Source organism: Citrus clementina, unplaced genomic scaffold (assembly GCF_000493195.1).
Source record: "Citrus clementina cultivar Clemenules unplaced genomic scaffold, Citrus_clementina_v1.0 scaffold_3, whole genome shotgun sequence".
NCBI classification, from domain to species: domain Eukaryota; kingdom Viridiplantae; phylum Streptophyta; class Magnoliopsida; order Sapindales; family Rutaceae; genus Citrus; species Citrus x clementina.
This window is the reverse complement of record NW_006262339.1, coordinates 2048165-2174569: the sequence shown is the minus strand read 5'-3', so window position 1 is coordinate 2174569 and position 126405 is coordinate 2048165. Positions and strand designations below refer to the sequence as shown.

Here is a 126405-nt window from a genome sequence, read left to right as displayed (position 1 = left end):
TGGTGACAATGTACGTGTAACAAGAAATTTTTTTTATTGCAATTGAAATAAAGATCTTTAAAAAAATTAAAGGAAAATAATAGTGGTGACAAATGTACATGTAACAAGAATTTTTTTTATTAAAATTGAAAAAAAATCTTTAAAAAATTAAAGAAAAAATAATAGTGGTGACAATGAACATGTAAGAAGAATTGTTTTTTTTTTATTGCAATTGAAACAAAAAACCTTAAAAAATTAAATGAGCTAAAAATTTTGTTTTTTTACATAGAGGGGCATTTTTGTCATTCAATCAAAAGTTAAACGGAGCCGTTAAACTTAACTGAGAAAATAACGGAATTGGGGGCGTGGTGCAAAAATGTCAATTTTTTTGGGTGCGCAGTGCAACAAGTCAAATTTGTTGGGTGCGCAGTGCAACAAGTCAAATTTGTTGGGGACGCGGTGCAAAATGTCAATTTATTTGGGGGTAGGTTACAAATTTCCCATTTTTTATTAAGTAAATTCCTAAAAAGTTTGTAGCCCTTTTATATTTTCTCGGTGTATTAAACCATATGATATCTGAAAACTATATTGAGCCCCAACTAATCCAGATTCAAGCCAGGTAGGAATGTAGGATCACTAGGGCAGCAAAACTCTTCCAACAAATATTTTAATGTAACTTCATTCTCAAGCCTCAAACCGAAGATTTTGATCAAGTTAGAACAACTCTATGTCAGCTGATCTACACGCTTATTAGTACCCTTTTATCTTTCTTTCTCTTCATAAGTTTATTTCTCTCTCTCATTTGTTTTTCTCTCTCTTTATCTTCTATTAGCTCTCTCCCCATCAACTCCCCATGATGATGAACAAATTTGAACTTTGCAATCATTGCAATCGTAATTTTGAAAAAAAAAAAAGAAATTAAGATTTGGTGAGAATGATCGAGTTACTCATGATTTTCTTTTCTTTTCCATTTCTTTTTCTAGTAAGCTTGGAAATGAAAGTAAAACTTCATCACTCGCCATGATGGCAAAATGAAAGGCATTAAAATCAAACATGTTTTTTTTGCCATTATGTTCCATATATTTGTTTATTGTTTTAATATTCTATTTTTGGATAATATTTTTTTAGTTCAAAAACTCTTTTTTTTAATATTAAAAACTGTAGATTCTGTTACAAACTTGCAGACCTTTGAATCGTTAAAGAACAGAGTTTATGTAATGATAAATTTGTAAATATATAAGTGGGGTTTTAATAAGATATTATGCTAATAGCTCCACTCATTATAAAATTGAACCATCCGTTTTGCATGGTTGAGACATCCACATCATTGTTGAGATTCAAGATATTGTGAGAATAAACCTTTTTCTTAATTCGGGATAAGCATCTCCTTCTTTAAAGCCTCCCTAGGGTTTGACCGAGTAATTTTTCATACAACTTTCTTTAACTAACTAACCAAATTAATCTCTTGGAGGTAAGGCCTAAAAATCAATTTAAACTTTGCCCACCATCTTTAATAAAAAAAAACTATAATCAATTTTTCTTATTAGAGATACAAAGTTTGTACTTAAACTAACTAATAGGATTATGGGACGCATAAGGTGACATTATTACATGCATAATTACGTATATAATAATCTTACAGCCACATATTAAATTATATGAGAATCATATTGTATGTCACATTAGATAGGATAAAATTTTATTTGTATCTGATCTTTCTAAGTGTAGCTTTAGTTTAATATTATAACGCACATAATGCTACATTAGTTCGAATGTACATTAATATCTAGTAACTATATAATTAACTACAGTATTACTCAGTTGAGTTTTTGGTGATAATAATAATTTATAGGAAAAGAGCAATGCATTAGGAGCAAGAACATTAGTTTTAAATACTGCACACACACACACACACATAAATAGACCCACTTCGCACAATAATGAATAGAGCAATGCTAAAGAGAGAGAAAGACAAGAGAAAATGAGAGAATTTTACTTTCTCTCTCTACCCAGCCCACTTTCTCTCTCTTTCTTTTCAATACATTTTCTCTCGTTCTTCTCTCTCTTTAGCATTTTTCTAAATAACCATGTGTTAGAATAATGTTCACCTTAGCTTGCATGAGTTTCAGGGAAAAAGGATATTCAATATCAAGTTGATGGTAAATATATCGGAAATTAATAAAATGCAATTCTTCAAGTTCAAAATGGAATCGTCGGAGTTAATTAATGTCCTTGTCGTTCATAATCTCTAAGCCCATATGGTTTGATACGTCACATATATTCAGAAAGTCAACAACGTCAATGCGCTTTTACAAATACTTGATATTTTGATCCTGCTGTATATTGATATATATAAATAATAAGGTTACCCAAAAAAAAGAAATTGTATATCTGGTGATGGAACGCTCTTCACGCATGGAGACCGCAATGGATATTGAATTGTTTGTTATCCTGTATGCATTATAAATCTGACTGGAGGACAAAGACAAAGTCAAAGCCGCTTATCCCATTGCAGCTTTTCGACCTGTTTCGAGTGCGTGAGCCAGGAATACCCATACCCATTTACCCATACTCCGCCCAACCCCAACAAAACTTGATGCAGTGATCTAAGTGGCAACCTGCTCCATGCATATGTGCTATATAAACCTTTGTCCTTCTGATTTGTGCCCATAGATGTATTTGTGCCTGAATTAATTTTATTAGATATAGTGCAACTTGGATGTTAATTTGTGTCTACTTTGAACCAAGCTGAGACTTAATTTATCTGGACTATTAGATGTCTGAGGCTGTTTTGAATCAAGAACCAAGTTTATATTCAATTTTCACATAGCTAGCTATTCAACTAACCCCTGAGCACCATTAATAGAATGTGAGTTAAAATGATTAAGCCTTGAGTAGGGCTCAATATTGAGGCATGTCCTTTTTCTTCTACATTTCTCTACCTTCAAAAGTTAAATAAAAAGAATGTTTAAAAGGAAAGACAAGGCATGCAGGTACTAAACACAATGCCCCAATCTATCTATATATATGGACGAATCCTCCTTGCCATACTTGGACATGCAATGTGCAGAGATTTGAGAAACATTGTGTCTGAGGCCAGAAGTACTTTTTATTATATTCGTTACTCAAAACACAACTTTGCAAAGAAAAAGATTCTCTCTAAGCGATCAACTGCAACTACATAAGTTCAAAATATCACTCTCTTGACAAAGACCTGGAGACGCACAGAAATGAAGAAGATAGAGGACTGGCTGTCTATTAATTGCATAAACAAAATGAACTAGTATGGATTCAGGTCTATTGCATGAGTAAGCTCCGGATTATTGCAGCTTGTGCAGTGTCAGTAGTTGCCAGTAGCTCAGACAGTCTCTCGCTAAGATCATCTACCTCTCTGTGCAAGCTTCTAATGTAGTTGCAGGTCTCTTGTAAGACCTTCCCCGCCGAAACCTGCACATTATCAGTGATCAATTACTTTCAGTATGCAGAAACCGAGTTTATATATATAGCACCATATATGAACACTTTCTAATTAAACTTAAGCCTAACGAACATCTTAATTAAAATATGGTAACCGGTTTCTGTTTGTACCAAGTACATCCTCTTTTAGTTAAAGTCTGAAAATGCAGAACAGTTGAATTTTTTTTTTTTTTTTAATATCAAACTCCTGTTTTAAACAAGTAATTTCTTTTCACGAAGGTGGTTTTAAATGCTCATCTGTTTGTTAGTATCAACTCAAGATTGAGAGAGATGTAAATAAACTCTTTCACTATCTAATTAACAAGTAAATCCCGGCAAGCTATAAACACGAAGTTCTTTTCTGCTTGTTACAAAGAAATTTACAAAAGAGGGAAGCGAGCAAAATAGCTACACGTAAACCCTAATTGGAAAATTAGTAGTGAGAAGTATATCAGCAGTGTACACGTCTATATAAATATACCTTGTCAGAGCGGTTATTGCGAAGCTCAGGAAGAAGCTGTTGCAATTTGGAGACAAGGTCATTGATCTGATCATCAGTGATCCTTGAGCTTCCTGATTGCCTTGATCTTGATCTTCTGCTGGACATCTTATATAATATTTTTAATTTGCTATATATCTCAAATACAGAGTTAATAAATAAATAGAACCCGAAGAAGAGCTATAGAACTCCAATAGACAAAAGAGAAGCTAGTAAATTAACTAGATACAAGAAAATTAGTGTCCTGATGAACACAGAGCATAAAAGGAAACTATAAATTAAAGAAAATAATAAAATTGAGTTCCGGAGAAAATTAAGTTATGGAGATATGAGGGAGGGAGAGCACGAGAACACAGGTAGTGGGTATTGGGGAGTAGAGAAGACAAATTGCATGGGAGAAAGCAGTGAGCAGAGCTGGTATTTAAATAGGGTTCTCGCGAGAAAGAGAGAGAATCAAGTCTCTCGAGATACGCCAACGCCATACTGTCTAATTATATTTTCTTAAATTTAATTTGTGTTCCCAAGTAGAAGAAGTGTTTAATTGATGTCTTGAGATTAACTCACGAGATCGATCGATGTGCTTGCTTTTTGAGCCAGCGTGTGTTGTGTCAGTCGCCACACGCAATGCCACATGTTATTATTTTATTTTGGATATCACCCTCAGCTTGTTTGCTTATGATTTATATCAAATCAAATTAATCTATATACACACAGAGAGCGAGAGAGAACCAAAAAAAAAAAAAAAAAACTCACAATTTCACTCACTGTGAATGTTGACTAGTCAAAAGAGTTCGTAACACTCCATGTTCTTGCCCCAACCGGCTCCATGCCATCACACATGTGGCGTCTCGGCGGCCCAAGCGTTACACCGACCCTCTTCTGGGGCAAAGGTTTTTTACATCTTTCATTTTAATATTTATTTGACTGATAATTGATTACTATTTTTGGCTTCAATGTAAATCTCAGTTTTATTTTATGGCTATTTCCCATTTGATAACGACCTGGTCAAAAATCCTTTGATTTGAACTCATCGTTATGGATTCATTGTTGCATGTGGTAGTAACAAAGAAAAATTGCACCACAAATAACGTAGGGGATGGCATAATTGATGGTACATACAGAAGCTAATTCCAATTGGAGTAGAAGTTTATAAGTATTCATATGGGATCCCGTTCGATTACATTTTTTTTTTCCAAATCGAGAAATTTTCTTTTAATAATTCTAATATTCCAAACTGAGAATTTTTTTTAATAATTCTACATATTCCAAAATAGATTACGTGTACAAATCAACTTTTTGCAACTTGATCCATGTGATACAACTTTATTCATGTGAAAAAATAAAATAGAGAGATCGTGGTTAAAAAAAAAGCAAGGATCGTATTTTCAACCCCACCTCTATCTTTAAATGTCCCCCAAATTTGTAGAAAATGGACCAGGTTCTCCTTTGATTGAGCAGTGATGGTTACTGCAGTTGGTAGTTGATAATTAGGAATACAATGGTGCTCCTGGAGTATTACTCTTTATTTTTTTCTTTTTAATGCTTGGCATGTGTGTTTGCATGTTATTATTATGATTAGTTAAAGTATAGACATGTCAAAAAGTGAATGAAAAAAGAGTAATGCTTTACAAGTATTCAAGATTTTTCCTATAATATAAAAGTAAATTTTGATCATATATAAATAAAAATACACACTCGTTCAAGGATCCTTCAAAATAAAGATATGCCTAGATCATAAGAAGATCATGATCCATAGAAAATAGAAAGGAAAAGGAAAGAGCTTAGCCCACATTTATTTATCTATATATTTCCATCTCTCCAATTTCTGTCATTCCTATCAAGCACATATGGAAGCAGAGTGGTACTAGTACTACGTTTAGGTCAGGATGAATATAATTTAAAGAAGACAGAGGTCTTAGATGAAATATATATATATATAACCCATTTTGACATAATTTTTACGCTTGGCTCCTCTAGATTTACAATTTTTATGTTATAACGTCATAGTGTATGTCATTATTGATTCTTCCATTACTCAATAGAATTAGAAGGATAGCTAAATTTTTTTTTTCCTTCCCTTCTTTTTCCTTTATGTTTTTTAATCATATTATTGACATGACAACAATTATTACTTAATTTAAAATTCTCCAAATTCTATGTATCATAATATACGTATAGTACCTCTGCGTGTGACCTTTTTTTATGGTACCACACTGGCTCGTCAGAGTCTAAATATTTCAAACAACAAAACAAATTAACGAGTTGGCAAGTTAACATGGCATGCGGAAATATTTGTTTTCACGTGAGTGTGAGACTGATCTAATTTTGTTAGTCAATCATAAAGACGGCCTTAACATGATTGATTTTTATAAAGACGTGCTTATGAGAAATGGAGATAAGCTATTGATCGACAATCATGATAATATGTCAAAACCTTTTATCTTCAAGCCCCATTAATTGACTCTCCCAGGCATCTGAAGTTTAAAAAACACGATTTATTCATGAAATCATTTTCGCTAGTTTGATTTTCTTTTATTCTTTACATACACTCAGAATAATAAATTAATTTATTGGCTTCGCTTACTATGTTTCAAAGCCTATTCGATTCATTAGATGCGCCAAGAAAAGTGTTTCCTCGAACTACGAACATTTCATGGAGCTAGGGTTTTCCACAGGAGAATTAATAAACACTAGTCTAATTCATTACTCAATTTCTAGAAATTAATTATTAGAAAACATCAGAGGCTCCATCGACTGTGGGTGACTCCAAGCTGATACATGGCTGATGATAAAAACAATAATGAATCGTGAGCATGACGCGAGACTAAGATTCTTGAGAAGATTAATTAATGGAAGCAGAGACAAACAGTAACAGTGTTGATAGATTAATAAGGCTCTTTGATCAACAAATAGTACGATGCGGGGGGTGCATTGGGGATTTTAATCAGAAATCGGTGGTGGTGATCAGCGTGCATCTCGGAGCACATGATCTCGATCCAATGGACAGCGAGGACTCCGCTCGATGTCACGAGGAACCCTCATTTCTTTATTGTTTCCAAATCCAGTGGGCTGGTTTTTTTCTCAGAATTAGCCTTCATTACGCCAACAAACTTTTGAAACTTCAAGAAAGATATATAATGATCTCCTCTCCTCAACATATGCTTTGTACAATCCATTATAAATATTATTATCTTATTAATGTTATTTATTCCTCGACTGCCCAGATGTGTCAATGTAATAAGATAACCTTCATCTCTCTTGCGTTCAGAGTCGGTGAAGGACATCTTATTAAATGCCGAGCTCAAGCCTAATTAAACAATATTTCAACCGTCAAAATTAACTGATTAGCACCGACCTGATTGATGCTACTGTTTATTGTTTAATGGTTACGTGAGTTTTAGAAATGCGTATCCTCAGTAGTAGACTAGCACAACTTTTATTGGTGTAGGATAGAATTTAATCAACCAAACCGCAAGCCCATCTCAAATGAAGTGCTTTTAAAATTAACTAGGAAGTTGGTTTCAAAATATAGAATTACCTTCTTCTTTTTTTTAAAGAATTACCTAGTATGTATCTATATAATCACAATTAATTTCTAAATACACTTAATTTAAAAACATGCAGATATTTAGTAGCCCTTGTGTATACCTTTAGTAATCTTTCCCCTAAAAGTAGTGCATGTATCAATAAAACAAAATGAAAAAACTATAGGAAGACACTATTTATACTGAAAAGTTCGTTCATGATCTCAAACTTTAGTTATATACTTACCCCAAAAATTTATATGAGTTGACGTGGGATTATCTCCCTCATAAGCAGCTTCAACGAATCAAATGGTCGCAGTTGATCTGGATTCAGTGAGTTTACTTACATTTTGGTAACTATGCTGCAGAAGTTTAGCAGCCAAATTATTCGCTAATAAACACCCGCAACTTTAGTAATACCACTTATTTTTCACAACTATCAAGAATATTCACTGACAACTAGAGTAGTTTTCGTTCAATAATAATAATGCAAGCAAGAGTCTTAATATCCTACATGTGGGCAAGTATGAAACAATTTTAAACAATTTCACACTATCAAACTATAGGGACAAAATAATTAAAAATAAATCAATTAAGCTTAAACATGATATATATTAATCCTAGTCTTGTGCTCAGTACTCTATTAATTGAGATATTATATCCTATATTAGTTTACGAGACGTTAGTTTGGCCTCTGTGGTTAAAATGGATGAGTGAGCTACTAGCTACCTGCTGAACAGCGAAAGCAAAGAGTTGAAAAGGCATTAATAAATTATAAATGAGTCATGACTCCATCGATCAAAGAATGTGGAAACAAACTGAAACTCCAATGCTGCGTTTCCTTATGGAATTGGAGTATTAGAATTTAAAATGAAAATGATTAATGGTATTCACTTGTTAAAATAAAAATAAAAATGAGAATCAAATATGTGGAATTCACATATTTTTGGGATTAGGCAATGGAAACTTAGATTCCCATGGGAATTAGGAACTAAGTTTCCATTACTTGAACTCCTCATTTTACCCACACAAATTTCATAATTTCATTTTTATCTTCAATTAAAATATTATCATATTATTCTTATTCTTGTATTTGTTAATAATAATAAAATCATCTTCATCATTATTATCAATATTATTATTTATCTTCATTATTGGGTAAATGCTCGTTTAGCCCCAATATTTTGACTTAAGTGTCTGTTTAGTCTTTATATTTTAAAAAATATCTCAAAATATCCCTAAGTTAAATATGTTACATTCTTACCCTTACCTTTTCTTTCCTTTTATGATAATACTCTTCTAACTATTAACATTAATTAATTTATCTGTGAAAAAATTTAATTAACAAATTGATCAAAAAATATTAGTGTCAAAGAATTGGTATTTTTATATACATATGCAATAATCTTATTAATAATTATTTATAAATAAATATAATATCAGTCAACTTAAAGAAATATTTAAAATCCTTATAACAATCTTATGATAAATTATTTTGTTAAAAAAATTAATTTACCAAATTAATCATAAAAGGATTAATTTGACAAGTTATCATTTTGTTTATAAATATCCCTAAGAATATCATTAAAAGGGTATTATTCTTTAAAAAAAAGTAAGTGTAGGAATGTAACATATTTAACAACAACAGTGTCTTCGGGTATTTTTTAAATATAGGGACTAAATAAGCATTTACTCTTTTTATTATTATTATTATTAACTTGTAACAATACATTTCAATTCTAAGATAAAGTAAACACATTAATATCAATACAACTTATGTTGATTCCGATCCCTAAGACAAAAAAATATATTTTTTAATTCTCATTCCCTATTCTTATTCTAACCTATTCCGATTACCAATTGATAAATACACCATAAGATCTTTTGATTTAAAGAGACAAGTTTCTAGTAGCCATGATTCAAATTGAGGGCAAATTTAATTTCCTAAAGAATTTAATTTCCCTCAAAATGTTATTCAATAATTTTGGATTTGACATACTTATTTAAAGTGATTTTAATGATCATAATTTAATTTTGAGCCTACATTTTTATATATAATTCAAAATCAGTAGGGATACGTTAAAAATTTTATTGAAGAAAAATAAAATTAGTTAAATTTAAAAAAAATATATTCTAAAAAAGTTAAGACTTGGGGGGTAACTGCGCTGCGTGCTCCATGTGGCTCCATCACTGTTTCCAGGCTCACTCACTTGTTATTCTGCTTATGTGCAAAACGTTTATGTTCGTATCGAATCCTCCTATGGTTGAGCATGGAGTTACTCTGTAGGGTTGATTTAGCAAGGGACGTTCCAATTGCAACTTGCTACAATGACGCAAAACTGAAGCAAGAAATAACACACGTACAAATTTTCAAAGAGAAATTTTGTTTAATTCAATCAACAGTCTCACGAATAGGGTTTGAATTTCATTTTTTGACGACAGCTCTGATATGCAAATTATTTTACTAGAATAAATTTCTAATAACTGAAATAAGAAAAAAAAAAACCTTAAATTCAAAGTTTGAAAAAAAATATGAAAAGAAATTACTTTCCCTAATTTCCACAGGTGAATATGGGCCTAAAAATAGTAGAATTTGAAAATAATTCACTGATTGTTTACGACTTATAATAAACATATACATTCGTATTTACATAAGCCTCAAATAATATATTATGAGCACAAAATAAACACATATAGCTCAAGTTATTATTAGGAGTAAATACAATAACTTTGTTTATAATACTTAACAGTTTATTAAAAAGGCGCAACAAGTATACTATAAGCACAAATTAGACACTTATAACTTAAGTTATTATCACGAGTAAAGGCAATAACTTTGTTTATGATACTTGGCAGCTCCTAAAAAGGCGCAAAGATCATGTTCTATGTCATACAACTTAATTAATTAATTGTTGGGATTATTTTAAATTAATAAGTCAGAACGTTATAAATCAAGATGATCAATCGCATTATATTTATAACTAGAATTAGCATTGAATAAACATGATTACAAATTGCAATAATTCTAAATTGCAACTTGGTAACGTTGTGCCTGACAATCTAAGAACATTGGATCTCTCAAATCTTGTTTTCGATTCCACTAGAGTTTGCGGGAATCTACTGGAACGACGTACGTTTCATGCATATATTGAAACATTCATGCTCCCCGGCAAGACTACGACCTGCATGCTAGCTATTGTGTGTGTGCGTGCGCGTGTGTTTATATAATTTAAAATGATTGAAACAATTAACTGAAGAAAGTAAAGCAAAACAAGAAGCTCCCATTAATTCAAAACTCGAGTCTTGAATTTGAAAAAATATATTTGATTTTCCTTCTAATTTGAAAAAATATATTTGTTATACCATACAAATAACAAAACTTTTAAAATTTGGCTTCGGTTGAGCTCTAAATTTGGGATTGGGACAAGTATGTCAATGTGGTATTCCCTTCTAATTATATGTATTTTTCCCTTTTAAAGATAAAAGTAGAAATTCAAAATGATGTATGACCGACATGCTATTTTCATAATAATACTTCCACCTGCTAATATATAGTTGTTGCTTTTTTTTTTTCTCCCCCAAACAAATGAGAAGACATGTAGGCCGGTAACTTAATATATAAATCACATGTCGACTGTTAAATAACTATATGAACGACTTGCCAAATGCCATTATTATAAAACAGGTAGGCTTTTTTTTTTTTTTTTTTTTTTTTTTAAAGAAAGGTAGGCTTTTGTTCTAACAAAAGCTTATTAAACGGACAACGCCCGTGTAAAATGAGTCAGGCCCAAGAGTTTTACTAGACTAGTGATCTTTTTACCTAGAGCTGTCAAAATTTGACACGACCCGATTATCCGACACGAACACGACATAAATAAATGGGTATGGGTTGTCAAATTTAACACGATTATTAAATGGGTTGGGTCCGGGTCAACACGATTTTTTCCGTGTCAGGTTTGGGTTAAAATTCTTAACCCATTTACCCGATCAATTACCCGATTATATTTTCTATTTTAAAATAATTTACATATTCTTATAATTAAAACTCAAATATTAGAGATGATTTTCTTTTTTTATTCTTTAAAAGGGTGAATATAAACACAGTGTTTTATTTATAAAATTTTACATACATTTAGAACTTCAATAGTGTAAATGTGTAAAAATTGATAGACATGTATATTTTATAATATTGATATATAATATTATATATATATATATATATATATATATTGATATATATATATATATAATTAAATCTCAATAGTGTAAATGTGTAATATATTGGTAGATATGTATATTTTATAATATTGATAAATTATGTATGTATGTGTTTATGTACATACGTATGTATGATAGTGTGTAAATATTTGATGTAATTTTTGTTCAATATATAGATATTAAACGGGTTATTGGGTAACCCGATTATTTTTTCGTGTCGGGTTTGGGTCTCAATATTTGGACGCGATTATTAAATGGGTCGGGTTTGGTCGACCTAAATTTGACACGACACGAAGCTGACACGACACGAACATGACCCGATGACTCGTTTTGCCAGCTCTATTTTTACCCCTCGATTTGTCTCACCAGCCCCCATTTTTCAATTAATCCTATTTGTTTTAATATTTATTCTTATTAAAAATACAAAAATATATTTTTTTTCATTTTTTTCCCACGAGCTCATGAAATTCTCCTCTTCCATATAACTTTCTTGAAAGTTAACCCTTAAAAAAAATCCTGACTTGAAATTGTCAAAAAAGGGGAAAAAGAAAAAGTCAAGTTGAAGGAATAACACGAGCGTCGTAGTGAGACTCAGTGAGAGTTTGGCAAGACGAGATCCAAGCTCTCAGCTACTTCAAAACGATCTACCATGGCGGCTTAGATACAAAGCAAGGGTTAATTTTTGCAAAACTAAGTATAGTCGGGGCTAAATACTCTTAGTAGGTTGATATAATTCTGATGGCATGTAATAGATTCAGCAATTAAACATTTTGTTTATTTGAATTGTTGAATAATGAACTTATTTCTTTCATTGGGTATTCTTGTGGTTGCTTTAATAAAAAAAATTAAAATAAAATTCATGCGTTGTAGTTAGTCTTTGATTAATAATGATGATCAAGATGTGTTGTGATGGTAGTGATGATGATGATGGATATGGTGGTGATGAAAATAAATGCTTAGTGAAATTGATGATAAAGAAACACAAAGAAAGTATATGAGAGAAAAAAAAATCTTTTTTTTTTTTTGTTTTCTAACTAAAGGTAATTTTGAAAAAAAATGAATTAATTTTAAGAAATGGGGATTAATGAGATAAAACGAGAGAGTCAAATATCATTACTTAGAGGTCTTTTTTTTTTTTTACTTAATGGCTTAATTGACTTAATTTTATTCAGTTAAGTCATTAAGTTTGTTTATTTTTTCAACTTAATGAAACTTTTCACCCATTAAGTCGTTAAGTTATTAAGCTAATTTTTTTAACTTTTTACTAAATATAAAAAGTTTGAAATTATAATAAAATTAATCAACATATATAAATTACAATATTAAAGAGTTGTATTCAATTAAATATGATTTATGTTATGAAAATTCATTATCTTATTTATATTCCTTGAGATGTTTATTATTTATTTAACATTTACAATTTGTGAGGGCATAAATGTAAACATATTAGTTTTCAGATTTTTTAAATTGAAAAAACAGACAACCTAATATTTATTTTTAGTGGTTCAAACAAAAAAAATAAATATACAATTCAGATTCAAACATTTAGCTCTATTAAGAATTCAGATTAATTAAGCTCTATTTAAATTTCAGATAAAAAAACAAACGTTACATTAGTTTACTATTTAAAAGAAGGCCCAAATGTTTGAATTGAAAAGCCCGCGTTTGGGAATTAAAAACAGCCTACCATCGGGGTGATTGGGTCAAGACTGATACCTTGTTCATCTTAAGTCCAACAATTTTTGTCCATAATAAAGTAGTATGGAGGGTAGAATTCTCCCAGCAAGTATCAATTTAGGGTAAAAGTTTGTTTAGTCCCTATATTATGAGATTAGTGTCCATTTAGTCCTTGTGTTTTTAAAAATACCTCAAAGCATCTCTGCTACTAAATATTGACACTCATGCCATTATTTTTTATTATTTTTAACTTGTTTTTACAATATTACACTTTTACAATAATGTTTCTTTTTTGGATATTAATAAAAAATTAAATTATCAAATTAAACTCAAAAATAAAATAAAAACAAAAAAAGTATATATTAATTTTTGTGGAAGCTCACTTATGTCTAAAAATTAATATTTTAACTCAAGAGTGTGTTCCACAAAAATTAATATATATTTTTTTATTTTTTGGTGTTAAACTGGTAATTTATTTTTTTCTTTTTAATAATGTCTAAAAAAAGGATTATAATAGGGCAATATTATAAAAATAAGTTAAAAGGAACAAAAGATAATGGTAAAAGTGTAAATAATTTAATGGTAGGGATGGTTTGAGGTATTTTTAAAAATATAGGGACTAAACGGACACTAACTTCAAAATATATGGACTAAACGAGCTTTTAACCTATCAATTTATCATTTAATTGGAATAAGCTTGATTAAGTTCATGGTGGAGTTCAATATTCATTACGTAATAAAAATGGTTCTTGTCCATTTTAAATCTTGAGAATTTATGCCTAACAGATTATCATGATTTTCTAAACGCTTGCATTCCACTATCTTCATTCTCATGAATACATAGTTCTGGTAACATGATTTAATTCCCCTCCTAATAATTAACGACAGCAAATAGTCCGCTAACAATAGTACACAAAAATGAGATAAATTATGCAATTAGCTAGACATCTCAACAAAATCTTCTACACATATATAAGGGGAAAAAGAGCAAAACTCCCCTAATGTTTTAAAACGCATCCAAATTTTTCTGAATGTCATTTTTATTATTATTAATTTTATCATTTTATCATTGGTGTTGCAAATATAAACAACCTTAATTATTTAATTAATTAATTTTTTTAATCATAATTAATTGAATATCATGAATTAGTTTGTCTATAGATGCATTAAAAGTTTTCAATTGGCATCACTCTATCATAAAACCTAGAATTTCATTTTGGGATATTTTAATATAATAAAAATCTAATAATTGAAAAAAAAAAGGCTCCCAAATCAGATGTCTAGAAAAAAAAATCCAGAGAAAAACTAGGAAAATAACTTCAGTTTAAAATTCCTCAAATACCTTTGTGATCTCACAAATTTTTAACAGAGTTAAGGTTTTGATGGTAAGATGATAACGGCCTAAACATTAGTGATAAAATATAATTGTCAGAAAATCTTGACGGTGAATTAATATGTGGGGAAATTTTTGGTGGTATTTGAATATATCCCCCAAAAAAAATAAAATTAATCTCTAAAATCATAGATTTGTATGTACCACCAAACGGCTAAAAATAATAATTTTCAAATAAATAGATTACAAGTTTATTTGGTGGCAATTTCACATAAAATGGATTACAAGTCTATACTAAAGATCACGATAATGTGATTCTCAATATTTTCTACTTCTAAGCAAATTAATATTTTTGGCAGCTTGGTTTCTGTGTAGAAATAAGTGGTTTTTGTATACAACCAAACTGCCAAAAATAGTAATTTTCTTTGAATTGAAAAATCATAGAGTCACATCATTACAATCATCAGTATGATAGTACTATTATTGTTAAATAGGAAATTAGAGTCACCCATCAAAGTTACATAGTGAAAACAGTGATTGGTTGTCTATAATTTGAAACTTAGTTGTCATTCAACCAACATTGTGATTAATAATGTAGTGGTTCGACATGCATATCGATATAAGTCAATATGATTAATCAGTGCTATTAACGCCGAAAAATGATCTCAATAGCTTAATTTGCTTTCCAAGTGACAAGAGCACAAATCCTAACTCAAACACTATTCTGAACTCAATTTTCACACAAAAAACAATTAGAATATGCAGGTGAAGGTTTTGGCATATATCCTCAGATGTGTAGGTTAATTTTTTTTATTTATATGGAAAGGAAAACGATTTGAGAAAACTAAAATAAAATACAATGGAATTCATGGTGTTTTTGTTGGGGATCATGTAGAAAGTAGAAAGGAGAATGGTCAAATAGTTCATCTCTTGTGGAGTCCTTAGATAAATTTGCTAACCTCTTCCTTTGATTCCCTCTTTCTCTTTAGCTTAAATAAGCTCCTACTCATGGGTGGTTCTTCTATTGATTTCAACACATTCTCTTTGCAGTTGCAGGTAGTCCCTATCAGTTGAGGGTGGTTTAAAAGATAATATTTAACTGCCCTAAAAAATAAGCCACATTTGACCTGATAAATAAGTTTTCATGTCAAGCTAGTAGATTTTTAGTCGAGCTAATAAGCTTTCAGATTGAATTAGTAGATTTTCAGGTGGGACTTACTTGATTGTTCCCCTTAATCACATCAGAGAAATTTAATGTCGGGCTAGTATATTTTCAAGTCGAGTTAATGGGCTTCTAGGTCGGATTAGTAGATATAAAATCGGACTTGTTTGGCTATTCCCCTTAGTGATATTCAATGTTGGGCTAACATATGTTTAGGACAAAGTCATAGGGTTTTAAGTTGCACTAGTAGATATTCAGAGTGGACTCACTTGACTGCTCCCCTTAGTGATATACTGATATTAGAGAAATCCGACCCTAAATAGGTGCCTTGTAAAATTAAAACAACAGCAAGTCGATAGATTTGTTGACAAACATATTTTCAATGTTTCAAATACAGAGATAACGATACAGACAAAAATTGATTCCCAGTTCATGTACCTGATCTCACATTATTGCAAGGAAACCGATGTGCCAACCGGATCACATATCCTTTACCGCCTATATTTTTGTTATTAGTATTCTCAAATTTCTGTAAAGGGTGCAAGCATTCGTGCCTCACTTATAAATCTTTGTCCCCTTCGCATACATTTTAGAACTCGTTAAGATGTACAAAAATCATCAATATTGAGAATTCTCTTACTATAACTACCATAAGTCCTCAAAAAAAAAAAAAAAAAACCATAAGTCTATGACGATTCGGTTAATGGCAGTTGGTAGTCCATTTAAATTCGGTTAAGTATGCTTTTATTCGTCACAAATATATTTATTGGCGAGCCTATGTCAGTGTACACAAGTAGCCACGCGGTCAAATTTTTATTACTACCTAATTTCACTGCCAGCAATTTTATGTTCTGCCTAAAAGATATGACCTACTAAATCACGCACAACCTCTGTACTCGCATGGTGACTGTGCATATAAATCATAGCAATATTTTTAAAATGATTTTATGCAGAAATAATTCTTCCAAAATTAAACGTACCTTATGCTGCTTTCGTACGTCTTTAGTTTTGTCCAATGTACTTGTCTTGTCCGTGAATAATTAATAAAAAATTAGGTTATTTTGGTGGTAATTGAGAGAGTTAATGAACTGGGTTGGTTTGGAAAAATTTCATCAAATCGGTTGGTTTTGGGATCTGCATGATTTTTCTTTTTCATGAAAATAATTAATTGACAGGGACGACATGAATTTGGGGACCGCTGTATACGAACAGTTGCAATCTGATTTTAAGTTTTTTTTTTTTATAAAAAAAATCATTAATTTTCATATGACAAAAGCATCTGAATCTGATATTACTTATACCCACCTGATTGGATGCGCCACTTCCCAATTGTTTTTTTATTGTAATTATCAAAGAGGAAACGAAAAAGCCACTAGTTGGGCATCGTTTGTTGCATTCATAATAATTTGTGGTCCCTTCTTGCTTGTTGAAAATGAAAGCAAATAAAAAAAAAATCACAGAAATTAATTGAACTTTCCGTTAAAATCCTTTAATATTCTTATAAATTGATAGAATAAACCTCCTTCTTGCACCAAGTTTAAATCACCCCTGACATTATAATGTTAAATAAACCAATTCACTTTCTCAAGCATTTTTTTTTCTCAAGAAAGAAATATTTAAGACAATTTAATATATAGTTGCAAAAAAAAAAAAAACAATTACCTTTAACACTAAGTAATTTTGAATGAGAAAAGAATGATAGTTAGTGAAAATGTGGAATATCATTAATATTAGGGGAGTTTTAAAAGATGAGAGAAAAATGCTTAATTTCTCCAATAATAGAAGAGTTTAGGATTAATATTGGTCGTTTCTTCCGTTTAATATTTATTAAATTAAAAGAAAATCAAAAACTCCATTTAAATATTGACTTGAATCTATAGCTTTTTTTTTTTCAATTAATTATGACTTGAATCTATAGCTAGTATTGGAGAAAACGAAAAGCTTGAGGTCATTGATTGATTTTTCATCTAAGAGACCAAACAAAATTTCAGCTATAAATTTTCTGTATTTGTTCAGACTGCAGCAAAATGCCAGACACATGCACATATGATGCATGAAAACGTACAAATAATGACATTTAAAATCAAAATGCATGCACGTACAAGAAATTATTAAGCTATATACAAACATCAAAGCATGCAAAAGCATATGAGGTTGGCTGAAGTTATCTTATTTGCCTTTGTTAGAATAGAAAGATCAACTACCATATCTATTTGCAAATTTTTCGGGTTCTCAAATAGTGCTTCTAGTTAATGTTTTGACATGCAACTAATTGTACCCGTTTAAACGAAGTAATGCTATTTACAAATCAACGTAGTTGGGCAAGCCTCCCAAATAGCAAGTACAAATAAATCTCGGTTACAAAAAGATCAAAGTAGTTGAATGAAATATGTGCTCGGTACTTATGTTGTGCGCAGAATGCGGAATAAAGGGCACCAAATAATTATCGGAAAATAAAGGACACAAAATATAATATAGTTTGACAATATATCTATGTCCACGAGAGTAAGAGAAAATAATTATATTACTAGTAATACAATTATTAGAATACAATATTTGAGTAAAGAAACCTCATTTCCCATAACACATATACACCCGGTACTCTCACATACTTGAAAGGAAAAATCTCTCAATTACAAACTCTCTAATTACTCACTCTCTTAACAATTCTACAATTGAATTGTTTCTCTCTCAATTTTTGGGATTCTCTCAAGTTTTTGGGATGATTTCAAATGAAGAATTGCCCGTTATTTATAGGAAATTAATGGCACTACTGCACCTACTCCTTTACAATTTGTCAAGGTGTTAGGTGATTCTTTGGCCAATTTATCAAGTTTATTGACAAATTTCAATCTTGCAAAAAATTCTTCATTTGACTTCAATAACTTATTGATTTCGTACAAATTAAATAATATTATATATAACATTCTTTTCAACTAGCACTCTATAATTGGGGGTGGGGGGAATGGGAACAGTGGGTAGTTGGAGACTATCAGGAGGTGACGAAAGTGGATTTTGTGGTTTTACCTTAGAAAATATAAAAATGTCATAGCCGATGCTAAAAACTCGAAATCATTCATAGAGACTATGTAGTAAAATACAATTGGATAAGTAAATGTTTAAAAAAAATATTGGGAAAAAATGAAAAGGAGTATGTGTAATAATATATGACATTTTTGACATTTATTCATTCCTTCAACGGCATTGTACTTGCTCAACAATATATTAAGAGAGGTTTAGTTTATTCTACAATGTCTTAATTGAGTTATATGATGTTATCTCTAGGTATAGGGTCTTATCGAGCCGCTTTATTTCATTTGATTACTTCATGCCTATTTCAAAGTCTTGTTTACTTTTAAGATTTGAATCAATTATTCATTCAATGAAAGTCAGTGTTGGATTTTGTAGATAAGAATCAGAATATAGTTCTTATAGGTAGGCTTTTTAAAAAAAAAAAACGATAGGTGGGTTAAGAAAGCACGTAGCAATTACAAAAACTACTTTTTTATTATATATTATCTCTTTTTATGGTATTCCACCTCTTGCTTGTTTTTTATCAAAATATAAAATTCTTAATGGTAGTTGGTTGTATTCACTGATTTTTGCAACAATAGCTTTTTTCATAGTGGATTAACTGCATTTTTTATGTTTTCCATTTATTTACTTAATTTTGAGTAGCCTTTCAACTTTTGCTTACGAAATTATAGTGGCAAAAAAAAAAAATCTTTCTATTCAATATCTCAATGAGGTAAAGAAGAACCAAAACCGATTAAAAAGATTTTTTTTTGGCCTTTATTCAAGATTATTATTTGCACCAAATACGAAGGAATCCACACTTTGATATCTGAATTTGTTGATTATGCATAATAAATAGCACCCCAAAGGGCCAAAACAAAACAATAATTTTTCAATCTTTCGAAACTCTATAACTTTCCGTAAAATCAAAGCTCCTGGTTCTGGGTTTGATGGTTTCGTTTGGAAATTAAAATGTATTTGGAAAAGGCGAGAGGAGGATGCTTATTCTTAATGATGAAACATTTTTCTTTTTCTTTATCTGTCATTGTACATGTTCTTGTCATAGAGATGTCAATATCATGAAATTATATATATATATATATATATATAATTAGACTTAATTAAGCTCAAAAAAGTCTATTCATTTTCGCGGCTAGGCTATTTCCACGTATGCTTCGTAAATTCGCAATATATTCTTGTATATCTTGAGACTATACAATTTTATTTTCGGTCAAACTTCTAAAAAATGTTTTGATTTATTTCAAATTAAATTCTTTTCAAGTTGTGACGAGTAAATTAATACTTAATCTCTTATATTTTTTTATGCAAGTTCGCCAGAGTTTCAACAGTCACTGCTGGCGTCAGTGCCATTGAAAGATACACCACACGGCGGCCGTCACGCCCGAGTCATCATCATTGCCATGCTGCCACCAGAATTTGTGCTGGTCTAAGAACCACTCTCATTAATTAGTCTGGTAGTGACCGGTCTTGTCAGATCCGATCGCTGCCGGACGAATTCACGATCACAAGACGCCGGCACCACCTACCCTTGGCCGGTTATATTACTTAGTCGCTCGCCCTTCTTTGTTTATATGTTCCCTAAACTGAAATTAATTTTGATAATTAATTTTTAATTATTGGTTAATTTGATTATTGGTAATTCGATAGTAGAAAGTCTTCTTTTTTCTCCTTTTTTCTTTCTAGTGATTACATCATTCAACGCTTGATTTAAGCTTCAGATGTTTATCTTTCAGATTAATTTCCCCGGAAACTTGTAATGAGATAGCTCATGTATTACCCAAATTAGTTTTAGGCTATGAAATATTGTAATCTGGATGGAGGAAATTAAAAAAAAAAAAAAAAAGAGCAATGCTAAACATGGGGGTGGTAAAAATACCGCTCCGTCTGGACCCGGACTACACCAAGGGATTGTGGGTCGGGTTTTGGATTGATCTTAGGGATCACTTGATAAATTCATGACCTAGTTTAGAACCTGAATTTTATTAAAAAAAATATAAAATATATATTATTTTAAATATTTATATTTATTTGACTCATTTATTACACGTATCTATAGTTTTAAACACTTAAAATTTATATTTTTATATCAAATTTTATTGAAATAAATTTAAAATTTATAAAATAAAAAAATAAAAAATATACATATATAATATTAAAAAAAAATAAAATATGGGTACCTAGATTTAAAAATTACGTCTGGACATTGGATACCGAGCCCAAGTTTTGCCAACGCTAGCTAATTATAACAAAACCATGTTTTTTTTTTCAATTTCGATGATTTTTAAGGAAAAGATTATGAAATTATTGAAGTAAATTTTAAAAATTCACAAAAACACCAAAAAAAATTACTTTTTATTTCATTTTTCAATTTAAAAAGGTGTGCGGAAAAAAGTGAAATCATTAAAGTAAACTTTAAAAATTCATAAAAAGTTAAATATTTTTATATTACTTTTGCTCCCTTGTCATTTTCCAATATAAACAAGCTCAGGAAAATGACACTCAGACATGCTAACTCTCACAAACTCTTTACAATTGAAGTGTTGGTCATTCCTAATTACAAAAGAAAAAAAAGTTAATTAATAAATTAATTCACATATTTTACTCTTTTTTACTCTTAGATCAGATATTCTTTTGATCTGATCTTCATCTGAGAAAATTCTGTTAATATAATTAGAGGTTAATAAATTAAAAAGAAAAAATAGTTAAATCTTAATTATTCGCTAACATTAAAACACATGTGACATGAGATATGTAAAAGATCAAGAGTGCTCAGATCAGGAAGAAAATGATTATGATCCTTTACTCTTATCTAATGTCTTTACTACCACTTTTTATCTATCATAATATGTTATAGGGATTGCGTTTAAGTTTTTTTTTTTTTATTACATGATACTATTGCTCAAGAGTACAAGTCATATTATATAATATTACAACTAATATTTACAAATCAGACTATTATTGAGACTAGTTTACATCAATTCTTATGAAGAATTCGAAGAACGTCTATTCCACTCACATTTCAAAAAGAAAAAGATTGTGTTTAAGTTTTTAAACTATGCTAATGGTACTTTTTTCTACTGCTCTTTTTTATTATAATATTTTACTCTAGATACTACCTTAAATCATACATTGTAATCATTTTCATTAGTTTACCTCATCAGAATTTCTTTGGATGGCCAAAATTTCTAACTCTTTTTGTAGTTTGTGCTTAGTGCTTTAGTCATGTAACAAAATGGATGATACTCACTTCCTATTATTTTAGTTCCAACAGTAAATAGATAATAATGATTTGATCTCATTTAAACCAGATTTCATTTCATTTTTAAACCAATTGGATATTATTGTTCGGGATACTACTATTTTCTCCCTTACTAAAATTAATATAAACGAATTATTAAATTATTAAATCATAAATATACATAAACAAGCGTACCATAAGTAACTTAGTATTACCATTACTAAGAAGTAGTTTTGCACTGCCGTTTTCTTAAACTATAATTAAGATAATATTACAACAGTTTAAATAAAATAACTATCGAATTACATGATAAACATTATGAATTACAAAGTTGTAACAGCAGCAGTAGAAATATAGTAGCAATGGCAGAGAGAGCGACAGTAGCAAAGCAATGGCGCCAGCAGCCGATAGAAAGCAGCAGGAGCAGAGATAGAACAACAAGAGAGGCAGGGATAGAATAACAGCAGTGGAAGAGAGAGAGAGAGGGCGCAGTAGCAGCAACCCAGAGAGAGAGAGAGAGAGCAGCAACAACGATCTTATTCAATATTTAGTGATGGTGAATATTTGTTGAAGAAGAGCAGTAAAAGCCATGAACGAGAGTTTTGAGTTTAGATCTAATGGAGAGAGAAGAATAGATCGATTTAGTGATAAGGTTTTGTTTTAGGAGAGAGAAGAAGTGGAAGTTTCTTGGGGAATGCTTAAAATTTCTTTTATAATTTATTTCAAAATTTGTTTTGTAATTCACCCAAAATGTATATAACATGTTACTCAATTTATTTCTATAAAGCTGAATCTGTTTTATGCGTTTTATAATTTGTTTTTTTTATTCAAATCCATCGAACGAATATTACATCTAGAATCTAAAAATGAAAATGAAAATATGGCATAGAAAAGGATACCAAATAGACCCTTAACTTTGATGGATTGAAACTTTAAGTGGCAGTGATCAATAAAAATAGTTGATTTTTTTTTCTTAACCAAAAATTTAAAAAAGCAGTTTACATACCCTAAAATCCAAATAAGGGAATAGCATGAGCCAATCATACCCAAGCAAAAAAAAAATTAATAAAAAATAGAATACCTATATTGTGATGAAGGAGAGATTCAAACAAATGAAGCGAAATCGTAGAGCGTAGAGATAACCTTACCCTTCGGAAATTGACAAGGAATTTGGAATTGGGTTTATAAAGTTCTTTTTTCTTTTAAATAAGCACCAAAGCGTTGAATGTGTCGTTGCTTTTTTTTAATTGATAAAAAAGTACTAATGGATAACAATAAGTTAACAAATATGTGGCTTTATGGAGTTTTAAATGAAATAAAGTGAAATAGAGATTTTGTAGGAATAAAATAGGATTAAGATTGTTAATTCAAATGTTGAAAAGAAATTTTGTAGGGATTTGATAATTTGTTTACGAAAAATATTATTATAAAATAATAATAATAATAAATATAAATCAATAATTGAATTGCTATAACTTTGGAAAAAAATTTGGATTCTTATGTAGTGGAGCTCTAGGCAACCACCTAAGTTACCTTCAGGAAGAGCCGCTCTTGTACATGATAAATAAGGGGGTTTGGTGTCCCTAATGTAGGATAATCGTGGCCATTGATCAACTCCTAAACAAAAGTACAATTTATTGGAAAATATAACTAAATATGAATAGAGTAAAGAAAAAAGAAAAAAGATGATATGAAAATACTACAATATAAAAAATCACCTTTTTCATTTTGTAATAATAAACTAAATACGACAACCTTCTTTCCCATAAAATTGAAAGCATTTTTCTAAGTACGGTAACGTTGTCTTAGATGTGGAGATATTTTCATAATATGGAAATGTTTAACATTTTCTATATTTAAGAAAATGTTGCCATATTTAGAAAAATACTTCCATATTTAGGAAAATGCTGCCTTATTTAGAAAAATATTTCCATATTTAGTTTATTATTATAAACATTATAAAATCCAAAAAAAATTATTATGCAACATGACAAGTAATAGATAGAAAATCATAAATGAAAGGGGATTCTCTACTAAGTGTCATTAATTTTTTTTATATTCAAATTCCATATTTAGTTTTTTCGTAAATGTAAAAGGTAAAATGGGAAATTAATGGCAATGAATAGAGAATCCCCGTTCATTTAAGCTTTTACATTAATAAACTAAATATGGGTAATGACATGTATGCTTTTACATCTATGATAATAGGAAACTAAATATGGAAAATGGACAAAAATTAACGATAGTTAATGAAGAATTTGGTTTCGTTTCTCCTTTTACAATTAAATTTTATTGATATGAGTTAACTTGTTTTAAGGCTTAAAATTTGTGTCAAAATTTTAAGCAAAATTTATTTAAAAATTTTAAGTAAACACTTTAATTTAAAATAACGTAACCTTAATTAAAATTTGTTTGGATCACAAAAAATAGTAATAATAATAATAATAATAATAATAATAATAATAATAATAATCATCATCATCATCATCAAAGAAATTTACTTAACAGTAAGACTACTATCTCTTTCCATATTATTAAATAAAATTTTCATTTTCAACTGACTCAAATAAACTTTAACTAATAATAAACAAACCATGGATGCTAAGACTATTATTTCTTTCCATATTACAAAGTGAAATTTACCCTTTTAGATGATGAAAATAATTTTAACTAATTATAAACAAAATCCATATATGGTAAAGCATACGTAAACTATTTCAAATCCAAATACAGAGAAGAATCTGGTTTTGAGGGGAAAAAATTATTGACCAAAATTAATTTATTAATTAAATGAAAAAAAGTAAGTGAAAGTGATGGGTGGAAAGCGTCAAGCTTTAAGGGAAAAATTGTTTTTTTTTTAGTAGATTTTTTTTTACCACAAAATCTAATTTATCCAAAATAAACAACAAACCTAGATAAAAATATGAAAAATCTAACAGAATTTGATCGAAAAGTCATTGTAATAATAAGAACGGTCAGCAAGAAAATCACTAAACAAGAATGGCTAATCTAAAACTCATGGTAATAACCAAAACTAGTCCAAAAGAAAAATGATAACAAGAACGATCAATCTTAAAAAAAAATATATTAAATGTCTCTACCACAATATTTGATTAAAAAGAAACCTTTGTGATAGGTTAAAAAATGAGATACAATAGATGAGAAAATATATAGAAAAAAATGCACATATAAAAAACGGTTCGGGACGATCACTTATATAGTCAAGAGTTCTAGATAACGACAAATGATTGCGTATTTATTTGGTAACTAAACTATCTAATAACTAATTGATTAAAAGAAAAGTAAAAGAGCACGTTGAGTTGGGATATCTAATTTTATTTACTTCTATCTCATATTTGTTTTATCGTTTAATTTTTAAATACCCACAATTTTAATTTTAACTAATAAGATAAATTTCCCCATTGTTCAATTAAAATGAAATATTTTTATTTTTTTAATGTTACAGCTGACTCTATATTTATCAGCCCACATTTAAATCCAAATTTCTTTTTCATTTCAAAGGCCAAACTAGTGAAACGATCTTATTGAAAAAATAGCTGAAGAGCACAAAATTTTCTTTCCATATTATCAAGTAAAACTTGATTTTTTAGGTGGTTAAGATGTATTTTAATTAAAGGATAAATTGAAACCGTTGGTCAAGCATAAGTAAAGTATTTGAACTCTTCAAAAAAAGAAGAATCTGGTTTTGATGGACAAATATTTACTGACCTAAACAAAATTAAATGGAAAAGTAATTATTTAAAGAGAGAGAGAGAGAGAGAGAGAGAGCGGAAGGCATGCAAGAGCAAGAAGCCAAAGCCATACGCGCACAACATGTACAAAGGAAGTTAGAATCCACGGGGTAGAGTTGCAACACGTGCAAGAACTGCTGTTAGCGGTTTCGGTTTCCTTTTGTGAACAGAGTTAAAATCCGATGTGGCAGCACCCACAGTACCCATTATCCAACCCCTCCCCAACCCACGGTGGGGCCCACTAAAGCACTCTTTCTGTTAAAAAAATTATTTGTTTTATCAGCTATAAATACCAACTGTCTATTAACATCGTTGTAAAAGCACATAAAAAAATAAAAAAAAAAGAGTAACACATATACATGTAAATAATATAAGCAGCAGCACAAGAGAAAGAAAAAGAGAGAGGGAGGGAGTGAGAGAGAGAGAATCTCAGAAGAGAAGCTGAAAACTGTAATTGTGTATTGTTTCGGTTTTGAATTTGAGTGAAGCAGGTATTCAGTCCCTTGAACACAAAGCTGTTCTTTGTCCAAACATTCTGTGAGTTCTGTTTCACTTTCGTTTTTCGTTTTGTTATGTCGTGTCATATTCCTTTTCTAAAGCTGCGTTTTTACTCATAGCAGTCGTAATGCTCTCTCTATACTTTCAGCTGTATCATTGCTGGCATGTCAGTGGAGGCAATGAAACGGCTTTATTGCAGATTGTGGCTTTGTAAAGCCAACGCTTTTGGTTCCTCCGTTTGTGTTTCTCTTTGTTTAGAGGGAAAATTGTACATGAATAAGATTATGTTCACTGTTGTCATTTTCACTGAAATGGGTTTCTGATTAACTTCTAATGCATTTTTCTTTGCTTCTGTTTATGTTTAGCTACAAACGGGGATCTGGTATGGGAAACTGTATTTCTCATTGGTTGGGCGCTGGAATGTCTCTCTTTTATCTATATTTTTCAATTTTTTTTGCTGGTTTCTGAATGCAGATTGTTTTGTTTGTGCATGGTTTTGATTCTTATATGTAAAGTTAATGATCTGTTACAATGACATTCCCAGCATTGTCTGTGTATTATTTTTATTTTCGCAGAAATTTTGCTAATTTGGATTGATGGAGATGGTTCAAAAGACATGTTTCTCTACTTTTTGCTTCCTTTGATTGTTGGAAATTTCCTGTTGCATGTGGAAGCCAATATTTTACTTCCATTAAAAATTAACACATTTACATAAACAGCCATGTTGTCGTTGTTGTTGATAAGGTAATTATGACGGGATTTCTTTCTTTTTGTGAATTGAATGTCCAAGGTTTATCGATTTCTTTAAAACAATGCTATTTAGCAAATTTTATGGTTTTCTTGTGAATTATTTAGTTATATGATGTGATTCCTTTTCTCTTTTCTCTTTCCTCTTTAGATTGATCGGTTCTTTGTTTTTTCTTTTGATGAGGAAGAAAGGCAATTGTTGTGCTCTTGGATCTTCTAATCCCTGCAACATGTTTGAGGGTCCATCTTATGTCGTCCCGAGGGATTTGCCGACCTCATTGAAGCAAGAGAGCAAGCAGATTCAATGTGTATTGAAGCTCTCAAACAATAAGCGTCCATTGGAAGAGGGAGAAAAACTTGCTGTGAAAAGGGCTGCCATAGAAGCAAGTAAGACAGAAGAGCCAGTGAAGGGTCTGAGTAATCTTTCTCTTGCCCAAACTGATCAAGCAGAGGCTCATCTTCCGGGAGGCAATCTTTCAGACTCAAATTCACTCATTCCTGACCTTGGCCGAGATATCACAATCAACTGTCTCCTTCGCTGCTCAAGGTCTGACTATGGCGCCATTGCATCGTTGAATAGAGCATTCCGATCTCTCATTCAGAGTGGCGAGCTTTATAGGCTTAGGCGGGAAATGGGTATCATCGAACATTGGGTATATTTCTCCTGCAAACTAAAGGAATGGGAGGCTTTTGATCCAATTCACCACCGATGGATGCATTTACCACCCATGAATGCAAGTGACTGTTTCATGTATGCAGACAAAGAGTCGTTGGCGGTTGGTACCGAACTGCTTGTTTTTGGAAAGGAAGTTCATGGAAATGCCATTTATAGATATAACCTTTTGACCAACACGTGGTCAACTGGCATGACTATGAATACACCTAGGTGCTTGTTTGGATCTGCCAGTCTTGGGGAAATTGCAATCCTAGCTGGAGGCTGCGACCCACGAGGCAAACTTCTGAAGTCTGCAGAGCTTTATAATTCAATAACAGGCACGTGGATGCCTATTTCGAGCATGCATAAAGCAAGGAAAATGTGTTCTGGGGTATTTATGGATGGGAAGTTTTATGTCATTGGTGGGATTGGGGAAGGCTCTTCAGCGATGCTTACAGATGTGGAGATGTATGATCTGGAGACGGGGAAATGGACTCAGATAACTGACATGTTCCCAGCACGAATTGGAAGTGATGGGGTTAGTGTGATATCTGCTGCAGGGGAGGCACCACCTTTGCTTGCTGTTGTTAATAATGAGCTTTATGCTGCTGATCATGAAAAAGAAGAGGTGAGGAAATTTGACAAAGGGAGGAAACTGTGGAGGACACTTGGGAGATTGCCTGAGCAGGCATCTTCAATGAATGGTTGGGGATTAGCTTTCAGGGCATGTGGAGACCAGCTCATTGTCATTGGTGGACCTAGGGATTCAGGTGGAGGTATCGTTGAGCTGAATGGTTGGGTTCCGGATGAAGGTCCTCCACATTGGAAATTGCTTGCAAGACAGCCCATGTGCGGTTTTGTATTTAATTGTACTGTAATGGGATGCTGAGATATAGCTTTGGTTACACCATAGTGCCGTATGAAGCCCTACTGATATGAATTCGCAACTATGGCAAGGAGATGGGGTTCAGGACTGTGGGTAATCTCTGTTACCTTTCTGGGGACAGTTTAAGGTTACATATAGAATCATAGACAGTTTTAGGAGTACAAAGTGTCTAGCTATTTAATGTTCTTCTTTTTTTTATTGCATTGCATCTTTTTGTTCTCTATTAGTTAAAGCATTCTGTTTTACTTGTTTATCTTGTGGGTGGGGCTACCATGACAAGCTTTCCGAAGTTGGCAATATGTACAGCAGGTACATGTGAATAAATAAAATCTGGTAGATGCTTAGAAGTCTTGAATATTTGCATAGTTTTATTTAGATCTCATAAATCATGCAACTGTTTTCATAATTATCTGTTGTTGTTATTGTAATTACATTTAAAACAAAATGCCTGCTCATCGCAAAAGCTTTAACTGTTCATACAGCATAGTTTATACATCAAACACACCCATGCTCACTCTATTAACGCGTCTAAATAGATTTCATTTTTGAGTTCACCGACTGACTGACACGTCACATTATCCATAACTTAATGTGCTGTTATAAAATTAAAGCAGTTATGTTTGTTTCTGCAATCTTTTTAAGTGAGCTGAAATATGCTGTAATGAAATTGAAGTAGTGATGTTCCTTTCTACAATATTTAAGTGAACTGAATATGCTAATCTTATGCGTGTTGGAGCACAGAATAGTAGTGCAGTAAAAGAGGAAAAAGAAAGAAGAATGGACGGGCCAATACTGGTTTTGTATGGTACACTAAGTACTGATTGGTAGACTAAAGGATGATTTTGGCATCAAAAATACAATTTCAAAATATGTTTAAAACACATGAAAACTGAAAATGATAAATTATTAGAATATTCAAATAGTATAAGTGCGCTAAAAAAAATTTGATTTGTGCACCTCATAACCTGATTATTGGCTCCTAGGACTGTTCCTCGGCTCTCTTTGTGTAGCTGTCAGAGCATTTATACAATCTTGATAACCTAAGGCAGTAAAACACTGCCTTGTGTTTAAGATAGTCTCAGAAATTGTCAGGTTTGCTTAACTGAATTATTCGCTGTTGTAATATTCTTACAAGAAAGTTCAAGTTTACATTTTTGCTTTTTCTGAGTATCATGTTCCTAAGATAGAGTTTCCTGAGGGTTTGGCTCACATAGCTTAGTAACCTTTTAAATCTGCATTCTTAAATTACACAATCGAGTTCTCTTCCTTGATAAGTTGTCCTTTCTGTATCTTGTGCAGTTGTCTGATTTTTATTTCTGCAGTCATGCTTAGCAGAAAAATTGTGCTATATTTTTATAATAAAAAACAGTTCACTAGTTCATAATCGCCTGCAAATTTTATGAGCCTAAAGCAACAAGGTAATTAGTCTCTCCTATAAGGTAGGTTAGATGTGTTCCGTAGGGTTTTCCTCTTCCTCTGCCCTGCTTATGCTGGATCCAATTAAGGGGTATGTCACCTTCGTTGACTTTCTTGGGCCTCTAATTGTGTTGTTGATTGAATCGCGGATGTTTCTGATAATAAACTGCATTTTGTATATAATTAATTTATCCATCTTTTGGCATTCACCTTGTTTGCTTCATGTTGATATGGTTTATAACCAGTTGTTATGAGCTTAATGTGTAAATCTGTCAATTGCATCATTGAGTTTAGTATATCTGCTGTTAGATAGACAACTAAGTAGATAGTTAGAATCATTTCTGTTCTCACAATTTCTTGACCAAAATCAAGGCTAAGGATTAGGCAATCTCTGGGGATCTTTATTATCATTATTAGTTAATCTGTTCTTTAGATTTTGAGCAATTCATTATGCAAGAGCTTAAACTAATCTCTTTCAAAATTGTACTTCACCAGCTGTGGATTCTGTGTACAGAAAGACGGGAAAGTGGACAAATCATTCAACAAGAATTTTCGGAGGTGATTTTTGTTGTTATTATAGAAGCTGTATGTCATCGTCATTTGCAAATATAACGTTACATTTGATTTGTGTCTTTTAGCTGTGACATCACATTAGGTACGTGCAACAATAACAACAAGAACTTGCGGTGGAATTCTTGGCTTATGATATCTGAGTGCATATGAGAAAGCAAAATGACAAAAGGGAAGTTGCCTGCCTTTGTTTTTTTGTTACACATGTACATACTAGTCTCATTTCATTTGCGTTTACTTCACAGCAATTTCATCTTCTCTGTACATGAGTTTTTCCCGATTAAAATGGTAATAAAATCCATGGTTTTGGTTTGCTGGGTGTGAAAAATTTCACACCTTTTATCTTTTTTTCAATATTTTTAGCAGCAAATAGGCCATTGAAGCATGAAAAATCCTTTCTAGTCGTAACTAGCTGAAATGTTTTGGCCCTTTTGGGTTCTTTTGGCTAAAAAGAAATTGAATTTGACTGCCAGGAATGGATTTTAGTGCATGTGAGACGTGACGTGAGAAAACAAAATGCCAAGAAGGAAGTTGCCTGCTTTTCGTTTTAGCCACATTCAAGTCTCGTTTGTGTTTACGATACAACAATTTCATCTTTACTTGTATGTAATTATCTTTCTGATTACGATGATAATTCTTAATCTACGTTCTACCAGTTTTGGCTTTACTGATTGGGCATGTGAAATTTCACCTTTTTTTTTTTTCCCTCAAAAATTTTTCAGCAAAAATTGCACTTCAGTTTCGGGGTTTTAAAAAGTTGGTTTTTTATTTTCTCTCTAGATCCTCTATTGGACACCCGCAAGAGAAGCGCATCACGATGGTGTCGTGAAAAGGGGTTCTTAATGAGAAATTTTGTGGACAGGGGCCACCGGCTAAAGAGGGTGAGACTGGATGCGGCTCACGCGGGCATTGTGCGTCATGCATTTAACGCATGTCTGTGTTGTCTCTGAGTGTGAAGAAGATGCTGTTAGATTGTGTAAATCTTTTTGGATGTACTCTGTGTGTCAGAAATCAGAACCTAACAAATCTGTGAGTTAAAAAGCCTTTGTATAAATATTTGTGCCAAATTAATGCTGCTGTAGTTTTTAAGCCTCAGTAACCACGACTGCTCGTAGCTTTTTCATTAACTGGTTGGTTTTCGCCTTTTCGGTGAACGACTAATGCAGAAGAAACATTGGATTGGGATAAGCCATCACAATCACGCACGAAAGCGATTTGTGCTGTTTTCGGACTTCACGTGTTCTTAATTTTCAAATCAAATCCTTATTGGTCTACTCAACATACGACGAGTGTATTTTTTTTCTTTCTTTTTTTTTTCGGGGGGGGGGGGGGGGGGGGGGGGGGAGGGGAAATAAAAAATAAATAAATATAGTTCACACATTCCGAAAGGTCCATGTCCATGCCATAAAATTAAAGCCTAACCTTCTGGGGTTCATTTGTTGGAAATGGCGTGACGGTAGAACACTTTTTATCCTGTTCTTAGTGATCATGACACCCCCATAATTTTTTATTTTTATTTTTTTTAATAATAAGACAAAGGCATCACTTGTAAAATTTACATTTGAATGAAACGAAAACAAGAAATTAAAAAGAAATCAACATTGGTAGTAGGACACGGCAATAAAATAACGAGTAATTTTTAAAAATCTTCCCTGAGGTTTGGACTTATTGCAAGTAGATGGCGAGAATTGATTTATTTATAAAAAATCTCCTACCGTCAATTAAGTTTAACATTGACCGTTAGTTGACCGTGCAAAGACAATATTACCCTTAACAATAGTTTGTAAACGAAAATAACTAAAAAAAAACCAAAATTATTGGTGCAAAAAGCACAAATCCTATTTTTTGATAATTTTATCTTTGTCAATTCTAAAAATTTACAATATCATAGGTAAAGATTATGACTATTTCATTTTTAAATTTTTAATTTTATCTTTCTTGTAAGAATTTTAAGGAAATATCAATAATTTAAAGAAGATTTTTTAATTTTTTAATTTTAATTTTTTTATAGAAACTTTAAAAAAATATCAATAATTTAAAAAGTGTAAAATAACTAATAATTTTAGTTATTTTCGTTTATAAACTATTGTTAAGGGTAATATTATCTTTGTACGGTCAACTAACGGTCAATGTTAAACTTAACTGACGGTAGGAGATTTTTTATAAATAAATCAATTCTCGCCATCTACTTGCAACAAGTCCAAACTTCAGGGGAGGTTTTTAAAAATTACCCATAAAATAACTGGGCGTGCATGAAGAAAGTATTAAAAAAATTCCTTTTGACTAGTGCTCAAATTGTACCAAACTGACGCTAATTATTAATTTTTTGTACTTTTGATTTAGCCCAACTGAAAAAAAAAATGTTAAATAGGTCCAGTCGTTTGTCGTTTAATAATCTTACAAAGTTAAAAATGAAAAAAAAAAAAAACTAAAAAGTGTACTCTCTCGCGATTATCTAATTTGTACGGGCCGAGCCATAGGTCTGAATCCAGCCCAATGAGAAACCCGTCAGCAATTAATTGGGTCTGATTACAGATGTCCCCGACCCAATAACGATACCGGAATTTTGACTCGTTTGCCACCCACCGTGTAAAGCAAAACGGGAAGAACCATGAATCAGGTCATTGATAATCACCCTCACGGATTCAGAGTCATTGGTCACAAATGACCTGAAAAATCATGGACTCAACAAAAACTCTACCTCCAGTCTCAGCCATATCCTCCACAACACTCTCCTTTCTCAACGATAACCTCACAAACAAGGAATATCACGCTCGCGCTGCGCGTCTCGCCAGTGAGCTTGAAACTCAGTGCAGCCACTTGGATCAAAGCTTGGTGGAGCTCAATCGCAACCTCGAATCTAAGCTTTCCGTTTACGCTTCCTTCACCGATCGCGTCAGCGGTCTCTTTACTCACGTCAATGTTAAGCTGACCGATCTCGCCTCCGCCTCTAGATCTCCTAGCTCTGTTTCAGGTTAGTTTAACTTCTTATTACTTCAAATGCATTTGAATATCTCATCATTCTATTGGTTTTGTATTGTTTGTGGCATGAAAATTTTAAAGGTTTCTGAAATTTCAATGCGTACATACAAATGATTCTGCTCAAATTCTGTGGTTATTTTTGAAAGTTCTGTACATTTTATATCTGTTGAATATGTGAAGATTTCAATTCTTTTTTTCAAATGAGTTTTTAGGATTATTATGATTTTGGATGTCTTTCCATGTTTGTTGAATTATTTGTAATTATGATTAAATTTGTTTTTAGATGGAGGAGTGCGAGCAAAGCAGATACTGGGGGAAGAGCTGCCAGCATTGGCCAAGGAGGTGGCGAGGGTGGATATGGTTCGAGCTTATGCTGGTGAGTTTTTTCATTGCTTGTTTTGGAAGTGTTTACCAGGTTAGGGCATGATAATTTGATTATTCATGACTGATTTTTGTCATTGTTGAAATTCTTATGTGTTCAATCCCTGCAGTAGTGTTTTTATATAGTTGTGTAGAGTTGGTGTTTTACAAATCCCAAATGGATGGTTTGTAAATGTTTCCCATTTCCTTCATATTATGCTTTTATGTTGGAACGAACTAAATTTTTTTTTTTTTAAAACAACTTTTCCACTATTACATTTACTGCTGAGTAAGCTCTTTAGTTTTTCTCAAATATGGCTTTCAGAGACGGCTTTGAAGCTGGATAGTTTGGTTGGTGATATTGAAGATGCTGTATCTTCTGCTATGAACAATAACCGGAGGAGCAACTCTACACAGGATTCAGAAGTGGGCACCTGACTGTCCTTGAAACTCCATGCTGTTAACAAAATAATTCGATTATGTTGCTTATTAATACTATTATTATTTTCTAAAAGTCTTTAGTTATTGTAGGATATGCGATTGCTCGCCATTAAAGCACTTAAACAGGCAGAAGATATTTTAACTTCAGTTACAAAGACACGTCCTCAGTGGGCACGTCTTGTGGCTGCTGTTGATCACAGAGTAGATCGTGCTCTCGCAATGTTGAGACCCCAGGCAATTGCAGATCACCGGGCCCTTCTTTCATCCCTTGGATGGCCACCACCACTTTCAATTTTGGCTTCCTCTAATCCTGAGACAAGAGCATCATCTGAAGTCTCAAACCCTCTTTTCACAATGCGAGGGGACCTCAAGCACCAATACTGTGAAAACTTTCTTGCCTTATGCAGGCTTCAGGAGTTGCAGAGACAGAGAAAATCTAGGCAACTTGAAGGCCATAATCGGGAGCTTGCTCTCCACCAGCCACTTTGGGCAATTGAAGAGCTAGTCAATCCAATAGCAGTTGCATCCCAACGCCATTTCTCAAAGTGGACTGATCAGCCGGAGTTCATTTTCACTCTTGTATATAAGATTACCAGGGATTATGTTGACTCTATGGATGAGTTATTACAACCCCTGGTGGATGAAGCATTGTTAGTAGGGTACAGTTGCCGAGAAGAATGGATTTCAGCAATGGTGACTGCATTATTGACGTACTTGGCAAAAGAAATATTCCCCGTTTATGTTGATCAATTGGATGAAGAGAGCATTTCTGGCGTTCAGTCACAGGCTAGGATATCGTGGCTTCACCTTGTTGATTTGATGATCTCTTTTGACAAACGAATTAAGTCTCTGGTTGAACAGTCTGGAATCTTGTTTTCCCTTCAAGAAGATGGGAACTTGCAGAAGATTTCATCTCTGTCTGTCTTCTGTGATCGACCTGACTGGCTTGATATATGGGCACAAATAGAGCTTGCTGACACCCTAGAGAAGCTAAAGCATGATGTAGATGATGAGAGAAATTGGAAAATGAAAGTTCAGAAGGGGGCTCTGCTGTTTGGTTCAGAAGATTACAGATCTCCTACTGTATCCAGTGCCTTTCTTCAACGTCTATCATCTGTAGTTGACCGATGTCGATCACTGCCAATTGTTTCTTTGAGGTCAAGGTTTCTCAGGCTGGCTGGTGCACCTGTCATACAAAAGTTTTTGGATTGTGTCCTTCTGAGGTGCCAAGAAGCTGAAGGCATGACTGCCTTAACAGATGAGGATGGGCTGCTTAAAGTGGCAAACTGTATTAATGCTGCTCACTATTTTGAATCTGTTTTAAGGGAATGGTGTGAGGATGTCTTCTTCCTGGAGATGGCATTGGATCAGGATAATCAACTGGAAACATCTCTCAGTGATAATAGCCGTTCAGAGTGGTCAGTAGGGGGGTCTAGAAGCGGTATTTTTGATGAGGAGATCAAAAAGTTGGAGGAATTCAGAACTGAGTGGGTTGAGAAAATATCAGTTGTTATTTTGAGGGGATTTGATGCTCTATCTCGAGATTATGTGAAAAACAGGAGGCAATGGCAGGAAAAGAGTGAAGAAAATTGGTTGGTGTCCGAAATGTTGGTTGGGGCTCTAGATTATTTGCAAGGAAAAATGTCAATAATAGAGGGAAGTTTGAATGCAATGGACTTTATTATGGTTTGGAGAAGCTTGGCAATGGGAGTGGATAGGCTGCTCTTTAGAGGCATTTTTATGAGCAATGCAAAATTTTATGATGGTGGTGTTGTGAGGTTTGGTTGTGATATGGAGGTCTTGTTTGGTGTTTTCCGGGCTTGGTGTTTAAGGCCTGAAGGCTTCTTTCCTAAAACAAGTGAGGGCTTGAAATTGTTGAAAATGAGGGAGGAACAACTTCAAGGTGGTGTGTTGGGAGGGGAGAAATGGATGAAACAGAGTGGAATAACACATTTGAGTGTTGCTGAGGCAGAAAAGATAGAAAAAAATAGGGTATTCATGAACTGAAAGCTTTTGAAATTCAACTCTTTTTTTTCCCTCTCAATTCTTGTTTAGAGAGGTACTACAGACTAGGATGTGGAACAGAACAGGGAGGTTACTTAGGTCATGATATAATAGTAAGTTTTAGGATTTTTACTGCACGACACTGGAACTGGGACTGTGACTCCTGGACCTTTCTTTTAACGTTCGTTTCCTCGAGGGTAAAAAAGGAATCAAATCAAATTCTTTTATTTGTGGTGGAATAGTTCTATTTGCTGAACAGTTATTCTACATTTTATATTTTTGAATTTTGATCTTAATAACTTTTTGGTGCACATTATTCGAGTTGGTGGTAGTTTTAGTTTGCGTTGCATAGCATCTGAGAGGAGTCTCGTCTACCTTGTCTGCTACGCTTGATGAGTTGACTGTTGTGGCGTGGTACTGTATACTGCTGTCCCCAGATCTTTCATCTTACCATGGACCATCAGGTTCATACTAAGTACAGAGGTATGGAAATAACTTTAGAACATTCTTTGTTGCTGCTTAATCTTAATAAAATCTTAACAGCATTTTTCATATAGTTAATCAACTGTCAAGTGTCGACAGCTTAATGTGGAGTAAAGGGGTAAGGACAGCAACCTGAGGGTCCCAAATCTTTATAAAGTCAGTGGCAATAGTAGTGTGGGTGTATGAATTTTGAATTCTAGCTGATGATTGTGGTATACAGTATACTAGCTAACGCATAATACCTACATCTAGAGAATCACAAGCAAGGGTTGAGCATGATGTGTCAGTATTCACTTACTGGTTTTAGCACTGACACGTGGCGTACAAGACAAACGTCATTTGTATGAACAATACTCATCAATCAGGATCAGGTACCGGAAATCGGGGCCAAATTGAGAGCGGTTGGTAAATGATGCCAAAACATCTTATTATTAGGGCTTTTTTCTTTCTGCCTTGAGACGTCAGTGCTCACTGCTCGGTCACCTTCATTGTGGCGTTTTCATAAACATATATATGTCTGTCTGGTTTCTTTTCTTCTTTTTGTATGCATCTTCTCATCACCGAGCAGTACTTACTCTTATCATTTGCAATTGCTCGTCTCTGAACCGACCAATCTAATTCGAAACAACGTACACTTATGTGGTGTTTACTTAGAGGAGTAAGAGCCGGGAGTCTGGATTCCCCTAGTCCAGCGCCTACTAACTCATTTAAGAAGAGGAATGAGAGTCTCATTTCGTAGATCTCATTTATTTTTGGAGTGAGAAGTGAGATTTCTATTCTTATAGAGAATGTCGTTTTTATTTTTACCATTCTTATTAAATTTAATATAATTATGTTTATTAAAATAAAATGATATTATATTTATTTAAAATTAATAATTTACACTTATTATAAGCTAAAATTACTTTAAAATAATATTTTTATATTCATAGAGAATTAATATATTTAAAAACATAATATTATTATATGTATTTGAAAATAATAGTATTATGTTTATTTAATATTAATAATTAAGAATAATAAATAGTCTATTTTAAGAAAATATTAATTTTGTATTATATTATTAATAATAATTTTTCATTTGTGTTGCTCTTATCAATTATTTTTTCATTTACATAATTAAAATTAAAATTAACAAAAAATATGATTTACATTATTAAGAATATTAATAAGTGTTATTAGTTTATATAATTAAAATTAATAATAAAAAATTATTTTACAAATATTTTTTTATTCACTTTGTAATAAAAATTTATAATTTTTTAAATAAAGATAAATTATAATTTGAAATAATTCACTCCTAATCCAACATAAAGTAAACACATAAATAAGATTTTTTATTTCTATTTCATACTCTCATTTTTGTATAAATAAACAATTTATTCTCATTCACACTTTGTACTCTCAATCGCAAGATTATCACTCCTTACGATTCTTAGTCCAATATAAAAAGTAAATTCTACCTTACTGTCAATGCAGTTAAGTGTGAACCTAAAACAAATCTTCATCAATTACAAAAGTAGGAACAAATACTAATGCTATAGACAAATAGGAAAAACGCGTCAACCAAATACACCACCAACATATTTGGTAGCATGTAAAACATTTTATTTTAAAATGTTAATAAAAACATAAATTTCAATGCACTAACAGCCAAAAAAATACAGTCTTCGTTGTATTGAAATCTGTCATTTTTTGTATTCTGTTAACATTCTCACTTTAACAAAATAAAGATGTCCTCACTATGTATGTGTGTGCGCATGTAAAATTCTTGTGAAATTAAATCGAATTCAATAAAAGCTGTTGACAAAATTTGATGGGTTCCATTTCTTTCTAGAAAATGAATGTGGTGGACTATTGGCGCCCTCCATAAACCTATTAAACCCTCTTCTTTGTTTACCCCATTAAAACAATACTATAAATTTCTAATAACATCTTTTTAAATGACAAAATTAATCTTAAAATTATTTCTCATAAAATTCAGTCTTTTAATCTTCTTTATTACTGTTCAAACCTCAAATCAATGGAGTTGTTCGTCTATCTTGCTCGTAGAATCTTGGTTAAAAGAATTATTCTCCAAGCTCGATCATGAAGATTGCATATTCTGCGAGCCACTGCATCATCATCATCATCATTATTATTTTCCAGTTCGATATACTTGCTGGCCATCAATGAGGGGCTTGCATAAAGCCATAGACTCAATTAACCATGAAGGTTTTGAAATAATAAATTTTGAGTTGGAATTGTAATACTTATAACATGTATGTTGGTGCAAAGAGTTTTTAGCAAATGAAAATTATTCCTTTAAAAAGAATAAAAGATGTGGGTTTAATTAGATTATGTTTGTCTTTGAATGCAATTATAAAGGATAAAGTTGTAAATATGCTAAAGGGATTTTAAGAGATTTTAGAAGGGGTTGCCAATAGTCCAAATCTATACAGCAAGGTCCCCCACGTGATGGAGAATTGTGGGACAAATGCTCTCTGATTGAAGACATCAAAATATTTATTTATTTTTCTTTTTCCCTGTTATTATAAGTTATATTATACATATCAATCAACTAATTAACAATGCTCTTTGTGTGGATCATCCAACATCCACTGTCTTTATAAAGCTTGCCTATATATGCCTCCATTGCAACTTCCCCCTGTCCAGTGGCAACTCACATCACAACTTACAAGAGAGTGATCAAGATTCAAGAGAGAGAAAGATCAGCTATGTCTAGCAGAAGGACATCATCAAGTGCTTCAAAAATTACAGAAGATGAGATTAATAATCTCATCATGAAGCTACGACCATTGTTACCGCGGCTTAATCAAAGGAGAAATGGAACGGTATATATATATATATATATAGATATACTTTGCTACTTTTTCATTTATTTGTTTCCAATGCTAGCTGTTTGTCTTTATTTACGTATTATCAATGCTTAATGTATTGTATGGTGTGGTGATGATATATCATTAGGGCGTTAATAGCGGCATTCGTGCAGTGCCAACATGGAGAGACAGAGCCGTGCTTCAATTACAATTTAGCAGTGATAACATATATAGCCTCTACTTATGCGTACTTCAGTTATTTATTTATTTATTTAGAAATAAATAATGGCTCATCATGCAAAAATAATCCATTGAGAAGTAGGTCTCAGCAGAACCAAGTACACCGAATGCATATCCAATTTTATTTGTTTGATTAATGCCAACCACACACGCATATATTTTATTTTGTGCTAGCTATTGCTGTGCCAAAGCCTTTATATATATGTTTGTGTAAATTAAAATGGCGCATGTAGGTCCCGGCATCGGAAGTTGTGAAGGAGACATGCAATTACATCAGGAGTTTGCAGAGCGAAGCCGATGATCTGAGTGAAAGACTATCTCAACTTTTGGGTTCAACGGACAGCAATGGTGTCGATATAACGCTCATAATAAATTTGCTGCAGCAACAGGATTAATTAACAAGAGCCCTAATTGTCAATTTCTTTGTGCTATTAGCTAGCTGGTTCCCACTTCCCAGCAGATAGATAGAGAAAATTGCTTGTCTTGTGCCTTTTCATGTCCTCTTTCTGTCGCTCTCCTCCTCTTTTGTCCTCATCCGTACATGTTAATTAGCGATGTTCCAACGCCAATTATAAAATAATAACGTGCAGACATAATATTTATTTATTATTTATTCTGGGTCTTCCTTGCATTAAGTCACTGGAGTGTGTGTGTTATCTGATTTGATGATTGGAACAATACCCAAACGTTAATATTTATAAAGATTAAGAAAGGAACACTAAGGTCAGATTCTGGCCTGTGCTTGTCTGTGGCTAACAATACAAGAATTGTTGTTGTTATTATTATTAATAAGTCAATTTAATAACATAGATGCCAACAACTAATTAACGTAACAGCCACCATAGAAATATCATTTGCCGACGACTTGCACACGACGCATGAGGAGAAATGTAATTATCAAAATATTATAGATTATACACCACACAATGCAGGATTAAAATAATTTAATTTTTAAATTACAGCAGTAAAAATCTTTTAAATACTTTAGTACTAAAGTTTAGAAAAATTATAACTACTCGACCTCAATAAAAAAACATAACTTTTTTTTTAAAATACTAATATATTACAATCAGAATTCTACTAATATTCACAACCAGATAGCAATCGAGACTCTCTTTTATGATTCTAGTATACCACAGCCCAAACAACGACCCTCAATTAATAGTGGAAAGAAAATTATTTTACCCCAAAATGAAAAACCAAATAAAATCCTATCAGAAAAGGAATGACTGTGACTCGAACTCATGCGCCCAAGATTATTGGACGCACGAATTGTCAATGCGCTACGATCCAATTTGCATATAAAAATAAAGCTTGAATCCTACTCAAAAAAACAAATTAATTTTTTTACTTTTTTATTTTTTAATCATGCAAAAGCAAGTATGATCAACATCGACGGCAGCTCTAGCTAAGAGATATGTAGTGATTCAGCAAGCCTATAACCAAGCTAAACTGACCACTACCCTAGGATGCTTATGATTTAGTCAATGCAAGTTGCACACCCCCAAGATTTACTTAGACGAATTCACCTAAGAACAACAAAGAACAATAGTTAAGAACACAAACAAGAAACTGAAACAAGAACCAAGAAAAGAACCACAGACACCAATTGTAACGTGGTTCAGCTGAGTATGGAATGCTCAGCTTACATCCACGGGAGAAGCCTCAAGATGAGCTTTGTTGATATTACAATGGAGATTGTTACAGAGCCTTACAACAGACGTTACAGAGAACAGATTAACCCTTTGTCTCTCTACAAACCCTCTCTGCAAGACTCACTAAAATCGTACCTGAATCACCCCAGAAAACCAGCCTTTATACTCTGTTCTGGGCAGCCAGCTTGAATTCCAGAATAAGCAGCTCGATGACACGTGGTTTAACAACCTTAACGAACTTTGATAACCTTCGTCACATGCTTCCTCACGTGGTTACTTAAACTGATGTGCAAAACGCGCTCAAGTCCTGTCGTTTTGATCAGTTCGTTTTCTGTTGATAACCAGCTGAGAAGCACGTGAGTTTAGTGAAGCTTTACAGCTCCAAAACGTGGTCGTTTCTGGAACCAAAACTTGATTCATTCATCTCACAAGATATTTTGGGTAAAATCCCAATGGAGGGCAAATGGGCTAACTCAATTTGGCAGTTTCATCCACCTCACAATTGATCAAAATCATACGAGTCCAACCCGGATGTGTTTGGGTCTGACAACAGCTCAGATTACATGTTGGATCCAACATTATTTACTTAAAAGAGAAAGGGAAGGTGCCGCAGCCCGAGTGAATAATAACCGAGATTTGTTATTTATTACTTTCTTTTCCCTTCTCTATATTAAAGTTAGCAAAAATAGAGAGTTAGTGATTGAGGTGTTTCACCTTAATATAAACCTAAAAAATTGTAAGACTTTATTGTATTCAAATGTGAGTGACAGAATAAACAGTAAAAAGAATAAAAATGATCCATATTTCATTTGAATCTACTGAAAATCCAAGGTGCCTAACAACTGTTTTATACAATTAAAATAATTATTAACAATAAATATTCGACAATAAAAAATTAAAGATGTTAATACAAACAGTGTCAGTTAAACAGAGAGAGGACTGTAAGTAGTGTATATTTCTTTGGGTCTGCTATTAGAATTCTTATTTTTCAGGAAGAAGATACCTAAATAACTAACTAAGGTGCGTCTCAACGTACAATTAGACTATACTATTTAAAAATAAATAATAAAAATTCTCAACATTTTTAAAAATGAATATCAAGCCTCAATTAGCTTAATATTTGGATATATATTACATTAATAATTTAGTAGTGATACACGTTATATAATATATTCATTTTGGATTTAGATCTTGTGGTTTTGAACTGAGTTTTTTTTATTTATTTATAATATTGTGATCCATAATTATTAGATAACAAGTAATATGTAATTAAATATTAAATGTAGAGGATCAAAATTCATTATTTATTTGAATAACCTTGGGTCGGCATATGTTTCCCACCGAGCCCATTCCCAAAACATAAAAGTGGACAACATATTGACAATAAGCTCGGGCCAAAGAGAATAAAAACAAAGAGGTGAAACGAATTTATCAGAATACACAAGTGATTGACATGGTCTTGATTGATGCCCACCGACAAACGAATATTTCTGAAATTCGGAGATTTTTTTTTTTGAGTGTTCAATTTCAATCAATGCATATGGAGGCCAAATTTCTGAAGAAGTGTTCGGATGTTAGCAATAATAGCCAGGCTGTAACTGAGTAACTCCTTTGACTTTTTCATCATGGTCTTGACTTCATCAGCCACCGTTGATCCCATCTCCTCCAATCCGTCCAAGCAAGTTTCTTCGTCCGTCATGGCCGCGCTGATCCACGTCTGGATGTCGTTGACAGTCCTGTCAGTCAACGTGGCGTTCAACTCAGACATGGAGTCGTTGAGTCGACTCGACGCGTCCCGCAGCTGATCCACGCAGTCGCGTAAAGCAACCTCAAGGTGATTACCGTAAAGACTTTTAATCGAAGAAGTGATGTTTGAGAAGTGATTGACGTTGACTTGCAGAGAGAGCTTCAAGATCACTTCTGGGTCTGGTTTTGTCGTTGTCGATGAGATGTTGAGAGAAGAAGATAAGGCGGTGAAGCATGAATCCGGGTTCTGGGTAACGCTGCACACCGTTTTGATCGACTTGGCAGCGTCCAGTTGCTGTTGTTCTTCAGTGTTTGATTCCCGGATGAGAACTGCAAGCATCAGACCGATGATCAAGGTCAACAAAACAATGGCTGAGATGGTGACGGCGATTTTCAGACGCTGATGTGTCCGAAGGGAATGAATTCCTGCGCGGTGTTGGTGGTGATCGACTTTGTCGTAGCCTTTCATGACATTGATAGCATCCATCTTCGTGCTTGTTTGGTCCTTCTGGACGTGTGGATATTTCTTTCTTTTTTGCGTAGATTAGAAGGAAATAAGTACAATAAATAGCAAATATTAAAATTTTTAATTAAAAAATACTGTTGAAATTCCCTGGGTTTTATTTTCCAATTCTATTTCCATGGATGGACGTGGTTTTTGTTTTCTGCAGCTGAAGAGATGAGGTTAAACTGAAGTTGAAGAGGTCAAGACTCGAGAATCAAGATGCCCAAGTAGTTACTTAACCAGTTATGAAATTTTAGAATGGGCCATGATTTAATATTGGGCCAAATACAATGGCCCACTAACTCAATTATCATTCAAGGAACTGAAAGCAGCCTCTCTATGTAACATTAATTAATATACATATATATAAAGAAGGCAACTAAAACTAGTAGTAATTAAGTGCAAATTTTGATTTTACGGCAAACACATATAAAAAGAAGTTGGCCGTTCCTTCATGCACTGGATATATATAATCTCCTTTTCGTACAAGATGATCTTTCACCGAAAGACAAACGAAATATCTGATTCTTGACTTTTGCTGCATGCAACCCACCCCTCCTAACGGCCCTCGGTTCACCAATCATAAACAATTTTATAAAGCATATTCTTGAGGTTAAAAGAAACTTGAAGCAATGGATACAATCTTGCCCAACACGCCTTTCACTAATAATCCTCATTTGATTAGTCACGAGAGGCCCAAGAGCTTCTTGATGTCACGCTGCGATGTCAATATTTGATGAAGCTAAATGAGTTTGTTATATGACAATTTGGGAATCTGGGTGATAATTACTTGCTAGCAAACCATAAAATCAACTTTAAAGTTGCAAGATTATAGGATTACCTCAAGGCTAAGCGGAGAAGTTGTGGGGTAGTAACGATCAACAACTTCTCCATTCTTATCAACTAGGAACTTGGCGAAGTTCCACTGAATATCATCCCCAAAAATACCCCATTTACCCAACTTCAAGAGCTTGTAAAGTGGAGAAGCATGTTCACCATTTACATCAATCTTTTAAACAAAACCAGCAAGGTCAATAGTTATTAATCACAAAAAATAAAAATCATACAACAATGTCCAACATTACTAGTCAACAATCCAAATGACAGGAAAACCGATTTGGTTAAAGCTAGTAGAGTAACTAAAATGACACAATACATGCAAATCTAGAACTAATAGTCAATATCTAAGACAACCCTTGTATTGCCGAGCACTTCAGGACTCAGGAGCATTCAGATTTAAGAGCAACTAGATATCACATATCTACCTTTTCAAAAATTGGAAACTCTGATTTGAAGCGAGTGCAGACAAAATCTGCGATCTGATCATTACTTCCTGGTTCCTCTTCACCAAATTGATTGCATGGAAATGCCAGAATCTCTAAGCCTGCACCAAGAAAAATGAAATGCCATGTCTTTAATTAAATATCTCTCAAAAAGGATATTTCATATGATAAACCACCAATATCATCTTTTAAATACGAAATCCATGTCTTCCAGTTTCGCTCCAAAGACCAATCAGTACAATGCTTTATCAAATTACCGCAAACATATTTCAGTTTAAGCAATTGTACAAATAAGCAAACACTATGGAAACAAAAGCATCAAATAATTGCAAGATCAAAATGCAGACCTTGATCTTTGTATTTGTCATATAACTGACTTAGCTCTATGTAATTCGAATTGGTCATCCCACTGCCAGAATCAATGACAACGTACCAAAGGGTTAAGACTTAAAGATGGGTATACATATTTCAGTTGCACAATCTCCTCAATCAATAAACCGAGTTTAACAACATTGAGAAGCAAAGCATACACATTACACAATACCATTTTGAAGCAACATTAACTATGAGTAAGACTTTGCCTTTGTATGTGCTGAGATCTACCTCATGGCCTCTGGCATCCTGCGAGTGGCCAATAATAATAATAATAAAATAAATAAATAAATAAAACTCCTAAAAACATTACTGTAATAGGAAATAAATGATGATTTTTGATCAATTAAATTTAAGATTTAATTTATTTCTTTCCCGAAGCGACGACCCCATAACCACACCAAGCAGAACCACGTATGAACCATCTATCCTCCTCTAGTAAGATGGCGTGATTCCAAGCATACCCAAATGGAAATTAAAACGTTAAAAAAATGAAAAAAAAATAAAAAGAAATCTAAAAGTAGATGAAAAGAATTGGAGAAAGAAGAAACAGACCTTGACAGATAAGTCAAAAATTGACTCCGGGTTTTGTATAAACTGGCTTGTCATCCTATTATCTGCTCTGCTCTTTAAAAGACGAAGGAAAAGGTTTCTGACAAAAATGAAGTTGACTACAGTCACGACGGTGCAGAGAAGAAGCCCGAAGCCAATAATGATAAATATATATATATGTATATATATTTAATTACGTAACTTTATATAATGCTTTGCATTTGCTACTTTCTTTTTATTTATTTATTTTAAAAGGAGTGAAAACCTTTCAATAAAAGGGTCAAGGTAGTCAATAATATACTGTTATATATGAACGAAAATACAAGTTTAGCATAGGCTCACATACAATGCGTAGGATAACTTACAGGTGGGCAAATAATACAACCCAACCCAATTTAATTCGAAAATTTTAGGTTTAAATCGGATGCTAATGAAGAATTTAATTCGAATGGATTGAATTTTGGTCAATTCGATCAGAATGTATTTTGATTGTATCTATTTTGATTAGATTTTATTTGAATAATACTGCATACAGAAACACAAAATTTTGATTCATTTCGATCCGAACTATATTCGAATTGGATTATAAGTTCGGGTTGAGTTTATTTTTTATTTTTTCTAACCTGATTAACCTAAAGCTCGTGATCTATAATATTTTTAATATTAAATTAATAGGTTTGAATGAAATGAACCGAACAAATATATTGGTTCATTGTGTTACTATATATATAGTACTTGTTTATTATAAAATTATTTTATATTAGTGTTTTGTATAAAGCATAAACGGTTAGTAATTACAATTAAACTAGACTAAAAAAATTAAATTCAAGTGAAAAATCTAAAACTTTGGTTAATATGAAAGAAAAAAAAAAACTAAATTTCTTAAATCAATTAATATGAAACCGATCGATTTAAAAACTTTAAAATTGAAGTGAACTGATTAGTGCCCACCCCTCCTTTTTAACTTTTTCACTCGACAAGAATACTGTACCATGTTTTAGAAAGAATTTTGCTGGGACTATTATATTTGTCTTTTCTTTCTTACCGTGAAGAATGAAAAAAAAAATCGCAAGATATTTTGTTGGCTTTATCCGGCCGGCCATTTGGCTATATGTGTATAATTGATGTCCGTTGGTGGTTGGTAGATAGATCATGGAGAGGTAAATTTTACGTCTGGGCTTCTGCTATTTTTCTCCAAATTCTTAGAATGAGATGAAGGAGAAATGAGCGTTGGCCTCATTGGCGGAGACATGATGGAAATAAATTAGGGTTTGTCTGGAACAATGCTATGAAGCAATGTTGATAATCATGAGTGTCATGATAAGCAATCTTTAGAAAGTTGATCATTAGTTATACAAGTGTTACGACGAATCCAAAATGTTTTTAAGCTTGTTCTTTTAGCCTTAACACTTTTCTTTAATATTGTATATCTTTTTAGGACGGTGTCCGTTAACATTTTGTTCCAATACGAGTATCTGAGCAGCCCAATATTTCAACAGATAATTCATTTACTGGCATTAATGTTCAGGAGTTTTTCTTCTTCTCACAATAAGGGTACAACTTTTATAATTTATAGGGTGACTGGCCAGCCATCCGTTTGTTTTGTTTTTTGTTTTTAACTGATTATGCCAATTAAACTATAACTCATATTTACATGAGACTATTATTAAGACTAGTATACATAATTCTTATAAAACACTGTCCAAATTTTTATTCTCACTAATATTCGAGAGACGTATACTCCACTCAATTTTTGAGAGACGTCTACTCCACTCAATTTTTACCCTCATTAATATTCAAAGAACGTCTACTCCACTCACACTGATTTTTACCCTCACTAATATTCGAAGGACGTTTACTCCACTCACATGAGTAAGGGAGAAGATTGCCTCCACTCAATTATATATTACAATTAAGGAAGGACTCACAGCCCTCACAATGCTTTTGTGGGACTTGAACTGTGACCCACACACCGAGAGCCACCCTTTTGTTAAAAGTACAAAAAATATGTGATTGTTTATAAAAATATTAAAAAGTCAGTGATCTCAATGTTAATGGCCCACATTAAATTTATATTCGTTTAAAATTGATTTAAGTTCCCATCTAAAAAAATTAAATTAAATTAACCAGTGTTAAAAAATGATTTTAATTATATAAAATGCAAAAAAAAAGTAACTTTTAAATATTATATTAATTATTAACCTCCTAATTGGATATCTTATAAAATCTCGAAATGTTTTGTATTGGATGATTGGCAACGGCTAAGTTACTCATTTATATTATTATATGAATTCATAAATAATTTTTCATAACTTTCTAATTTTTTAGCTGATAACAATAGAGCCATGAAAAAAAATATATATTTATGAGTTGATGTAAATTATATATATTATAACTTAGTAAGACTAGATGATCATCAGCCCAATTTTGTTTAATAACGAAATTAGTGAGCAAATTAGGAAATGGTAAAAGAGAAAAACAAATTAATTATCTTCTTATTTTGTTTAAAAAAATGAGTGAACGTTAAAAGTTAAAATAAAAACCGCACATTCAATTTTCAAAGAAGGGCCGGTTGCCAGCTTTTTTCTCTACTGTCTTCTTTCGGTTTCTCTCTTCTTCTCATTATCAATCATCTCTTTTCTTCTTCTTTTTTTTAAAAAATAAATCTTGTTTTTCAAAAGTCTTCCTGTCAATTACTATTATTTTTGTTTTTCGAGTTTTGAAGCTTTGAAGAAATTGATTAAGATAAATATGGCAACCAACATTGGAATGATGGACAGTGCGTATTTTGTTGGAAGAAATGAGCTATTGACTTGGATCAACAACAGGCTTCAGCTTCATCTCTCTCGCATTGAAGAGGTCACATCTCGTGCCCTTTTTGTTATCTGGGAAGAATACCAATTCTTCTTTTCTTTTCTTTTTTTCTTTTTCTTTTTATAAAAAAAACACTGTCTTTTGCTTATCGTCATTATTGTTGCTGTTGCTGCTGTTTGAACTTGATGGGTTGCTTCATTTTTGCGTATAAATGAATTTTTTTGTAGAAAAAATTATGGCTTGTTTGTTTTTCACCTAGAATTAAATGCAGTGTAAAGGGAATGCTTTTTGCTTTGAAAGCCAGTGGATATAACAATGGACAGAATTTGCTTTGCAATGTATGTGATGATGATGTATTATCAATTGGCTGAGAGTGTGGTAAATGATATCAATATTTCATTGACCTAATGAAGATAGAGTTTATATGTATATGAAACTGGACGTCCCTGTTTCCTCATTTTTGGGTGTGGCTTTGAAATGTTGATTACCTCTTTTATTTTTGTTCATGTGTGTCATTATTTTCAGGCTGCGTCCGGGGCAGTGCAGTGTCAAATGTTGGACATGACCTACCCAGGAGTTGTTCCAATGCACAAGGTAACTCTGAACTTCACAATTTTTTTATTGTATGCGTTGTCATTTCTTTAATTAATTTATTTTAATCATAGAAGAATTTTGCCTTTTTTTTTTTTTTTTTTTTTGCTTTAGGTAAATTTTGATGCGAAGACCGAATATGACATGATCCAAAATTACAAGGTCCTGCAGGATGTATTTAACAAGTTGAAAATTGACAAGGTAATACTGTCTTTCCTTACAAGGCCGATGAAATTTTTGCTGCTTTGTTCATATATTTTTATGTCAGCATTTACATTCGACCTTTGAATTCTAAGGTTTGATAAAAACCCTGGTGCCATTTAACTTTTTGAAGGAGGGTGTTTCTCTCCATAGTTGAGAGGATCTCGTTCCCAGTTCTTCTTAACATTACCTCAATTAGAGGAATTTAATTTTGCTACAGTTTAACGACTGACTCAGTTCACATCAACAAGGCCTTGGAAAAATAGACTTGTGGTTGTCTCATGAATCATTTTCCGTCACAACTTCTCTTTCAGCACACTTTAGCAAATGAGAGCCACCTTCTTTTCACCCTTTGCTTATGCTCCTGGTTGCCAATATATATGTTCTATTGTCTATTATGAGTTGTATCACAAGCTTTACAAGCTAAATCAAGACATTTACCTTGAGTCACTGACAATTTTGCTCTGTGGCAGCATATTGAAGTCAATAAGCTTGTCAAAGGCCGACCTTTGGACAACTTAGAGTTCTTACAATGGCTGAAACGTTACTGTGATTCTGTAAATGGTGGCATCATGAATGAGTATGCTGCTCACTCTTTCAGTCTCCTCCCTACACCATCTTAAGACTTTTGGTTGCAAATATGGTTGTAATACCTTATTTCATTTGTGAATTTTTCTAATAATATGACATTGTTGTTCTTGTAGGAACTACAATCCTGTGGAGCGTAGATGCAAGGGTGGGAAGGAACGGAGCTCTAGGGGTTCTCAGAAGATTTCAAAATCACTGCAAACAAACAATATGCATAACGCTGGCTCTGGTGACATTGGCCACAGTAAAATTTCTGGTTGCCTTCAACAATTTCTTCTATGCTTGCACCTTGTAGTCCTATTTCTATTTCTGTAAATTCTTACTGTTGCTGTTTGATGCACATTGTTTAGGGCCCAGGCAAGCAAAGATATATGGAGCTAACTCTGCACAAGAGGTTCAAGCATTGTCTAAGGAGGTATTGGCATTCTGTTGTATTTCTCCCCCTCGTTTGAAATTTCAAGTCCGAGGAACTTGACCAATGCTAAATGAGCTGATCATTCTCCCTTTCTCAATTATTTGAAAGATACTTGGTGGTGAAAATTTAGCTGGGATTTGATGGCATATTTGCATGTTGGTTTCAGTTATTTAAAGGAAATGAAAATATTAACATTGACGCCATTTACTACCTTTGTTCTGGCATTGGTCAGTCCCCCAATTCTTGGATGCATAATCATATGATATATGCATCCTGCAGCTGAAAAAGTTTACCATCTGCGTTTTAAGCCAGAGAACTCTTTGTCTATACTAGTTCTCAGATTGCCCTTTATCAGAAAGCCATTAAAGTGAAATTCTATGCTTTACTCCAGTTTGTGTAGATGCCAATTTTTGTGCTCGGTCCTGAAATATTTTGTACTGTGCTACTATGATGTAGATTACAGATCTCAAGCTCTCTGTGGACCTTTTGGAGAAGGAGAGAGATTTTTACTTTGCAAAATTACGGGATATAGAAATACTTTGTCAAACTCCAGAATTGGAAAATCTTCCTGTAAGGATTTCTGGACTTCTTATTTTGATCATATTACATTTCTCTTTTTTTTTTTTTTTCTGGAATGATTTGTTTCCTGTTTCTCTCTTTGCCTGGATCCCCAAGGACCCAAGGAACTGAAATTTGAAGTTTTACGAAAATTTATGGATTACAAGTTCTGTAATGTACTGAAGCAATATATCTGATGCTTTTTGGGATTATGAGCTATAATCAATCATGTTTTATTCACATCTTAAAACTTGGTTTTAACCACAAGAAAAAAGTTGAAATTCAACCGATTAGAACTTGTTTCTACAGGTATTTCTCTGATTTAAGAACAAATGCCATGGTTGCTAACCACATTGTTGCGCTGGGTATACTGTTTTACCTTTTGAAGTTGTAAATCTATTCAAGTCTTCCATTAATATTTATGCAGGTGGCAGTAGCAATCAAGAAAATATTGTATGCTGCTGATGCCAAGGAGTCAGCTCTAGCAGAAGCCCAGGAGTATCTATCCCAAACTTTGGAAGCTGGCGAAGGCAAAGCAGAAGAGGATTGAATTTTGACTTGCAATGGAGCCCTTGCAATCAAACGATGAGAAACTTACAGGGCCCGGTGTAATGAACTTAGGGCGTCCGTTGATCGCAAGATGCAGGGGATGTTTTTGCTGTGTTCAGATTCCCATACCACCTGATGAAAACATTGTGTAGGCTTTGTTTCTTTTTCATTTCCTTTATTTGGTGAATAAAATGATTGTGAACTCAAGTATATGACCGATTTATTGGCAGTTAGCACTGCTGCTGGATTATTACTCAGAAATCACTTCTCTTTTTCGATCTAATTAACCTTTCACCATGTAGCAAATTGCTTGCCAAGGTGCTTTATTGCTTGTTGAAGAAGCACTCGTTTCTTCATTTTTTTTCCCTTATTTTTTTTCAATTTTCACGGAAATGGGTGATTCAAGGACTAGATTTTAGCCACGTGTTGATTCACGTCATTTAACGAAACCCTGGTTTCGCCAAGTTGAGTGGAAGATGACAAACACCACCTTACAATCAATGTATGATACATCTCTCATTCATGAACAGTGAATGAGTGGGATTCATTTACTGTTCATGAGTGAGGGATGTACCATACATTGATTGTAAGGTAGTGGGATCCGTGGAAGATTGTGGAACCTTAATTCAACGCTGATGACGTATATATAATACATGCTCAATTTTCATGCCCCTCATGCTGGGAAGACTTTTTGACTTGAATTGGATATCTACTTTGACAAAAAGAGCATGCTTCTTAATAAAAGTCGAAATCAGTTAAAAGTCTTTAAAAAGTTTCAGTTGTCATTTCTACTTTCTTAAAATTTGAGCTATGAAAATGTGTTCACTTAATTCCAATCTCATCCGCCATCACCATCGTCAGTTCGTGACCACAAGCACCGCCACCAAACATCTAGGCCCCCATATCACGGAGCACCCACACACCTCTCGTACTACGGCCAGAAAACAAACCCGATCGGTTGATTTGAGTATGATTTCACTTGGTTAAATTAATTGATTTGCTAGTTTTCAGGCGTTCCAGCATGGTGGATAAAATGATTTGGCGAATTCGATTAGCTATTTCGTTCGGAAAATGAGAAGATTGGTTTGGTGGAGAGGCCTTGGATGATTAAACATTGGTGTGCTATTTCGTTCGCGCTTGTGTTGGGTTAAACAGTGCCGTTTGGATTTAAAGATTGAGACGACGTCGTAGGCTTCGGGGTCAAGGTGGGATTGACCACACCACTGTATCATTGCTCAGGTAAAAATAACACTTGAAACGAATGACCGAGGAATTTTTTTTTTTCAAAATTTCTCAAATAACTGAAAATTCCATCCCATTCAATTGTTGCACGGTTTCTTGAGGAAGTGTTGTGATTGCAACAGACTTTGCCACATCCAATCAAATAATCAAATGAATTTTCCCTTTCACTAGCTTCGAGTAAAGAATAAAAACTTTTAAGAATACACATCTTCCTCATCTGCATCTTCATATTTCAATAATAACATTTGAAATAAAGAGCAAACAAGTCTTTTACTCAAATAATTGACAATTCCGTCAAAGTTAATGGTAAAAATTTACTAATTAGAATGTGTGATGATAGTTGTTGAAAGATTAGGGTGTGCGCCAAAATTTTTTAAAACATTTGGGGCAAGCAAAAAATAGCCCAAAAACTAAAATCCTTTATGTATATACTAATATTTTTCAATTAGGGATCTCTGACTTTAAGTAATTAAATAAGAGATAAAATAAATATAAATTTTAATACACTGTATTTTATCATGTAATGTATTAAAATCTAAATTTTTTTATCTTTTAACCGATAATAAAGTCAGGAATTCCTAATTGAAAAATTACTCATTCATATATATATATATATATAATAAATTCATTTAATGTATAGATAAGCTTCTAACCGTGTTTAAGCTTTTGCTTTAAACGGTGCCACCGAAGTTCCACACCGGTCTTCGAGTCACAGAATAAGAGGATCTTGGGAGCCAAAAAGCTATTTTTACCTTTGAGAACAGGAAGGAATAAAACATGCAATTTGCAAGTGCTTTAAAAAAAAAAAAATTCCAAAACCATCTTCTCTCAAGGATACAACAACTTTTCATCTAATAAGTTAAAATATTTACATTAGTTAAAAATATTGTATGCTTCTCATCTAATGTTTTTTCACTTTCCTGTTTCCTATTGGCTATTTCTCTATATTTCATCCTTCCAAGGTGATGTCAAAATGAAGGATTGTTATGTTCAACTCAACCAGATGAGCGAAAAAGCATTTACACCTCAGGTTGCTGTCCAGTCAGTCACCATCCGCTTTAAATTCCAGTTGTTCCTTCACTCTTGCCTTACAAAATTGGAACTAATATGTTGGTCAGTATACTCATGATCAAGATAAGGTGGTCTGGTCAAACAACTCTCAGTTTCAGCTACAATAAGCATGTGAATGGGATATTGTGCCTGTATATGACTGTTCGGGTACTCTTTTAGCCATGTCCGTCAACTGTCAAAGAATTGAACCAATCACCAAATGATTGTCAGATGAACTCTAGAATCGCAATCCAAGAATGTGCAAGATGAAGGATATTTGATGAATGTTCTCTTTTTATATTCCTATGAACAGTCTGCAGTCTTACTCATATCCAACTGTGTCAAGATGTTTGATAAATACACAACCTCTACCTCCATGTATATATGCAATCATATTATGATAAACATTTATATCAATATCAATCATATATACAGTTAAACAAACTAGGTCCCTGCATTCATATGGTTAGTAAGAAAATGTCGGGATTGCATGCAACCCTGGACTTATTGGCATCTAATTTTCTATCCTTCATCCTGATATTTGACCCGTTTTATGTTTCAATCCCCAATGCTGAACCAGGTCGAGCCTATGCCTATCAAAATCAAACTTTGAAGTGACTTCAATCAAATCTACAGAGGGGAACAATAAATTGTGTTGCAGCAATTCTAAATTCAAGCCACAATGCAAGATTTGAACCAACGATCAGGCCTCTCACCTGCGCAGTTAGAGACCTGATTACTTCCTGTGCAGCTTTGTTTTTTTCAGCTTCCTCCTGTGCAATTTGAGTCGTCTCCTTCAACTTTCTTGACGTCCTTTCAAGTTCTACTTCTAGGAATTGTGATTTGCGAGTAAGATCCTCCAACTGCATTCAGAATTTACATCAGTTCAGTCACAATCACTGTGACATTCAAGAAAATTGAAGAGGCAAGCAAACTTTCACATTAGGTTTGGTCAATGTAGTTTGCCTATAATTTCCATATATCATTAAATTTCTTAAGATATAATAGCCTACATACATGGCAGGACGTATTACTTTTGGTTATGTGTGGATTTACCTGCGCTCTTAAAACATCTGGTTCTTGGTTGAAGTTGTCATTTGTTTGTTTTGAGTATTCAAAAATGACTTCTGAATTTGCAAGATCAGTAAAAGAATTCATTGTAATGGAACAAGCAGGACTTGACTTCCTTGATATAGGGGATGGTGCTCGAGAAACCCTCCTTGAGCCAGGAGGAGAAGCAGATATTTTGTTTGACTTAATGAAGTCAGAGTTTGGTTCCCATTGGAATTTTCCATTTAAAGAGGGAGAGGCATGATAACTTTTCCCCTTGGGCTTAGATTGTCCATCGGTAGCCTCTTTGAATGATTCAAAAGATGCAAGTCTCAAAAGTCGTCCAACAGATCTAGAATTCATGTTTTCTTTCTCAGTTACCCTCTTACAGTTCTGAAATAATCCACTAGAATTCCTTGGAATCTGTGAATTTGATCCAGATTCTGAGGTTGTATTCAATTTTATGAAACAATCATCACACACGCGGTAAGGCTTGTTTATCTCCGGAGCCAAAGCAGTTTTCATTGACTTCTTACTGCTGCACAATTTGCAAAAAACTAGCCCACAGTTGTAGCAGTTATGACGCCTCCTTCTGAAATTAAATTGATAACGACAACCAGAACATATGGAATGATCAGCAATAGAAACACCTTTGTGAAGACATATGGCAGCAGTAAAGTTGGAACCACAAACCACACTCTTTACTTGTTTGTCCCTCAAAGCTTCAACAAGTGTAGGAGTTTGTTTGTTTTCATTGTCCCCATGGCCTAACTGACCATTTGCTCCCTTTCCCCAAGTGTAAACCTCAGATTTTGAACTTACAACCGCGATATGATAAGAACCACATGCTATGTCTTCAATATATCTGTGTTTGATGTTTCCTTCAATGCGAGTGGGAAACTTACCAGTGCTTCCTGGACTTCCTAATTGTCCATAATCAGCACTCCCCATTGAAAATACTTGTCCTGTGGCTGTTAAAGCAATAGTGATGCTGTGACCACAGGCTACTTTGCAAAAGCTAATGTCATCTGAAACTTTGACACAAAGTGGAACTACTCTAGGTTCTGCATCACCATGTCCGAGTTGGCCTTCAGCCCCATTCCCCCAGGTGAATAGCTTTTTTGATGAAAGTCCATTGGAACCAGAAGTTTTACCAGCAACTTCAGCAATTGCAGCAGTGTGCCAAACACCACAAGAAGCCATCACCGTTTTTAATTCTTTCAGCGTTTCAACTTCTCTAGGCACACTAGTGCTGCTACGATCTCCATGGCCCAGGGCTCCAAAAGTTCCATCACCAAATGTAAACAACTTCCCTGCCGATGTAATAGCGGCTGTGTGCCAAGGTCCACAGCAGATGGATGATATTTGCAACCCCTCCATCTGACCACTTACTTTTCTGGGGATCCAGTGACTAATTTCGCTAACTTGTCCTAGAAGACCAAGATTGTGAATACCATCACCCCATGTATAAAGATCACCTGAAAATGTTACAGCACAGGTGTGAAATTCCCCACAAGCCACCATATGAATGTTTGATCCATTGAGAGCATCAATGAGCTTCGGATAAGAAACATCAGCTTCCACTCCATGCCCAAGCTTGCCACCAGATCCCTCACCCCAACTAAAGATCTGTCCCTGTTTGGTGACTAACACAGCATGCTTACTCCCACAAGCAATACTTTGGGCATCAAGGACCACAGTTGACTCCAGGACCTTAGGCAAAAGAGCATCCCTCCTGTCAGCAGAAGAAATTTCAACCCCATTGACAGCACCACCCAAAAGCCCATTGCCGAATCCTTCTCCCCAGATGAAAACATCACCCAAACCATCAAAATCTTCATGACAAGATCCCTGGCTGGATGAGCTTACAGCACTGGATAAACTAATTCGAAAGGAATCAGCTGTGGAGCTACGACTATTTGCATCATCTAAACCACCAGAGGCTACAAAGTTGAGGGACTTGGAAACTGACTCAGCTCGAGTATAAGCCTTTGCTGCTGCTGTAAATGATAAAACCTCAGAGAAGGCTTTTCCCAATCTATTCTGTGGAGAATTCTCATGAGCAACCAGAATTGGTTGGGTGTCTCCAGAATCCTGGGACAAGTGAAACACATAGAGAAGATTAACTCAAAGAAAGTAGCAGATAATATGATTTTAACGGACATCATGCAAGAAACCTTGTTGGTTAAGTCACTGCTGATAGATGACACATGAGATGGAGAATTCTTTTGAGTATGGCTACGTGGGCTATCAGATGATATACTATCACTTCTTGATTTGCAGCGGTTATCCTCAGAAATTAAGGCTCTAAGGGCCGTAAACCAGAGCTCAGCTTCGTCCTTGTCCTTGCATATCTGCTCAAGGAACCCAATAATTACAGGTAGTTATAATATTTTTACCACTGCAAGAGAATGTTTGATGTTTTAAAATGAAAAACGTTCATTGGGAAAAAAGAAAAAAATGGAAAAAGAGAAATGAAAGATAAGGTTACATAACTGTAACCCAATTATTTTATATTATCTTCAAGGTGTGAAAAGGGATACTGGATGGGGTAGAAATGTTCCAATCCGAAATTTTAAAGTGCGGGAAAGTCTGGGAAAATGTATAAACCGTGCAATTTAAGTGTTTTAAGTTTTAAGCCTCTAAGACTCCACAGTTTTAAAGCTTTCCCGAATTTTTCCTGTACCTTAAAATCCCAAACCAGAAAACTACTACTGGAGGGGATTCATCAAAAAGAAATATGACAACAAAAAGTATTAATGATCAGTTTTCATCTTAAATTAAATGATTAAGCATAACTCAAATACAATTCCCAACTCTTCCAAGAACCTCTACATTTAGAGTTCAAGTAAAAGAGACAGGAAATCAGAAATAGAGGAAAGTAGAATTCATTCTTTACGCATCTCTCTCTCCATTGCGCACATACACACACGCAGAAACATAGGGGTGCAGACACACACAATACCACTAATGTTCACAGAAATGATTTACAAATAATATGATACTAAGGAAGAAATACAGAAGTGAGAAACTGGTCTAACCTATTTTTCACAAAAGCTGGGACTTGCTTGGGCTGGGATAGGGACGGTGATGGATGTTCAAAAACATAATACAACATGAAAACCCTGTGTCTCTTATTTTTGCTTAATTGACGACTCTGCTTCAATACAAATAATAGGATTTGACAGTTGCAGATAGATGTGTACTCAAGAGAAAACCACCATGACGACAATAAAGTGGACCATTTGAATTTTTATGTCTTGACCAGGATTAATTAATAACTGAATATGAATCATTGAAATTCCAAATGAAAATGTAAGTGGAACATCAATGTACTTTGTTGAAGAAAAAATTTTGTGCTATAGCAAGAGAAGCTAAAGTACCCACCAAATCCAAGGACCTGTTCCTGTATATAAGAGAAAATGATTGATATTCTTTCTCAGGCTGAGGGTATCGCTGAAAAACTGCCTGCAAATGGTACACAACAACGTTTATTAGTTGTTCACGGTTAACACTTATGCTGAAGGTTTAAAGAGGATCTATTGGGGATTTGTAGCTTTCATCCATTAAGTGAGTCACTGTAATTTAAGTTGGAAATGCCCAGGGATGATTATTGATTGCTGGAAAACAAATAAGTTGAATGAGAACCAAGGTTCTTCCTTTAAGGTTCAATCAATTGGTTGCAGATACAGGTAGATGCATGCAGCAAAACCAATATGGTTTTGAAGAAAACACAAATCAAATTGAACCAGAAATACAGAACCTCCAAGGAAAAATGATAACCAGAAATACACTTATAAATGAACCATTTGAGTATGTCTTGAAAATAAATCACACAAAAGAAGAAGACGATGAAGAGGAAGCTTGTAACACAATTGGTCCCTCGTAAAAAAAGAAGAAGATACTGTCTTCATTTCATTTGAAGGAACGCACAAACTTACAGTGCGCTGTCCGGGTATAATCCTTGAAACATGGCTTAATTTTAGTTGTTTTTCCTCCTTGCCAGCGTACCATATCAACAATTTCTCATCCTGAAAAATTGACAGAGGACTTGAGCGTAAAGAAAGAGAATACATGATGATTCAAATGATTCTAACTTGCACATTTATGGACCCCAAATTTAGAATGAGACACTGCTTCAAAACATAAGATAATATACCTAGTAATCAGCTTGATCAAACACATCATGATGCAAACAGCATAATATGGTAATTGACATTTGAAATTTATCATTGAAACACATCATCAACACAATTCAGTGAGAGGAATGCACTGAAGCATAGAAATTGTACTAAAATTTCAAATATGCATGGAAACATACACTAGAAAGCCGGAATGGACAAAATTTAGGCTTTCCTCGACGCCCATACTTCAGCAGATATGTCCCTTTCTTAAGGACTCTAACGGCCTGCAGAGATGAAAAATATATCCATAATTCAAATAAGAAATATATAACATGAGCTAACTTTCCTTGAAGAAAAACTTACCCCAGTTCAAACAGGAAAACCATTAGAAAAATTCATAGGAATAAGACAAGGAATAAATTGAGGGGAAAAGAAAAAAGGTTGTTTATGAATACCGTAAAGCATTGTTGAATCGAACGAAGATAACTAAAGAAAATGTTGAGGAACCATTCTTAAATAATAAATAAACCAATCCAAGATCATTGGCAGACCTTGATGGCAACACAGATGTAAAATGATTTTCGGACTATCAAATGAGGTTATCAATTGCTGGTCCATTAACTATCAGCATTAGCCCCTTGTTTTTCATTAAAAATTGTACTAAGGTTAATAACTGAAATACTAAAAAATGACAAAATCATTCCCAAAAAAAAAAAAAAAAAACTAACATCCAAGAAAACATAATACCTGTTCAGTGTCCCTCTCAACAAGAATATTCTGCTGAAAAGAAGCCATCCAGGTAGCAGAAATATCAAGTCCAGCCAAAGCAAGCGAAACTGAAATTCTAGAAGATAACAAAACGACGCCCGAGTTCTCCCCATATAAAACTTCTCCACAGTTCCACAACCAGAAGTTGAAATATCAAATTCATCTATTCAATCACGAGAGCTTCACAAACATCTTTCCAATCCCCAGCTCAAAAATCCCTCTATTTCATCCAAAATTGCCAATAATGAGAATCTATAGTATTATGCCATCTAGTGAATCTCTTCAAAAAATTTTAATTCAAACCTTCTAACACACATCTAATGAATCCAATTCTTCTACATTACGTTTTTCTTTACAAACAGAAGAATTCGATGCTTTCTTTCTCGGTAATCAAACGGAAAAGTTTTTTTTTTTAAAAAAAAAAAAAGCGCCAGAAATTTAAGGAAACAAGGCAATGTGGATAATATTAACCTGAATTCTAATTAACAAAAACAAATCAGGAATTAGACTGGGGCTTCCGAGAGTCTGTGGTGGATCTCGCTTCTGGATGAATTTACGAGAGAGCGATCGACGGGGCCTAATAAAGAGCTTGCAATTTCAATTAATCATATTATTTCTGATGAGGTTCAGAGCTCGCTTCGTTTGAAATCATAAGATTAATGCAATCATTTCTCAAAATTAACGCGCGCTTCTCTCTCCCCCTTTTTTCCCTCCTCCAGTTCTAACTGTTTATTTATTTATTTATTTTTTATTACCATCTCTCTGGATTTTTCGGAGTTTGAAGATTCTATATTCCAAAATAAACAAAAGAATCCTGATTCGTTTTACTCCACGTCACCAACCGAATCATTTCGTTAGAAATTACAACTATGTCCTCTTCTTTATCTAAATACTCACGTTAATTAGTTTACGTCCTTCCTCTGCCCTGATGTGTAAATGTAACTGAAGCTGCAATGCACTTCCTCTGCGCCGTCGATTTCTGGCATCACGTGGCTCACACATGATGATCATTAATCAGTGTCGTCAATGTAATAAATGTAAGGACATAGGATAAGGGAGCAATACTTAGGCTCCGTTTGGTACAGCTTATTAAATAGAACTTATAACAATAAAGCTTATAGCAGTAGAACTTATACCAATAGAATTTTTGGACAAAAAGTCATTGGGTGTTTGATTGTCAATAAAAAAAATACTTTTGAACCATTAAACTATATAATATTTTTTATATTATATATATTTAAAAAAATTTTATAACCTCTACTCCCAAAAGCTCAGATTTTGGGCTTTTCCTAGTAGAAGTAAATTAGTTTATTTAAGCTAAAAAAACTCTATTAAAAAAATAACCAAACACCATAAAAAATTTTAAAAAGCACTTATACAATTAAATAAGCACTTATGGCTCTTAAATAAGTCATACCAAACAGACTCTTAATCCTCCACGAAACATAAGAAAATTAGTGAAAAAGCAACACAAACTATTATAATTACAGCGTTTAATCTTATACAGCATTCAGTTCTCTTACAAAACCCCAAAATAAAAATAAAAAATAAAAAAAAAAGTCTGCAACACAAGAGGAAAAGTATCCACAACAAAAAGCATTATAGTAACAGTAAAGACGTCTTTTTCATTCTGCTGCCACGCAACTCAACACGGGCCATGAAACTCAATAAACATTGTCATATTCGTAAGTAGAGTGGTCGTAATTCCTCTTCGACTTGTCAGCCTGAAGAACAAGAGAAAAATGATAAGCAAGTGGTGGAAAAATATTGTCTTCAAAGAAAAACCATTGGTTCTATAATATAACACCATCCGATTTGCTTGATGCCAAGTAGAGACAACATGATTTCCTCAATTCCAGAGGATACTTCTTTTTTTTCTCTTTCTTTTAATAAATTTTATCATCAATATACGAGTTTAGGACCTAGTACGTGGAAAATGATTGTCAAAGATGGCATACCCTGTGAATGAGCTTCTCAAAAGCATCTGTCCCATTCTCTTCCATATATTTCTCTGCAGCAGTAAGAATATCATCTGGCCTACTGAAGACATCCTTCTTTCTTGGGACATACCAGATGTTAATAGTCTGAGGGTTGAGAAAGAAAGGTCTCAAATAATGCTCATAAACATATGCAGCACCACTGAATTGCGGGATGACCAGCCAGCAGGTAAAAATCAGCTTTGCATACGACCAAATAGGAATCCTGCCACAAAGGGTTTAGATTAGACTCTATATCTGCTCCTGCTACTCTACAATTGTGAATAAATTAAGAAGCAATTATGTCATAAAGAATCCCTGCAAGATAAGGTGTACCGACCATAATCTAACCACCAAACCTATGAGGCTTGGAGATATTTGAAATCATAGCTTGAACTACAATACTCACATTTTGTTTTTCCCACGACTGAATTAAGAGTAAAGAGTTCTCTAGAATGGCTAAAAGAACAAGCAGGAGATTTTGAGGTGAAATCATGGAAAAACTACATCAATGTGAATCTTTGGATGGCTCCATATGTTTTTCTTTGAATTATTTCTTGGAGAACAGAATAGAATCTACAAGTTTACATAATGCAATAACTGCATCAAGACATCGAGAGAACAAGGATCAATTTATATGTTTTTGGAAAATATATACTTTGATAATGGTAGAAAGGCACATTTTTTGAGAAAATTGCTATTCTGTTAAATTTTGGTCGAATGTATGGGCTCAATAACCAATTTTTCATTAGTTAGTCAACTGAAACAAAGTATTTTTTTTTTTTTTGCCTCACAAATAGATAGCAGTGGTTTTGGAAAAATTGTATGGGTATACACGTGACATTTTTATTTGCTTGGGAAACTCTGTATTTTGTAACAAACTACAGGAGATACTTAAAATAGAACAAGAAAAATCCAAATAAAAAGAAACTAAGCCTCAAATTAAGAATGGAACACATTTAACGGACTTGGCTAAAAAGACAGACAGAGAGATAGATAGGCAAAGAGCAAGATTTTTACCATTCAATGACTTTGGCAAAGGTGAGTTCAACAAGGGTAATCATAGAATAGAGAATCCAGTAAGTAAGCCATTGCCGGTCATCAGTAGGAGACTTGGTCTCAATTGCCCTAACAGAGGCATACCTGAGAAGATGACCCAAATGAAAAAAAACACCCATATTAATCTTAAACAAGGAATAACACAAGTAGCCATCAAAAGGATTGATCGTCTAAACACAGCATAATACATATAAGCAGGAAAGCTAAAACAATAAAATCGAGGTTGCTACAATTTCACTAAAATAAAATGATAAAGAATTAGATGGCGCTCTTACAGAGGATAAACAAGACTGACCACAGGCCTGCAATACAAAAGCCAGAAATTAAATTAGAATATAATCCTTAAAAAGCACAGCATTTACCAAATTAACGCGAATATAAAAAAAAAAATTAAAAAATGCCTGTTTTCAATTGACAATGATTCCGTTTGTACTAGACCAAATTAGTTCGGAGAGAGTTTATCCTAGGCGAAAAAATTTCAACTTTGAGGTTGCCTCACATTAATGTCAAATAGAAGAATCTAGTAGTAAAGGGAAAAAAATAGCGCCATCTAATTGACCTACATAATAAAAACAGGGAAAAAAATTCCATTCACAAGAAAAATCTCCCAAGCAAGAACATCAAATGATATCAGTGAGTTCTATTCACGGTACCCGTTAACGAAAGGTCTTGTTATTGAAACCCTAAAACTGTATTTTTCATTTTCCAGGATTACCGAACCAAATTGTTGAAAAATCTCAAACTTTGAGAAAGAGAAATATGCATACCCAGCAAGAACATCAAAGTTCTTAAGTAAAACTTTTAAGAAGCTTCCAGCCCCAGATCCCATATCTGATCTTCAAAGCGTTTTCCTCGTTTATTTAGCTTGTTCTGATCTCGAAATATTTGCCTAAGTTACAAGCTTTTTTTGGTTTTTCTAGTCAGACTGTGGTTGCTGTTTTCTGTTTAAGAGAGGAAAAGGAAAAGCGGACAAGAGCGCAAAAAGCAGTATAAAATGTTTTTACAAAAGAGCCAAAAGCCGGTTGCGGGATAAATATTGGGTGCTTCGCGGAGTTGTTAAATATGATTAAACGTTAAAGCTGATTTGTCAAGTTCTTGCAACGCAGCCCCTAAACTCCAATTACTTTGTTTTTCGAGAAAAAGGACGAGTAGGGTACAACTGAGTTCCTGATGCAGCAAGTATTCCACCGAGCGCCCAAGCGGTGGGGGTGGGGGTTGGGTTTGGTTCAACAAATAATTTGGGGAATCTCTAAAAGCTAACCCTTTCTTTCAGTGATATCCTTCTCTAGTAGTTTCTAACTTTAAAAAAATTGTAAGACCGATATTTTAACCAACAGTTACTCTTTAATCCCCCGATTTTGTATTTGTGGGGACTGAAAAATGTTATGGTATGTTTATTAAATAAGAATCAAATTAATTTTGAATCAGAATTGATAGAAATGAAAATAAAAATAAAAATAAAAATAAATTATTTACTTAAAATATAAGAATCTGAATGAACTAAACCGCCGTTAACCCATTTACTTTATTTTCGAATCAAAATAGATTATTTAAGTTATTAAAATACCCTTAATTATTATTATTATTATTAGTCGACAAGGAGCGAGGCTGGCGATCTACATCACGTGCGAAGGTGATGCTCGACAATCGACTACGCTGCATTCAACTACCAGCATGCGACGGTCATGACTACTACTTTTCGTCAACTACAAATCAATCCCGCAAAAATCCAATCATGTTCGGTTTTTTTTTTTTTTTCTAAATTGAGGACAAATAGACATTTTTTATTTTATTGAGAGGTAAAATAATTTGACCTAGAAAGTGGGATTTCTAACCCTCTTGAAATTTAGAATCAACCTCGTATTCCCCATTCCAAATCCCAAAATAAGATGAGCCCTATAATTCCGATTCCCAGCTCTACTTTATGAAATAAATATTAGCATTCTGATTTCCTAATTCAAAAAATAAATGCACCATTAACTCCTCAGAAGCAGCTACCTAACCTAAGTAGTAAGTATTGCTTCATTAAAAAACTTGAAGTCTTGAACCGCTATTACTTAAAAAAGAAAAAAAGGAAATTGAAAATTCGATTGTGTTATTTACATCTTTCAAGTTTCAACTGTTTCAGTATCCAATCCTAAAATGTGTAGTTTTCATATTGTACCAAAATCGTTAGTTTATATTGGTTACCAACCATCATCTACCAAACGCCAAGCATCAAAATCAACCGATGCACATCAAAAACACTATAACAACCATCATCATCCATCAAAATATACAAACTCCGCCAATTAACTAAAAACAAGGTAAGGAGCTACAAGGTTTAAGCTTATTTGTTTCTATCAGCATTTTCCCTAGTACTAGAAACGTTCTCCCCAAGAAGTTGGGAAGGCCAGGAATCTGCAGGGTTGGGATACCTAGCATGCGGTTTGCTTACATTTGAGGCGGGTTTAGATGTGAGTTGAGCAACATCAGATGCTGAATAAGCTTGAAGGTCAGAATGGATGGGGACGACAAGGACAGCAGGCGCTTGAGATAGTGTTGGTTCTACAGCAGCAGGAAATCCATAGCTATCTCCCGGGAAATGTGAAGACAATTCTGGTTGCTGAAATTCAGGAGGTATATTCAAGTCAGGTTTAGATTGTACCACCCTTGCATGTAGTTCGCTTTGCAGAACTTCAATTTGAGATTCAAGAGAAGAATTTTCCTCCTTCAATTCATTCTTCTCAATGGTGACCTGTAAAAATTTCATCCAACTTAAATAAATTGTAGCCGAAGGGAATAAACTAAATCACATAAACCAGCAGACAAAATATCATATAGCATATTCAAATTGGAGAACTGCTGGTATTGCGGGATGCATATTAGTAGGAAGACTATTTAGTAAAGAAGCTACAAAATTAAGTCCAGCGGCCTTACGTAGTGAGATTCAGACAAGAGAGATGCATTCTCCTTATTTAGTGACTCAATCTGGCTAAACAAGTCCTTCAATAGTCTAGCTGCTTCATTCAACACACAGGCCTTTCCATTGTTTGGCTGATTCACTTCTGTACAAGGGATGTCCTTAATTAAGATAATTCAAAGGATTGGTTTATAAAACCAATAAAAAGGTGACATATTAAGGAGAAACAGGTTTGAACTTCAGACAATTTTGTTGACACAGTATGGAGAAGGATGGCAAAGAAGCCAATTAAAGAGTCCTAAATTACCAACAGCATTGGCAAGATCAAGAAAGAGATCATTCAAATGCTCGCGCTTCAGTTTCTCCCTCTCAGCCTTGTGAACTCGTTTAGGAACTCTGCTCTTATTCTTTTTGGTCGGACAATGCCTGCACAATAAAACAGCTTTCAGACATCCAAGTTAGTTAAAAAAAGATTTTTTATGCAACTCCACTATCCAAGTGAAACCACTTCAATATTTCCAGGCATTTAATAAACTAAAGAACTCAATTTGCTTATTGCTTAAGGTGGACGTGGACACTCCTAGAGAAGTATTTACATCAAACTTTCATTGAAGTTTCAAGCATTTTTTTCCCAGAGATACCTAGCCTTCTGCTGGTGCCATGAAATTGTGTTTCTTTCCGTTTGCTTTGTTAATCTATACACAGCATTACACAGGTACCAATGTCATCGTCCTACACTAACTGCACAAGCAGATCTCTCATATGTTACTAACTAGCCAATTAGAAGAATGTCAGCATTTTGCAGCTTGCACCAGTTTCACATCGTGAGCTCTTAACAAAGGTCATACAAGTTTTACGCTACATTTAGTCATGAACATTGAACGTCACATGATTAGAAGCTATGAAGAAATATCAAAAATCAAAGGCAAAATCTTTCATCACTAACCCATCTACTGATGCATCCACCACCATGACGTTGACCTCTTCATCCAAGGAAGCAGAAGACTCAGAACCCATGCCTGTCTCAAATGAGTTTGAGATTTGAATCCCTGTGCAAAATCCTCTGAAATGACCAAAAAAATATCAACTCAATTGAACCTTTCCTGTCCATTTTAAAGAAACAAACAACCCAAATCTACAAAGTAGCCACTACTTGAAATTCATTCAAGAAAACCCATGATTGTAGTGATTTCGAATCTGCTGTTGAATAACAAAGAAAAACTGCTATCACCAACATGTTGTTTAATAAAGACCACAACTTAGTTTATTACCAGCATCAAACATGTGATCCAAAAACTGTAAATCTAATTCATATTAAACAAAATGGTAAATATAAGCACTTTCTAAAACTATCAGATTTATAGAACAGAAGAGAGTGCTTGCATTCAGTATTCGTCATCTAATCTAATTTCCAAAACACTTAAAAAAGAATCTGGAGCAGGACTCTTCGTTGATCTTGATTTTATAATTAACATAAAATTGTTACAAGTTGTTGTTCTCTTCTTATATTTCCTGCAGCTTTCATCAGTTTCTTAGCAACCAATCAGGCACAATCACAAATGAAATACAGAAATTGCAAACAAAGAAACCCTGCATCACAACAAAATTATAGCAACAGCTGTAAGATAAACTGCTTACCGGGTAACGCTAAAATGAAAGTTGATTTTTTTTTTTTAGAAAAAAAAAAAAACAACCTTATAAGAACAGGAGTTATCGAAGCTTGAATTTGAGAAAATTAATAAGGTGTTTAGGAATTGGGAGCAATAAAAATTGGGGGCGTTGGACAACAAGACTTGGATTGGATTGTGGAAAGGGGTCGACTGTCGAGTGCGTGCGTGGCGGGAGAGTACCATACACAGGATGGCGCGTGTCGACCACCTGCCACTTAGTTCATTGAACTACTACACGTGAGCCCGACACGTGCCTATTTGTTTTCTTTAGTTTATTCCCGATGCGTGTCCGCCAAATTCCAAATTGCCAAGGACCCACGCCATTCGCTTCTCTCATTCATTAGTGCTTCACACGTCACACACGTTACGTTTTCCCACCACCCCACCGCCTATCGTTCGTTTGTTTGCACTGCGCTAATGAAACCCAACGAATAAAATTAAAATTCATTCATTTTAATGGGCTAATGATATAATTTATTAATTTTTTTAATTACAATTAACTTATTAATTAAAGGAAAGGAATCAACCATCAAGGAATCATAAAAGGCCACTTTTAGGTTACCTGTTACAACTGCAGCATTGTTGTTAGTATGATAAGCAAATGGGGAGTGTGCATGTTGATATTGAATCAACTCTGGGTCTGGAGCAAAAGCGTGTAGCACCCACGGGGAGACGTGCGTGATTTTGAAAGTGAAAAGAAATAAGTCTTCCGAAAGCAGCGCTTAATCCACAGAGAGGCGTGTGCCAACCGCGGAGATTCTCATATATCTTATGTATGGAATGGCAATGTAACGTATGCATCTTCCGTACTCTTAAATATTATTGTGCCAAAAAAAAAAAGATTTATTTCTTTCAGGAATTTATTGCACAAATGATTAATAAAAGAAATCTATAAAGGTGACTAACTGAGACACATCATACAAATTACAAAGCGTGAGACGTGGGAATCTTATTACCATGAGCATACATTAGATGACGAGAGTTCATTTTCGTTTTCAAAAAAGTAAAACAAAATATTTGATGATGAGTTGTAGTCTTGAGAAGAGTCTTGATCAAATTTGTATTTTACTGATGTTTGGAATTTCAGACGCTTGAACATTCCAGGGGGAACTTGCGAACCTTCATTCTTCCATCCAAGGCAAGGGCCAATACATCGTACTCTTCAACATACCAGAGTTCAGACACCACAGCCTCCTATATACACATGTGAGATGCCATCACCGTAAGCTGTATGATTTATGGAAGATAAATGAAACATGGTAAATACAGAAAAAGGAACTGGAAAGCAAGCAGGTTAATGGAGTAATTCTTCCATATAGGTCTAAATCAACTTTCAGCTTTCAGTTCCCAATTTTTGCAAGTGCCAAAAAAATGCATTAATTGAGGATACAGCAACCCTAGAAAATACAGTTTCATAATTACAATAAACTACATTCTTTCGAAAGTCCATCCTTCGGCACACCCAAAACCAACCAGCTACTGAGAATAGGTGGACAGCGGTAGCATACTTAAGTAAATACTTACCTCAGATCCACGGATTTGATTGTTTAGACTTTCTACTAGCTCATGTAAGAAACGGAGTTGATGAGGCCCCTGCATATGATGCGGTACAAGTGTGAATCAGAAAATCCTATTAGATGCAAGAACAAAAACAAGCATAACATCCAAAGACGAGACAAGATGATGTTTGCTATCCCCTTATTGTTGAATGATCCTAATCATCTTGGTGTGTTCCGAAAATGATTTATATACTTGGTCTAAGAATAGCAATCTTTCTCTTAGCTGCAACTGTTTACGCATATATTAGACAAGGAATTCAAATTAGATTTGGCAGAGTATAGATAGCACTTATTCACACACTTCATTAACAGCTAGCTCCAAATGTTACTGCTTCACAAGTCACACAAGAGCTATTCACTGTTTCCCAGGTTGCAAATTATGAAAATCCCAGGGGATGTCAATCAGAGAGATCTATCCGTTACAACTGACAGTCAAAAACTGAAGGATGCTATAATAGTTCTACCGTGGGTGAAGCTCTAGGGTGACCCAGAAGCCTTGCGAATGATGTGTGAAGAATGGCAGGATCGTACTGCAGCAGAAAGCAGATATGTTAGCGCCTTGAACAAAGCAGTTTTGCAGGAAGCAACAGATTTCAAACTAATTGGTTCCATAGCAATGTTCATCTAGGAATTATCTAGTGACAATCTGCCAATAGCACTTTATAAAAGACAAGATGAATTCCTTACTGCCAATAGCACTTTATAAAAGACAAGATGAATTCCTTACTAACTGCTTCTCGGGTGCATTTGGGAGTGCAGTTCTCAGCTTAGCACGAATGGTCATAGGATCAGTACCAGAGATCACCTACACACCCACCCAAAAAAAAAAAAGGAACTAAAATGAACTGTTGATCCAACATGTCATATGATAATTTCCAGATCTAGATAGTAACCTGCCAGCAACCCAGAAGCACACCAGTGGAAGTTAAAATCACCCTGTCTAGCACAATTTTTAGAGGACAAAGATCCTCTGCCACAGCTCTAACCGCAGTTGCTTCAGCTTCAATCTGACAAAACGGGAAAGGGTTCCAAGTGTAGATCAAAGTACTTACAAGAAGTACTGAATTCTAAAATATATGTCTACATTAGTTCAAACTTCAAACAAGTAATGTACCTCATCTTCAGTGGCAGGAACTGGCGAAATATGATGCGAGGCATGAAACATGCTAAAATGGTACAAACTAGAATTCTGAAACCAGATCACTAACAAAGGCATACGTAAGCAAACCAAAAATGAGAAAAAGTGGATTAGGGAATTTCACTTTCTCAAACATAAGAGAGGTTAAACAACAATAAAAGAGTGATCCTCTTAGTATTTGAGGAACAATCAAATTAACTCACTGAACTTTACAGAAAAAGTTGCAATTTAAACAGATAGTATATATCAGCTTACCTTTGTCAAAGTGTGGACTGAATATACGTTTTACAGCATCTCTGCGAGGGAAGGGGAAAAAAAAAGCTTACCCACCAGATTTTCACAATGAAGCAAGAAATTATAAAAAATAAATTCGGAAAATCATTTCAAAGACGCCCGGGTCGGGACAACTAGTGTAGAAGAGGAAGTATGTGTTCTTTTCTTAATCCAGACATACTAAATGGATATCTAATTCTGAAACGTGGAACTCAATTTCATGTCATATAAAGATAAATTTAAATCAATTTTCTCAATGCAAACAACAGTTTTCAAGAAAATAACTGATGTTTTTCTTCCCTTTCAAGTGATTAAGGTTATATATCTGCTGAATCACAATGTGTGGGCCAAGAAATATGAGAGAAAAAAAATGATCCTTACGAGATGGGGACCGAGTATTTCGGGCTGAGATACAAAACATTAGCTCGAACAGGGGGATTTGCTGCCTGAGCGAAAGAAGACAAGTGCATCACTAACTTATAATGTATCAAGAAGTACCATATGAATGAAGGCGCATGTCATCAAATACAGTCATATGTTACCTTATGTACAGGCGTTACAGCTCCATCCTTGAGAGTAAAGATGTCAGAAAGCAACAATGATTGAGAGGTTTCACCCTGCTTAAGGAAAGCCGCTCCGTGATCATCCAAATCCCTTGCCATCTTATCATACAGTCTTGCCCTTCGCTCCCCATTTGGAATATGAGAATGTGATGTAATCCCTCCTAAATTTATCGTCATAATACCAACTTAGTGCACACAAGCAATCGTCAATTGAACTCCTTGATATCCACTCGAAATTAAACAAAGAGTAAAAACACTAGTTTAAAAGCGATCTTGAATTATGCATAACCATACCATTTGGTGGAGCTAACAAATACAATTAAGGATTAACAAACAAATAAAACATATAAACCCATTACAAATCAGTCACTGCAGCATCTAAAACGAGAAATAGTGAATTAGAAAGAGGAGAAAACATTTACCCGAAGAAGGGTAGTTTTGGGAAGAATTTTGGAGGGCCATGTGGAAGAAAGAATAGAACAAGACGAAAGAGATGAACCAGATTAAAGTTACAGTCTTGGTATGACTCCACCAGTGGCAGCGTGTTGAAATTCTTGCAGATGCAGTCTCCATTTTATTTTATGACTTCTGGGTAATTTAATTGTGGCTTCAGAATCGGCGATTAGTGGTGACCATTCTCGTTGTACCATGTTTTGCGTGCAACTCGAGGCTGAAATTTGAACGCATCGGTCTCGATTTTACAAATTACAACACAATTCACACGACACGGGTAGGGACTATGGACTTCCACTTTCCAAATCCAAACCTCCTACTTTTGTCCGTAAAGGGACACAACAGCAGCCCACCCTTCTTTTTTTTTTTTTTTTTTTTTAACTTTTAACTAATTTCCCAATTAGAGAACTCCACATTTGTTCTCTTCTTTCACCTTCTTTTTTTCCCCCCTTCTTCTGGAGCATTCTCTTTTTTTTTTCCTTAATTAAAATGACCTGTGCATTATATAATATTTAATTATTTATTTAGTCAATTCCCTTGTTTTCTTTTTTAATGAATTTCAAAATGACAATTAAACTTCCAGATGAATGGCTATTTGCGCTCCCAATGAAGAGCTCTCTGATGGCGCACATTCATCACATGATACATGTTATTTATTTTTAACAATTGAATTGATAGTTTCATCACAATCCACTCTTTAGTGGAATAGTAAATGCTGGATACTTTACTTATTCATCTACTTTTCAAACTGAAAGCAGGTTTCATATTAAGTTGTATAAATAACTTATATTTGGCAATTTTTTTATGATGGTACATTTATGATGGGGACTAAAGAGAGGTGATGATACATATAGGTTATCACTAATTAATAATAAATAAACCAGACAATTTTCTCTCTCCAGCATTAATTGACATGTTGTGGAAGTACTATGACATGGGAGATTTGAGAAGGAAGGTATGAAAGTCGAATGAAAATCAAAGCTGGAGTGAGAAATTTTATTGATTTATTAGTAATTATTGATAATCCATGCTCATTAATCATCATATCTTTTTAATCTCCGCCAGCCATAGGGTGCCGCTAATGAGATTGTAAACGAGTTGTCCCCATGGCTTTATGGGCTGAAAGGGCCAGATCCAGACCAAAAAGTGACAGTGATGAAGAGCACTGAGCACCAACACTTGCATAATTCCCAAGGAAAACGACCCCAAAAAAGAAATGAAAAAAAAAAAGGATCTCGATGGATGGACATGAACTCTCTCATCAATTCATCCAATGTACTGCCATATCGAATAAATCTTCAGTGTTCTGTAAGGTGAAGCTCCTTAAATCGATGCAGTTGGAAGTTTAGTTTGTGCCTGGATTATGAAATATAATTTCAATTCACCAACTGTGTTAGCCATGAATCAGCTTAGAGAATAAGATACTCTCAGGTCTCATATATATATTGTAATATTGATGGAATTTGAAAGTGTGTCTTGCTCCACTCAAGTATCCATATGCTAGCTTGGGTTACTTAATTGGTACCCAACACGACACCTGCGAAGATACATAGACAACAAAGGCTAGCATCGCTTTTTGCATTAACTTTAAAACTGTGCATGACAGTACAGTGTTAGATCATGTGCAAAAGCTCTTCACTCTGGTCTTCTGAGGTGTAACTAAACATGTTTCATCTTTGTAAACTTTACATTCCATACATGCACGCTCACGCTCATTATATCCTTCATCAAGGCAAGGCAATGAAAATCAAAACAAGAGAGCCATTAGCTTATTTTCTTAAATGTTAACGACCAAGTTTGGTTTCTGAGTTTAATGTCTAGATAGTTAACTCTTTATGATAGAAAATATCTCCATGAAAATGTCAGCAAAAGTTGAAGCAGGGTTCTCGTACACTTAAAAAAAAATTAGTGGGTCTAGACTCTAGAGTCCTAATTACTGATTCTACGCTATTGCTAACCACCAGCTAGCAGCAGCTGCACTGTGAAATGGCAGCAGGTAGGCACATGTTTTATGTACCAATATCAATTTATATCACCATAATCAACACAAATCTAGCGCGATTATTAGATATCCGGGGCCCAAAATCAAGAGTTCAAAGTTCCCATTATCAGATAATAGTATCTATTAGGCAACAAAACGCAACATTATTTCTCCAGGATCGAAACCCACTTGTTTGTCAAGAACCTCCCTGTGTGTGCGCGCGCGCGCACCTTAGATGGTCTAATCATGCTTGCTATTTTTTGAGATACAAGATTTGCCCTTGCGGGACCAATTTTGTTGTACTCATTTGGGTTCATGTCCATGTGCAATGTGCGTACGAGCCAGACCATTTCAATTTCTGTGATGATGGTGAGACACCCTTTTCCCCAAACATACACTTAAAGCTATTAAATGCCAAAACATGTGCCATTAAATTGTATTAACAACTTAAGGTTATGTTTGGAAGTTAGGGCTATGTGTGGAATTAGATTAAATATCTGTCTTATGTTTGGCAACTTTCCTCGCATTAGATTAGGTGACTAAATTCAAATTTAACTATTAAATCATGGGATTAACAATTCCAGTTCATTCATAAAGAGTTGTTACTTTTATTTAAATATAATTTAACATTGTCCAATCTAATATTGTACCAAACATAAGGTAGTATTGTATAATTCAACCTAATCCAATCTAATTTAATCGAATTTTTTTTTTATAATATTTAGTCCAATCTAATTCCCACCTAAGGGTTTTTGATATAGTAAAGGCATGTTAAAAAGTGAAAGTATTTCTAAATATTCTAATGCAGATTTGTTAGTCCATATTTGAATTTGAAAGTGACAAATTAATGAGGGAAAATATGTAGCGTAAGTTCTGGAATTTCCATCTTCAGAGACGAAGTAAGAACATTGCATGATTAGGGGCGAATAACGGTAAATGTCATTATCTTCTTACCCTATTATATTTCTTCGTTAGCACTATTCTTGGACAATTCAAGGCAAGAAACTCGTATCCCATTCAAGTCTCGTGCGCGACCAGTCGGATATTTCTTTGCCAGGTGTCTCACTGTCGGTGATGTTACGAAATTATCATCTTGTCCTTTAATTAAATCATTTTATTCACCAATTTTAATTTTTTTAAATTTTTTGGAATCACTAATTGGGCATGATCAAAAGAGGGATTCATTCTTCAACTTATTTTGAAGTTTTTTTTTTTTAATGGAAAAGAATCAAAATCCCTTCTTTCTTCCTTCCTCTTTGATTGGCAAGATTAATCATTTTTTTCACATTTTAAAACATATCAGAATCTTATTAGTGCTAAGACTACTCGTTGAATTTTCATTTCAGAATCAATATTAAAGTATGTTTATTTATTTTTTAACTAGATTACAAAAAAGGCTGAATTGCTCACCAAAAGTTAATAAGCATCACATGAGTTTTAAGATATGGAAAGGAAATGATCAATCTGGTCAATATAGGAGAGGAATTTCGGCCATGTTCCCCTTCTTGAGTGGGTGCAAAAGTGGGATCGATGAGTACATACAATTAAAGAATGAAATTTTTAGAAAATAAAATATCCTTGAGCTTCAAAGGAAAGCATCATTTGCCAACTAAAAGGGCTCTGAAATAATTTTAGACGAAGCGGGGGAGGGGTAAATGGTAATAACAGATGGGCATGAAACTCCAGATTCCACATTTTTCTCAAGGAGACCCAATCATTCAATGTGCCCATCAAAGCATGGCCCACTTCGAAATGAACGGTACAGATTAATGAGGCTGATGGGCCACGCAGGGTAGGGTCATTAAAACCCACCACAGATCTCTATGGTGCCAGTGGGGAGCGAGTAAACAAAACATATACTACTGTAAACTACGCACAAAAGAATTTTTTTTAAAAAAAAAAAAAAAAACTACTCTCTATAAACAATTGAAGGGCCAAAAATTAAAAATAAGAAAAGGAGGAATGATCCACCTGTTTGTCAGTGACATTGTACATTGGGTTGGGCAATCAGCAGCAGCTGGGACCCACTACCTGTGCCAACACCTGGAACTGATAAGATATGGACCCCACTCCTCCAATTAACCCCAATTTCTCTGAAGAAACTTAATCATTGATGCAGTAAACCTTGAGATTCATAGCAGAGATTTCGAATCAGAAAACCCCAAACTAAAAAAAAAAAAAAAAAAAAAAAAAAAAAAGGTTTTGATATGTTTTAAAAAATAAAAAATAAATAACATGCCATGAATGCAGTGGTACTACTGTTACTGTTTCATCTCTTTCACTGAATCACTATTCACTACACTAACTTCGTTGCCTTTAAAGTTTTTCACCTCCACAGACACACATCACAAGAGTGAGAATTGACATATACAAGAAGCAAAAAAAAAAAAAAAAAAAAACAAAACAAAACAAACAAATGGTATGTGCTAGTTTGGTAGGAGACTTACCATACGGCATCATCGTATATAAAGTCATTTTTCTCCACTAAAAATTATGGATATTACACAAAAGTACTAGCTTTGGCAATGGCAATACAAATAAAGGAAAAATAATTTCACAAATGATGATTATGAGGATGATATATTGTGTAAATGCAAAAACACCCCAAATGAGACTCTCTTTATAGCCAAACCAGGCAATACCCATGTTAAAAATAATAGAAAGTGTCTTGAATTTCCATCCTTCAAGTTCAAACCCAAAAGAACCCACCCACATTAACCACACCAAAAAAATTGGGATAATCATAAAAACTCATCAAATTTAAGCCCAATCAAAACCTCACGTGTGTTACGTTACACATCAAACTACACACACAACAAGAAGTAATTAAGGATAATTAAGTATCAAGAGTGATGACTTGTTGTGTCGTGCCGATCATCCCCGCTGCCACCGTGGTGTGAGTGTGATCCGCTGGCTTGCGAGTCCGATACGCCGGTACCGGAAACCTGCCTGTATGGATTTAATCCGGCTAACATATTCATATTCAACTGCCCTTCATTAATATTCATACCGCTACTCCCACTAATACTTGACCCTAATTGTTGACTCGGCAACAAGGCCAAAGGTGTTGAAAAATTCATAAAATGTAACCCACTTGACATAGTGCCTCTATACATGGCAGCGGCACTATTATTGACAGAAGGAAAAGTCCATACTGGGTCACCACTCATAACTGAATTATTAGAATTTGTTACCATCCAAAAATTGGCCGGAATTTGAGCATGACTTGCCGGAACCGCTGCGGAACTTGACTGCATCAAGTAATTACCCATTTGATGCTGTGGTGACAATTCGTGTTGTTCCGGCCTTCGCTTCCTCCCTAAGCTCTCTTCAGCCGTCTGATCAGCTGATAACTCCAAGGAATTATTGGTGCTAGTGTCTCTCAATTCTTGCTTGGCTTGCAATAAAGCGCTGAAATTATTGGACTGAAAATTGAGAAATGTCGGTGATGCAGTAGTAGTGTCAAGACCAATACCCGGAAACAAACTTCGACGCTGCTGTTGTTGTTGCATAGAGAAGTTAGAGTTGTAGTTTATGGATCTTAACTGGGAAGGAACGGACATGCTGGAGCCGGAGCTACGTAGTGAGATATTAAGAGAAGTGAAGTTAGCTGGGATTGTGCCAGTGCCGGTGGCGGCGATCACTGCAGGCTCAGCTTGTTGAAGCAACCACTCGATGGTTTCACCGTCAGATTTGTGACCAAGCTCACGAGTCAGCTGAAAAACCCTAGCTGCGCAAAGAGCAGGCATGCGAATCCTGCGGCCACGTCCGTCAACTTTGGTGTGTCTGTCTTTAGTTGAGGTTCGTTTAGGAGGAGGTTTCTTATTAGACGCCTCTGAAGCTGCACAGATTTGGAGACCTGATGAAATATTATTGGAACGATTTGACGATGATGTGTTTAGTTGCTGTTCTTCTTGTTGTTGTTGGTCAGCGCTAGTAGTGATAGGATTAATAGCCAGAGAAGAAGGGTGGTAAGCTGAAGACGATGAGCATGGCTGTTGATCGTCTTCTTTCTTTTCGAGTAATTGGAATGGAAAGTTATGGCGTTGTTGGTTGTGATGGTGGTGGTGGTGGAATTGATGACGATCATCACTGTTGCTGCCTCCAGCTCCTTCCATTACAGCATCAAAGTAGTGGTTAGCTCTATAGGGTTTATTGGTTTTTCTGTAATGGCCTTCCTTGCGAGAGAGACTCAGGCTTTAATTTAATCTGTTAATTTGTGGGTCTCCCTCTCTCTCTTAGATTTATTTATTTTTGTTATGAAGAAGAAGAAGAAGAAGAAGAAGAAGAAGAAGAGGGAGCAGTATAGGAGGAGTATTATTATTTGATGGGAATTTGTTTGAGAAATATTATTGATGTATGTTGTTGATATTGTATGTCTATAAGAGAGGAGAGAGGATAAGGGAAGAAGAGAGCAAGCTAGCTTGCTAGCTTTAAGCAACAAAGATAATGAGTGGGAATTATATGGGTGAGCTTTAAAAAGCAAAATTTTTTAGGAAAAGAAATTGCTTTGTTGATGTGTTTGGAGGGCTTTTAATTATTTGTTCCTTTTATTATTATTATTTTTTTCCTTCTTTTTTTAAAAAATAAAAAATAAAAAGAAGAAGGAGAAAAAAAAATCTGATTTTTTTTTTATTTCAATTTTAATTTTTAAAGACTGAATGAATGAAAGAATCAAAGAGGGCTCCTTTTTATTGTGGTTGGACAGCCCCTTTGGTTCAGACTCCACGTGAGGTGCTCTTTTTATCATTCAATCCATAAAGACAATGGTGGCCGAGGTGGGACCCAATCCCAAGTCAAAAAATTGAGAGACTTAAAAAGGAAAGATTATCACGTGGGTCCCATCTCATTCAAGTAATCATTTCATTTTCCCTTTGGCCTTTGCCTTTGTTCTGCACCTTTGCTGGGAGACTTTGGGATTCCTCCAGTAGTTTTTGCCTTTTGGGCCTCACTTATTATTTAGGGTTAGGGTTAGGGTTAAGGTTAAGGTTAAGGTTTGATTCTTGGCCCCTATGCAATCTTTTTGTTTATTTATTTTTTTTCTTGGATTCGGGTCATGCATGATCACCGGGTTTGGTTGTTGGGTTTTGGATAATATTATGACTGAATTAATTCTGAATTTATATTATAAGGGTAAAAGCTGGGCAAGAAATGGAGGGAAAGACACTAATATCAGGCTTCTCTTTATTGCATTATGCTCAACTCTTTAGTCTTTACACCTTGACTTGCGTACTAGTCAGCCTTGTACAGTCTTCTCTGTTTCCTTTCAATTTTTTCCTGCGTAAACATAACGGAAATAGTCACGACCTATTCTTTTGAAAGGTCCATTTAATGTTTGCCGTGCTTCCTGCACTAAAGAAACAACTTCACTTGATTGAAAAAAAAAAAATCATCATTGAATATGGATGTATGCATTTTATAAAATATGAGGGTTTTGATTTATTGAGAAGCGTCGCTTTCCACAAGGATAACTATGCCGCCATGTGATGATCAATCCACTTACCCTATGATCAATTTTTTATTCGTATAAATGTTATAGATTTAGAATAATGGTGTCAACCAACATTGTTTTCGTTGGTGTTAACGTAACACCGACTATCCGACTATCTAATTTGATGAATAATTTTATATTTACCTTACGAAATTAGAAAACTTCCCAAAATATATACTCACAAAACTTGACGGTGAAAATACAGTAGCATTGTTCTTAGTTTTACACATGAACGTAAATAAATGTTGATAGAGTGTATATTCTTGAATTTCACCTTTTGAAAAATTGATTGCTTGAATGTCCTCAGAAGTAGAAAGCTTGAAGTTCTGATTCTCCCATAAAAAAGTACCCTATAATAAATTTGGCTTTTCAGACACTCTAGGTAATAAATTATCATAAATCGAATATTTTAACTGCATAGAAGTTGGCATCTTATTGGTTTTAATTTTCACTTTTTAAGTTCAACACAGTGAACTAAATCTTGATAAAAGGGTCGTAAACATTCATTCAAATAGACGAGTAATTTAGGGTGAACTTTTATTAGGTTTTAGATTAAATATCAACACTCTTAGATTTTAAGGTCAATCTCTTTTTTACCATTTCCAGATGTTTTGATTATTTTCGACCCTCACCTAACTCATTGAAAATATCAACCATTCTCATTAATTTACTGTTAAATATACTAGGGTAAATGAGATCATATGTATCGATAAATTTTTTTCATCAAACTTTACCTTTTTAACAGTAAATAGAGGTGGACTTGAAATTTTTAATATACAGTTTGAAGGTAGGTTGAAAATATTCAAAATATTCAGAGGTACCCCCATAAAAAGAAAAAAAAATCTAAGTTTAATCCAAGGCAATTTCAAATGTGAAATGAATGACATTGTCGAATCGGTAACAGTGGACAGTGTATCTTATAGTTTCTTCAATTGATTTTTTCCCTTCACATCTTAAAAATAAAATAAAGTATGAGAAATGATGATTGTCATAAATTTAAAGCTTCTTTTGATCCACTTGGTTTTTGTCCAAATTAAAGCATATCATTCAAAGTCTTTATCACATTATAAGTATAGACCAGTGGATGGGCATTTTCTTTTTCTTTATATTTGGTAAGCGGCAGATTGCGTTGGTCAAAAAACTTCAGCAGGTAAATGGTCTGCCCGATTTAGTATCAGAAGCTAGCATACTTTCTATCATTGATGAACAATTAATAATGTGACATTTGACCTTAATTCTGACGCACAAAAAAGATCGAACCCATATATTTTATTCACTAAAGATGTAGTTATGAGAATTTGGCTTCGTATTTAGAGTCCATTGGGGTCATATTCTCATACATGCTAGCTTTGGATGAGCATTGCAAGTTCTCTGAACAAATTAAGCCAAAGTAATTTTCCTAATTTTTTTTTTACTTTCTTTCTCTTCTTGTTCTTGTAGAACATGTTTAGTTTAAATTATAACTGTTGAAAAAAAATATAAATTATAAAATAAAAGTTGTTATTATTATACCATAGATATAACTTTTAAATAATAATTTTGGTAAAGATAGTAAAATATTGTAAGTTTTTTTGTCATGCAAGTGTGCGATAAAATATCTTCAGTTTCAAAATCATAACAACAAGTATTTACCAAACTGTTTAGTATTGTAACTTTAATTTACAGTTGTCCTACCACAGTAAAAACCGGCCTTAGTCTTTTAACAGTTGTAGTCATAAATTTAAAAATTAGCTGAGGTTTATCTAATGAACAAAGAAAAAAAATAAAGAATCATCAGAATCTATTACTATAATGAATGAAATTAAAACAGTAAACTGCTTTGCTATTAGGAATCATGGAACTATAAACTTTTAACCTATATATGAGATTTTGTTATTGAATTAAGTGCCTACAAAGTTGTTGGCTTGATAATTTTCTTAATTACAAATTTGGTTGACTTCTGTCACACTTCGTAAATGGATTAGCTAAGCCAAGTGAAAAATTAAAATTTAAAGCAAGGTATGTGGTTAAGTTGATTCATTAGGTTGTTAGGTATAAGTAAAATATAACATGGTTTTTTACAACAAAGTATAAGAAATTTTCGATTGAAAACCTCATAATTTTAATTATATCACTAGTTTTCATTCTTAAGATCCTAAATTTTACAGTAGCATATATAAAAAATCATTAACTGGGAGTCAAGCAAAAACTTAGAATCAACAATGAAAATTTTAGAGTTTTAAACTTCTCTAATTTACTGAAAAGATTGCATTGAAGTCGTCGTTCTCAGATTTGCTACTCAGTTAATATTTTGGCAGGTTATGCATGGATAATGATGGTATTCGGTGTTAATATCAATGGAGTCTATGATCATGCAGACATTGGAGAAGCCGACAAAAATATGAAGTTGAAATAAAGCGTTTTTGCACTGATTACTCTTGATACTAATAATATCTCAAGCTCACTGTTCTTGATTTTTTCTGAATCATCTTAAAGTAGATGCCCAGCTCAATGGGTAAATTAAAGATCAGATGAGGTTAAAGAACTACAGCTTTATGCATAAGTACCTGCCATAACTTTTAAACCACCATAGAATACAACCACCATCTCTCTCAGTTATTAATTATAAATATTTAAAAGCAAAACAAATCTGATTAAGAGCTTTATGGCGCCAAATGCGATTTAATAATTCCAAATTGATAACGATACTGTAATGGATAAAACTTCATCTTTGACAAATTAAACATCTGATCGATGACTTTCTTGTGTGTGCATTCATACACAAAAGCATATCAAAATAACTTACATTTCAACAATAACTTATCTTTAATCTTTTAAATAATTGCGTGGTAGCTTGTCCTTTTATCAACACAGCTTTTCTTTTCTTTCTTTCTTTTGGGTTATATTACATCGCGAAGAAACATTCAATTAGGGTTTGCGGTGAGCTCTCTTTATATATTATTTCTACTTAATAAGGATTTGAATTTTCTTAGGCATTTGAAGTTATTAAATCAGCCAGCAAACAAGTAGTTATCATTATCAATTTTATTAAATCTATATATGCCGAGTTATAATGTCTTGAGACACAAATTAATTAACATTTGTATTTCCACTCTTTCTTCTTTAATTTCTCAACTCATATTACTAAAATACCAACTGAAATCCGCAAGCGAGGAGACATAAACCATGTTCAAAGATATGTGCGCACATTAGACATGAGTGGTCGAGTGGTGCCAGCAGTGACTAATAGTTTCTGTTTCGATATCTTATATGCATGACGGCATAGTGGACCAATTTGCAAAGAGATGTGGACGAGAGAGATATTAGCGGATATATATTCATATAATTATATAATGTTGCCTTTTTTGAGACCACATCTTTTGCTTCTTATGTATGCCAATATGCATGGCAATGAAAAAGACACTTTACCTTCCAATACTTAGCTAAGACCTTGTTATTATATATTGTCGGACTGCCATTTTCCTCATAGCGAGGGACATCATACACTAAAACATCATATATGGATGAATTTTAACCTTTTTATTTCCACGTTAAGATACTTCTTTCCTTCTTCTTCTTCTTCTTCTTCTTCTTCTTCTTCCCCTCTTTAGTCACGAGGTACTGGAAAAGATCATTTTAAATATCCAGATCAATCGCTCGGTAATATTGACAGCAATTTTGATAAATATTTTAACTTTTCCTTTTTAAACTAACACGATGGTAATCAAATTTTCACTCCATTCATATGACATGTTCAACCCATAAATCTCTTGCACAAATTTTATTAGTTGAACCATTAAACATTCATAAGTTATTTATTTAATAAATTATATATAAGCTTTCTAGAATTATTTATACTTAGAATTCTACTGAAACTTTTAAGATGAGTTCGAATATTAACTTAGAGCATGTTAGATTTATTTCAAAATACTTTTTTTTTTTTTTTATAAAAAAAAAAGTCAAAATTCAACCTCACCAACATCATCATCAAAACACAAAAAGGAGCAGAACCCGAACCCGACCCACATGAAAGAATTTTTGGATAATTTCTTATAAACCTCAATAAAATATAAGAAATGTTCATATTAGTCTTTAAAATGATTTCTTTTAACCTCAAGAAAATTGATAATGGTCACATTAACCCCTAAAAAATTATCATATTAGTAACTTAAAAAAAAAAATCATATTTACTGAATAAAATAATATTTATTGAAAAAATTATTTAACTTAACCTGGGTTAGAATAAATTCCAAACTTCTGTATTGCAGAACATGAAGAGAAAGATAAGTGATCCATCACCTTGATGTTTGGTGGCTGCCAAATATGAAACTACCATAGGAATCTAGGATAAACAATCTGCAGGGGAAAAACTAATTGGGCCAAAAGTAAGCAATTGAAGCCCACATTAGGAGCTTCTGTGATTTGAATCAAACATGATTTTAGGCGTAAACGAAACCAAAGACAGTCTATCGACGAATTGCGGGCACGGGGAAAATTCGATGATCAAAGTATTACAAATGTATATCCAGCAGCTTGCACTTCGCATGTGATTCATAAATTTGGCTAAGCCAAAAATGTATATCCAGTAGCTTGCACTTTGCATGTGATTGATAAATTTGGTCAAAGGCAAAAAGTAAATAGGAGAAAAAAATAATAAATAAAGGGCGGTAAGATTGAAAATTGTTTAGCAAAAGAAAGAGAAGAGAAAGAGAGAATAATTATGCGGGGTGGGGACGTGGGGTTGCCAGAGGTGCCGCATCAAAGTAGGGAGGAGTAGAGACAGCGGGTTTCTTTCCATTCCTCCTGAGTTAGGAGGATTAGGGCTTACGTACGTTTTCAACAATTTCACAACAAAGTTAAGTGATTGATTAGATCTCCACGCGCTCTTTTGCTTTGTAGGTAACACGTCCCACTCCTTCAATCAGATTTTCGATCATAATCTGGTTACAGGTGGTGGCCACTTTCATGTCGTGCAAGTGGAACACGTGATTCGGAAGAGCTTGACTCTGTCAGTTTGGATGTGACTGCCTTGTCCGTAGCCTCTTCTCACTCAGTTCTAACATTGCTGGGTTTTTTGTCCTTCGATATTTGAATTCGACTCAACGTATTTGCGCCTTGTTGCAAGCACAATCGGAAGTATATGAAGGAAATATTTTTTAGGTGATTCATTCATCATTCATTAATATATTGTGCGACGAATGGTGCGTAGTCACAATTTTCGGGTTCCACATATTACTCGCTTCTCAAATGGCACCACACGTAGCCTCGCTTGATAATAAATATGCATCCTGACACAGATTTACGATTATTTTCCAAATAATATAGTGTGTTTCTCAAATGCAATGATGCTTATTTTCTTAAAAATAAAAATAAAAAATCAGTGCCAAGGAGGGTTGTGTGATGATGATACGGTGGGGTGTCTGACTGAAATTTGGGTCCAAGATATTATAATAACTATTTATACTTTTTGTGGTATTTGCTGAAGAAAAATATTGAAAGGGTTCATTTCCATATCTAAACAATTCGCCTTCCAAAAGCTTAAAAAAAAAAAATTTGAAAATTAGTTGTCTTTGGTTACATAATGAAGAACAAGCCCTTTTCACAGAAAAAAAAGGGGGACTCAGTAATGCATTTTGAATGTTGAAAAAAATAGAGCTTTTTTTTTTATTGGAAAAAAAATATAGGAAATAAATGAGTGAATTTCCCCTAATGTGAAAAAATTAATCAAAACGTCATATATATTTCAAAACTTATTATACATATTCATGTGTGTGATGCCTGTGTAAACTATTTATGCCGTGAAGTTAATGTATCAATTCATTGCATGTCTTTTTGCATTTTATGTGAGTTGTGGATATGTTTATTATCCAAACAATGTTAGTCACAGCCAATCAATATACACCAAGTAAGCATAAAATGACAGCCAAAGTACAAAGCAAATCTCCTAAAAACATAAGCATCCAGTGAGTGGACCACAATCGTTAATCACATCCAAATATATTGTTTGATTATCATAGCTGCATCCATATTAAACGACTGATGAAATGGATAATTTTGTTAATTTAAACCTATACGATATTCATAATTGTGATTTGTGAGGTTAAAATGCCCTTATAAATTCTTTTTGAGTACGATCGGTGATTCGGGAGTTGTTTTAATTAGCGAGCCACTTTTTTTTTTGTTTATTTCTTGTTTTTTCAGATAAAGAAATCAGAGATTGATCCATATAGAGATTCACAAGATTTTCACCTTTAAGTGTAAACAAGGCGGACTTTAACAACTCATTTCCTGAGATTCTTTATTATTCAAAGACTTGAATGAACGATCACATACCTTTTTCTTTTTCTTTTTTCACTTTCAATCTCTTTTAAAAAATGCCACTTCTTTTCACAACCTGAATTCAGAAAAAAAAAAAAAAAAAAATTCTTATTCTACTTTCCACTGTCCTCAAAATTGAAAATAAGAATTAACCACCAACCAAGGTAACTAGAGAGCATCGAGTGGAAATAGTTTGGCATCTTAACTTTTACCAGTAATAATAAAACCAAGACAATTGCATGTGCCATGTTTAAAGACATTTGACAACTGTGTTTTGTTAAGAATCCAGGTGTCGTTTATGCTGCATTTTAGCAGCTGGTCACATCAACAAGGCACGAAGTATAAACATGCCATCTCATCTCATATGCAACACTGGCAGTGAAGTGAAATGATGTGGTGCGTTTCATTCGATCGGCCTGTGAAAAGCTGCATGCCCAAAATCAGCCATTCAACTCCACATGCATTCACCCTATCCATGACAGAAATAAAAAGTAAAAGTAGTTACGTTGCTTGTAATCTAATCACGAAACTTAAGGTGTTGTGGGAAAGTCATGACATATTGATACACTATCTTCTTGGGGTTGTGTGTGTGTGTGTGTGTATCCACGATGAAGAGCTGTTTGGTATTCTACTGCTCCTATTCTTTCTTAAAAATCTCTAATTATTTGTTATGAGTTATAATCTCAAATTTTATAGTAATATGCATTTCATGTGTATCAGAAGTTGAGAAGACATGAACAAAAACTTGGAGCTAGGGTGAACGAAACTGAACTTTGAAGATCACTTTCAAAATTTTCAACGAAGAGAGGAGGGGTAGACATGTAAATCATTCTGTTCATGCTCTTCCAGAAAATAGGGAAACCAACTTGTGACAAATGTGAAACATGAGAACTGCTAGCTAGATGTCAACTGTTCAGAAAAAATTAATGCAGATTCGAGGGCAACATAATGTGCGTGCTCCTGAGAAGATTGAACATGCAAACAGGGTGAAAATAATTCTTTCTTAAATGTTGCTTCTCTATCACTAGCAATAATGCAACCTATAAAGTTTACGGATGCAATCACATTATAATTCACCTATAATTTAATTTCTTTAAATGGAACTCTTTCTCTTTATCATATCGATCATCATCTTCATCTTATTCGTTTACAGGCTGTATCCATGGCTGAGATACAGGCTCCCACCAGGTCCATATCCATGGCCAATCATAGGAAACCTGTTGGATGTAAAACCAGACAGATGCCGGTGTTTTGCTGAGTGGTCAAAGATTTACGGTCCAATCATGTCCGTATGGATAGGCTCATCATTGAATGTTATAGTGTCAAATTCAGAACTGGCCAAGCAAGTGCTCAAAGACTGTGACCAGCAGTTAGCCAATAGGCACCGACCCAAGGCAGTGGCTATCATTTCCAAAGGTGGTACAGATCTTGTATGGGCCGATTATGGGGCCCACTATGTTAAGGTGCGAAGAGTATGCACCCTTGAACTCTTCTCCCCAAAAAGGACGGAGGCCCTTAGGCCCATTAGAGAAGAGGAAGTTAGAGCCATGATTGCTTCTATTTTCAAAGACTCCACCAATAGCAGTAACAGTTTGGTTCTGAGGAAGTATTTGGGTTCCGTGGCTTTCAACAACATTACAAGACTAGTGTTTGGGAAGAGATTTGAGAGCGAAGAAGGGGTAGTGGATGGCCAAGGACTGGAATTCAGGGCAATTGTTGCTAACGAGTTCAAGCTTGGAATCCCACAAGGCCTTGTGGAGCACATCAGCTGGCTAAGGTGGATTCGGTGGCTTGGCGACGACGAGGCATTTACGAAGCATTTAGCACATAAGGATGGATTAACTCGAGCCATCATGGAAGAACACAAGGCTAAAAGTATGAAGAGTGGTGTTGTGAAGCAACATTTTGTTGATGCATTGCTTAGCCGGAGAGAGATTCATGGTCTGAGTGAGGACACTATAATGGGACTACTTTGGAACATGATCACTGCAGGCATGGACACTGTTGCCATCACGGTTGAATGGGCCATGGCTGAATTGGTCATGAACCCAAGGGTCCAACATAAAGCCCAAGAAGAGCTGGACCGTGTTATTGGGCTGAACCGTGGGATGAACGAGTCCGACACCTTGAACCTACCTTACCTTCGGTCCGTTGCTAAGGAGGCACTGAGGCTGCACCCACCAACACCGTTGATGCTGCCCCACAAAGCCAATGCCCATGTCAAAATTGGTGGATTTGACATTCCTAAAGACACAATTGTGTCTGTAAACGTTTGGGCCATTGCTCGTGATTCATCAATATGGGAGGACCCATTAGAGTTCAAGCCTGAAAGGTTCTTACAAAGAGATGTTGATATCGGGGGTCACGATTTTCGACTGCTACCATTTGGAGCAGGGAGGCGCATATGCCCAGCTACGCAGCTTTCTATCAATTTGGTCACCTTGATGCTTGGTCAATTATTGCATCATTTTGAATGGACTCCGCCTCTGGGGGTCCGGTCGGAGGAGATTGACATGACGGATAGCCCGGGATTGGTCAATTATATGCGAACCCCGTTACAAATTGTTCCCACACCGAGGTTACCTGCACAAGTGTATGAACGTGTGTGACTTGAGAGCTTTTTAAGTATTAATTAATTTGTGATAACTGAAATGTTCTTCTTCTTTATTACACTATACTGCATGTTCTGATTACACAACCGTATACTAGATGTGTAACAAAATCAATACAACAGATCAGAAGCCAGCCTTTTAATTCAATAAGTCTGTTTGCCAAAGCAAAAGAAACATGAATAAATGGTAGTCATTGCATAATGGTTATGTGAATCACATCTTCAGGCTTGGTAGGTGGATGGGTCTTGATTCTCATTCATGACTCCTGGTAATCCTTGTAAAGAAATCCTCCGTACTCTTGAGTGAACTGTGACAATGGTTTTACCCAATTGTCTCGTTACGAGTTTTATTAGAAGGCATGCGAGTAGCACTCTTGAATTTGTTGTTGCTCAGCACCTTCTCCCAAAAAGAAAACACAGTTTCCAGGGCCCAAGATTAGTCATACATTATTACAAAAAATCAATAGCCACAAAAATTTAAATTCAATTTTTCTTGGTACCTGAAGAACATCAGCTACATTGATAACAAAATTGTCCATTCACCATGTTTGTTAACTCGAAGGCTTCCAGCATCATCTTGGAACACAAAGTTGACACAATAATTCCATTATTTTCACACTCTGTTGCAGGGAAGTAGTGCAAAGCTGCCATGAAATCCCAGCTCCTATCATTGTTGTATATTTTGAGAAAGTTGGTAGGGAGACATAAGCACTCGTTTAAAATGCTCTCAATGAGCAAACCTGTTCCTTTCAAACGGGAAAATACTTCTTTCAATACCTCTCCAGCAAAAGGAACATATATACACACTTGAATTCAGGTGGGTTTTGAGGGTAGACATTGAAGTTGGAGCCAGGTGGGAACACGAGCACATACTCGTCCTTGTCTGCCGAGTTCTGAGGCTACCTGCTGTATCCAGCACGAAGAGGTGCGCCCGACCTCAGGCTAGAATTAAAGAGTTTCTTCTCATCATCTGAGTATCCGTAGAATGTCTTGGAGAGCTCGATGGCTTGGCTGAACAGTTTTTGGGGGATCCCGCGGTTCACAATTTGGAAGAAACCGTACTGAGAGCAGGCTTCGGTGATCAACCCCACACCATTTTCTTGCCATCTTGATTGTCTTCTGTAGATATAAAGAAAGGTGACCGATCAACAGTGGGGATGCTATTAGCCATTTCAAAGGACCAAGCAGCTTGCTTGTTAACGTTGAGGTTTCTTCTTGTTGAAATTATGAAGTCATAGAATCATCCTGCTGTCGTCACTCTGTCCACCCCAAATGCAACCACTTCACGGGTAGTTGATTGGGCAACTGTGAAACATTACGGTGTTAAATTAAAAAGTAGTATTCTTTTTCAATTAACACTATAATACCATACAATTTTATTAGTTATTTTTGTTGCCTTTGTATTACTATTGAAACTCTTTATCATTTTTCATTTTGTTCACATATACTATTTATTTTACTAGTTATAATTCCTAATTAAATGTCCTATGTATTATTTAGTCTAACGATGGGTCGTATTTAAACGGTTTTATATCTTATTAAATTACATATTCCTGAATTCACCCATTAACTTATTGAATTAAAAAATGAGAAGTCAAACGCATTCATTATTATTATCATGTTACTTGAACCGATCCATTTAACCTTTGTTTTTTTGGTATTATAACTTTAGTTTAAGATAAAAATAGCAATATGTCAAACAAAGCTATATAGGAATACAATACCAAACAAAGAAAATATTAATATTATTCATGTTTAACATCATCAAATAATGTATAAGAAATCAACTATATAATTCGAGGCATCAATATCATTGATAAAAATCTTAAGAAAAAAAAAACATATAGAATGAGACTTGCGTTACATGAGAAGATGCAAATATTAATAATGTATAAAAAAATCAACTATATAGTTCCAGAGTGATTAAATTTTACAATTAGTACTTAGAAATTTCAGAGTTTGTCATAACTTTGTATAAGTAGTCAATTTAAAGTCAATTAATTTTTCTTCAAAAATTTATAATTTAATTTATAAATTTTATAAAATTATTAATATTAAATGTTAATGGATAATGGATGAAATAAATTTTTATTTTTAAACCCAATACCTTATGGAATGATTTTTAATGGGTTAATTCATTAACGATCCAACAAAAGTTGATTAAACAATCATTTTAATAGTATAAATTTGTATCATGTTTGTGAGTCCTATCGTGTTTGAGTCATATGAAATTTTGCTAAGCCTATATATTATATATTATATCGTGTTTATGAGTCGGACATGTCCCCATTTTCCGCTCGAGGGCGAATCTCCTTGACTGAATGGTATGAATAGATTCTTGGTGATGTCTTCTTTATGGAGCACGTAACAACCCATCATAAATGGGTACCGACCAGAGATGCGTCCTGACTAGAAACGCATGCCGACCAGAGACTCGTGCCGTCCAGAAGCTTGTCATTCAGAAAGAAGGCACGATCCCGCAACAACGCAATAGTTTCACCACGCCCCAAACTACTGAGGAGAACACGACACCCCACGTTTTCCCACGTTTGATAGTTGGAATCCGTTAGGGCCCTTGATCGCCCGAGTACGATGGACGTGGGAAATGCTCTATGAACGTGGGGCGATTGCCTATAAAAGTTGGGAAAATCGATTGAGAAATGGATAGACAAAAAAAGAGAGGGAAAACTTTGCCAAATTAATATCATAATATAACTTCATAAGAGCCTTTAATACACTTTTCTTTGAAAACATTGATGTTAGTGAATTAGTGTACACGAACTTAAATTACACAATTTTTCCAAAAATCCCGCATATTGACTTAAGTATTAGAGAGTTTTCGCTGGAAAAATCATCGGCGCCTCTAATTTGTTTATGTAAACGCAGGTCTTGAAAGAGGAAGAAGCGTGATTTGAGTCTCAAGAGTTTGTGTAATTGCAGAAGCTTGTGGAGTGTAGTGTTTTCATCATCGTCAGTACAACCGTTAGTGAGCCAATTTGGTCGGACAAAGAACAACCAAATTTTAACATAAACAATGACGTCTTTATCTTATACCATTTCTAAGAATACCACAAAATGACATCTTTGGAAATAGGGCTTTTGTTATGAGAACTAGAGCACGCTATGCCTCTACTCATCTTCCCTTCTGCTTGCCTCATGGATCTATTGAGATTATTAATTTAGATGGTTGTGATTTGTTTGTTTTAATTCAATACCTAAAAATGAATCAAAGCATTAAAACCAAAAAAAAAAAAGGATGAGTAAAAGATTTTAATCCTTACAGTAGCTTTAGACTTATGCATGTCAGAACAAAAGGCAATAACAGAAATCTATGCTTCTTAATAATTCAAGGAACAACAAAATATGTTCCATTCAACCAGCAATCCGGCATTTTCTGCAAAATTACTTCACATGAAATTAGTTAACTCTTGTCAGAACCAGTAACAAACAAAACCGAACACATATGGAATCATGGATTCCTTGTATATATATATATAAGTTGCCAAATAACATTACATGTCATTAATATAAATGTGCTTTTTACTCTATTGCAGAGTCTGAAACAGAAATAAAATAAAAGGCCACATTCTATTATAATCTAAGATAAGGGAGGGAACTCACAAAATTAAACCCAGTGAACGCAGGAAAAGGGCCTTAAATAAAAGAAACAGAGTACGGTCTGTTGGCATACACACTAGACAAAAAGGCTATCATAAGAGTTTGAGTGGTTGCCCTCCCTTGTCACCCTACTGAAGCAACCACAAGAAACAACTTTACACCAAGTTTACCGAAGCAAGGACATCTAACATAAGCTGATATCTGGATTAAGATGAAGATAACTCAGTTGCCTTCATCATCACCGTCTTCATCATCATCATCTTCCTCTTGATCATCTTCATCATCTTCAGAGTCATCATCTTCTTTACCCTGTCAATGGACATAATTTAGAAATAAAGACAACATCAAATGGCGCACGCCGCACATCCTCCAAGACAGCCAGGCCTGCTGAGTTTTCATAGCTGTCTTATACAGAGAATGTGACTTGTTAAGTTGTTGGGGTAACAACTCAAAACAGCATTGCCTGTTTAGTCAATCACAGAAGATGCTTTGACTTCAGAATATCTTTTCTAAATGAGCTTCAAAAATTGAAGTGCATGATATTCTGATTCAATTCACCATGATTCCCTATGTTCCAATCGTTTCATCTAAATACAGGCAATAAAAAAGGCATTACTATAAAATAGAGCTATCTTCAAACAGATTTGGGAACAATAACAAATAACATGAAAAACTATGAATAGAAGAAAGAAAAATGGCATATGGATATTTCACTTATGTAAATCCACAGCAAAGTTCCACTGAATTGTCCTTCATTTTTTAATTTAATATTGTGCTTAATCTTAAAAAAAAAAATCCTCCATTTACCTCTTCATCGCCTTCAAACTCCTCTTCATCAGCTTCCTACAATAAAGCCATAGATTTTACCATTAGAAAGTGATTTAGGCCATCATAACACTTATTATGAAAAAAAAAGGAAACAGGAGGGAAAGCATGGATGGGGAAAAGCAAAAAGGAAACAGGAAGAGGTATTACATTGTTAAAATAAGTGAGAGGATTGGGCCATAAATCCTCCTTGATAATCTCTGCAACCTGCAATTTTTCAAGAAAAAGCAACAGCCTAAATACAAGAAGAAAGAACCACGTGCCTAACATGTGGCAAAATTTCTACATTTTCTGCACACAGAAATAGAACTTACCTCATCTTGGATACCATCAATAGTATCCTTCTCTTGGGTATCACTGAACCAGGTAAAGAAGCTGCATTCATAGGCACAATTTCAAAAGTCATGCTAGATAATTTATTATGAAATCTTAGGAAATCTTGAAAAAGAAAAATTAAATGGAACCGGCTGAAGGAAGCATTTTTCTTCCCTAACTTGAAATTCAATTTACCAAAATAATCAATGAGAAAATCATAAAAACAGAACAGGATTAGGAAGTTACCGTGCCAATTCATTTAAACTGCCAGACATATTGACAAGATCTTAAGAATATTATCTAGTAATAAAGTCATAAGGTAAAGGGCGTGCTTTATCAACATTTTGGAGGAAATCAAAAATACCTAAAAAGTAGTGAATACACATACAGACTTAAAGCTACCTGACTCAATTTGACTTAAGAAGATCACAGAAATGATCTTCAATATATAAAAAATCCTAGATTAACATTGAACTTTGTTCCATGAGTCACAAGGGGGAAAGAGAAACAAAAAGAACCTTCATAATCATAACAAAATTTTGTTTATTGAAGATATAGATTGAGCAAAATGAATCACTTTCTCACCAACTGCAAAGAAGAAACCAATCTAACAGTATAACTGGAAATACTTAAAACCCCAGTCGAAAAGATTCTTAGCTACCAGTAAATATGTATGGATCAAATCATTAATGTAGAAAGAGAAAATTCGTAGCAACAAACTGTTATGGCCAATAACTTCAATTGGAAAGCGGCTCTACCAGCATTTAAAAAACCAACCTTTCTTCCGCCAATGGCCGCTTGTTTCCTTTCTTCTCATGATTAACTCCATTTGGTATGCCCTTCATATGTAAAAAACGTAATTAGATCAAAATCAAGCAAAATAGGAAAGATAGGAGTGCCTGAATGTAGCAAAAAAGGCAAGCCCTTACCATGCCCTCTTTCCACTTGATTGATGTAGCAGTAATTTTCATTGAACCATCATCATCAAGGAAGGTGAAAGTCTTGGTAAGTTTGTTATCTTCAAAATAGGGATTGGGGGAGAAGTTCTGAAAAATGAAAAGAAAAAAAAACCATCAATTAGTACATTCATCAATTAAAAAAGAGAATCAAATCAGGTTAATATTGCCCAATCTAGGTCAATAAAAGGAAAAGTAACAGAAACAAGACTAAAAAAGAGATCTGAAATGACTCACAAATGTGATGGAGTATCCTGATTTGACATCTTTAAAATCCTCCACTTCCAGAGAGCTCAAGTACCTGAATATCTATCAAGTAGACAAAAAAGAGCGTAAGCGACGAAATAATGCCATTAACAGACAGACAACTCAACTGAAGAACCAAGGGAACAAGCAGTCTAGTAATTGACAATCTAAATTAATAGGATAAAAAAAAAAGGCAATAAGGTTTCACATCTATAAATAAATAAAATAAAATAAAAGACTGAAGCAGCAATATAAATAACTGCCAAAATCTATCTTTAATTTATCTTAGATAAGCACTCAAACCTTCTGATCCTCTTCACTCAAAAGTTCACCGAGAGCAGGATGACTAATAAACTGCAGAGAAGGGGAAAAAAATGTCAATTTCAAGAGAATCTCCGAACATGATAATTCACAAATTACAGATTCCCCCATGTAAGCAAATACAGGTAGATTACTCACGGCAGTTAACCAGAAGTCAGGTATGGATTTGATGATATCATTTCGCTTATCATAGACTGGCTTGCGTATCTCACTGTATTTCTGCTCAACCTCCAAGACTTTCTCGCTTGCCTCTTCGTTAATCTAGAAGATGCTCATAAAATATTTTGGAGGTCACAAATAATGGTAAAATGGTAAGTTCATAGGTGCACTTGTTCATACACTAATGCACTCATTCAGCATTAAAAGTAATTACAAGGGAAAAAGACACGTAATATTCATTCAGATGTAGCAATTCATATACAAAAAGAAAATTCAAATTTCATGCAATAGAATCTATGTTAAATAACAACGATGATGCTTACACATGTCAGCAGCCGGAAAGAATGAATTGACGCGTATCCAACAATACCAAGATCAATCCAAATTATATTGTGTCACACAGAACACTCTTAAGAACAAAAAGGAAAAATCCCCATTGCAACCCACATATTTCAAATCAGGTAGTTTCACTGAGCTTCCCCATAAATTTAAAAAAAAAAAATTCAGATTTTCATACAATTCAAATTACACATAAATATAGTAATGCTGCCTCTTAAAAAAATCAACAACTCAATTCACAGAGAATGAAAACCCCTAAAACTGAAAACAAATAAAATACAGCCCAATATATTCAAGACAATTTGAATAGTGATTATGTTCTCTGTCAAAAGATTAAAAGAGAAATCTTTTCCATCGCAGTATTTTTTTTTTTTTTGGAATCAAATTTTTTTCCAATGAACAAATTTAAGGGTCAACACTCCGGTTTAGTTGCCCCGAAAATTCATTAGAAACAATACTTTCTTATGAAGTAATCAATTTTAATGTTTAGCTCCCAAATCAACGACGTGGAACAAAGGCTCAAATTTCTCTGCAATCAAACAGAATGTAAACCAAATAATGGATAAAATATAACAAAAATAAGCATAAATTCTATTAAAAAAAAAAAAACCTTTTCAAGCTCGTCTTGGATCTCTTGGAGTTTCTCGATGGAAAGAACAAGTTCTGAGTCAATTTGCTCTGCGTTTTCTTCTTCAACTTTGGTTTTTTTGCCCTTGTCTGCCACCATTTTGCTCTTGGTAGCTATTAAAATAACAAACAAATAAAATAAAAATTAAATAACCCTAACTCGCTCGCTCGACGAGTGCCTAAAACCCCAGTGGCTTTGCTTCTTCACTTTAGACTCTCCTTTTGTATGTGGTGTAATGAAGAACAAATGGGTTAGGGTTTTGGGAGTTTAGATACCTTATGTCGGAGTTTTGTAAACGTTTATGTAGTTTACCAATGGACTCGTTACACGTCTATGCAATCAGGGTACTGATGTCATTCTCATGTCCGGCGTCAAGGGTAGTTTGGTGGTTTAAAGTCGGGATTAGGTCTCTTGGATTTTGGTATTGGGCGGTATCTTCTAATTACTTGGGCCGAACGATAATTGAAGAGGCAATCAACATTCAACAAGATATTTTCGACTAAAACGGTTAGACCTCTTAACAGGAGGAGGAGGTCTTTTCTCGTTTGCTTTTTCTACTTTTTATTTCTCATACGTTTTGCGATTGGCACAGTTTCTCTTTTCATTTTTTATTATTATCACTATATATATTTTTTTTTTAATAATTAGACTACAACAATCTAACACCTTTTTCCGAAATTATATCAATGACACTCGCATGCAATTTCACTTTTCTTGTGTAAATTATTTACGAATCACTGATTATTTAACTTAACATAGTTAGTTGGGTGCAAGAATGGCAGTGTTGTACTTGGGCCGTCCAGCAGCGATTGGATGTTAATCTTGGCCCAGATTAGGTGTAGCAGTGATTGGGCTCTGTGAATGCAATTGCCAATAGAAAGAGTTCTTTACGGGCTCAAAGCGATCTTAGTGGCCGAAGAGAAATTATCACATGGTTTCCAATTCCGGGTCTCGGGGACTTTTGGGTTTTGACAAATCAAATGTAGATTCCCTGAGATGAAGTTTATGTTCTTATTATGGGCAAGAGATGTCTACGTACAGACAACAGATATGCATTTAGCTAGAACTTTGTTTGCTATGGTGCATGCACTCTGTTGAGTAGTCAGCCTGCCGCATTGATCCTACAAAATGACGAGAGGAGAGGTTGGTTTTAAGGGCTTTGCTAAGTTACAAATGTAGACAGCCTGCCAAATCTCCCATAATCTCCTATGTACGGATGTACCTCATTTATTACCATATTCTTGTTTTAAGTGACTATTTTTGAGTTGCTGTAAATTACATTGCATGTAATTTAATCACATCTTGATTTCAAATATTGCCCTCGTTAAAACTGTATTTTACACTTGTGTAGAATGTAAGAAGTTATATTGAACACATGTTCGAATCTTTTATAATAAAAGATGTTATTACAATCACTTTAAAGCTCAAGATCTTTTTTTAAGAAGGCTTAATTATATGTAATTAGAAAAAGCTCATACAAATTAAACTATAATTTGTTCTTGAAATATGAATTAAGTTACTTCTTACCACAACGATATCCAATGAGTCTCTATATGTAGCTACAGCATGGTTTTCAATGAGTGGGATCTTAACTTCTTCATGCATGGCTCAGGGCTCAGGCGCACATATAACATAACAAGTGCACCAAGAGTCTTTGATATTTTCTTGAAACATTCCCCAAGGCCCGAACCTGGCTTGGCTACATAATCAACTTATTCCGAACTCACCATAGAATTACCTTTGACTAGAGGTCTTGGTTTCAACATCCAATGAGCTTACTTTGAACTCACCGTAGGATTGAACCATAAAAAACGTCTCAATCGTCTATTCAAATTAGTGGTCCATTGACAACTATTTACATTCAATATCCAAAGAATAAATTTATTAAGTTGGTGTGAATCCAGCCTAGCTTTTGCTTTGGTTTGGTCCCTTCACAACATTCCATTCCGAAATCTATTGCTCAATTAATTCATTTATCAGACATCGCACATAGAGAATTTTTGTAGCAACAACTATGCTAATTATTGATTACTATCCATCTTAGGGGAATTCGATGTGATGTGCAACCTCTCTCAATCCTTCGCATCAATGCCTTCTTAATTTGCTTTCACTTGTTGGCATTTCCTCTTCATCACATTCACATGGGCCCCTTTCCTCTAGTAACTTTTGTTCCTTTTATATACAGTTTGCTAATCAACAATATATATATATAAAGAGCATATATTCATTACAGCATTTTAACATATATTCATTTCATTAGAAGGACATGCATGGGATCCACCTTTTGTTGTTAGATGGTTATAGAATTGAATGCATAACTACCCAACTTGCTCGTGGAAATGTAATGTCATCAGTTGAAACATGTCATTGTGGACAACATTCCTTAACAGTTCCCATCATTATAAATATAAATTTAGAACACTGTTGGAAGTTCCCATCCTTCATTAAAATCCCAAGAAATTAGAAGAAGAAAACTAGACCCCTCAATTCTTCAACTTTTGTGGCGCTTGTTCATCTGTCATTTCCCATCATGTGTAGGTTGTTTAAATGCGAGATTTTCCATCTCTTAAACACAAATCCCGATCGGGAATATCTGTGTTTTTTTACCATTAACATATATAACCTAAAAATTGTTGGTCGATACCTACAAAAAATTCAGCGTCGACTTTAGAATATCAGAGGCCTTAGGTGATTTTTTTTTTTTATGAGACCTCTTTTTATTTATCAACTTCAATACTTAATAAAACAAAAAAGAGCTGAAAATCAATTTCAGTTTTAGTTCTTAAATTTCAACAAATAATCAAGAAGATTCTAAAAATTTTCAAAAACAAAATCTAAAATTTACCATTAGAAATTATACAAAAATAAATAAACAAATAAATGAGAATAATATTATTTTTAAATAGAATATTTAGAATGGTAGCACATAGAAAGTTAAGATCATGAGTTGATATTAAATAAAGGATGTGCACTTTGTATTTCAAGTAACTAATTTTTTTTTCTTTTTTTGATTGAACTAATGCATGTAATAATCTTCATTGTAGAGAAGAGAATAAGAAATTTTTCATCTATGATTTTCTAGATTATAAGATTTTTAATAGAAATTAAAAGGAATATTCAAAGTCAAAGATTCTAATGTTGAATAATTGAGTTTTTTTAAGAAGTTGAAAAGGTAAAAAATTTACTTATTTTTGTTGGAAAAACTAATAACGAATAAATTAATGGTTAGACAATATTATTAATTATATCTCTTTAACAATAAGATAACCAATTATAGATTTTTATATAAAAAAATAATTATTAATTAGAGAGATGTCTAATAGCTTTTCTACCGCACATAATTTTTTTTTAAATCTTTATTAACTAGAGAATTATTACTAATACTAAAAAAAATGAGACATTTCTAAAATTTAGGATTTGAGGCGACCGCCTTGTTCCCCTATACTTAAAGCCACTCATGATAAGAATAATGCTCTATTTACATAGTTATGACATATGTAATATATATCCATATATTTTATATACAAGTGTGTGTAAATGTTCTAATTAGTGATCCCCTACCATATAAGTCAATGACAAGATAAAAGATAAAAAAATGCATATTCAAATACAGTGTATTTTGTCTTTCAATGTGTTGAAATTGTTGTTTTTTTTAATTTATTCATAATTTTAATATGATCAGAGATATCAAATTGAAAAATCACTATACATATATAGAGTAGTGACATGACAATTGATGTATCATTCATTAATAAGTGTTGTAAGCTTAATGCATTAATGATGCACCCTTAAGAGGATAAGACTAGGTGATTGGATACCAATATTATTGTAGAAAGTATAAATCTCAATTAAGCCCTTTATATAACCTTGCAGATTTAAATAAATTCATGTGCCAACAAATGCTGTGCAGTGTGGAATGTAGTCCCTCAAGTGAGGCAAAGAAGGCTTGCCAAAAGCAGCTTTAGTTAAAAGTCAGAAAGAGATCCAAAACATGGATGACCCTCCAGTTGAAAATCAAGAGAACAAGGATAATATCCGAAGTTTTTGAACTAATAAAGGGAGGAGATTATTTAGACAAGGGTGGTCAGCAAATGTAATCTTTTAAGTACTCTCCTGGGTCCAATCGCATAGACAATTTCCAGAATCTCGTTTTATGTATTGTAGCTGTTTTGTCTTTCATTGACATAGAAGTTATGGCCAATAGTCTTAGTTTCACCACTAAAATGAAGTTAGCGGCTTAAGTAGAATACAGAAAAAGCTAGGATAATAATACTACATAAGGAATATATAGTTGGGTACAAAATTTACTGAAACTTTATATCAAACAGAAACATTATCATCTGTGTCTCTGTCTAATCACTTCCATTATACTGCTACTAGTGCTAGCTGCTTCATGTAGGCAGACAGTAACGTTCTTGAGGGGAAAAAGCATACATGCTGTGTTCATGGGAAATCGAAAACTAGCTCACCATTGTCGGCTTTGATAAACTTCCTGACTGGCATGGGGGCAACAGACCGTAGAGGCTGTTGTGGGTGTGGGTGAGACTTTGCCTTGTCATTATTGATTCTGTATGCTGCTTCAGCCACTCTCACTGCATTGTGACTCTTGCAACCGAGCAATTTGCTTGGACGGCTGCCTTGGACATCTTTGTCCGTGAACTTGGTTTTGGCAAGTTTGCCAGTTGCTGTTGCCAAAGAAGGAGTAGTAGGACTAGTTCTGATATTTTCTGTCATCTTCTTTTCATCATAGTGTGAAACAACTGAATAATCTGCAGCGGTTGCTGTGACAACACTCCACTCAGTGCTGGTGTCGCTTGGTTCATAAGGTGTAGACATGCCATCATCAGATGTTTGCCTTCTGATGAAAACTGGGTGCTGTCCAGTACTGGCCGATATGTTTTCTATCTCAAACAGATCAGAACTTGCGTCACTTTCTACATCTTCATAGACTTGGCCCCTTGCTGAAGAAGCTGGGAGACTTGGAGCATTTGGAATGGCATCCCAGCTTAGCATTGATAGTTTCCTCCGTAAATTCATTTCTATGAATTCCTTTTTCAGCGTATGCGAACCAAACACATCCAGCGATTTCCTCGACTCCTCTTCCTCGATTTTCTTTGCCAACGTTTTCTGAACTGCAAGATTTTGGATCCCAGATTTTGCAATTGGGATTGAAAAAAACTCATCTTTGTTTGAATCAATATTCATCTTTTCAAAACTGGGCTTATAAAACTCGAATTTGTCGACCTTGAATATTGGTTGTTGCAGCTGCTTTCTTCCATCCAATGTGCGAGCACTAGTTTGAATTCTTTCTTTTCTGTACTCTTTTCCTTGAACTAGCCCTTCAAGCTCAACATTTTGATTAACGCCAACGGATTTCTCATCCGAACAAGATCCATTAATGCAGCCAAGAACTCCAAGAACTGAGAAAAAACCCTTTCCATGTAACTTCGTTTGCTTTTTACCTTGAGATAGGTTTCTCTGGTAAGTTCTTAACAAAGCAGCTTGGCTGTTCCAACTTGCTTCTGAACTTGCACTTGGAGTTCCAGGCCTGCTTTTGATGTTCGGCCGGAGCAGATCAACCTGAGCATGGTCACTTGCAGCAGTACCAATAATTTTTGGACCCTCATCCAGTTTCATGTTGTAGTACTTTTCTGCATCAAAAACTCCAATTTCAGCTTCCCGATCAGCCTTAATTCTTCGAAAGCTTCTTGAAGAGGGAAATTCTGGGCCTGAACTGATGGAATGATTCGGATAATGAGCTGAGCCCGTAAGCTTCTGTACGAAGTTCTCTTCTGTTTTAAGGTAACAAGAAAATGAAACTTCACCAAGACCCTTATTGTTCTTTCCACTTTCCATATTTGGCAAGAGGCTAGTACCCTAGTACTTCAAAAAAAAAGATTAGTCTAGGCTAAGCTTGTGGGACGAGACAACTGAAATGACACACAAAGAGAGCTAGCTACTGAGTAGCGAGCGCACAAACTTGACAAGAGAGAAGTAGATCAAGACAAAACTCAACAAGTTACAAGAGGATGCTGGAATTGAAATAACGCACTGTCTTTTTTTTTTTCTTTTTTAAAATTTTTTCTGAGTCGAGTCTAGGAATGGAGATCACTTTGCTTCCTAAAAACAGTTCTATATAGAAAACTTGTGAGGGCTGCAGCAAAGAGTCGGAGTATATGGTCCTACACATGCTTGGGCTTAATTTGATAGCTGGTCCCCATTCATTTATTTCCTTAATAGATGAAATTTCTGTACTTCTTTTATTTTCCTTTTTTTTTTTTTTTTTACCAGGGAATTACGTTGCCTATTTTCATGATAATCGTTAATACTAATTCGAATTCAGGATTTACTTGTATCATACAGTTAATGTGCCGACAAATGCCTCTGAAATGCAGCGACATCTCTGCCATTCGTTCGGTGGGTGTATAAGATACGACAGTCCAAATCAAAATGAATATATACCAAGTTATAAATATGTAAATGTGGCACAACATCTTAAAAACTCGGCCCAGTCAAGTTTGAACGCGGGATCCAACCAAATTCTTTGTGTAAGAGATTGTCACACGAGATACTAAAGTAAATGGGAAAAAATGTATAAAATTATATACAAATCGTCGAGAATGGTTATGCTTAAAACTTTTTTTACTATTGAGGGTATGATTACGTTGTATACACTTAAATTGAATATACATTTTAAAAAATGAAGATATTTGCATTAAAAAAATATTATACTGCAATCAATAAATGTACTCTAAATCTATAACTAATGATATAAAATTGGCTAAACAGCATATTGCGAATAATTTCATATTGTTAAGGGTCAGTTTAGAATTGTGGTGATTGATGACTTAACCTACTTCTACTGTACGGACTAAAAAAAAATGCTTATTAAAAAAAATAATTTGGTGTTTAATAAACTATATTATAACTGTTGTGAGTTTGAAACATATACTACATGCATTTAGTAAAATTTTATCACAAAAGTATTGTTTTACTATAAAATGATAAAAATAAATATAAGTTTAAATTGCATTTTATTTACATATTTGAGTTTATGAAAAAATAAGATATAATTATCTTTTTGTTAAAATATTAATATTATAATAAAAACTTTAAAAAGATGTGATAACTTATTTAATAGCTGCTTATAACAAGTAAACAAATAAATTAATGGAATTCAATAAATTAAGGAATAGGAAAGATCTCTAAGTATGTTTACAGACAACAGCAGACTGGATTTCCAAAGCCTGAAGTTTAAAAACCTAAATAGCTGAGAGATATACATAAATAAATGAATAAAAGAAAAGAAATTAATACCATGATTCTCTCTGAACTGATATATCCCGTCTATATACTCTATAACTACCTCAAAGAACATGGACTTTGAGACATTAAATTTAGTATAAGCCATGTCCCAGGCTTGGTACAGGCTGCGACACTCGTGTTTGACGAAGAAAACTCTTCGGACTGAGTCAGAGTAGTATCATTTTCATTTTCTGCTGCAAACACACCAGAGTTCCCTTTACTTCTTGGTCACGGTGAGGATGTTACATTTTCCGTAACCCAGTATCGCTTGACAGCAAACAATATCTTTTCTGTGACAAGAGGGCCGTCTTCATGATCAATGATTTTTGTATTCCACCTCATTCCTCCCACAATTTTTCTCACCTTGACTAGCACATCCGCCTGGTCACGAATAATGACTGCTCCTTCAGGCCGCAAAATACGATCCATCTCCAGAAGAATGTCTTCAGCATTACACCTGCACAAGTTACATATTGATACAGGAAAGCCTTAAAAAGTAGTTAACTGGCCCCAAAAAATAGGAGAAAAAGAGAGTAGTAGTTAATCAAGAAATCCAACCTAAAAATATAAGATGGTACTTAAAATAAGTTAATTCAATGCTCAATACCTGTACCACTAAAGCTCACTTTTAAAAACAATAAATCAAAAGCCTTAATTTCTATTAGAAAAGAGGAAGATATAGTGTCAACAGAGACTGACTTATCCTTATACAAGGTGAAGACACCATTTGCATGAATAAGGTCATATGTCCTGGGGTATGTGGAAAATGCTTCACACCTGGCCCAACAAAATAATAATTATTAGACAAAGAAAAAGTCGTAGATATAAAAAAAGATATATGCCAAAGCCAAAGCCAAAGGTAAAAACTTCAACAAGCTGCCCCCAAAAGAAAAAAAAAAAAGCCACCCATATTATTTTTTCTCCTGAAATTTTCTTTAAAGTAATTGCATAAAGAAACCTGGCACAAAAATAGCCATAACTACATGCTTAACCATAAGCAAAGTCAGCTACCAGCCTACCAACGCAATAGTCATGGAACTAAAAAATATGAGTGGGCAGCAGGAGCTGAAGCTATATCCTAGAGGTTTGTAGTGTGCATGAAGGAAATAGCAGCAATTTAGTTTATAGATTAAGACATATCAAAGCTGGATTAGGAATAAACAGTTGAAAACCCTTAATATCCATAGAAATTATGCCAGCTGAGAAGTGGAAAACCATAAAGTTCAGAGGTTACCAGTCATGATATATTCCGATCAATCCACGCTCATATATAACACCCAGAGTGTCTTTTTCAGCTATGTTAGGCATAACATTCATGACCCACAATTTCGGAGACTCAATGGCAGCAGCAAAACTTCCCAAACCAGCATTCATATCCATTATGTTGCGATACCTCCCTGAGTCAAGGATTTTGTTAATCCTCTTATATGAATTCACATGCTTCTTCCATGACCTATTGTCCTCCTGGTAGGCCTCAACACCTATTCCTTTTATTGATCCACTAGATATTCTGAAGGGAACAGCATTGAGTCTTTCTGGAAACGATTTCCATGTTCCACCAACAACTTTATCCGGCCCAGTAGTCTCAGGATAAGGAGTTACACATGCCTCCATCTTCTTGTACCTACACACAGTCAGAAGATGATATTTTGCAGCAAGATCAGAAGATACACCTAAATTTGGCAAGGAACAGCAAGGTAAAAACCACCAGGTAACTTGGCATAATTGATCAGGTAAATACATTCTCTTTGCGATTAATGAGTTTCTTTTTCCCCCCTCCCGACAAAAACCGATCCACAGTTGAGCCCTATATAAATTCAGTAATTCAATATCTGATGTGATACAGCCCGAGTAGGGTCTTGGAAATCTTTTGGTTACAGCCCTATCTTATTAGTATTTTGCACAAAATAGATACTCACAGGGCATGGGGCCAGCTCTAATGCTCACCAGTTTACCAATAAACCAGGAAATGCACGTTATAGTGAAACCCTAAATGCAACAAACAACTTGATCTAACCTTTTCTACACTCATCTTTACAGACTTGGGCAAAAAAGAAAAAGCAAATAATGGTTGGCTACTGAAATGAAAAAACATCATAGAGGGTGTAAACACTGCATGATACCAAAACATGAAACTTGAATGCTGATACAATCAGAAGTAGCAACATACAGAAAGTGATCATTAACAACTATTCATATTAATTTTCATCAGTGTCTTCTGGTTTGGCAGGTTATTCAATTTCTTTAGACAGTCGTTAAGTGATCATTGATAATTAAGTAAAATGTGTTGATCACTAAACATGGAAAAAGGTGAATAAAGGACTATACCAGACATCTTCTGCATCTGTGGATTCACACATGGTTGGTTGAGTATCTTGCTCTTGGCAATAATCATAATTTATTCTTTTCTGCCAGATGGCAGTTTCACCCTTCTCATGCTTCTTCTCCCAACAGAGAAGTTTGGCAATCTCTTCAATCTTTCTTTGTTCTTCCTCAAGTTCTTTTATGGGGCGCTGCCATGCTTGGTAATTAGTCCTCCAGTTAATCGGAGGACCAGAAAGCACCCAGTAACCGCCTGGTCTAAGAACTCGATCAATTTCCATCATGTACATTCCATCTGCAGAGAAGATTTCCATAATGTACCTAAAAGTAATGTTCTTCATAAATCAAAACATAGGGAAACAGAAACATTGGACACAATAATATAATCTCCCAGGAGGCTAAAAATGTAGCAAGCCAACACAGGAAAACAAAAGAAACAAAATCAATCCAAAAGAACAAGTATCCTTGTCCTCTAAAAAATCCCAACTTACATAGAAACAAGAAAATCCCACGTGTTATTTTAGCTTGGGTTTTCCAGAGTTTAATTTGCCTCAAGCCAGCCTAAGTTCAAACTAGCAGTCAGTTGCTTATTTGAACAAGATAGGTCAGCTGGAGTTATTTACAGTTTTACCAGTCTACATTTTCTTTTTTTAAAAAAAACAAGCCTATGAATAAAAAATAAAACAATGACCAAGGTTTAATAAGCTTTCTGAAACTATCTTAACATGTGGACTTTCTTTCCCAGGTGAAACCTCATCAGAAACTAGGTGTCATTGCCAAGTTGTTTGCTTTTCTTTTCTTCTTCATATCTTCATTTCTAAGTTTCTACTAACTGAACCATTGTTTCCAGCACCTAGCTATCCCAAAGCATTGAACCATTTCTCCTCAGAAGATTTCCGAGAGATCACAAACCTATTTACATAAACCTGTATTCCTAAAATCCAAGTTATGGCACTGAATTTAAGATCCTTCAGAGCAGAGATTTTCAGTTCTGCATCAGGTACTGTGTATTTTATTCACATAGCCTGGGTTTGCTTAACATCCATTTAACGTGTTAATGTCCGAATAAACTGTACTCACCATTTGCACTCCAAGGAATCAAGCATCGAGAACAATGAGCCATGTCAAAAGCTCTAGAAGGATATGGTAGCTTTATGGTTCCAAGAACGCCGATAACTGCTGGCACACCTCTTTCCAGAGCAAATTGAACTTGTGCTTCATGAGAGTCTCTTGGTGCAAACGACATTGTTATGACATTCTTTTTAAATAGGTATGCACCCCAGCTTGCAACCTATTCAATACCAAAAGGACAATCTATCAACTAAAACATATATTCTTGCATAAGCATAGACTAAAGACGGGGAAGAAGACAAAATTAGATTAAAAATGCCAATCCTATGATCACAAGAAGAGGTTCATACATATTTTAGGCAAGAATTTGAATAAGCAAGCACTAGATGAAACATAGACAAGGACATGAAAGGGAAACAAGTGTAATACCTCAAAAAGAGACGAGAGAATTTGTATATGTATAGTTGCAGGGACTGTGGTGAAAAATGTTAAAGAAAAAAAGACATTACACAAACATGGAAACCTTTCATTGAATTGAACTTACCCCACATCCAGTATCCAATGCAGTTCTAACCATCCCACTGTCCATTGGAATCACAGATGCAAGTTCTTCTATATATGCATCTGCCCCATGAGGGAACTGAGTTCCTCCACCTGGGAATCTAAAGACATTGCCTTCATATTGAATCCAGTTCTGAACTGCCTTCTCAACTGTCAAGCTCTTATAAGGTGCATTTGCATAGGGTACGTAATCACGACTTTTTGGCCATCGAAATGGGGTTGCATAGCCTTTGGGAGCTGGAATAAGACAATGCAGCTTCTCATCTGGAGGTGGACAATGCCGTTCCCTGTAGTTCATATTTTTTCGGGGGAATAACATTGCCCTCATTTGATCTTGACATGGTGTGTAATCAATATACCGATCATCACAAGGCTTAAACTCTTGGAAATTTGATTCTGAATCATCAACTGTCCCAGCATCACCACCATGATGGGTCTCATAATTCAGATTGCTGAGGATACTGCAGTCTGTCTTTTTGGTGATCTCTAAGGCTATGCTGTCACCTTTCCCGAAACCACTTCGCTGCCAAGCACCCAAGATATAAAAGAAACAACATAAACCAACTACAATGAACAATGACATAGATCCCCTAGTTCTATTCTCTCCAGAGTTTCCTTTCGTTGCCATGACTCACCTGAAAATTTTTGTTGCCATTACAATTATTAAAAATAATTAAATAAATGCGCGACGCAAATTTGAACAATATCGAAGTAAACAAAAAATGACACCTATTCCCAAAACCAAAAACAACCAATGTAGGTCAACGTTGAAACCAATGATATTTAAGCAATCTAAATTCTGCCTCCGATTTTTTCACTCACAAAATGAAGAATTTTATGATTATAACAAAGTGAAAAACAAAACTATAGCTTAAATCAACGAGTCTTCATACATTGCAAATTCAAAAATTATGAGCAAAATACATAAAATAAAGTTTTGTAAATATAACTAAGTGTAACACAAAAATCTAGCTTAATTAAAAGAGTTGTTCAGTAGATGCATAATGAAATTGAACAAACATTTTAAGTTTACAGAGAATCAAATTCAAACGACCAGACAACGAAACGGCAGCGTCAAAAATACATACAAGTAACAAATCACTGAAATAGAGATCTGAACTGAAGATAAAATTCTTACTTTAAGGACCAAATCACATAAAAGACTTGTAAGACATAATTGATCAATCAAAATTCATGCGCGCGAAAGCCAAAGCCAAAGCCAAAGCCAAAGCGAAGGTAACGAGTTTCCGATTGTGTGCAGCGCAGTGCGGTGCGGAAATGCGCACGTGGAATCGCTGTGGATAAAACAGAACATATATATGATTACGAATTTACAATGATTAAAAGAATTTAAAGAATCGTACTCACGGGACGGGAGTTTTGCCTTGTTTTCCACTTTCGATCGGTTGTTTTCGAGGGGAAAAAAAAAAAAAAACACGAAGTTTAGTTGTTTATGTCTTCTCCAATCAGATCCCGCCACTTCATTTTCAGTTGTTCGTTAGGATTTGGTCGTATTTCGCACCCGAAAACAATAAAATAATTGAATAATTAATTTATTTATTTCCAAAAATAATCATAAATAATAAAAACTATTGTCGCTTGTGGGGGGTGGGATTTTTAACCCACGCCCCTTACGGCCTTAGACCTTGGGCCATCTCCACTAACTGAATTTTGCGGTTTCGATTGCAAATTCATTTTCACGGAAATAGCTTTCAAATTTTAAAACATTTTATTGCTAACACTGCTAAGGTAATTTGGTTACCAACTTCGTAGAGCATCTCCAAAAAAATTTTACTTTTTATTTAAAGAGTTATATGAATATTAAACACTCCAAAAGACACGTTAATTTATATTTTTTAAATAAGATTTATTTTTCACTCTTTAATATTGTTGAGTGAGTTTCTACCTCTTCTATTAATATTTTATTATTATTTATTAAAAAGATAAGACTGAAATAATTATTATTTATATTTCCTTTTAAAAACATAACAGCAATTCAATTTAATAGTGGGAAAGATTTGATTAAAATAATGTTAACGTATTTTTATTTAATGAGTTTTTTGGAAGAAATTGTATTTTTCCATCCATTTATTTGCCACATCAGTAAGCAAATTGATATTTAAAGAGTAAAAATTAAAGAGTCTTTTGGAGATGCTGTTACAGATGGTTGTATGGTGGTTTAACTAACAAACAACAAGGATGTAGATGAGACAAATTACCGCATATAAGAGTATATTTTTTATACTCCTGCTACTCTATTTCATTCTTGTTCACAATAACACTAAGGGTGCGTTTAAAATTAAAGTTGGACAGTCATAACTTAAAAGTTATAGCACTAAAATATTTGATAAACACTAACTACTATAACTTGGAAGGTATATTAATATGATTTTATCAAAATTATTATTTAAAATTTATATTTACTATGTATTATTAATTTTTGTTTCATAATTACAGTTAATTTCCACAACAGTTGTAGCTTCTCAATTCCAAACAAGATCTAATATGAAGAAGAATATTCAATCCACTACAAACCAGTGCCTTGCCCTCTAATTAAAGCATGGAATAGAAATAAAGTTTAGAGGACATTGAGCACACATCTTCCATTTGCAGATCTCATGGCCCTTGCCAAAACTTGTCATGTATCCTGTTCATCATGACTGGTTGTCAATCATCAAATTCTTCAACTCGTTGTTGTCATGCTGCACTCTTCCAGTTATCTCCAAGCGCAGGCCATTTGTAAGGCACCTGTTTGTCTGTTTTCCCTTCGCAGGCTTCTTGCTAAGGCCTGGGTCAATAAAGATTGGTTGTACTCTGAGAGTTGGGTTGGGTTTAATCCGGTTCACTTCTCTTTCATCAGCAGGCTGTGAAAAAATGCTGTTCTCTGTTTCCAGTTCAGAAACATCATCTTCATTCAACATGACCTGAAAAAGAATTGTTAACTTATATTCCAACAATGGACAAACCTATAAACATACAATCAAGAACATGTGCTAACTGGTGGTAAGAGCGATATAGCAGTACCATTGTGAAAAAAGCATGCAAAAGATTACCTTTAAAAAGCATCTTTGGCTACTACTAACCAATCAGATATAACAACAAAAAGTTCCAAGTACAGCAAGAGAAGGATAGAGGGACAAAAGGGTTTCTTCCTTGTGCATGCAGGTAGGAGGATGGATGGATTCGTGTGATCCAAGAGAAATATGGCGAAGGAGGCAACGCCATTAACAAAACATATGAAATTGTATAACAAAAGAACGACAACAGCTTAAAAAAGCATCATCAAGGATGCTCAGCCGATCAAGGTTCTTTGTGTTAGATAAGTCATTACACAATAACAGAAGAAAATATATAGGAAGAAATTGTGGCTATTCGGCAAAAAGTTGATACCTTGCGGCCAACCAAATCAAAAGTCACAACCACTTTATTTCGTTTTGCCTGTTCAGCTTCCGCAACCTCCTCCTGTTTCTTCTTTATAAGTTCCTTCTCCTGTAAGCAAAACATCAATAAAAAGATTAGATTTAATCACATGCAAGCAATCCAAAACAACTATATGCTAGCAACTAAATACCTCCTTTGAAAGCCAGCTATTCCCCTCAATCTCGTAGTAATCACTTTGGTCATCAATTACTGTTGTACGTGCTGCAGCGTTTCGGTCGTAATCAACAAGCCTCTTTGTGTAAGCCTCAGCTGCTGCTTCAGCATCCGACAGGGGAGCAAAACCTTCTTCCAGACCAGCGTACGTGCTACCTTCCTTTAGCACGAGGGCACCACAAAACTGGCAAGGTCCCTCCCCCTCTTGTTCACAAACTATCTTGCCACAGGACAAACAATTGCTGATCAATCTGTGTTGACGTGCCTGGCATGAGCATGGTTTGCCCTGTTGGAATACAATTGACCCTTTAGCAGCCTCTGCAAGTGAAATAACTTTCCCAGCTTTCTTCTTTCTGTTATTACTTTGGTTTCCTCTATTCATGGTTCTTGACTCACTGCTCTCAGCCAGGTTTTCATTATGACTGGAAACAGCATCTTTTTTAGGTTCAACCTGATAACTAGGGACCATGACCTTTTTGAGTTCAGCCTGATGACCGGTGCCGGTAAACTCTTTAGGAGTTTTAGATGGTTTCTTGGTTCCACTGGCCAACCCTTCATCAGAGCGTGGTTTAACATATGCTTGTAATTTTGAAGTTGGAACATTCGTTGTGCTGCTGCAGATGTCTGTGAGACCTCTCCGTCGAAGATATTCCTCAATCACACTTTTGCCCACTTCTTGGCCGATAATGTTCTGCAAATCAAAATGAATCAAGATATGCAAGTGTCTCTATAGCAATTGCCCAAAAAACTTGCAGGTATAGCAATCAAGAAGGATTATAGAAAAAAGGGACAGATATCAATCCCAACATCGACCCGTGATCTTGGAATTCACGGCAGCATAATCTCCATTAAGCAACATGACTTTCTCTTAATGATATTCATGCACCAACCATTGAATTCCTTTTTATCCGCTAATATGTATCCATTTAAACTTCTAGCAGAAAGTATGTGATAAAATGACTGCTTACATTGGATTACATATACTACATTTAAACTTTAAAGCTCCAACTTCCAAACCAAAAAAAAAAATGTTGCAGAAGTAACCTCTGTAGATAGCTTCCCTGAATCCTTATATGCTTAACAAAGTTAGTAAAATTAAATACCCATTTGAAAGTTTACACAGCATGAGTGTCTGGCTAGTCAAAATGAAATAAGAGAGATACAATTGGCGAACAAGATTTAAATGCTCAATAAGATTTGGCACTTGACATTAGATTCTCAAAAACTAGTACTCAATTCAAAGAAGGCAAGAACTACCATATAAACCTCAATCCCAAAATTCATCACTGCCGTACAAACCTTTTTTCAGGGGAAAAAAAATATCCCTGAACCAAAACAAAAATTAACAGAGTATATTAAGCAAATAAAAAGAGAGAAAAAGATAATTACGTCGAGATACTCTTTAGCATCAAGGGCCTGAGCGAGTTCACAATAAGAGACTAAACCCGATATGACCTCTCCGTCCAAATCCAAACTCTCAATTCGCTTGCACAGATCCACCAACGCCTTCTCTAACCATTCTCCCGCTGTCTCCATTCTTTCTTGCTTTCTCGCTGTCTCTGTGAATGAAAAGAGTAGAGCCCTCATTTATATTTTTGGGTTTTGCAAAAATAGCGCTTTTTAGAAACCATCGCTGCAAATTATTTTATAAAGAGTAATGATATAACCATAAATTTTTATATAAATTTATTTTATAAAAATTAATGTGGTATGATAAGATTAATTGAATTAAATATCACTTAACCCATATAATTTATTTTTATTAATTTAAAGTATCCATTTAGTATAAACTGGTTTTATAAAAAAAGATATTATTTTAACATATCATGTTAGTATCATAATTTATTAAAAAATTCATAATTAATTGAAAAATATTTTTTATTATTAAATGTTTATATCGTTACCAATTTACTATCCTTCTAGTAAAAACATAAAAAATTATTGATGTTTTACATTTTCTATTAAAGCCAAAACATTACGTTGCAAATGTAAAATAAACAATAAAGCAAAGTAAAAAATTTCAAGAAAAATAATTAAAGAACTAAGAAATTGATAACCCTAAAATCAGTCCTTCTCTCTCATTAATTTTTTCTTAATTAAATTGTTATTATTTTTAATTGTGATTAATACTTCAATTTCATAAATTATAATAGTAATTTTGAAGTACTATGTCGTTTGTCATAATTCTACATATTATTCATTATTTTTTATTAATTATAATTTTCAATTATTTTTTAAATTTTATTTTTATTCATTATTTTTTTTAAAAGATAAAATTATATTTTATTCTCATAGATAAAAATCAACTTTTAACTCATTTTCAATTAAATATTAATATTTTTTCAATAAAAGGGTGTTATATTGATAAGTATTAATATTTTTTCAATAAAAGGGTGTTATATTGATAAGGACACAAATATTTAATAATAAATTATATTTTTTAATAAATTATAATATGATATGACATGTCATAATAACTTTAATACTAAAATAATAATATCTTACAAAAATAGCGCTTTTTAGAAACCATCGTCCATCGCGCTTTTTGGATACCATCAATACAGAGTGATGGGATCCTTAGTTTAATACCGTGTGACCAAAATACCCGCAATACAGAGTGAAATTACAACTGCAAAACGCTGGTTCATCAAGGCACAGTCCGACCAGTTCAGTGAAGAGACGAGATATATACACTGCGTAAAATGGACCAAAAGGTACCTTTACTCGACTAAAGTAAAAACAGCTTTGCAGATTTTTGAGTCCGATCGACAACTATCAAACGGCACCGTTTCTTTCATGCTTCAATGAGGTAATTCTTCTTTAAAGTTGCTATTTTTTAATTCATGTTCCCTTTATGTTTTTTTGCTTTCAATCAATTAGCTGACTTCAGCAGAATGACGTGTTTATTGAATAATTTATTTTCTCTAGTGTTGTCTAAAGTGTAAATTGAATGATAGGGTCTTGTGGTGGTCTAAACCTTGAGGCAAGTGAAAAGGAAGTGTTAAGCAGCTTCAAAACTGAACTGGGTTGATGCCATTTTTGTTTGGTTAATGGGTCGATCAGTACTGCCTAAACATGTAGCTGCAGTGGTAAAACACCAAAAGAACCCTTTAATGGCACTTGAAATGTTCAATTCAGTGAAAAGAGAAGATGGTTTTAAGCACACTTTGTTAACTTATAAATACATGATTGATAAGCTTGGTTTTCATGGCAATTTCGAGGAAATGGAAAATCTACTACTGGAGATGCGAATGGATGTCGATGACAGTTTGCTTGAGGGAGTGCATATTGGAGTCATGAGGAATTATGGTCGTAGAGGGAAGGTTCAAGAAGCTGTTGATGTTTTTGAGAGGATGGACTTTTATAATTGTGAGCCGACGGTTTTATCTTACAATACAATCATGAATATCTTGGTGGAGTATGGTTATTTCAGTCAGGTGCATAAAGTATATATGAGAATGAGGAATAAAGGGATTGTTCCTGATGTGTACACATTTGTGATTCGGATAAAGTCTTTTTGTAGAACCAGGAGACCTCATGTTGCTCTGAGGCTTCTTAAGAACATGCCTTCCCAAGGGTTTGAGCCCAATGCGGTTGCATATTGTACGTTAATAGCTGGGTTTTATGAGGAGAATCATAATGTGGAGGCATATGAATTGTTTGATGAGATGCTTGGGATGGGGATTTCTCCTGATATTGCGACATTTAATAAGCTTATACACACTCTCTGCAAGAAGGGGAATGTCCGAGAAAGTGAAAAACTGTTCAATAAGGTTCTGAAGAGGGGAGTGTCCCCAAACTTGTTTACATTCAATATGTTTATTCAGGGGCTTTGCAGAAAGGGTGCAATTAGTGAGGCTATCAGTTTGTTAGATAGCCTGGGAAGGGAAGATTTAACCCCTGATGTTGTCACTTACAACACGTTAATTTGTGGGTTGTGCAAGAACTCTAAGGTTGTGGAAGCAGAGTACTATCTGCATAAAATGGTGAATGAAGGATTGGAGCCTGATGGATTTAGTTACAATGCTGTTATTGATGGATATTGCAAAGCTGGTATGATTTCAAGTGCTGATAAGATTCTCAATGATGCAATCTTCAAGGGATTTGTGCCTGATGAGTTCACTTATTGTTCCCTAATTAATGGCTTATGCCAGGATGGTGACGTAGACCGTGCTATGGCTGTCTATGTAAAGGCTCTGGAAAAAGGATTGAAGCCTAGCATTGTTCTATATAACACATTAATCAAGGGGTTGTCCCAGCAGGGACTTATTTTGCAGGCTCTACAGCTGATGAATGAGATGTCAGAATCTGGTTGCTGCCCCGATATGTGGACTTACAATATAGTTATAAATGGATTATGCAAGATGGGTTGTGTCTCTGATGCCAATAACCTTGTAAATGATGCAATTTCCAAAGGCTACATTCCGGACATTTTTACCTTCAATACTTTGATTGATGGTTACTGTAAACAATTGAAAATGGAGATTGCAATCGAGATTCTAAATACTATGTGGAGCCATGGTGTTACTCCTGATGTGATCACATATAATTCTTTATTAAATGGGCTATGCAAGGCTGCAAAATCTGAGGATGTGATGGAAACTTTTAAAACGATGATCGAGAAGCGGTGTGTTCCTAACATAATAACATACAGTATACTTGGGGAGAGCCTGTGCAAAGCACATAAAATTACTGAAGCTTTTAACTTGCTTGAGGAAATGGAAAACAAGGGTTTGACTCTGGATACTGTTGCTTTTGGGACATTGATAAATGGGTTTTGCAATAGTGGGGACCTGGATGGTGCATACCAGCTATTTAGAAGAATGGAAGATCAATACAAGATTTCTCATACAACTGCCACCTACAATATTATGATCAATGCTTTTTCTGAAAAGCTAAACTTTTACATGGCAGAAAAGCTTTTCTATGAGATGAGTGAAAAAGGATGTCCTCCAGACAATTACACGTATCGCATCATGATTGATAGCTTCTGCAAAACAGGTGGCATCAATTCTGGTTATTGTTTACTTCTGGAAAATATTGATAAAGGATTCATTCCCTCACTGTCAACAATTGGCCGGGTCATAAACTGCCTTTGTGTGGATCATAGAGTTCATGAGGCGGTTGGTATCGTCCACCTCATGGTACAGAAAGGTGTTGTCCCTGAGGTTGTAAACACAATTTTTGAAGCTGATAAAAGGGAAGTAGCATCTCCAAAGATTGTCGTGGAAGACTTGTTGAAGAAAAGTCATATAACTTACTATGCCTACGAACTTCTATTTGATGGCATCAGAGATAAAAAGTTACTGAAAAAGAAAGCTTCCAAGTAGGCATTCTTGAGATTTCAGAAAGTGTTTACAGTATGTTGACAAACTGCTAGTGGGTTAATTATGAAAATTTGTGAGAAGCCTCTGTTCAAGAGCTGACAGATAGCTGGCGCAAGTAGCATTTGAAAGGAAGTTACTGCAGAAAACACAGTAGTTTCACACTTATTTATTTCTCACCTCTTTTACTGTAAATTTTCCTCAGCCTTTGTGTTTGTGACTTATCTTGTTGCAGGGGTAATTCCAGATGCTTGACTAGGCAGAAAGTACAGGCTGTCCTTTTTTTGGAATTTATCTGGCTTTATATGTGTTTTTCTGTTCTCTAACTGTCAGATGCTCTAGAAATTGAACGAAGGGATTTCATGAAAACCAGAATTGGGTGAAGTAATTAGGTAAAATTTACTAAAAAGGAAGTTCTGAGCCAGAATAATTATTGGTACTGATTCCTAGCTCATGCATGCTGACGTTTCTTTGTTGTTCAAACATAAGTATTTTGTGATCTTATGATGAATTCATATATCTAACCTGTTGCCTCATGTGTGTTTCCAGGTTGAAGATTTCAATTTTCAAACTGTGAGATGATTCTCACAGTTCAATCGCAGTATGAGGTTAGAATCAGTCCCAGACTAGTATACATGAGATTTTCCTTCCAAAACTCCAAAAAGAAGTGTAATTTTTTTCACTGTCACTGCCGTAATGTTTAACTTTGTTGCCTCGAATACTTTGATGTACAGTAATCACAATACATGCTACTTATCTGAAAACAGAGTAGCTTTATGAATAAGATATTTTTAAGAGCATTTCTATATTTTGATGTTTGGTGGTGGTGGAACTAATCTTTCATTTGAAAATAAAAGTATAATCCATGGTTGGTATCATCATCAATCCTTTTCATCAAAGTTCGCTAAATCTTTGAATAAATCTTTTTAAAGTGTGCCTAGAAATCAAATCAGATCAAAGCACAAATATTTCATAAGTTAACCGGCAAATATTGCCGGATCTTTGCCAATTGCGATGCTTCAAAAGTTCAAACAAGAAGCATTGAGTCAATATGAATTATGCAAAAATAATGTTCATTAAAAGACAGTGTATAGTGATAGCATGACATATACTGTTGACCAATTCTTTCGTGGAAACCAACGCATTGGATATCACGATTTGATATCTGGCCAAGGAATTCGAGAACCCTCACTAATATTTATGTCTTAAAATATCAATTATTGTCAACTATTTCATCAACAGTCAACAACCCTCCATTTGTTGGCAGACAAAAGGGAAATAATTTAATTAACAGTCGAAATTTTTATCCATATAAAGGGCTTCACAGGCATGAACTGGTAACAAATCGAGGAGAAAACAAGTGAAATGGAAGGAGAAAACGAAGTTAAACTCCACGGGATGTGGGCGAGTACTTACTCTAAGAGGGTTGAATTAGCCCTCAGGGTTAAAGGCATCCCATATGAGTACATAGAAGAAGATTTGAGGAACAAGAGCCCATTGCTTCTCCAATATAATTCTGTTTACAAGAAGGTCCCTGTGCTTGTTCACAACGGAAAACCCATAACTGAGTCATATATCATCCTGGAATATATTGATGAGACCTGGCAAAATGGTCCTCGACTCCTGCCTCAGGATCCCTACCAGAGAGCTCAAATTCGATTCTGGGCCAGCTTCATTCAACAACAGGTAAAAGTTTGAAAGAAGTGTGATTGCCATATTTCCAGCTTTTTGTCATTTATTTTATGCAGTTTCCATAACATTCCCGTTACTCCGTCAAAACTTTAACAAAGTGAGAGAAATAAAAGTAATTGTTTTGCGGGTGGAATAATTTTTCCTGGGAAAGTTTCAGGAAAAATTATTAGTCAGATAAGTAGTAAAAGGCAAAAATATCAAAAAGCTTGTCGTCAAGTACAAATCATATACATGATAATGTTTTTAAACATGGATTAAATTTAACTGCATGCAGTTATTTGGGTCTTTTTATAAATTGATTTCAAGTAATGGGGAGGAACAAGAGAAGGCAGTTGAGGAAGTTTTTGAGAAGATGAACGTGTTGGAAAAAGGAATGAAAGAACTGCTACCAGAGGGCGTTCCTGAAGTTGATGGCAATAATTTCGGAGTATTGGACATTTTGGTGACTGCAACATTCGGTCCCTACAAAGCTCATGAAGAAGTTTTCGGTTTGAAGGTCTTGGATCCTGAGAAGTATCCATTGTTGTTCTCCTGGGTTCAAAAGTTGAACGAGATACCTCTTGTGAAAGGAGTGCTCCCTCCCCATGACAAGCTCGTTGCTCTTCTTCAATTTATCAAACAAAATGATCTCAAGCCTTCTAGTTAAGTTATATCCATTGGTGTTCTCGTCATGTATGTTTGCTCTTTAGTCTTTTCCAGCAGTATCTGTTTCTCCGCTTGTGTTTTCTTGGTTTGGTGTGGCTTTGTTGTAATACTAATAAGGCATATTAGGCCATCTCGACTTGTTAATGAAAATCAATTTCAAAAAATTCTTTTACTTGCATTTTTTTCTACAGCTTTATTCTTTGTCTAGACTAAAAATAAAATGTCATTAAAAACTCATTCGTTCATTTGTTTCTTATGTTATTTGAATATGTTCCCTCCGTGGACTTTCCTCTACTTAATCGCCAGCACTTGCGTCATTTCTACCGCAATCGCTTTAATAATAAACCCTTTTCTAATTCAAGATTCAAAGTAAAATATAAGACTTGTGATACCAACATGATGAATCATCTCACTGAAATTTTAAAGAGAGCTTTGGAATTAAAAAGCTCTATTTATTTCTTAAATTTCTTAACACTTGGTGCAACTAAAGTCTAAAGCTAATTCTCTATATATAAAATAATTTTATACACGGTTAAAGGTTTGGGATTAGTATCAAGTCCTTGTCGTTCAAGTTTTCTAAAAGTTTCTTACTCAAACGTACAGATGAATCAGATCAGACCAAAACCGACAAAGTAAATAAACAAATATATAAATCTTTCATTCAATGTCATACATTTGAATGTCGATGCAGTAACTAACAAGAAAAATTTTTAATAATTAATGGCACGCACTGCAACTCTATTTCAAACGTTTCAGAATAATGTAACTCATCAAAAGGCAAGCAGAACTAGGCAAAAAGAGAGGGATGGAAGAAGAAAACAAAGTTAAGCTACATGGGACGTGGATTAGCACTTACTCTAAGAGGGTTGAATTAGCCCTCAGAGTTAAAGGCATTCCCTATGACTACTTAGAAGAAGATTTGAGCAACAAGAGCCCATTGCTTCTCCAATACAATCCTGTTCACAAGAAGATCCCTGTGCTTGTTCACAATGGAAAACCAATACCAGAGTCGTCCATCATCCTGGAATACATCGACGAGACCTGGAAAAATGCTCCTCGATTCCTGCCAGAAGACCCCTATCGGAGAGCTCAAATTCGATTCTGGGCTGGTTTCATCCAACAGGTAATAACAAAATGACCACAAAAAAAAAAAAAAATTGGCGTATGAGTCTTAGCGTAGATTAACTTAACAATCTTATGCATACGTACAGGTGTTTGAAGCTATGGGTAAAGCGTTCATGACATCAGGGGAAGCACAAGAAAAAGCAATTGAGGAAACGCATGAGAAAATCAACGTGTTAGAAGAGGGAATGAAAGGATTATTTTCTGAGGAAGCTCCGAAAATTGATGGCCAGAATTTCGGACTGCTGGATATCGTGGTGTGTGCAGTACTGAGTACCCACAAAGCTTCTGAAGAAGTCCTTGGTAATGGTGTCAAGATTTTGGATCCAGAGAGACACCCCTTCTTGTCCTCATGGGTTGAGAAGTTGAACAAGCATCCTGTAGTGAAGGAGAATACTCCTCCGTATGACAAGATCATCGGTTTTCTTCACTTCATAAGACAAGAACACAAAGTTTTTCCGTTCAAAAGCCTCCTCCAGAAAAAGAAAGAATAAGATCAGAGGAATTGAAACTGATCAAGGCAACTGGATCAAGGATGAAAGAGAAGTAGAGAAGGAGTTTTGTGACTATTTTGAAGGGCTTTTTAAGTCTTCGAATCCTTCTCATGACCAACTAGAAGCTGCCCTGGCAAGTCTAGTTCCAAAAGTTTCGGATGAAATGAATGAAGAGCTTCAACAGCCCTTTACCGAAGATGAGATAACAACAGCCTTGGCGCAGATGTGCCCCACCAAAGCCCCTGGACCTGATGGACTGCCAGCGGTGTTTTTTCAAAAGCATTGGGAAACTGTTCGTGAAAGGGTGATCACTGCATGCCTTCATGTGCTCAACGAGAAAGGTACTCTTGCTCCACTCAATCACACATATATTGCACTCATTCCTAAAGTTGAGAAACCAAGGAAAGTGACGGAATACAGACCCATAAGTCTTTGTAATGTAATCTATAGGTTAGTGGCAAAAACCATTGCAAATAGACTTAAACAATTACTCAATACGATCATATCCCCCACTCAAAGTGCTTTTATTCCCAATAGACTCATCACTGACAATGTTATCATTGGGTATGAATGCCTTCATAAAATTCGTCATAGCAAAGGAAAGAGAAATGGTCTAGTGGCTCTAAAATTAGACATTAGCAAAGCCTATGATCGAGTGGAGTGGTCTTTTGTAAAAGCTACAATGCTTAGGCTAGGATTTTCCTCTGGTTGGGTTGATCTAGTTATGAGATGTATTACCACCGCATCCTTTTCAGTCCTTATTAATGGGGTTGCAAAAGGGTTGATACGACCTCAAAGAGGACTTAGGCAAGGTTGTCCGTTGTCTCCATATCTTTTTATTTTGTGTGCTGAGGTGTTCTCCAGCTTACTAATGCAGGCAGAAAACCAGAATCTTATACATGGAGTGAGGTTTGGGAACACCATCACGGTATCCCACTTGTTGTTTGCAGATGATAGTCTAATTTTCACGAGGGCAACAATAGATGATTGTAAGCACCTCAAGGCAATCTTTGACTGTTACAGCATGGCTTCGGGACAACTTTTCAACCTAGACAAATCCTCAATGTTTTTCAGTGGCAAGACCAAAGCTGATCAAGTGGCTGCCATTAAAGAAATCTTTCAGTTGAAGGTCGTTTCCAGGCACGAAAAATATCTAGGGCTGCCATCCATGGTTGGAAGAAACAAAAGGAATTTTTTTGATGATTTAAAGCTCAGAGTGAAGAGTAAGATTTCGAATTGGCAGCACAAACACTTCTCTAGTGGTGGTAAAGAGGTCCTCATCAAAACAATAGCACAAGCTATTCCAACTTATGCCATGAGCGTGTTCAAAATTCCCTTGGGGCTGTGTGAAGATGTGCAGAAAATTATTGCTAGATTTTGGTGGGGATCTCAGGATGATAAGAGAGGCATTCATTGGGCTAAGTGGGAGAGGATTAGTAAAGCAAAATGCAGAGGTGGAATGGGATTCAAGGAGTTCTCGTGCTTCAATCATGCTCTAGTAGCCAAACAAGGATGGAGGATTTTGCAGTTTCCAGATTCTTTAGCAGCCCGAGTTTTGCAAGCAAGATACTTCAAGCAATCTGACTTCTTGCAGGCAAAACTGGGGTCAAATCCTTCGTATATCTGGAAAAGTATTTTGTGGGGGAGAACTGTAATCCAAAAGGGCAGCAGATGGAGGATTGGTTCAGGGAACAAAGTGCAAGTTCACAACAGCAACTGGATCCCAAGACCAGAAACGTTCAGACCAATCTCCTCTCCAACTATCCCAAATGAGGCTGTGGTATCTGAGTTGATTGATTCTAACCAAAACTGGAATGTGATTAAAGTGTTCCAACATTTTATAAAGGAAGATGCAGAATTAATTACCAGCATTCCTCTTCCGCGAAGACCAAAGCCAGATCAGATTATGTGGCATTATGATAAGCAAGGCAATTATACTGTCAAAAGTGGATATCGGATTGCTCAGCAAATAAAATTCCAGGACTCCCCTAGTTGCTCAGTTACGGATCCAAGTATATGGAAGGTTATCTGGACTTGTTTGCTGCCTGAAAAAATTAAAATCTTCATGTGGAGAGCTGTCCGGAATTTGTTGCCATCAGCTGAGAATCTTTGGAGCAAAAAAGTGATCTCAGATCCTACTTGTCAGTTGTGTAAAAAGACTATGGAAAGCATTTCTCATGCCTTGGTGGATTGCAAAATGGCCAGGAAGGTATGGAAAATGGTCTCTTGTGCGGATAAGGTCTACACATTTGCAGAGCAAAGTATGTCGTATGTGCTGCAAGGTATGACAGAAATGCTAAATCGAACAGATTTTGAATTGTTGGTGGCTTGTTTTTGGTCAATTTGGCATGCAAGGAACCTTTTTCTTTTCGAAGGAAAGAAGGTGGACCCTCTGGTTTCCATGGCAAAAGCTGAGGCAGTATTGGACTCTTATAAACGAGTCAAAATTCCCAGCTCATCACACTTGGAGAGCAAGATAACAGTTAAGCAGCAGCGGTGGAAACCACCCCCACAAGGATGGATTAAAATTAATGTAGATGCAGCCACAAAGATTGAGAAACAAGTTGCAGGATTGGGAATTGTCCTAAGAGACTTTAATGGGAGTGTGGTTGCTGCTGCAGTAAAGCCATCTAAGTTTTATGGAGATATAATCTTTGCTGAGGCGGAGGCCGTAGAATGGGGTCTGCAGGTTGCAAGATCTATTACTATGGCTTCGATCATAGTGGAAACTGATTCTCAAGGTGTTTCGGATCTGCTCAACAACAAGAAGAGTAATAGATCTGAAGTCTTCTGGGTGATATCGGAAATTCAAGAGCTAGTCAAGGTTTTTTGTAATGTTAAAGTCCAATATACTCCAAGACATTGTAATTCCATTGCACACTCTTTAGCTAGATTAGCTCTAGGTTGTGAGGAGTCTGTCATATGTAAGAACCCATTTCCAGAAAATATCTGGTATTTGTTCCAGTCTTCTAATGAATGAAGGTTATGATTCCTTTTCAAAAAAAAAAAAAGACAAAAGAGTCTCGGGTCTGCTAGTTAATCTGTATTTTCAAGCCAACTCTATTTTCCCTCCCTTCTGTTACTTGGTGTGGTTTTTCAAATAAGATATTGTGCCTATATTCTTCGTTTAATGTTGCTTTTTGCTAGGATAACTAAGAATAGTCTTCTACAGACACTGAAACTCAACTAGAAAGAACGAAAAAGAAGCAATTCCTTCCTTCCCCTTCTGCTGACAAATCAATTTTATATTTTAAAAAAAAAGTGAAATTCTTGGGTGTGACGTAAGTGGAATGAGCATCATTCACAAGGTCGGTTGTTTAAAGGAATGATTGAATACCAGACAGAGATAATTGGAAAAAGAATTCACATCATCAAATGGGTAAAGAAACATCCAAGCAAAAACCAAATGCTCATTCACGTTTAAATAGAACGGCACAAAATGCCATTGTAAATAATTCATACAAGTCAAAATTTCATAAGAAAATTAAAACTGCAAAACAAAAGCTGCTGTCTCAATTTAACTCTTAGATGCTAGCTTTTCTTTGGCCTTCTGAATCTTCAGCACTTTCTTGACAATCTTCTGCTCCTCCACCAAAAAGGCCCGGATAATCCTACAAAAATAATTGTCATTTCAAAGTTTAAATCAATAAGCTACCAAAAAGAGAAACATTGTTAAACTATGAATGCTTATGGTTAAATCCAGGTTAAACATTGTTAGATTTTAAAAGTTGAAGCATACCTCTCCCTGACAGCACCTCCAGATAATACACCCCCATAGGCACGGTTGACAGTCCTCCTATTTCGAGATAGTCTAGACCTCTTGTACTCAGCAGGTCTCAAGTGAGGAATCTGCAGTTACATCCAACATTTACAAAGAATGAATGCCCATGGATATGGTTCAAGTTACATAGTCAACTATCAATTCCTGAAGCACTAGACTCACAGCTTGAGTCCCACACAATCTAAAGTCTTAATTAAACACATGATCGAGCTCCACAATCAATCTCAAGAAGAAGTATAACAACAGAAGTTAAACCATCATAGAATCAAAGGTGCATAAAATAAAATTCATTTGTAAAACAGCAAAAATACGTCAGACTCGCCGTACCAGTACTGGATGCCATTCCGGAAATATGATACTTGAACAAACAAGAGAGCATCACCATAAATTATTCAACCAAAATAAGGCTTCCCATTTGCACATTCAAGTATAACAAAAAAAAATGCTGAACTGGAACAGTGTTTTATTTTTACCAGCAATCAACAGTATGGACAATACAAGAAAGACCACATTTAAAACTAGAATCCTTAGAGACTTAATCATCAATGTGATATGAAAAGTTGTAGAGTGTAGTCTCACAAAACATCAGCAACTTAGACAAATATGAAAAATATGAAATCATACTCCTTGGATCCTTTTTCCAGTGACAGGACACTTAGGCCCACTTGCTCTCTTCTTGGTGCTCTGGTAAACCAGCTTCCCCCCTAAGTTACATGAAGACAAGCAAAAATCATAAATATAAACAGAGCATTGATCTCAGAGGAACTCATCAATATCCGTTAAGAGCGTAAATGAGAAATACAAACTAATAAGTTAGAAAAGCATATTAACTGACATTCAGCTGAGGACTAAAGACTAAAATTTTAATCAATCTGTAAACAACAATGAAGTAAGCATTTCCAGCATCTAAGTCAACTATAAGTCAATTTGCCCGCATAAAAAGTATCAAATTATTTAGTTTTCAGATTATTAAAAATATAATCAATCCGTATACAACAGTGAAAAATATTAGTCATGTTTCAGAAAAACTAAAAATCCAATATTTAAGCTAAGCAGGCGACTCTTACGAAAGGATCAGATAATTAAAAGTGACAAGACACAGATCCAACTCAAAAAGACTATAAATGAAGGGAGCGAATATGATAGAGGACGATACCAGGGGTTTTGACGACGCGGTGCTGGTTGGACTTGGTGGCATAGCTGTGGCGCGTGCGGTATGTGAGACGTTGAACCATTTTCGCTCTCTTTCGAGGAGACCAGCGAAGCAACAACCAGAGGATTTCGTTTCCAGAGCAGAGACCAAGTTAAAAGCCCCAATACCCTAGATCTAATGGCTGGTGGCTCTTTCTACTTAACGGTTTAGATTGCGTCCTTTATTGGACCCACCATGTTTTAATTTAAGGTCCGAACTCCGAATCAATCGCTAGCTACCCGTTTTCTGATCCGTTTATATGAATTATGAATACTTTTATAAAAAAAATTTCTTGACTTTATTCATAACAATAAATTCATTATTTCTCGTCGTATTTGGTAAATAAATTTTTTTATTTCTAGTTGGTTACATCAATCTTGAATAGTTACCTTATTTTTATTAATTAGTTAAGTTGATAATTAATAATTAAACTGAATATTGAATAAATTAAAATACCTTCTTCCGTCAATAATTGAATAAATTATGTTATATTTAAGCTACTAATTATTTAACTATAACAATATTTTAAGCTAAAAAGCAACCACTAACAATTACAATGTTGATAATTTAAAATTAAAGCATAATTTTATTAATTAGTAAATTAATGTATTACTAATAAAAAAATAAAAACTTGCAAATATAACATAAAACTAATAAATCAACATTAACTGAATACTGAAACATAAATTTTAGAAAAGAAACATGAAACTTGTAAATAGAAGGTAAAATAAGTAAATTAGTATAAAATTGGTAAACAAAAAAAAGAACTTACAAATATAATATAAAGGTAGTTAATCAACATTAAATATTAAATAAAAATTTTAAAAATTGAATATAGAATTTGTGAACGAAAGGTAAAATGAATAAATTAATATAAAATTAGTAAATCAACATTAAGTGAAAACTAAAATATAAAGTTTGGAAATAAAACATAAGACTTGTAAATACAAGGTAAAACAAGTAATTAATATAAAAATGATAAATTAATGTACTACTAGTAAAGAAATCAAAAACTTACAAATATAACATAAAAGTAGTCAATCAACACTAACTGCTGAATAAAACATATATTTTTGAAATGAAATATAAGACTTGTAAAATAGAATAAAAAACAAGAAAATTAATATAAAACTAATACATTAATGTATTATTGGTAAAGAAAATAAAAACTTACAAATATAACATAAAATTAGTAAATTAACATTAAGTGTAAAATAAAATATAAATTTTGAAAGTGAAAGACAAGAGTTATAAATGAAAAATAAAATAAGTAAATTATTATAAGAGTATAAATTGGTGTCTTACTAGTAAACGAAACAAAAACATACAAATATAACATAAAACTTATAAATCAACATTAAATACAAAATAAAATATTAATTTTTATAGATTAAGCCTAAAACAAATGAAATAAAAATTACAAAAAAAATTAAATAAAAACTTACAAATGTAAAATAAAAACTCATTATAATGTTGATTACATAATATATTTACTGATTTTGTATTTGAATTAAATAATGCTAGTTTTGTGTTTATTTAAATTGAATAATACTATTTTTGCATTTATATAATACATGTTGTACCTTATGAAGAATGAAACTTATTATCAAAATCGAATTTTAAAGAATATTACTTCAACGTTTTTCAAAGTTATTATAAGATAAGGTTATTTTGCATCTTTCTACACTTTCTTTACAATAATCTAAAATGATCTCTTAGCACAAGTAAGTGGCAAAGTTCAAAATTACATGAAGCTGCATAGGACTCAAAATTCTATCTATTTTTATATTACTATACTCTCACACACTCACTCACACTCACTAGACACATTTTCTAGCCCTATGCATACCTCGCGTACACTTTGAACTTCGCAACATACTTCGG

General features: G+C 34.3%; 19 protein-coding genes and 1 pseudogene across 35 annotated transcripts; 7 read left to right on the top strand and 13 right to left on the bottom strand.

Moving 5' to 3' along the window:
* Positions 1 to 3080: 3080 nt before the first annotated feature.
* LOC18047369 (transcription factor PRE6) lies at positions 3081 to 4046 on the bottom strand. The gene is made up of 2 exons (XM_006439562.2): positions 3917 to 4046; positions 3081 to 3426 (listed from the first exon to the last, which is right to left on the bottom strand). The coding sequence occupies exons 1-2, from the start codon at positions 4040 to 4042 to the stop codon at positions 3277 to 3279; spliced, it is 276 nt and encodes a 91-aa protein (XP_006439625.1). The 5' UTR covers positions 4043 to 4046; the 3' UTR covers positions 3081 to 3276.
* A 22248-nt stretch (positions 4047 to 26294) lies between these two features.
* Positions 26295 to 31730, top strand: LOC18047368 (F-box/kelch-repeat protein At1g74510). 3 transcript variants are annotated; one of them, XR_002906630.1, is made up of 5 exons: positions 26295 to 26411; positions 27312 to 28753; positions 30572 to 30634; positions 30715 to 31248; positions 31427 to 31730. XR_002906630.1 is itself a non-coding variant. In XM_024189361.1 (2 exons), the coding sequence occupies exon 2, from the start codon at positions 27350 to 27352 to the stop codon at positions 28661 to 28663; it is 1314 nt and encodes a 437-aa protein (XP_024045129.1). In that variant the 5' UTR covers positions 26295 to 26411; positions 27308 to 27349; the 3' UTR covers positions 28664 to 28950. The 3 variants fall into 3 exon arrangements, 1 of the variants encoding a protein (XP_024045129.1); XR_002906629.1 differs by having other exon boundaries at positions 27308 to 28753; XM_024189361.1 differs by lacking the exons at positions 30572 to 30634; positions 30715 to 31248; positions 31427 to 31730 and having other exon boundaries at positions 27308 to 28950.
* Positions 31731 to 33089: 1359 nt separating this feature from the next.
* Positions 33090 to 36662, top strand: LOC18047367 (RINT1-like protein MAG2). The gene is made up of 4 exons (XM_006439560.2): positions 33090 to 33620; positions 33912 to 34004; positions 34314 to 34414; positions 34520 to 36662. The coding sequence occupies exons 1-4, from the start codon at positions 33326 to 33328 to the stop codon at positions 36434 to 36436; spliced, it is 2406 nt and encodes an 801-aa protein (XP_006439623.1). The 5' UTR covers positions 33090 to 33325; the 3' UTR covers positions 36437 to 36662.
* A 6241-nt stretch (positions 36663 to 42903) lies between these two features.
* LOC18047365 (pectinesterase 3) lies at positions 42904 to 44234 on the bottom strand. The gene has a single exon (XM_006439558.2). It carries the CDS (start codon positions 43861 to 43863, stop codon positions 43162 to 43164), a length of 702 nt encoding a protein of 233 aa, XP_006439621.1. The 5' UTR covers positions 43864 to 44234; the 3' UTR covers positions 42904 to 43161.
* Positions 44235 to 44309: 75 nt separating this feature from the next.
* On the bottom strand, positions 44310 to 46251 carry LOC18047364 (probable glutathione peroxidase 8). The gene is made up of 6 exons (XM_006439556.2): positions 46092 to 46251; positions 45709 to 45785; positions 45512 to 45573; positions 45147 to 45265; positions 44723 to 44890; positions 44310 to 44599 (listed from the first exon to the last, which is right to left on the bottom strand). Exons 1-6 carry the CDS (start codon positions 46143 to 46145, stop codon positions 44567 to 44569), a joined length of 513 nt encoding a protein of 170 aa, XP_006439619.1. The 5' UTR covers positions 46146 to 46251; the 3' UTR covers positions 44310 to 44566.
* Positions 46252 to 48656: 2405 nt separating this feature from the next.
* Positions 48657 to 52118, top strand: LOC18047363 (microtubule-associated protein RP/EB family member 1A). 4 transcript variants are annotated; one of them, XM_024188362.1, is made up of 9 exons: positions 48657 to 48692; positions 48814 to 48947; positions 49428 to 49496; positions 49608 to 49694; positions 50168 to 50274; positions 50399 to 50526; positions 50633 to 50697; positions 51154 to 51267; positions 51683 to 52118. In XM_024188362.1, the coding sequence occupies exons 2-9, from the start codon at positions 48840 to 48842 to the stop codon at positions 51803 to 51805; spliced, it is 801 nt and encodes a 266-aa protein (XP_024044130.1). In that variant the 5' UTR covers positions 48657 to 48692; positions 48814 to 48839; the 3' UTR covers positions 51806 to 52118. The 4 variants fall into 4 exon arrangements, with proteins under 4 accessions (XP_024044130.1, XP_024044129.1, XP_006439615.1 ...); XM_024188361.1 differs by having other exon boundaries at positions 48675 to 48692; positions 50399 to 50538; XM_006439552.2 differs by lacking the exon at positions 48657 to 48692 and having other exon boundaries at positions 48784 to 48947; positions 50399 to 50538.
* A 1953-nt stretch (positions 52119 to 54071) lies between these two features.
* On the bottom strand, positions 54072 to 60531 carry LOC18047362 (PH, RCC1 and FYVE domains-containing protein 1). Of its 4 annotated transcripts, XM_024188359.1 has the most exons (9): positions 60510 to 60531; positions 60018 to 60258; positions 59468 to 59554; positions 59088 to 59177; positions 58534 to 58614; positions 57324 to 57500; positions 55153 to 57240; positions 54813 to 54959; positions 54072 to 54289 (listed from the first exon to the last, which is right to left on the bottom strand). In XM_024188359.1, the coding sequence occupies exons 2-9, from the start codon at positions 60063 to 60065 to the stop codon at positions 54212 to 54214; spliced, it is 2796 nt and encodes a 931-aa protein (XP_024044127.1). In that variant the 5' UTR covers positions 60066 to 60258; positions 60510 to 60531; the 3' UTR covers positions 54072 to 54211. The 4 variants fall into 4 exon arrangements, with proteins under 4 accessions (XP_024044127.1, XP_024044125.1, XP_024044128.1 ...); XM_024188357.1 differs by lacking the exon at positions 54072 to 54289 and having other exon boundaries at positions 54715 to 54959; XM_024188360.1 differs by lacking the exons at positions 54072 to 54289; positions 59468 to 59554 and having other exon boundaries at positions 54715 to 54959.
* Positions 60532 to 61492: 961 nt separating this feature from the next.
* Positions 61493 to 64251, bottom strand: LOC18047361 (HVA22-like protein a). 2 transcript variants are annotated; one of them, XM_006439549.2, is made up of 5 exons: positions 63841 to 64251; positions 63349 to 63375; positions 63035 to 63157; positions 61997 to 62240; positions 61493 to 61762 (listed from the first exon to the last, which is right to left on the bottom strand). In XM_006439549.2, exons 1-5 carry the CDS (start codon positions 63900 to 63902, stop codon positions 61703 to 61705), a joined length of 516 nt encoding a protein of 171 aa, XP_006439612.1. In that variant the 5' UTR covers positions 63903 to 64251; the 3' UTR covers positions 61493 to 61702. The 2 variants fall into 2 exon arrangements, with proteins under 2 accessions (XP_006439612.1, XP_024045722.1); XM_024189954.1 differs by lacking the exon at positions 63349 to 63375.
* A 952-nt stretch (positions 64252 to 65203) lies between these two features.
* Positions 65204 to 68035, bottom strand: LOC18048120 (transcription factor bHLH47). 2 transcript variants are annotated; one of them, XM_024187997.1, is made up of 5 exons: positions 67614 to 68035; positions 66922 to 67038; positions 66283 to 66401; positions 65993 to 66117; positions 65204 to 65810 (listed from the first exon to the last, which is right to left on the bottom strand). In XM_024187997.1, exons 2-5 carry the CDS (start codon positions 66990 to 66992, stop codon positions 65403 to 65405), a joined length of 723 nt encoding a protein of 240 aa, XP_024043765.1. In that variant the 5' UTR covers positions 66993 to 67038; positions 67614 to 68035; the 3' UTR covers positions 65204 to 65402. The 2 variants fall into 2 exon arrangements, with proteins under 2 accessions (XP_024043765.1, XP_006439610.1); XM_006439547.2 differs by having other exon boundaries at positions 65993 to 66120; positions 67614 to 68032.
* A 485-nt stretch (positions 68036 to 68520) lies between these two features.
* On the bottom strand, positions 68521 to 71990 carry LOC18048119. 2 transcript variants are annotated; one of them, XM_006439544.2, is made up of 10 exons: positions 71601 to 71990; positions 71158 to 71339; positions 70997 to 71061; positions 70598 to 70638; positions 70319 to 70407; positions 70098 to 70211; positions 69932 to 70009; positions 69669 to 69734; positions 69170 to 69238; positions 68521 to 68839 (listed from the first exon to the last, which is right to left on the bottom strand). In XM_006439544.2, the coding sequence occupies exons 1-10, from the start codon at positions 71749 to 71751 to the stop codon at positions 68729 to 68731; spliced, it is 966 nt and encodes a 321-aa protein (XP_006439607.1). In that variant the 5' UTR covers positions 71752 to 71990; the 3' UTR covers positions 68521 to 68728. The 2 variants fall into 2 exon arrangements, with proteins under 2 accessions (XP_006439607.1, XP_024043763.1); XM_024187995.1 differs by having other exon boundaries at positions 68521 to 68836.
* Positions 71991 to 76175: 4185 nt separating this feature from the next.
* On the bottom strand, positions 76176 to 78100 carry LOC18048118 (transcription factor TCP14). Its single transcript, XM_006439543.2, has one exon. It carries the CDS (start codon positions 77728 to 77730, stop codon positions 76456 to 76458), a length of 1275 nt encoding a protein of 424 aa, XP_006439606.1. The 5' UTR covers positions 77731 to 78100; the 3' UTR covers positions 76176 to 76455.
* Positions 78101 to 86438: 8338 nt separating this feature from the next.
* Positions 86439 to 88046, top strand: LOC18048117 (annotated as a pseudogene).
* A 3426-nt stretch (positions 88047 to 91472) lies between these two features.
* LOC18048116 (NAP1-related protein 2) lies at positions 91473 to 95942 on the bottom strand. 2 transcript variants are annotated; one of them, XM_006439540.2, is made up of 10 exons: positions 95401 to 95942; positions 94431 to 94553; positions 94275 to 94325; positions 93963 to 94034; positions 93699 to 93815; positions 93547 to 93608; positions 92769 to 92829; positions 92605 to 92661; positions 92437 to 92472; positions 91473 to 91938 (listed from the first exon to the last, which is right to left on the bottom strand). In XM_006439540.2, the coding sequence occupies exons 1-10, from the start codon at positions 95515 to 95517 to the stop codon at positions 91852 to 91854; spliced, it is 783 nt and encodes a 260-aa protein (XP_006439603.1). In that variant the 5' UTR covers positions 95518 to 95942; the 3' UTR covers positions 91473 to 91851. The 2 variants fall into 2 exon arrangements, with proteins under 2 accessions (XP_006439603.1, XP_024044689.1); XM_024188921.1 differs by lacking the exon at positions 91473 to 91938 and adding an exon at positions 91970 to 92216 and having other exon boundaries at positions 95401 to 95941.
* A 3747-nt stretch (positions 95943 to 99689) lies between these two features.
* Positions 99690 to 101274, bottom strand: LOC18048115 (protein PHYTOCHROME KINASE SUBSTRATE 3). Its single transcript, XM_006439539.2, has one exon. It carries the CDS (start codon positions 101272 to 101274, stop codon positions 99862 to 99864), a length of 1413 nt encoding a protein of 470 aa, XP_006439602.1. The 3' UTR covers positions 99690 to 99861.
* Positions 101275 to 102627: 1353 nt separating this feature from the next.
* On the bottom strand, positions 102628 to 108092 carry LOC18048114 (probable methyltransferase PMT2). 3 transcript variants are annotated; one of them, XM_006439537.2, is made up of 8 exons: positions 108046 to 108092; positions 107816 to 107972; positions 106661 to 107312; positions 106126 to 106336; positions 105052 to 105340; positions 103958 to 104347; positions 103423 to 103500; positions 102628 to 103180 (listed from the first exon to the last, which is right to left on the bottom strand). In XM_006439537.2, exons 3-8 carry the CDS (start codon positions 107303 to 107305, stop codon positions 102952 to 102954), a joined length of 1842 nt encoding a protein of 613 aa, XP_006439600.1. In that variant the 5' UTR covers positions 107306 to 107312; positions 107816 to 107972; positions 108046 to 108092; the 3' UTR covers positions 102628 to 102951. The 3 variants fall into 3 exon arrangements, with proteins under 3 accessions (XP_006439600.1, XP_024045106.1, XP_024045107.1); XM_024189338.1 differs by lacking the exon at positions 107816 to 107972 and having other exon boundaries at positions 108042 to 108081; XM_024189339.1 differs by lacking the exon at positions 107816 to 107972 and having other exon boundaries at positions 108046 to 108081.
* Positions 108093 to 109142: 1050 nt separating this feature from the next.
* Positions 109143 to 111916, bottom strand: LOC18048113 (activating signal cointegrator 1). The gene is made up of 4 exons (XM_006439536.2): positions 111661 to 111916; positions 110249 to 110962; positions 110068 to 110166; positions 109143 to 109601 (listed from the first exon to the last, which is right to left on the bottom strand). The coding sequence occupies exons 1-4, from the start codon at positions 111856 to 111858 to the stop codon at positions 109332 to 109334; spliced, it is 1281 nt and encodes a 426-aa protein (XP_006439599.2). The 5' UTR covers positions 111859 to 111916; the 3' UTR covers positions 109143 to 109331.
* Positions 111917 to 112815: 899 nt separating this feature from the next.
* On the top strand, positions 112816 to 116383 carry LOC18048112 (putative pentatricopeptide repeat-containing protein At1g74580). 3 transcript variants are annotated; one of them, XM_006439535.2, is made up of 3 exons: positions 112816 to 113080; positions 113229 to 115987; positions 116145 to 116383. In XM_006439535.2, the coding sequence occupies exon 2, from the start codon at positions 113322 to 113324 to the stop codon at positions 115599 to 115601; it is 2280 nt and encodes a 759-aa protein (XP_006439598.1). In that variant the 5' UTR covers positions 112816 to 113080; positions 113229 to 113321; the 3' UTR covers positions 115602 to 115987; positions 116145 to 116383. The 3 variants fall into 3 exon arrangements, with proteins under 3 accessions (XP_006439598.1, XP_024044069.1, XP_024044070.1); XM_024188301.1 differs by having other exon boundaries at positions 113229 to 116031; XM_024188302.1 differs by having other exon boundaries at positions 113212 to 116031.
* A 553-nt stretch (positions 116384 to 116936) lies between these two features.
* On the top strand, positions 116937 to 118053 carry LOC18048111 (glutathione S-transferase U9). The gene is made up of 2 exons (XM_006439534.2): positions 116937 to 117281; positions 117562 to 118053. Exons 1-2 carry the CDS (start codon positions 116961 to 116963, stop codon positions 117931 to 117933), a joined length of 693 nt encoding a protein of 230 aa, XP_006439597.2. The 5' UTR covers positions 116937 to 116960; the 3' UTR covers positions 117934 to 118053.
* Positions 118054 to 118737: 684 nt separating this feature from the next.
* On the top strand, positions 118738 to 122584 carry LOC112100343 (glutathione S-transferase U10-like). The gene is made up of 3 exons (XM_024189548.1): positions 118738 to 119055; positions 119144 to 119506; positions 122561 to 122584. Exons 1-3 carry the CDS (start codon positions 118738 to 118740, stop codon positions 122582 to 122584), a joined length of 705 nt encoding a protein of 234 aa, XP_024045316.1.
* Positions 122585 to 122928: 344 nt separating this feature from the next.
* On the bottom strand, positions 122929 to 124651 carry LOC18048110 (60S ribosomal protein L34). Its single transcript, XM_006439533.2, has 4 exons — positions 124486 to 124651; positions 123954 to 124033; positions 123288 to 123397; positions 122929 to 123159 (listed from the first exon to the last, which is right to left on the bottom strand). The coding sequence occupies exons 1-4, from the start codon at positions 124562 to 124564 to the stop codon at positions 123066 to 123068; spliced, it is 363 nt and encodes a 120-aa protein (XP_006439596.1). The 5' UTR covers positions 124565 to 124651; the 3' UTR covers positions 122929 to 123065.
* Between the last annotated feature and the right edge of the window lie 1754 nt (positions 124652 to 126405).

Coding starts and splice junctions, on each gene's coding strand:
- LOC18047369 (XM_006439562.2), bottom strand. CDS start 4,042: ATGTCCAGCAGAAGATCAAGATCAAGGCAATCAGGAAGCTCAAGGATC. Junction 3,427..3,916: donor GCAATAACCGCTCTGACAAG/GTATATTTATAT, acceptor GATAATGTGCAG/GTTTCGGCGGGGAAGGTCTT.
- LOC18047368 (XM_024189361.1), top strand. CDS start 27,350: ATGTTTGAGGGTCCATCTTATGTCGTCCCGAGGGATTTGCCGACCTCA.
- LOC18047367 (XM_006439560.2), top strand. CDS start 33,326: ATGGACTCAACAAAAACTCTACCTCCAGTCTCAGCCATATCCTCCACA. Junction 34,005..34,313: donor TATGGTTCGAGCTTATGCTG/GTGAGTTTTTTC, acceptor TATGGCTTTCAG/AGACGGCTTTGAAGCTGGAT. Junction 34,415..34,519: donor ACTCTACACAGGATTCAGAA/GTGGGCACCTGA, acceptor TAGTTATTGTAG/GATATGCGATTGCTCGCCAT.
- LOC18047365 (XM_006439558.2), bottom strand. CDS start 43,863: ATGGATGCTATCAATGTCATGAAAGGCTACGACAAAGTCGATCACCAC.
- LOC18047364 (XM_006439556.2), bottom strand. CDS start 46,145: ATGACAAGCCAGTTTATACAAAACCCGGAGTCAATTTTTGACTTATCT. Junction 45,786..46,091: donor TTTTTGACTTATCTGTCAAG/GTCTGTTTCTTC, acceptor GGCCACTCGCAG/GATGCCAGAGGCCATGAGGT. Junction 44,600..44,722: donor CTTCTCCGCTTAGCCTTGAG/GTAATCCTATAA, acceptor TTGACATCGCAG/CGTGACATCAAGAAGCTCTT.
- LOC18047363 (XM_024188361.1), top strand. CDS start 48,840: ATGGCAACCAACATTGGAATGATGGACAGTGCGTATTTTGTTGGAAGA. Junction 48,948..49,427: donor ATCTCTCTCGCATTGAAGAG/GTCACATCTCGT, acceptor CATTATTTTCAG/GCTGCGTCCGGGGCAGTGCA. Junction 49,497..49,607: donor GAGTTGTTCCAATGCACAAG/GTAACTCTGAAC, acceptor TTTTTGCTTTAG/GTAAATTTTGATGCGAAGAC.
- LOC18047362 (XM_024188357.1), bottom strand. CDS start 60,065: ATGGCTTCTTTTCAGCAGAATATTCTTGTTGAGAGGGACACTGAACAG. Junction 58,615..59,087: donor TTATACCCGGACAGCGCACT/GTAAGTTTGTGC, acceptor TACCATTTGCAG/GCAGTTTTTCAGCGATACCC. Junction 57,501..58,533: donor GGAACAGGTCCTTGGATTTG/GTGGGTACTTTA, acceptor TTCCTTGAGCAG/ATATGCAAGGACAAGGACGA.
- LOC18047361 (XM_006439549.2), bottom strand. CDS start 63,902: ATGGGATCTGGGGCTGGAAGCTTCTTAAAAGTTTTACTTAAGAACTTT. Junction 63,376..63,840: donor AACTTTGATGTTCTTGCTGG/GTATGCATATTT, acceptor TTTGTATTGCAG/GCCTGTGGTCAGTCTTGTTT. Junction 63,158..63,348: donor GTCAGTCTTGTTTATCCTCT/GTAAGAGCGCCA, acceptor TCATCTTCTCAG/GTATGCCTCTGTTAGGGCAA.
- LOC18048120 (XM_006439547.2), bottom strand. CDS start 66,992: ATGGGTTCTGAGTCTTCTGCTTCCTTGGATGAAGAGGTCAACGTCATG. Junction 66,402..66,921: donor GTGGATGCATCAGTAGATGG/GTTAGTGATGAA, acceptor TTTATTGTGCAG/GCATTGTCCGACCAAAAAGA. Junction 65,811..65,992: donor TCTTGTCTGAATCTCACTAC/GTAAGGCCGCTG, acceptor AAATTTTTACAG/GTCACCATTGAGAAGAATGA.
- LOC18048119 (XM_006439544.2), bottom strand. CDS start 71,751: ATGGAGACTGCATCTGCAAGAATTTCAACACGCTGCCACTGGTGGAGT. Junction 71,062..71,157: donor CTGTAACGCCTGTACATAAG/GTAACATATGAC, acceptor TCTTTCGCTCAG/GCAGCAAATCCCCCTGTTCG. Junction 70,010..70,097: donor TGCTTCTGGGTTGCTGGCAG/GTTACTATCTAG, acceptor GTGGGTGTGTAG/GTGATCTCTGGTACTGATCC.
- LOC18048118 (XM_006439543.2), bottom strand. CDS start 77,730: ATGGAAGGAGCTGGAGGCAGCAACAGTGATGATCGTCATCAATTCCAC.
- LOC18048116 (XM_006439540.2), bottom strand. CDS start 95,517: ATGGTGGCAGACAAGGGCAAAAAAACCAAAGTTGAAGAAGAAAACGCA. Junction 92,662..92,768: donor TTGATGGTATCCAAGATGAG/GTAAGTTCTATT, acceptor GAAAAATTGCAG/GTTGCAGAGATTATCAAGGA. Junction 91,939..92,436: donor AGTTTGAAGGCGATGAAGAG/GTAAATGGAGGA, acceptor GTCCATTGACAG/GGTAAAGAAGATGATGACTC.
- LOC18048115 (XM_006439539.2), bottom strand. CDS start 101,274: ATGGAAAGTGGAAAGAACAATAAGGGTCTTGGTGAAGTTTCATTTTCT.
- LOC18048114 (XM_006439537.2), bottom strand. CDS start 107,305: ATGGCAACGAAAGGAAACTCTGGAGAGAATAGAACTAGGGGATCTATG. Junction 106,337..106,660: donor CATTGGATACTGGATGTGGG/GTAAGTTCAATT, acceptor GGTATTGAATAG/GTTGCAAGCTGGGGTGCATA. Junction 103,181..103,422: donor TTCACCTTGTATAAGGATAA/GTCAGTCTCTGT, acceptor TAACTTGTGCAG/GTGTAATGCTGAAGACATTC.
- LOC18048113 (XM_006439536.2), bottom strand. CDS start 111,858: ATGAGGGCTCTACTCTTTTCATTCACAGAGACAGCGAGAAAGCAAGAA. Junction 110,963..111,660: donor ATGCTAAAGAGTATCTCGAC/GTAATTATCTTT, acceptor TTTGATTTGCAG/AACATTATCGGCCAAGAAGT. Junction 110,167..110,248: donor ATAGCTGGCTTTCAAAGGAG/GTATTTAGTTGC, acceptor TTTTGCTTACAG/GAGAAGGAACTTATAAAGAA.
- LOC18048112 (XM_006439535.2), top strand. CDS start 113,322: ATGGGTCGATCAGTACTGCCTAAACATGTAGCTGCAGTGGTAAAACAC.
- LOC18048111 (XM_006439534.2), top strand. CDS start 116,961: ATGGAAGGAGAAAACGAAGTTAAACTCCACGGGATGTGGGCGAGTACT. Junction 117,282..117,561: donor CCAGCTTCATTCAACAACAG/GTAAAAGTTTGA, acceptor AACTGCATGCAG/TTATTTGGGTCTTTTTATAA.
- LOC112100343 (XM_024189548.1), top strand. CDS start 118,738: ATGGAAGAAGAAAACAAAGTTAAGCTACATGGGACGTGGATTAGCACT. Junction 119,056..119,143: donor GGGCTGGTTTCATCCAACAG/GTAATAACAAAA, acceptor GCATACGTACAG/GTGTTTGAAGCTATGGGTAA. Junction 119,507..122,560: donor TCATAAGACAAGAACACAAA/GTTTTTCCGTTC, acceptor AAAAAAAAAAAG/ACAAAAGAGTCTCGGGTCTG.
- LOC18048110 (XM_006439533.2), bottom strand. CDS start 124,564: ATGGTTCAACGTCTCACATACCGCACGCGCCACAGCTATGCCACCAAG. Junction 123,398..123,953: donor CTGGAAAAAGGATCCAAGGA/GTATGATTTCAT, acceptor ATGTAACTGCAG/ATTCCTCACTTGAGACCTGC. Junction 123,160..123,287: donor GGAGGTGCTGTCAGGGAGAG/GTATGCTTCAAC, acceptor TTATTTTTGTAG/GATTATCCGGGCCTTTTTGG.